The sequence below is a fragment of the Sciurus carolinensis genome, unplaced genomic scaffold (assembly GCF_902686445.1).
Source record: "Sciurus carolinensis unplaced genomic scaffold, mSciCar1.2, whole genome shotgun sequence".
Taxonomy (NCBI): Eukaryota; Metazoa; Chordata; class Mammalia; order Rodentia; family Sciuridae; genus Sciurus; species Sciurus carolinensis.
In genome coordinates this window covers 198,749-342,927 of record NW_025920142.1, presented here as the reverse complement: position 1 = coordinate 342,927, position 144,179 = coordinate 198,749, and positions in this window count along the sequence as shown.

The window sequence follows — 144,179 nt, the reverse complement described above, 5'->3', positions numbered from 1 at the left end:
CTCTGCTCTTCTTTATCCACCAGGCTCTTCAGTCAACCTCACTTGTACACCTACCATCCCTTCCCAACTGGCTGCTAAAAATACGCCTGTAGAACTCCATCTGAATGGAATGGAAGGGGTCTTGCAGAGTTGCTCATTGGTCTCATACACTGATTAGGTTGAGGGACAAATTAACTGGGGGTCTGGTCTTATCAGCAACCCATATCTCCAATGAATGACCTTGAATCACTTTGCTCATCTGAGTCAGTCTCACCATTTAAACAGTACAGCTGATGATAATACTTTAATAGCATAAAGATGAGCACAATTTGATTGCTATCTGTGTATCAGGCAGAGTATGGAAGTAGAGGAGATACAGGTGAGCAAATAACAAGGTCCCTGCCCTGCTTGTGGAGTAGTCTAGCCTGTATTAAATGTGTGTGTTTGCACAGGACCTACCCTTTGCTTTTCTGTAGCCCTGTGGCATTCAGCTTCTTCCTTAGCCTTCCAGCACAGGATGGGCATGGCTTCTTGGCAAAAAGTATCATCTGTATTTTCCTAACCAGCTAGTCCAGGGTATCTCAGTATGAGACATGATGTGTTTCTGACCATGACCTTTTTTCTCAAAGTTGGGTGTCAGAAATAGAGACTCTAAAACAACCTCTGTGTGACTACTGTTTATTCTGTTAGACTGACTCAATTCAGGGGAGACAGGACAGCAGTTGTGGATATACACTACAAGTTGCAGAAACAAATATGGGTGCTTTAAACAAAAACAATATGTTAGAGGACAGTGGAGGGATAACAGGAAACTGATGGTAAAGTTCAAGAAAGGAGGTGCTTGGTTGTGTCAGGTGATCTGAAAGTCCCAAACACCTGCATCAATCTCCATAGATGCTGCTGGTTCATGACAAAACTCTGAGTGTTTCTGCTGTCCTCTTATCAGTGCTCAGTTTCTAAATTTCCAGAGAAATTTTCTGATGGACTGCATGTAAGTATTGGGAAATTCTTCCCATTCAACTAGAAATCGAAGGATGAGTAGAAGTTTTCTAAATGTCAAAAGAAAGGACATTCTAGGTAAGAACAATATGTAAGTCCCTACAGAGAAACTGGGGGCCTCTCAGAATCTCAGTCACACTATGCCAGGTGCTTTCATTGTAATGTCATTCAATAATCAAATCCCTTCAAAAACAGTGATAATATTTTGAAAAACAAATTGCATTGTATTTTAAAAGTTCCAAAGGCTCTTATAAAAAATTCAATGTATATAGGAGAATACTGGAAAACTGGTCAGGGGATGGGAACCACAAAAAACCCAATACCCCAGGTGCCAGATTAAAGATGACATCATTACAGATGACTTTCAATTCACATAGATGGGAGAAATGGAAAAGGGAGGGGGGCAGAAAAAAATTTTGAGTAAAATGAGATAGCATGTGTATGATAATTTTTGATTATTGTTTTAGTTGTTGAAGGACCTTTATTTTATATTTTATATTTGGTGCTGAGAATCAAACCCAGTACCAAACAAATGCTAGGTAGGCATGCTACAACTAATCCACAACCACATAACTATGGTAATTTTTAAATAGAGTGATTTCACAAATTCAGATGAAAGAGAAATAGTTGATAACTTGATATATTTCTTTTGTGACCAAAACTACTATATGATACAGGATCACCTCAGTGGTGTCATTAAATTTTTGATATAAAAGTACACTTTAATAAGAGCATTTTCAGAATACTGGCCTCAATGTTGCAATCTTCCTGCCTCAGCCACCTGAGTCTTGGATTAGTGGCATGTGCCAGTGCACCTGGCTATTTTAATTTTTATAGTTTTAGGTGCTGGGGATGGAATCCAGAGCCACACCCATGATAAGCACTAGTTTTGTCACTGAGCCACACATCCAGTCCCAAAACTGTCATTTTGAAGTACTAGCAACAGATAATTTTTTTTTTTAATGTAGGGCTCCATGGAACAATTGAGTGTGTTGTGGAGTTAGGCCAGAGCAGCTCTGCTGGGGTGTCTGTGGAGATGAAATGCTACAGGGTTTCAGGGTGCATGGTTGGATGGGAAGCAAGCAAGGATAGACCCAGGATTCTGATCTGAGTAAACCCTGATGGATTGTTTTGGGAGGTCAGGCAGTAATGGTCAGGTTGCGACAATGTTGTGTCATGTGTGCAAAAGAGTGCATTGGGAGCATAAGCATTGAGCAACATCCCACTCCCATTTATTATAATGAGGAAGGGTCCAGCTAAATTTTTCAGGACCTTGCTAAGTTACTGAGTATGATTTTGAACTCCCAAAATCCTGCTTCATCCTCCCAAAGCATTATAATTGCAAGCATGCACCAGTGTGCCAAGCCTAAAGCAAATTTTAAAGTTATTTTTTCATGCAAATGTGAATACACTAAAACTTATACTATAAAAATACATATATAATATTTTGACTAATGTGAAAGAAATTTCAAAGAATGGGCATATGCCATTTATATGTACAGAAATACCACAAAATAAGAGAACTGTATTTTAGTGATCAATTGTGACTGATAAAACCTTGGACACTTATGGACATTTGACTTATATATTTCCTCTTATATCTTTTGTCTGGACTTATCAAGGGAGACAACCCCAAAACACAGAATGAGTGAATAGAGAAAATTGAGTCAGGTTATATGTACTCCTCAGGCCATAAAGACAAAGTAGGCCAAATAGGATACAAAGGCCATAGAGGCTAAGGATGTCAATCAAGCAACTCAAAACATAGAGATTTTGCAGGAAATAGAGGCTTCCAATGTCATAGATTATATTCAGGCCACAGTAATTATGCACACCATGAAGGCTGTTCAAGTTTTAAGGGGCTATGTAGATATGGCATAAAGGGTATTTAGGCCATGAGAACTACTCAGGCCAGTAAGGCACACAGATCGTAGATGTTAAGTAGGTCACAGAAGTAGTTAGCTCCTTTTTGTGATTAACACCATAAAGGCCACTTAAGTTATAGAGTGGATACAGTTCACAGAGACTATTCAGGTCACCAATAATATTCATAGTATAGAGGAAACAAAAGTCATAGATGTTGTGCAGGTAGCAAAGCCTATGCACATAATAGAGGCTAATGGATCCATGGAGGATTCTCTGGGAATTTGGTAAGACATAAATTCTCCATGGTTATGAACATTAAAGAATGTGCACAGGGGGTATATGTAAAGAAATATATAGAGACAACATAGGCAATACTGCCAACACAGGGCATAGAAGTTAAACAGGACATAGAGTGTATGAAACATATTGAGGTTACATAGATAATATGGTTTATGCTATTGGTGCAGTCTACTGAGTACATAGAGACTACTCAAGTCATAGAGAGTATCTAGAAAGTAGAGGTTATGCATATCATAAATACTTTGAAATTCATATATGATGCTCAGGCCAGAGAATCTAAGAACATCATGGAGACTGTAATTTTTTTAGGCTAGCTAACTCATAGAAATTTGTCAAGTAAAGGAGGCAATGTAGGCCATAGAGATGTCAAAGGCCACAGAGGGTACTCTATCCATGAAGGGAACCAGATTCTAGAATCTACACAGATCATAGAAGCTATGCAGGTTTATATGATGCTCAGATTATATAAGTCAATCAAGTCATAAAATTTACACAGACCATTCAGTCTATATGGGTCATAGAGGCTACACAGAATATGGAGGCTAAGCAGGTCATAACGGCTACTAAAAATATGGAGGTTAATTGTGTAATTTAGGGTATGTGGACATTGATACTACACAGGACTTAGAGGATACATGGGTCACAGAATATATGTAGGATGTAATTAAATACCATTCAGGCTACTGAGGCTTTGTAGGTCATAGAGGCTACACAGACCTTAGTGGCTATACAGGATATAGCAGTTTAAAAAATCAGAGTGTAATATATTTAAGGAGTATTCTTTGGAAATAGTAACTTTGCAGAATACATGGGGCAATAAGTTTGTAGAAGATATTCATGTCATAGTATAGATGCACATTATGAGTGCTTTTCAGACCATAGAAGCTAGGCAGGTAATAGGAGCTGTACTGTCATTCATGCTACCCAGGTCATAGAAGTTCCACAGGTCATAGTGACCATGCAGGTCCTAAAGGCTACTCAGGATGTAGAGCTTATTCATGTCATAGAGTTCAGGTCATAAAAGGTACTGAGTTCACAGATGCTATAGATATTATCAAAGAATCTCAAGTCCTAGATACAATATAGGTCAAAGAGAATACTCAGGTCATAGAGACTACATAGGCCATAATGACTTTACAGGAAATAGAGGTTATGGTGTTCCAAAAGGCTACATTTCTTAATACTGCTCTTATTATAGAAGGTATTGAGTCAATTGAGGTTACTTATGCCATAGGATCTAGGCAGATCATATTACCTCCTCAGATGAAAGGCTAAAAATTCATAGAGGCTACTGAGGTCAAAGAGACTATAAATATTATAGAGACTACTTGGGTCATTGAGCCCACACAATTTACAGAGGTATGCAGAAGATAGACTACTTTGGGGATGGAAACTATGTAGACTATCAAGAATACTCAGGTCATAGATTTTAAAGGATCATACAAGTTACAAGATGACAGGACAGGACACAGGACATTCACTTCATAGAGGATACTCATGCTGTAGAGTTTTTACTGGTCATAGAGTATAAGCAAGTCATAAATCTATTAATGTCCCTTAGGCTACTCAGGCTGTAAAGATTTCACTGGTCATGGAGTCTCTGCAGTTATTAGAGGCTAATGAAGGCAACCAAACTATTCATGCCATAGTGGTTACTCTGAAAACATTGGAGTCTAAAGTCATAGAGGATACTGAGGTCATTTGGGCTATTCATGCTTTGTAGTGACACATGTAATTTAGGATTCTCAGGTCAAAGAATTGAAGCACATCTCTGAGGCTACACAGGTAACAGAGACTATGAAAGTCACTGAGGTTTTATTGGTTATAGATACTACGCAGTAACTAGAGTCTACAAAATTCTTAGAAGATCCTCAGGATAGAAATTATGCAGGACATCGAGGATAATCAGGTCATGTAGGCTATTCAGGTCCTAAGAGATGCTCAGGTCATAGAAGCCGCACAGGTCATATCATCTGTGCTGGTCAGAGAGGTTATGGTAGTTCTACTGATACTGAAATCCACAGGGGTACTCAAGTCAGGGAAGATGTGGCAGCTACACTAGTAAGGTCATTCAAGGTATGCAAAAATTTTCACCTTCTAAAACATGCTATAGAAACCATAGAATTTTCTTAGGTTGAAGAAGTTGCAAAAATTACAGAGGCTACACAGATCTTAGAAAAATAGTCTTCAGTCTTAAGAGACTACAAGGGAATAGGATATTCATTTCATAGAGGGTACAAATACATAAAACCATTGTAGGAAATAAAGGCTAGTGGGTCATAGAGGTTATGCTAGCTATTGGGACTCTGCATATTTTACAAGTTACTCAAAAAAAGAAACTTTGTAGGTCACAGAGCCTACACAGGTCATAGAATATAACTAAGTCATAGAAGTTAAACAGGCCATAGAAACAACCCAGATCATAGGAGTTATACAGGTCATAAAATCTATGCAGGTAAGGAGACTACTAAGTTAATTTAGGTTAATAAATCCATATAGTATAGAGAGATTATTTAGGCTACTCTATTTATAAGAGGTATACAAGTCCTGGATGTTTCTAAGGTGATATTGGTTTCAAAGATCATAGAAAATGCACAGTGAATAAATTCTCAGACAATAGTAACCACAAAGGTTACAATCTCTGTAGAGGTCATATAAAAACTGAAGCCTCAGTAGCCTTCCAAAACTTCTCCATCCCTTCCTAATGCACTAGACCTGTTGGGGTGTAAATTACTTGCAGCAGGACAGAGGTGGAGAAGGTGGCCATTATGTCTTCCATGGACAAAAGAGGACAGTTCCACAAAGTGGGCCTGGAGGACTCTGTGGACTATCAATCTTCAGTGAAATTCCTTCTCTTAGACAGAGTTGTTTAGATCAAGGACATTGGGGCCAGAAACCCAACACTTCCTGGCTCCTCTGCTCCTGGGCGACAACATTCATATCACATTACTTGAAAAGCACAGGCCCCTTGAACTTACTCCCTTCATTTTTCCCACTTCAATCACAGGTGAGCCTGCCCTTGTTTTGAAACTTGATCTGAAACAGCTAGGACCAGAAGTCTCTGTATTTGCCACAGTAACTGTGATGTCATCATTCACTCATTCCACACTGTATGACATCATGAGGTATCTGAAGCACAGCCAGTGTTTCTGGGAAGCCACTCATGAAAACCCTTGTTTCCCAAGGCCTCCAAATAACCCTTGGGGAGAGAAACAAAGTGCATTCTTCTACTGGAGCCTGGAAATTATGTGCCCTTCAACCCCTACTTATGGGATGCCAGTCCCTTCTACTTTGAATATTGTACCTCTTGCTATTTTTGCTCTACCTTCACAGGAGCACATGTGACCAGGATAGACATTTCTCCAAAAATAAATGAATAAATAAATAACACCAGAGTACAAAGAATTTGAATGGAAATAAATGAATGAGAGTTCAATGGGCATGGTTTTCTGCAACAAATCACAATTTAATGAATCAAGAGTGGAATTGCTACAAATAAAATTGCTAGAAAATTTGAAAATTGAATGAGGTTTTTCTATTTTATTTTTCTCTTTTTTTTATGCCAGTAAATATTTACTGGCATCACTGACCTGTGAGTCATCACCTCTTCCCTTAGATAGACTATTTATATTTACAGACAGTATTTGACTAAGTTTCTTATGCATTCTCTAGGGCTTTGCCTTTGAGAAACACATCCCTCATTCTCCCCTATACCTGAGAGAGCTGGCAAGATTCAGCATCTCTTATGGACTGTGAACTTTGCCTAGAATTCTGCTGTTTAGAATGCTACAAAGGAAAAAGCAAGGGAAATAGAAAGAATAAGATATGAATAAATAGACTGTGATTGTAATGACTTGGGGTTCAGGTGTAAATCAGAAAAACTCTTTTATACTAACAACATGATGACATAATGTTTCCCACATATGCCTGCCTCTCTTCATTCTCCAGGCCACCAGTGATCACTAAGATAATTGTCTACCCAGTGTTCAGCTAGAGTCTATTTCCTTCTTAAATTTGGTTAAATATTTCTGTCAAGATATGACCTGGACTATGGATCTTGATGTACAACTAAGGTTTCTGGCAGGATTGTTCTCAAAATTGTGATTAAAAATTCATTTGAAATTGTTTATCTATGACTTGGGATTGTTTTCCTGCAAATCATTTTACAGAGTCAGACTGGAACAGGATCAAGTCACGTACTATTACAGAGCATTTGCAGATAATGCCAACTCTCCAATTTCAAAACATTTTCTCCTCTGTTAAATCAAGTGGATAGAACACTGTTGGAAAAATACCAGCTTTAAGTAGCTCATTCCAAAGTTAGATTTCAGGATGGAGTTGTGGTGGCAGTCAGCAGTGTTTCCACAGTGATCTGGATTTCCTAAGGGTAGGTACACCTGTTGATGAAACAATTCTCAGGAACTGAAAGGTTATATCATCCTCATGAATATGCTTATGTGGTATATAATCAGAAAATTCATGAAGAAAAAAATGTTCAACAGGTTTTAATGGCATGAATTTCAAAAGGTCAACTGCAGTAATCTATTTGAGCTTGTAGCCTACTTTGGCACATAAGCATCCTCCATGCAAATGAATTGGACTTCTAAAGCTTGGGCTTTTCCAAGTCAAACTCAATGTCACCTGGAGAACCAACAGTTTGAAGACAAAAAAGAACTGATCTTGGTTTTCCTTTTTCTCATTCTATAGTTCTTTGCATTGGGATAGATATTATATTATTATATAATTATATAATTTGTGGCTGAATACATATCATAGCTTCTGCTGATATCAATCAGGAGGCACAGGGGGTATATAAAACCTGGTTTCCCTGTATCAATTGACATATAGTCTCAATACTATTGGAAAATTTTTATAGAAATTGATCATTTTGATGAATGTTCTTGTGATATGCTGTGTAGAACTGGGTGACAGATGTCACGTTCTGATTTTACCATAGTTGTGGAAATAATTTTCTTTTGTTTTGTAGAGTAAGGCATGATGCAAGAACTCCTATTTGAAACAAGTGACATGAAAAAGATGAAATCACAGACAATAGGTATGTGGCATGTTTGTTGTTGATATAAGCAATTACAAGAAAAGAAGGATTTTGAACTTTGGAAATGCTTTATTAACTGATTTTTCTGTTCAGTATATCCTATCACAAATTTAGGTGTTCTTTAAAATTTTCTGTTTATGAAATTCAGGTTTCATGTGTATTCTGTACTCATTTTGGTATTTTAGCAGAGATGCTTTTGATAAAATTTCTTATGATGTGGTACACTCTTTATTTGAGAAACTTATTTCATTGCTACATTTCCATATTTGTACTTGTTTAAATTTTATTGCTTGTGTGTAGATGCTCTGGTGTAAGAAAAATTTTCTTCATAAGTCATGTGCCAGAAAATCCAATCTGCAAATGTGTAATCAGCCCTTGCTTGCAAGCAACAAGAAAGAAGCAGAAATTTGCAAGGCCATTGATGTCCTTTGCAAGATGAACTATTGTCAGTAATTATAGTTGCTTACAAATGACAACACAATTCCTCTTACTGTATGTATTTGAATGTATGATGAAGCTGAAGAAATGTACTGCAATTTTGTGGGAGACCATAAAAGATGACAATTTCTTTTAGTGTCCCATCTCTGATGATGATTTTCATCTCCAGCACCCTTCTGCATTGAATGTCCCCAAAAATGTCCTTAACCTTCCCTTTCTGAATCTTCAGCTTTGAACCTGTGTACCATTCCTCTCTTCCAGTTTGGTGCATGTTGAAAAATGATATTATGCCATGGTAAACTTTGCTCTTTCTGCCACCTGCAGGTACTTTTTCAACCAGCAATGTGACTTAACTGGAGCATCATCATGCCAGTGTCTGTTGCACTGTCCTGTAGTCAGTGTGTTCTACAGGGGCTGGTAAAAGCAACCTTGGCGTTATCAGAGTTGGGTTTTTGCCAGACATGCAATAGTCAGGTCGAGAGATTGAACCTTATGCAAAGACAGTATGGGCAGATATTTCTACACCCAAAAGTGGGTTTAAGGACCTCAGGGAAACTCATACCAAGAGAATTTCTGAGTGCAGCCTAATTGTAAGTCATCATCAATAGAAGGTGGTGCCTGGCAGGTGGAGTGAGCACAGAACATCTCTCCTAGCTTGCTACCACTTTCTTGGGATCCATCCTACATGCTGAGTAATTTACTCCTTCCTCTCCTCATTGGAAATCACAGCATCCACCCATATCCACTTAACAATCAAAATTTCCAGGTTCCAGTTGTCTCTTCATTGAGCATTCCAGGAAAGTTGATGTGTGCCACCAGAGTTGGTGTGATGTTTTCTAATTCAATCAACAACTAATAGAACAAACTGCACTGAATTCTGCTGTACCCTGAGTTTGAAGAACCAACAGCCTGTGTGGGTCATGGAGCCATAGGTTAGGAAACAGCAAAATCACAGATGAGCCCAGACCTGGATGAGTTGGTTAGGAGGGCTATGCTTCAGGAAAATGTGATAATCTCAGTGACCCAGGTGCTCTCTCGCACCCTTCTGTCACTCCCTGATTATCTAGATATGTCAGAGAATAATTGCTTGTAGCAAGATTCTAGTAGCTACACAACCATGATGCCTGGTGTGCCAGGTGAGGACTTTGCCACCTACCAGGCCTGGAGAAAACTGGGCTGTTGTTCTTCAGCCAGGTCCCTTCAATTGAATGGAGCTGGTGAGATCAAAGTCCTGAGTTTCCCTGCCCTAACAGTCCCTGACTATGTGATGGGTTGACAGATCTGGCTCCATGAGAATGTTATAGGCCAGACTCTAAGGGAAATGACTAAACAGACTCCATTTTGCTCTGAGACTCCATGTTATGTAGGAAGTAAGTTTCTCCCATGGGAACACCCCGACTCTGTACCCGTCATCAGTTACTTAGGATAACATTTAATAATATACAATGGCAACTCCTGTGTAGTAAAAATTGCTCTCCTTTGACCTCTATTGCTCTTAACCAATGTACCACGTAAATGGAAATTGGATGTTAGCAACCATTCTTTAGTTTGTACCTAGGTAAGGGTCAGTTTGACCCACTTCCCCTTCTGTCGATGATCTCATGATGTTAGTTTGTAATTTTGAATCATAGCAACAGACACTAATGATTGATGTGATTTTTGGTATAAGAAACCCTACAACCTGTGGTCAGGGCTGTTCTCTCTATAGCCATTTTTTGGGGCATTGTGTGAGACAGTCAGCTGTCCAGCTTAATAAAGACTCTCAAATTTGGACTTCTCAGTGGTGATTGGTCTGTTCTTAAGTTGCACCCCATAACAACTACTCTGCTACTGGGAGATGATGTTAGGATCTCATTTCTTGAAGAGAACAGACCCCTGGGGCTCGCTCCTTTCATCTTCCCTATTACAATCACAGCTTATTGGAGGCTTGATTAGAATCATGATATGAAATGGCCAGGACCAGAAGACTTTCTGGTTGCCATGGCAACTGTGATGCCATCATATTCTCATTCCACCTTTCTGTGACATCAGGATGTATCTGCAGCCCAGCCAGTACTCAGGGAATTCAATCATGAAAACCCATGTGGCCCTAGGATCAGACACAAACCCTGGGGAGAGAAGTAAAGTGCATTCCCTTACTGGAGCCTGAGACCTCTGGGCCCTTCAAACCCAACATGTCTGATGCCAACCCCTTCCACACTGAATGTTGTAACTCTTCTCTCTTTTGATCCTAGAACACTGATAACCAAGTTAGGTATTTTTTTTTGAGAAGGATCATACCAGCCTAGAAGAAATTTGAATGTTTCTAAATAAATGAGAGTTCAATGGATATGATGTTCTGCAACAAATCACACTGTAATTTTTCTTAGGAGAAATTACTGCAAGCATGACTACAGGAAGTTTGAAATTTGGATGAGTTTTTCTTACTTTTTTTTTTTTCTGCCAGCAAATATTGTGCCTGGGATCACTGACTTGTAAGTCATCACCATTCCCCTTTGCCTATTTATGTTTACAGACAGTTTTTGACTAAGTTGCTTAGGCATTCCCTAATGTAGGAAAACAGGCTTTGTGCTTGAGAACCACCTTACTCAGGCTCCCCCATACCTGAGAAACTTGGCAATATTCAGCACCTCCACTGGTCTATGCATTTTGCCCAGATATCCGCTAGTTAGGATGTTTCAACAAAAAGACCAGAGGAAATAGAACAAGTCAGAAAGGAATGAATAGACTGATTGCAATGGCTTGGGGTTCAGGTTTAAATAATCCCTACAATCACTTTTATACTAATGATATGAGCACATAATATTTCCCACATGTGCCTGTATCTCCTTCAGCCCAAGCTACCATGGATCACTGGAATAATTGCCTGTTCAGTGTTCAGTTACAACTTTTTATATCCTTATATATGGTTAAATCATTCTCTCATGATACCCCTGGACTGGGTCTTGATATGCAACAAAATATTTTACAGAATTGTTCTCAAAAGTGCAATTAAAAATTCTTTCAAAATTGTTTGGCTTTGCCTTGGGATGGTTTCCTGAAAACTATTTCAGAGAGTCAGACTGGAACATGATCCAGTCCCCTAATTTACAGAAACTGCAGATAATGACAAGCCTCCAGTTTCTCAACATTGAATCCTCTGTTAAATCAAGTGAATGGTACATGGTTTTAAAAGTACCAGTTTAAAGTGGAAGCTCATTCCTAGGACAGATTTTAGGATGGAAATGCAGTGGTAGTCATCAGTGTTTCCCCAGTGACCTGGATTTCCTAAGAGTAGGCATTCTTGCAGATGACACAATTCTCAGGAACTGAAAGGTTTTATCATTCTTATGAAAATGCTGATACGTTATTTTTTCAGCAAGTTCTTGAAGAAGAAATTACTCATCACATTTTAATGACTTGAATTTCAATATGTGTACTTCAGTATTCTTCTTGAGGTAGTAGCCCACATTGGCACACATGCATTCTCATTTCAAACAAAGGAGACTTCTACAGATGAGAGGTTTTCATGTCATCATCAATGCAAACTGGAAAAACAAGAAGTGAATGCAGCATAAAACTGCTCTTTGTCCCCCACTTTCTCTTTCTGTTTTCTTATGCATTGGGATAAATATTATATTATCGAATACTTGCATTGTCTGAGGCTGAATGCATATCTTCAGCTATTATCATTCAGGAGGCACAGGGGTATATAAAACCTGGTTTTCCTGTATCATTTGAGTTACTGTCTAAATAGTAATGAAGCATTTTTTTATAGAAATGGTTAATTCTAATGGCTGTTCTTAAGATATACTGTGGATAAGTGGGTGAAAGATGGGATTGTCTCATTTTTACCATGGTTGTGTGAATAATTTGGTTGTGCTTTCTAGGGTAACATGTGGCACAAGAACCCTTATTTCAAATCACTGACATTGATACAGTAAAATCAGAGATATTATGTATGTGGCATGCTTATGGTGAACATAAGAAATGAGAAAAAAAGAAAAGGACTTTGAATTTTGGAAACGCTTTATTATATGTTTTTGCTGCTCATTATGTCCATTCAGAACTTTAGATATTCATTAAAGTTTTCTGTTGATGAAATTCAGGTTACCCCTACATTTTGTCTTCATTTTCGTATTTTAGCACAAATGCATTTGTTTAAATTTCTGGTGATGTGGTGTGCTGTTATGCCACCTGCAATTCCCCTCAGAGCTTGACAAGGATTCCTCTGAGTTATAAAGATGTTTGCAAAGTCTCATCTCTTGGGAATTTGGGTTGCGGGCTTTCCTTCATTGCTTGCTTAATATGTGTAGGTTTATTATTAATATTTCATCTCTTTTCCCCAAAACAGGGGTCTTAACAGAACCAGGGTTAGAACGTAAGAACCAGACTTCTAATGGATCAGTTTTTTCAGATTTAGCCATTTGTTATGAAATTCTGAGTAACCAAGATTACTATGAGAAAATACAAAAACAGATTCTAACTGCCGATCCCCTGTTGATTACTCTCAGATGACCTGAAACACATAGACAAAGAATTCAAACCCCATCAGGAAGGATTAACAGAAACAGAAGAAATAAAGGATTTCTCAATGTTAAGTTCACACAGTATAAGATGATATCATATATTTCTTAGCTTAAAATGTCTAGCATTTATTAACTACATCAGTAGTCACATGACTGATGTTTATTCAACACTACTGTGCTTGTTTAACCTTTATGATTAGGTAAATATTGATATGTCTTATTGTTTAGTTACAGGTTACCACAAGTAAACAATTACTAGAATAATTAGAATACTTCATTGTCTAGTCTAGTAATGATTATACAAAATATTTTTGTTTTTCTTCTTTTGAACTTTTCCTGTTCTGAAAAAACATGTGTAACTGCCTACCTTTTTTTTTTTTATTGTAAACAAATGGGATACATGTTGTTTCTCTGTCTGTACATGGCGTAAAGGCATACAATTTGTGTAATCATAAATTTACATAGGGTAATGTTGTTTGATTCATTCTGCCATTTTTCCCTTCCCCCCACCCGTCCCACCCCTCCCCTCCATCTATACAGTCCTTCCTTCCTCCATTCCTGCCCCCCTCCCTAAACCCAGCTCCACCCCAACACTAACCCTTCCCACCCCCATTATGTGTCATCATCCACTTATTAGTGATATCATTCTTCTTTTGGTTTTTTGAGATTGGCTTATCTCACTTAGCATGATATTCTCCAGTTTCATCCATTTGCCTGCAAATGCCATAATTTTATCATTCTTTATGGCTGAGTAATATTCCATTGTATATATATATATACCACATTTTCTTTATCCATTCATCAATTGAAGGACATCTAGGTTGGTTCCACAATCTGGCTATTGTGAATTGAGCAGCTATGAACATTGATGTGGCTGTATCTCTGAATATGCTGATTTTAAGTCCTTTGGGTATAGGCCAAGGAGTGGGATAGCTGGGTCAAATGGTGGTTCCATTCCAAGTTTTCTAAGGAATCTCCACACTGCTTTCCAGACTGGCTGCACTAATTTGCAGCCCCACCAGCAATGTAAGAGTGTACCTTTATCCCCACATCCTCGCCAGCACCTGTTGTTGCTTGTATTCTTGATAATCGCCATTCTAATTGGGGTGAGATGGAATCTTAGGGTGGTTTTGATTTGCATTTCTCTTATTACTAGAGATGTTGAACATTTTTCCATATGTTTGTTGATTGCTTGTATATCTTCTTCTGTGAAGTGTCTATTCATTTCTTTAGCCCATTTGTCAATTGGATTATTTACATTCTTGGTGTAGAGTTTTTTGAGTTCTTTATAGATTCTGGAGATTAGTGCTCTATCTGAAGTATGATTGACAAATATTTTCTCCCACTCTGTAGGCTCTTTCTTCGCATTGCTGATAGTTTCCTTTGCTGAGAGAAAGCTTTTTAGTTTGAATCTATCCCAGTTATTAATTCTTGCTTTTATTTCTTGTGCTATGGGAGTCCTGTTGAGGAAGTCTGGTCCTAAGCCGACATGTTGAAGCTCTGGACCTACTATTTCTTCTATAAGATGCAAGGTCTCTGGTCTGATTCCGAGGTCCTTGATCCATTTTGAGTTTAGTTTCGTGCATGGTGAGAGATATGGGTTTAGTTTCATTCTGTTGCATATGGATTTCCAATTCTCCCAGCACCATTTGTTGAAGAGGCTATCTTTTCTCCATTGCATATTTTTGGCCCCTTTGTCTAGTATGAGAAAATTGTATTTGTTTGGGTTTGTGTCCGTGTCCTCTATTCTGTACCATTGATCCACCTCTCTATTTTGGTACCAATACCATGCCGTTTTTGTTACTATTGCTTTGTAGTAGAGTTGAAGGTCTGGTATTGCGATACCCCCTGCTTCACTCTTTCTGCCAAGGATTGCTTTAGCTATTCTGGGTTTTTTATTCTTCCAGATGAATTTCATAATTGCTTGCTCTATTTCTGTAAGGTACATCATTGGGATTTTAATTGGAATTGCATTGAATCTGTATAGCACTTTTGGTAGTATGGCCATTTTGACAATATTAATTCTGCCTATCCAAGAACATGGGAGATCTTTCCATCTTCTAAGGTTTTCTTGAATTTCTTTCTTTAGTGTTCTGTAGTTCTCATTGTAGAGGTCTTTCACCTCTTTTGTGAGATTGATTCTCAAGTACTTTATTTTTTTCGAAGCTATTGTGAATGGGGTAGTTTTCCTAATTTCTCTTTCTGAAGATTCATCGCTTATGTATAAAAATGCCTTAGATTTATGTGCATTGATCTTATATCCTGCTACTTTACTGAATTCACGTATGAGATCTAAAAGTTTTCTGGTGGAATTTCCTGGTTCCTCTAAGTATACCATCATATCATCAGCAAATAGGGATAGTTTGAGTTCTTCTTTTCCTATTCGTATCCCTTTAATTTCTTTGGTCTGTCTAATTGCTCTGGCTAGAGTTTCAAGGACGATATTGAATAGAAGTGGTGAAAGGGGGCATCCCTGCCTTGTTCCAGTTTTTAGAGGGAATGCTTTCAGTTTTTCACCATTTAGAATGATATTAGCCATGGGTTTTAGCGTAGATGGCCTTTACAATGTTAAGGAATGTTCCCAATATCCCTATTTTTTCTAGTGTTTTGAGCATGAAGGAGTGCTGTATTTTATCAAATGCTTTTTCTGCATCTATCGAAATAATCATGTGATTCTTGACTTTAAGTCTATTGATATGGTGAATAACATTTATTGATTTCCTGATGTTGAACCAACCTTGCATCCCTGGGATGAAACCCACTTGATCATGGTGCACTATCTTTTTAATATGTTTTTGTATGTGATTTGCTAAAATTTTGTTTAGAATTTTTGTGTTGATGTTCATTAAGGATATTGGTCTGAAATTTTCTTTCCTCGATGTGTCTCTGTCTGGTTTAGGTATCAGGGTAATATTGGCTTCATAGAATGAGTTTGGGAGAGTTCCCTCCTCTTCTATTTTCTGGAATACTTTGAGAAGTATTGGAATGAACTCTTCTTTAAAAGTTTTGTAGAACTCGGCTGAGAACCCATCTGGTCCTGGACTTTTCTTTGTTGGAAGGCTTTTGATGACTTCTTCTATTTCATTACTTGAAATTGGTCTATTTAAATTGTGTATGTCCTCCTCGTTCAGTTTAGGCAATTCATATGTTTCTAGAAACCTGTTGATGTTCGAAATTTTCTGTTTTGTTGGAGTACAGATTTTCAAAATAGCTTCTAATTATGTTGTGTATTTCAGTCATGTCTGCTGTGATATTTCCTTGTTCATTCCGAATTTTAGTGATTTGGATTTACTCTCGTCTTCTCTTTGTTAGTGTGGCTAAAGGTTTATCAATTTTGTTTATTTTTTCAAAGAACCAACTATTTATTTTGTCAATTTTTTGTATTGTTTCTTTCGTTTCAATTTCGTTGATTTCAGCTCTCAGTTTAACTATTTCCTGTCTTCTACTACTTTTGGTGTTGGTCTGTTCTTCTTTTTCTAGGGCTTTGAGCTGTAGTGTTAGGTCATTTATTTTTTGAGTTTTACTTCTTTTATTAAATGCGCTCCATGCAATAAATCTTCCTCTAAGTACTGCTTTCATAGTGTCCCAGAGATTTTGATATGATGTTTCTTTGTTCTCGTTTACCTCTAAGAATTTTTTAATTTCCTTCCTAATATTTTCTGTTATCCATTCATCATATAGTAGCATATTGTTTAATATCCAGGTGTTGGAGTAGTTTCTGTTTTTTACTCTTTCATTAATTTGTAACTTCACTCCATTATGATCTGATAGAATACAAGGTAGATTCTCTATCTTCTTGTATTTGCTGACATTAGCTTTGTGGCATAATATATGGTCTATTTTAGAGAAGGATCCATGTGCTGCTGAGCAGAAAGTGTACTCGCTCTTGGTTGGATGGTATATTCTATAAATGTCTGTTAAGTCTAAATTATTGATTGTGTTATTGAGATCTATGGTTTCTTTGTTCAACTTTTGTTTGGAAGATCTGTCCAGTGGTGAAAGAGGCGTGTTAAAATCACCTAGTATTATTGTGTTATGGTCTATTTGGTTTCTAAAATTGAGAAGGATTTGTTTAACATACATGGATGAGCCTCTGTTTGGGGCATAGATGTTTATGATTGTTATATCTTGCTGATTTATGCTTCCCTTAAGCAGTATGAAATGTCCTTCTTTATCCCTTCTGACTAACATTGACTTGAAGTCCACATTATCTGAAATGAGGATGGATACTCCAGCTTTTTTGCTGAGTCCATGTGCATGGTATGTTTTTCCCCATCCTTTCACCTTTAGTCTACGGGTATCTCTTTCTATGAGGTGAGTCTCTTGCAGGCAACATATTGTTGGATCTTTCTTTTTAATCCAATCTGCCAGTCTATGTCTTTTGATTGATGAATTCAGGCCATTAACATTCAGGGTTATTATTGAGATATGATTTGTATTCCCAGTCATTTGGTTCATATTTAAAATTTTTGACACATCTTGGTTCCTCCTTTATTTGACAGTTCCTTTAGGATAATTCCTCCGTTTGCTGATTTGCTTCTTTGTTTTTTGTCTCTTCCTCATGAAATATTTTGCTGAGAATGTTCTGTAATGCTGGCTTTCTTTTTGTAAATTCTTTTAGCTTTTGATTATCATGGAATGATTTTATTTCATCGTCAAATTTGAAGGTAAGTTTTGCTAGGTATAAGATTCTTGTTTGGCATCCATTTTCTTTCAGAGCTTGAAAGATGTTGTTCCAGGCCCTTCTAGCTTTTAGGGTCTGGATTGAAAGATCTGCTGATATCTGTATTGGCTTCCCCCTGAATGTAATTTGGTTCTTTTCTCTCACAGCCTTTAAAATTCTGTCTTTACTTTGTATATTCGGTATTTTCATTATAATGTGCCTTGGTGTGGGTCTGTTGTAATTTTGTGTATTTGGAGTCCTATAAGCCTCTTGGACTTGATTTTCCATTTCATTCTTCAGATTTGGGAAATTTTCTGATATTATTTCTTCAAATAGATTGTTCATTCCTTTGGTTTGTTTCTCTAAGCCTTCCTCAATCCCAATAATTCTCAAATTTGGCCTTTTCATGTTATCCCATAGTTCTTGGAGATTCTGTTCATGATTTCTCACCATCTTCTCTGTTTGTACAACTTTGTTTTCGAGGTTAAATATTTTGTCTTTAATATCTGAAGTTGTGTCTTCCAGCTGTTCTATCCTATTGGTTATGCTTTCTATGGAGTTCTTTTTTTTTTTTTTTTTTTTTGCTTTTGGATAGTGTGAGTAGGTTTTCCCCCATTCTTCCTAATGTACAAATTTTCTAAAATAAGCAGGTATTACCTTTACATTAAACAAATTAAAGTTTTAAAACTTTAAAGAAATAAACACAATAAGCCCAAGGAATGAACAAAGGAGTTAGGTACAAGTTACATGTTAAAGGATCTAATCCTCAAGGCACTGTTAAAACCAGTAGAGGGGGAAATCTCAGAGATACTTAACTTTTTTTTTTTTTTTTACGTTTACATAGGGTAATGATGTTTATTTTATTTTTCCCCTACCCCCCACCCCTCCCACCCCTCTTTTCCCGCTACACAGTCCTTCTTTCCTTCATTCTTACCGCTCTCCTTAGCCTAACTCTAAACCTAACCCTAAAACTAATGCTAGCCCCTCCCACCCCCCATTATATGTCCTCATCCGCTTATCAGCGAGATCATTCGTCCTTTAGTTTTTTGAGATTGGCTTATCTCACTTAGCATGATATTCTCCAATTTCGACCATTTGCCTACAAATGCCATAATTTTATCATTCTTCATTGCGGAGTAATATTCCATTGTATAAATATGCCACAGTTTCTTTATCCATTCATCAACTGAAGGGCATCTAGGTTGGTTCCACAATCTGGCTATGGTGAATTGAGCAGCAATGAACATTGATGTGGCTTTATCTCTGTAGTATGCTGATTTTACGTCCTTTGGGTATAGGCCAAGGAGTGGGATAGCTGGGTCAAATGGTGTTTCCATTCCAAGCTTTCTGAGGAATCTCCACACTGCTTTCCAGAGTGGCTGCACTAATTTGCAACCCCACCAGCAATGTATGAGTGTTCCTTTTTCACCACATCCTCGCCAACACCTATTGTTGCTTGTATTCTTGATAATCGCCATTCTAATTGGGGTGAGATGAAATCTTAGGGTAGTTTTGATTTGCATTTCCCTTATTACTAGGGATGTTGAACATTTTTTCATATATCTGGTGATTACGTGTACATCTTCTTCTGTGAAGTGTCTGTTCATTTCCTTAGCTCATTTGTTGATTGGATTATTTGTATTCTTCGTGTAGAGTTTTTTGAGTTCTTTATAGATTCTGGAAATTAGCGCTCTATCTGAGGTATGGTTGGCAAAGATATTCTCCCACTCTGTAGGCTCTCTCTTCACATTTCTGATAGTTTCCTTTGCTGAGAGAAAGCTTTTTAGTTTGAATCTATCAGTTGTTGATTCTTGCTTTTATTTCTTGTGCTATGGGAGTCCTGTTAAGGAAGTCTGATCCTAAGCCAACAAGTTGAAGATTTGGACCTACTTTTTCTTCTATAAGATGCAGGGTCTCTGGTCTGATTCCGAGGTCCTTGATCCATTTTGAGTTGAGTTTTGTGTAGGGTGAGAGATAGGGGTTTAATTTCATTCTATTGCATATAGTTTTCCAGTTTTCCCAGCACCATTTGTTGAAGAGGCTATCTTTTCTCCATTGCATATTGTTGGAACCTTTGTCTAGTATGAGAAAATTGTATTTATTTGGGTTTGTGTCCATGTCCTCTATTCTGTACCATTGATCTACCTGTCTATTTTGGTACCAATACCATGCCGTTTTTGTTACTATTGCTTTGTAGTAGAGTTGAAGATCTGGTATTGCAATACCCCCTGCTTCGCTCTTGCTACTGAGGATTGCTTTAGCTATTCTAGGTTTTTTATTCTTCCAGATGAACTTCATAATTGCTTGCTCTATTTCTGCAAGGTACATCATTGGGATTTTAATTGGAATTGCATTGAATCTGTATAGCACTTTAGGTCGTATAGCCATTTTGACGATATTAATTCTGCCTATCCAGGAACATGGGAGATCTTTCCATCTTCTAAGGTTTTCTTGAATTTCTTTCTTTAGTGTTCTGTAGTTCTCATTGTAGAGGTCTTTCACCTCTTTTGTGAGATTGATTCCCAAGTATTTTATTTTTTTCGATGCTATTGTGAATGGGGTAGTTTTCCTAATTTCTCTTTCTGAAGATTCATCACTTATGTATAAAAATGCATTGGATTTATGAGCATTGATCTTGTAACCTGCTACTTTACTGAATTCACTTATGAGTTCTAAAAGTTTTCTGGTGAAATTTCCAGGTTCCTCTAAATATATAATCATGTCATCAGCGAACAGGGATAATTTGAGTTCTTCTTTTTCTATTCGTATCCCTTTAATTTCTTTGGTTTGTCTGATTGTTCTGGCTAGAGTCTCAAGGACGATGTTGAATAGAAGCGGAGAAAGAGGGCATCCCTGCATTGTTCCAGTTTTTAGGGGGAATGCTTTCAGTTTTTCACCATTTAGAATGATATTAGCCATGGGCTTAGCGTAGATGGCCTTTATAATGTTTAGGAATGTTCCCACTACCCCAATTTTTTCTAGTGTTTTGAGCATGAAGGGGTGCTGTATTTTATCAAATGCTTTTTCTGCATCTATTGAAATAATCATGTGATTCTTAACTTTAAGTCTGTTGATATGGTGAATGACATTTATTGATTTCCGAATGTTGAACCAACCTTGCATCCCTGGGATAAAACCCACTTGATCGTGGTGCACTATCTTTTTCATATATATTTGTATGCGATTTGCTAAAATTTTGTTGAGAATTTTTGCATCGATGTTCATTACGGATATTGGTCTGAAATTTTCTTTCCTCGATGTGTCTCTGTCTGGTTTAGGTATCAGGGTGATATTGGCTTCATAGAACGAGTTTGGTAGGGTTCCCTCCTCTTCTATTGCATGGAATAGTTTGAGGAGTATTGGAGTGAGCTCTTCTTTAAAGGTTTTGTAGAACTCGGCTGAGAACCCATCTGGTCCTGGACTTTTCTTTGTTGGTAGGCTTTTGATGACCTCTTCTATTTCATTGCTTGAAATTGGTTTATTTAAGTTGCGTATGTCCTCCTCGTTCAGTTTAGGTAGTTCATATGTCTCTAGAAATTTGTTGATGTCTTCGAGGTTTTCTGTTTTGTTGGAGTATAGATTTTCAAAATAGCTTCTAATTATGTTTTGTATTTCACTCGTGTCTGTTGTGATGTTTCCTTGTTCATTCCGAATTTTAGTAATTTGAGTTTTCTCCCTCTTTCTCTTTGTTAGTGTGGCTAAGGGTTTATCAATTTTATTTATTTTTTCAAAGAACCAACTATTTATTTTGTTAATTTTTCCGATTGTTTCTTTTGTTTCGATTTCGTTGATTTCGGCTCTGATTTTAACTATTTCCTGTCTTCTACTACTTTTGGTATTGGTCTGCTCTTCTTTTTCTAGTGCTTTGAGCTGTAGTGTTAAGTCGTTTATTTGTTGATTTCTACCTCTTTTTTTGAATGCACCCCATGAAATAAATCTTCCTCTAAGTGCTGGTTTCATAGTGTCCCAGAGATTTTGATATGATGTGTCTTTGTTCTCGTTTACTTCTAAGAATTTTTTTATTTCCCTCCTGATGTCTTCTGTTATCCATTCATCATATAATAGTGTATTATTTAGTCTCCAGGTATTGGAGAAGTTTCTGTTTTTTATTCTGTCATTTATTTCTAATTTCAATCCATTATGATCTGATAGAGTACAAGGTAGTATCTCTATCTTCTTGTATTTGCTAACAGTAGCTTTGTGGCATAAAATATGGTCTATTTTAGAGAAGGATCCATGTGCTGCTGAGAAGGTGTATTCGTTCTTTGTTGGATGGTATATTCTATATATGTCTGTTAAGTCTAAATTGTTGATTGTGTTGTTGAGATCTATAGTTTCTTTATTCAATTTTTGTTTGGACAATCTATCCAGTGGTGAGAGAGGTGTGTTAAAATCACCTAGTATTATTGTGTTGTTGTCTATTTGATTTCTGGAATTGAGAAGGATTTGTTTGACGTACATGGATGAGCCAATGTTCGGGGCATAGATATTTATGATTGTTAAGTCTTGCTGATTTATGCTTCCCTTAAGCAGCATGTAATGTCCTTATTTATCCCTTCTGACTAATTTTGGTTTGAAGTCCACATTATCTGAAATGAGGATGGATACTCCAGCTTTTTTGCTGTGTCCGTGTGCATGGTATGTTTTTCCCCATCCTTTCACCTTTAGTCTATGGGTGTCTCTTTCTATGAGATGAGTCTCTTGCAGGCAGCATATTGTTGGATTTTTCTTTTTAATCCAATCTGCCAGTCTGTGTCTTTTGATTGATGAATTCAGGCCATTAACATTCAGGGTTATTATTGTGATATGATTTGTATTCCCAGTCAATTGACTCATATTTATTTTTGACCTGATTTTGTTTCTCCTTTATTTGGCTATTCCTTTAGGCTGGCGCCTCCTGTTGCTGATTTGCATCGTTGTTTTTCATCTCTTCCTCATGGAATATTTTGCTGAGAATGTTCTGTAATGCTGGCTTTCTTTTTGTAAATTCCTTTAGCTTTTGTTTATCATGGAAGGATCTTATTTCATCGTCAAATTTGAAGGTAAGTTTTGCTGGGTATAAGATTCTTGGTTGGCATCCGTCTTCTTTCAGGACTTGGTATATGTTGTTCCAGGCCCTTCTAGCTTTTAGGGTCTGGATTGAAAAATCTGCTGATATTCTTATTGGTTTCCCCCTGAATGTAATTTGGTTCTTTTCTCTCGTGGCCTTTAAAATTCTGTCTTTATTTTGTATGTTAGGTATTTTCATAGTAATGTGCCTTGGTGTGGGTCTGTTGTAATTTTGTATGTTTGGAGTTCTATAAGCCTCTTGTACTTGGTTTTCCATTTCATTCTTCAGATTTGGGAAATTTTCTGATATTATTTCATTGAATAGATTTTTCGTTCCTTTGGTTTGTTTCTCTAAGCCTTCCTCAATCCCAATAATTCTTAAATTTGGCCTTTTCATGATATCCCATAATTCTTGTAGATTCTGTTCATGATTTCTTACCATCTTTTCTGTTTGGCCGGCTTTGCTTTCAAGATTAAATAATTTTTCTTCAATGTCTGAGGTTCTGTCTTCCAGGTGTTCTATCCTATTGGTTATGCTTTCTATGGAGTTTTAAACTTGGTTTATTGTTTCCTTCATTTCAAGGATTTCAGTTTGGTTTTTTTTCAGTATCTCTAACTCTTTATTGAAATGATCTCTTGCTTCCCGTATTTGGTCTTTTAACTGTTGATTGGTGCGATCATTTAATGCCTGCATTTGCTCTTTCATCTCCTCCTTCAATGCCTGCATTTGCTCTTTCATCTCCTCATTAGCTTCCCTGATCGTTTTAATTACGTACATTCTGAACTCCCTTTCTGACATTTCTTCTGCTGTGCTGTCATTGGGTTTTATTGATGTAGTATCTAGGTTTGTTTGGGACATTTTCTTCCCTTGTTTTCTCATAATGGTCAGTTGTCAGTGGGACCCTGAGATATTGCAGTTTTCCACTATTGGCTTATAGTGTCCCAGTAGATTTCCAGTGTATCACCTCCCAGCCTTCAGTAGCCTGATGTCTTGGAGGAATCTGATAAAGCAGCTCATCCGAAGAAAACTGCCCCTAGCCCCCTACTGGTTCCACGGTTTGGAACTGGCTCTGTGCAGAAATGCTCTCACTGTGGGCCTGCACCGTGCAGCTGGCCGTGTGGGAAGAGCCCACTGCCGGAGTGTGGAAGGCTACCTTGGGAAGACTCTAGCTGCCCTGCCCGGCTCCACTAAGCCACCTCTATCTGGGCCTGCCACCCGGGCTGAGCTTTACCCAGTAGGCAGACTCACCCGTGGCTCTATTTCAGTCCGAGTCTCTCAATGCCTCCCCCTCTTAGCTCCTGGGTTCTGGAGCGACTGGGGGTGCAGTCTCCCTCTAGGCCGCCATCTTGGATCCCCCCGTGAAGAGAGCCCGCAGCCGGAGTGGGCAGAGCCCCCTGAAGAGGTCTCCGGCTGCCCTGCCCTGATCCCTGAGGCTGCTTGCAGATGGAGGCTCTCCGCTGGTTCTTTGCCAGGAGTACACTGCGCTGCAACGGCTCTGGGACTCGGAGCCTGCTCTGGTCAGAAAGGCTCTCACTAGCGGGCCAGTTCCGTTCCGAGAACCTGGAGAAGCTGGCTGTGTGGGCGGGGCCCACCGCCGGAGTGCGCAGGGCTGCCTGTGGATGACTCTAGCTGCCCTGCCCGGCTCCAATAAGCGACCTCTATCTGGGCCTGCCACCCGGGCTGAGCTTTACCCAGTGGGCAGACTCACTTGTGGCTCCATTTCAGTCCGAGTCTCTCAATGCCTCCCCCTCTTAGCTCCTGGGTTCTGGAGCGACCGGGGGTGCAGTCTCCCTCTAGGCCGCCATCTTGGATCGCCCCGTGAAGATCTATGGAGTTCTTAATTTGTTTTATTGTTTCCTTCATTTCAAGGATTTCTGTTTGTTTTTTTTTTCAATATCTCTAACTCTTTATTGAAATGATCTTTTGCTTCCTGAATTTGCTCTGTTAACTGTCGATTGGTGCGATCTTTCAATGCCTGCATTTGCTCTTTCATCTCATCGTTTGCTTCCCTAATCATTTTAATTATGTACATTCTGAACTCCCTTTCTGTCATTTCTTCTGTCTTGCTGTCGTTGGATTTTATTGATGTAACATCTAGATTTGTTTGGGGCATTTTCTTCCCTTGTTTTCTCATATTGTTCAGGAGTCAGTGGCTCATTAAGATATTGCAGATTTCCTCTATCAACTTATAATGTCCCTGAAGATTGCTAGTATATCCCCTCTTATCCTTCAGTAGCCTGAAGTCTTGGAGGAGGTTGATAATGCAGAGCTCCACGAAGAAGCTGCCTCTCTAGGGGTGGTGACCCTCTGGTGGCGTATATTCCCTGCTAGTGGGCAGAGGTGCCTCCACTTGTTGACCAATGGTCACCCAATGGGGAACTAGACTGCAGGCTGAGGCAAGGCCTGTTTGTGCCTGTGTCTCTGGTTTTACCGTCCCTGTGGGAAAACCTCACCCAGCAGGGAAGACTCACTCGGTGGGGATGTCTCGCTGGTCAGTTGCCCTCCTAGAGGTTCCCCTCAATCTACAACTACCACCTGGGCTGGGCTGTCTTCCTCTGCAATGATCCCAGGGGCCCGGACCTACGTCCTGGGCCTGGGAGCCTCACCCTTCGCAGGCAAGTCTCCTTAGGCTGCCTCTCCCAGAGAATCTGCCCGCCACCCTGGAAACTTCACTCCGCCCCTAGGCATGTCTCTGTGCGGCTCTTCCATCAAGAAGCCACCTAGCTCCTGGGACCCTGCTCTGCACCAATCGCCTGGCTATGCAGCCCCTCCTCTGAGCCACCACCTGGAGCCCCGTACAATAGCTCCGAGTCCCAGAGGCCCGCCACACACCTCCTCCTCCGGACAGCTGCCCGGTTTCCGATGCAGTCACTAGGAGTCCAAACAACTTACTTTGGGTCTCCTCCTCCCGCCAACCACCCGTAGCCCTAGGCAGTCACTCCAAGTCCAAGTGACCCGCCCTTGGGGTAGCCCCCCGGGTGTTCAGGAGCAGTGGCTCCGAGACCAAGTGACTCATCATGCTCCTCCTCCAGGCAGGCCACCGGTGTTCAGGAGCGGTCGCTTTTAGTCCAATCAACTCACCACTCCCCTCCTCCTCTGGCAACCACCTGTGGCTCTGATGCAGTCACTCCTAGACCAAGCATCCCGCCGCTCTCCTCCTCTTTCTCCGGGCTGTCCCCCGGTGTTCAGGAGTGCTCGCTCTGAGTTCAAACAGCTCACCACGCAGCTCCTCCTCTGGCAATCACCTGTGGCTCTGATGCAGTCACTCCTAGACCAAGTGACCCGCCAAGCTTCTCCTCTTCCTCCGGGCAACCCCCTGGTGTTCAGAAGCGGTCGTTCTGGGTCTAAACAGCTCGCCACGCAGCTCCTCCTCAGGCAGCTGCCCGGAGCCCCAGTGGTTGCTCGAGTCCAAGCCTGTGCTGAGCCGCCTCCTCTACGATGATCCCAGTTGTCCATGTTTACCGCTCCAGTGGGGGGAGGGGCATCTCACGAAGCAACTCCACTTCACAAAATCCCAGCGTTCCGGGGCTACTGCCCCATCCAGGATGCCTCCCCAACGGGAGAGACTCACCCGGTGGCTTTGAGTTGGTCCCAAGTCTCTCACTATCTCCTCTTTTGAATCTTGCGTCCTGCAGCAATGTGAAATGCAGCCGCCCTCTAGTCCGCCATCTTGGCCCACCACTGCCTACCTTTTAATGTATAAAAATCTGGGTGGCAAAAATAAAATTTAGAACTTAGCATCCATTCCTTGAGTTTGTGTTGCTTTGTTTTCCACTGCACCGATGCCTACTCCATCACCTGAGACCACTACAACCCCTGATAGGGCTGGATCCCGGAAGTGCACAATTTATTTTGAGCGACATAGTTTTGTACTACTTTTCTAAATTTTAACTTGTTTAAATTTAAGTGCTTGAGTGTAGATGCTGTAGCATAAGGCAACATTTCCTCACAGGTCATTTGCTGGAAGAGCAAAATCAACATATATATAATCAGCTGTCCCTTGCAAGCAACAGGAAGGAACCAGAAATTTGCAAGGGCATTGATGTCCTTTGAGAGTTGAAATGTTGTCAGAAGTTAATGTTCCTTACATATATCACAATGACTTCTTACTCTATTTGTAAATAGTATGAAGCTGAAGAATATTTCTGTAATTTTTTGGGGAGATGATTCAGAATGACAGTTTCTTTAGTGTCTCTTCACTGATGATGGTTTTCATCTCCAACACCCATCTATAATGAGTTCTTCAAAAATGTTCTTTACTCTTCCATTTTTGAATATTCACCTTTGAACCTGTGTAGCATTCCTCTCTTCCAGGCTACTGCATGTTCAAAATTTGTACTAAGTCATTTGAACTTATCCTCTTCCCACCATCATCAGGCAATTTTTTCATTCATCAATTTTACTTATTTGGACCATCGTTGTGTCAGTGTCTGTGACACTGTCCTATAGTCTGTATCCTACTGGCAATAGTAAAAGTAACTTTGACATTGTCACAGAAGGACTTTTACCAAACAAGCATTAGTCCTATCAAGTGGTTGCACCTTTATGTGAAGATAGATTGATCTGATATTTCTGCATCTTTTTTCCTTTTTTTATTATTATTGTATGCAAATGGGATACATGTTGTTTCTCTATTTGTACATGGAGTCAAGGCATACCATTTGTGTAATCATACATTTACATAGGGCAATGATGTTTGATTCATTATTTTTTCCCTTCCCCCCACCCCTCCTACCCCACTTTTCCCTCTATACAGTCCTTCTTTGCTTCATTCTTACTACACTCCTTATCCCTAACCCTAAACCTAACCCTAACCCTAATGCTAACCCCTCCCACCCCCCAATATATGTCATCATCCGCTTATCAGCGAGATCATTCGTCTATTTCTACATCTAATAGTGAGTTGTAGGGTCACTGGGAAACTCTTGCTAAGAGAATTTCTGACTCAAACCTAGTTGTAAGGCAGCAGCAAAGGAGGTGGTTCCTGGCGGGTGGAGTGATCACAGAACATCTCTCATAGTTTGCTACACATTTCATGGCCTCCATCCCACATGCTTAGTGTTTCACTCATTCTTCCTTCTCACAGCATTCACACACATCCACTTAGAAATCTAACTACCCAGATTCCATCTTTCTCCTCTTTGGGCATTCCAGGAAAGGAGGGAGGTCTCCCAAAATTGGTGTGATATTTCCTAATTTTATCAGTAGCTAACAAACTGAGCTGCACTGAACACACCCTGCCCTAAGCCATTAACAGTCATCATCCTTTGTGGCTGGTACCACCTTAGGACAGTTTCCTGACACAAAATCCTGAATGACACCAGGCCTGGAGTAGTGGTTTCAGAAGGCTATGCCACAGGAAACTGATAAGCTCAGTGACCCACGTGTCCTCCAGCACTCTTCCAACCCACACTGATCCACTAGACCTGTTGGGGAATAATTGATTGCAGCAGAATTAGAGAGACCAGGTGGCAATTATGCCTGGCTTGCCACCTGAGGACTGCACTCCATAGCTGGCCTGGAGGTAACTGTGGAATGTTGTTCTTCAGTAGGTTCCCTTCTCTTGGATGGAGCTGGTTAGATCAAAGACCCTCGAGACCATGTGTCCAACACTCCCTGGCTCCTTTGCTCCTGGGATACGATGTTTGGATTGTATTTCTTTGAAAGAGGAGGCCTCTGGGGCTCTCTACCTTCATCTTCTGTCTTAAAATGTCAGCTGAACTGATGCTTGCTTAGAATCTTGATCTGAAACTACCAGGAACAGAACCCTCCCTGTTTGCCATGGCACCTGGGATGTCATTGCACTCTCTTTCACATTTATGTGACAATAGAAGTTAACTGCAGTGTAGCCAGGGTCTCAGGGAAGACACTCATGGAAACCTATGGTACCAGATGTCCATGCACAACACCAGGGGAGAGAAACAAAGCACGTTCCCCTAAAGAAATTGGAACCTCTGCATCATTCAAACCCAATATACCAGATGCCAACCCCTTCCACTTTGAGTATTTTAGCTCTTGTGTCCTTTGGTCTTCATTTGCAGGAGCACTGGTAACCAAATTTGGTATTTCATCAAATTGGATCACACGTGGTTAGAAGGAATTTGAATGGAAATAATGAATGAAACTTCAATGGATATAATTTTCAACTAATAAGACTGTAATGCATTTAAAAATTTTTATTTATTTAAATTTAAGTGCTGGGGTGCAGATTCTCTAGTTTAAGGAAACCTTTCATCATAGGTCATGGGACAGAAAAGCAACATCTGCATATGTGTTATCAGCTGTCCCTTGCAAGCAACCAGAAAGAGCCAGGAATTTGCAAGGCCATTGATGTCCTTTGCAATTTGAACTAGTGTCAGTAATCATCGTTGCTTACAAATGATCTCACAATTACTTCTTACTCTATTTGTAAGTACTATGAAGTGGAAGAAATGTTTTGGAATTCTTTGGGAGACCATTAACGAAGACAATATACTTCAGTGTGTCTTCACTGATGATTGTATCCATCTCCAACTCTCTTGTGCAGAGTACCCCAATAATGTCCTTTACTCTTCTTTTTTATAATACTCAGCTTTGAACATGTGTACCATTCCTCTCTTCCAGCCTGATGCATGTTCAAAGTTGGTATTATACCATTAAGCAATGTGCTCTTCTATTAATTTCACTTATTTGAAGCATAATTGTGCCAGTTTCTGTGTCACTTCTGTAGTCTGAATTCTACAGGGGCTGGTAAATGAAAACTTGGCATTGTCACAAAGGGCCTTTGACCTGATATGCATTATACATGTCAAGAGGATGAACCCTTTGGTGAAGACAGATTGACCAGATATTTGTGACTCTGAAAGTGAGTTGAAGGGACCATGGAAAACTCATAAAAAGAGAATTTCTGAGTGAAGTCGAGTTGTAAGGCAGCAGCAATGAGGTGGGACCTGGAAGATGGAGTGAACACAGAACATCTCTCCTAGTTTGTGACCACTTTCCATGTCATACCACATGCTGAGTGATGTCTCCCATCTCTCCACATTAGAAATCAGAGCATCCACCCACCTCCACTTAGAACTCAAACTGTCCAGCTCTCTACTTTTTGGGCATTGCTGGAAAGGAGTGGTGTCACACTGGAATTGGTGTAAGTTTTCCCAATTCAATAATTACCAAACCCACAAACTTCACTGCATGCTTTCCTGTCCTGAGCTGTCAAGAGCCAGAATACTGTGTGACTGGGAATGCCATAGGTCAGATTCCTGACTCAGAAAAATTATGGATGAGCCCAGACCTAGAAGATTGGGTTTGGTGCACAATACCACAGCAAACTTTGATAAAGCTGAGTGACCCACATGCCCTCCCACACCACTCCATCCCTCCCAGTTCCACTAGACCTGTTGGGGAATTATTGCTTGCAGCAGGATCAGGGTGGCCAGGCAACCATAAAATCTGGTGTGCCAGGCAAAGACTGTGCTCCCTAGCAGTCCTGGAGGATAATGTGGACTGTCATATTTCATCAAGTTTGATTCTCTTGAATGGAGCTTATTTGATCAAAGGTCCAAGGGGCATCACCCACAACACTCCCTGGCTACTCTACTACTGGTTAATGATGTTAGGATTGCATTTCTTGGAAAGAGCAGGCCCCTGGGGCTCACTCCCTTCATCTTCCCTCTTACAAATACACCTAAGCTGATGCTTGTTTAGAATATTTATTTGAAGCCATCAGGTCCAGAAGCACTCTGACTGACATGGCAACTGTGACATCATTGTGCTCTCATTGCAACTTCTGTAACATCAGGAGGTATGTGCAGCACAGACAGGATCTTACAGAAGCCACACATGAAAACCCATTTTCTCCTATGCCCAGATACAATCCCTGTGGAGATAAACAATTTGCAATCCCCTACTGGAGACTGAAACATTCATGGTCTTCAAACCCAACATTCTAGTTGCCAAACCCTTCCACTTTGAATATTGAAGCTCTTCTGTCTTTCTGTCTACCTTCCCAAAAGCACTGGAAACCAAGGTAGACATTTTTTTTATAAGAATCACACCAGTCTAGAAAGAATTTGATTGGAAATAAATGAGTGAGCATTCAATGGATATGGTCATCTGCAACTGATCACACTGTAATAATCCTGGCAAGGAATTGCTGCAAATATAATTATGGGAAGTTTGAAAATTGGATGAGTTTGCTTACTTTTTCTTCTTTTTCTGCTTGAAAATATTGTGCCATGGATCACCATAACATCCATCACCATTTCCCTTTGAGTAATTATATTTTCAAATGGCATCTGAATAAGTGGCAAAGGCATCGTCTAATGAAGGAAACCTGGTTTTCTCCTGGAGAAAGACATTTCTTAACCTCCCCCATACCTGAGAAAATGGGTAACATCCAGCAACTTCAATAGGATGTGCATTTTGCCCAGATATATGTGGGACAGAATATTTCAAAGGAAAAGACCAAGGTAACTAGAAAAAGTCAGAAAGGAATGAATAGGCTGTGTGTAATGACTTGGGGATCAGGTGTAAATGATACCCATAATACATTTTATACTAATGACATGAGTCCATAGTATTTTGCACATGTGCCTGTCTGTACTCCTACCCAGGCAAATATGAATCACTGGGATAATTGCTCAGTGTTCAGCTACAAATATTTTTGTCCTTATATAGGGTTAAATCTTTCTCTCAAGATAACCTCAAGACTGTGTCTTGATATACAACTAAGGTTTCTTGAAGAATTTTTCTTTAAATTGCAATTAAAACTTTGTTTGAAATTGTTTGACTTTCTCTTGGGATGGTTTCCTGCAAATTATTTCAGAGAGTCAAACTGGACTCGGATACAGTCCCCTACTTTACTGAGCCTCTGCAGATATTACCAAGTCTCCAATTTTTCAACATTACCTCCTCTGTTAAATAAAGTGAATAGAACATTGTTGGAAAAGTACCCAGTTTAAAATCCAAGCCATTCCTAGGACATATTTCAGAATGGAGCTCTGGTGGCATTCAGCATTGTTTCCCCAATGACCTGTATTTCCAAAGACTTGGTATTCCTGCAGATGACACAACTCTCAGGAACTGAAATGTTAAAACATCCTCAACATTCTGATACTTTATTTCATCAGCGAGTTTGAAGGAGGAATTGCTCATGATGGTTTAATATTATGCAATTCAAAATGTCAAATGCACTAGTATTCTTGAGGTAGTAGTCTACTTTGTCACAAATGCATCCTGCATTCAAATGAGGGAAACTTCCACAGCTGGGCATGTTTCAAGTCGTCCTCAATGTCATCACAAAAACCAAGTGATGAAGACATCATAGAACTGCTTTCAGTTCTCCACTTTCTCAGTCAGTTGTGCTTTGCATTGTGATTCTTAATGTATTATAAAAGAATTTTATGATTTAGGGTTGAAAGCATATCTTATCTTCTTCTGATATCATTCAGAAGTCACAGGGGTTATATAAAATCTGTATTTCCTGTGCCATTTGATGTAGAGTCTCAGTACTAATGAAGCATTTTTATAGAAATTGTTAATTTTGATAGATTGGTCCTGAATATATGCTGTGCAAAACTTGGTGAATAATGTTTTCTCATCTTTACCATGTTTATGCAAGTAATTTGATTGTTCTTTGTCAGGTAATGAATGACACAATGACCCATAATTGAAATAAGTGTTATTGAAAGAATGAAATCCAAACATATGATATGTGGCATAGTTGTGGTGGATATAAACAATTACAGAAAAAATAAAAGAATTTTTAATTTTGGAAATGCTTCATTACCTGCTTTTCCAGCTCATTACATCCTATCACAACTTTAGGTATTCTTTAAAATTTTCTGTTGATGAATTTCAGGTTTCCCCTCTATTGTGTCTCTAGTTTTGTAGTTTAGCAGAGATTCTCTTGTTTAAATTTCAGATGATGTGGTGCACTCTTTATTTTGAGAGTCACACATCAGTGCTGAATTTCCAAATATGTATTTATTAAATCTTAGAACTTCATGCTGATTCTCTGGTGAAAGGAAATATTTCCTCATCTGTCATGTTCCTGAAAAGCAAAATCTGCATATGCATCCTCAATAGTTTTCTAAAAGCAACAGAAAGGAGCCAGTAATTTGCAAGACCAATGGTGTCCTTGGAAAGTTCAATTATTTTCAGTAATTATTGTTGCTTACAAATGATCTCACAATTACTTTTTATTGTATTTGTAAGTATTATGATGCTGAATAAGGGTCCTGGACTTTTTGGGTGACCACTAACAATGACAATTTATTTTAGAGTCTCTGCTCTGTTTTCATCTCCAATATCCTTCTGCACTAAGTGCACCAAAAAAGTCCTTTACTCTTCATTTGCTTAATATTCACCTTTGCTCATGTTTACCATTCCATTCTTCCAGCTTGATGCATATTCAAAAATGCTATTATGCCATTTTAAAAAGGGCTCTTTCTGCCACCTTCATGCACTTTTTTAATCCAGCAATTTAACTTAATTGGAGCATCGTTGTGCCAATGTGTATGATACTGTCTGTTAGTCTATATCTTACAGTGAATGGTAAATGTAACCTTGGTAATGTCAGAGTGTCTTTTGCTAGACATGTATTAGTTGTGTCAAGAGGATGAACTGTTCTGTTTAAAGAGATTGGTCAGATATTTCTGCATCTAAAACTGCATTGAAAGGCCCCTGGGAATCTCTTACCAAGAGAAATTTTGAATGCAGACTAATTGTAAGGCAGCAGCAATGGAGATGGAACCAGTCAGGTGGAGTGAGAATAGAACATCTCCCCTAGCTTGCAACCTCTTTCCTGGCCTTTGTCCCACATGCCGAGTGATTGACTCCCTCCTCTCCTCATTAGAAATGACAGCATATAGCCACCTTCACCTAGAAATTAAACTTCCCAGTTTTCAGCTCTCTCCTTTTGGACATTCTGAGAAAAGAGAGGTGTCCCACCAGAGGTGTGTGATGTTTCCCAATTCAATCATACCTAACATACCAAGCTCTACTGCATACTGCCCTTCTATGAGCTGTCCACTGCCAACATCCTGTGTGACTAGCAGCACCACAGGTCATGTTTCTGAGTTGGTAAAATCCCAGATGAGTTCAGACCTGAAACACTGGATTTGGAGTGCAATACTACAGGGGATTGTGAAAAGCTAGATGACCCACATGCCCTCATGGCTCCCACTGTCCCTCCCTGGTTCACTAAATATTGGGGGGAATTTCTCATTGGAGCTGGATTGGGATAGTCAGGGGGCCATGATACCTGGTGAAGTTAAATAGAATATGGCAACCTACTGGTCATGGAGAATACTGCAGGCTGTCAATCTCCACAGGGATCCCTTCTCTTGGATTGAGCTGGCTAGATCAAAGGCCCACTGGGATAATACCCTAACACACCATGTATCATCTGTTCCTGGGTGACAATGCTAGAATACCATTTCTTGAAAACAACAGATGCCTGGGACTCACTCCCCTACTCTTCCCTTTAACAATCACAGCAGTGTTGGGAATTTTAAGAAGCTTTATCTGAATCGGTCAGGATCAGAAGCCTCTCTGGCTGTCATGGCAACCATGATGGCATCAGGTTGTCATTCCACACTTCTGTGACATCAGGAGGTATCTCCAGATAAGTCAGGATCTCAGTGAAGCCAGTCATGGAAACCCATGTTGCCCAAAACCCAGACACAACCCCTGGGGAAGAAACAAAGTGCATTTCCCTAGTGAAGCCTTAAACCTCAGTGCCCAAAAATCCAACATACCAGATGCCAACCCCTTCCACTTTGATTATTTAGCCCTTCCCTCTTTTGCTCTATATTCACCAGAGCACTGGTGACCAATTTAGCATTACTTTAAGAAGGATCACACCAGGGTAGAAGGAATATGAATGGAAGTAAATAGATGAGAGTTCAATGGATATGATTGTCTTCAACTAATCACAGTGGAATGATTCTTGAGAGAAATTTCTGACAGCATAACATCCACAAGATTTAAAATTGGATAAGTTTTTCATTAGATTTTTTTTGTTTTCTGCTGGCATATATTGTGCCTGAGATCACTGACACATCACCTCATCCCTTTGCCTATTTATATTTACATTATGAGTCTGTGTAAGTTTCTTAGGCATTCCCTCATTTAGAAAAACTCCTTTCCCTTGAGAACCACCTTAACCAACCACCCCATACACAAAAAACTTGCAAGATCCAGCACCTCAACTTGTCTGTGAATTTACCCAGATATCTGCTGGATAGGCTATTTCAAAAGAAAGGCCATAAGAGATAGAAAAAGTCAGAATGTAATGGATATAATGTAATTGTAAAGACTTGGGGTTCTGGTGTACATCATCTCAAAATCCCTTTTAAAACAAAATGATCACATAATGTTTCCATATGTGCCTGTCTCTCCTTGTGCCATGGGGCACTGTGGATCACTGGGATAAGTGTCTGCTCAAGGTTCAGATACAACTGTTTTCCTCATTATGTGGGGTTAAATCATTCTCTCATGATATCCCCCAGACTGGGGCTCTTGATATGCAACTGGGGTTTCTTGAAATATTGTTCTCAAAATGCAATAAAAAATTTCTTAAAAATTGTTTGACTTTGACTTATCATGGTTTTCCTAAAAATCATTTCACAGTGACAGACCAGGAGAGGATCCAATCATGAACTATATAGAGCTTTTGCAGATAATGCTAAGACTCCAATTTCTTAGCATTTTGTTCTATGTTAAATGAAGTGAATAAAACTTTGTTTAAAAGAACCAGTTTGAAATGGAAGCTCATTCCTAAGAATGATTTCAGGTTGGACCTACTGTGGAAGTCAGCATTGTTTCCTCCATCAACTGGATTTCTAAAAGTTGTTATTACTGTAGATAAGACCACTCAAAAAATCTGATAGGTTATATCATTCTCATGAACATGCTGATATGGTATTTAATCAGGAAGTCATTGAAGAAGAAATTTCTCACCATGTTATAAAGGCATATAATTCAAAATGTGAACAACAGTACTCTTTTCAAGGTAGTACTCTACTTTGGCACACATGCAACATCCATGCAAATGAAGGAGACTTCATAAGCTTAGTGTATGTCAAGTCAAAATCAATATCTCTAGGAAGAGGTGAAGACAACATAGAGCTGATCTTGGTCCTACATATTCTCAATCTGCTGGTCAAGACTGGGAGGAACTGCTTCTGTGATGAACATGATAGGGTGGAGTTAGGGAAGTCATTCTGTTAGAGAGAATATTCCAGTATTCCAGAGGGAGACAGGAATCCTCTCCCTTGTAGTGCTACATGCTTCCCAGCAGTTCCTAGAAGACAGGCGACTGTGTCCCATGGCTCAACCCAGTCTAATTCTGTTAAATAAGGATGACTTTCCACAATATTCAAAATATCAGTGGCAGATAGGGATGATGTGGAGCCTTTGGCAGGCCCCCACATTTGATTCACAGATGATGTCTTTGGGATATTGGATTAAGGCCCTGCCTTCATTTTCAGACAACAACTTTCCCTTTGAAATAGAGGTCTTGGCCTGCTACTGGATTGAGTGGAATGAGACAGGTTGACTATGGATCACCAGGTTACTATTCAACCAGAACTGCCCATCATATACTGGGTGTTCTGACTTACAAACCATAAAATTGGACATTTGCATCAGTGTCCATCTTCAAGTGAAAATGGTAAATATATGATCAGGCATGTCAGGATCTGAAGGTGTAAGTAATTTGCATGAAGTGCCTCAAATGCCCATGGTTTTTAAGCCATCTGCAGTAAATTCTGTTCCTCAGCATGAACCTATGGCTTCATGGGTGTACCTTATGACCAGGAAGAGTAGACTAGGGTCTGTTTCATGCATGGTTCTGCACCTGGAATTGGACAGCTGCAGCACTCCTGCCCATTTCTAGAAAAAAAGCATGAAGGTCAGTGGTGAACAGAAATCCTCACAATGGACAGAACCTCAGGCAGTATATCTGGTTGTGCATTTTGCTGGAAGGATAAATGGCCAAATTTGTGACTGTAAACAAATTATGGGCTGTAGCCAATGGTTTGCCTAGATGGTCAGGGATCTGGAAAGAACATCATTGTAAACTTGGTGACAAGAACATTTGGCGAAGAGGTATGTGGACAGACCTCTCTGAATGGGCAATGGATTTAAAGATATTTGTTTCTCATGTAAATGCTAAACAAAAGCTGAATCTGCAGAGAGGGATTTTAATAATCAGGTTGATAAGATGACTGGATTTGTGGATAGAAATCAGCCTCTTTTCCCAGACACCCCTGACTTTGACCAGTGGGCTCATGAACCATGTAGTTATAGTGGCAGGGCTAGCAGTTATTCATAGGTTTAGCAGCATGGATTTCCACTCACCAAAACTGATTTGGCTACAGCCACTGCTGAGTGTCCAATTTTCCAGTAGCAGAGACCAAAAATAAGCCCACCATATAGCATCATTACCCAAGGAAATCAGTCAGCAACCAGGTAGCAGGTTGACTATATTGGACCACACAATGATGGAAAGGGCAGCAGTTTGTTGTAACTGGAATGTCACTTTTTTAGGATATGGATTTGACTTCACTGCATGTAGTCCTTCAGCCAAAATGATCATCCATGTACTTACAAAATTCCTGATCCAGTGTCATGTTATTTCACACAGCAATGTTTCAGACCAAGGAACTCACTTCACAGCGAAAATAGTGGGAAATGGGCTCATGACAATGGGATTCACTGGTCTTACCATGTTTTCCATCATCCTGAAGAACCTGGTTTGATAGAAAGAGGGAAAATTTTCTTGAAGATGCAGTTAGAGTGTCAGCTAGGTGGCAATACCTATCAGGGCTGATGCAAGTTTCTTCCAAAGACTTTATATACTCCAAATCAGCAACACTACATGGGAACTCTCTCTTCTATTACTAGAATTCATGGGTCCAGGAATCAAGGACTGGAAATAGGAATGGTACTGCTCACCATTACCCATAGTAAATTACTGGGAAGGTTTTTGTTTCCTGTCCCTATAACCTTACACTCTGCAGGCTTAGAAGTCTTAGTTCCACAAAGAGGAATGCTTCAGCCAGGAGATACATCAATTATTTCATTAAACTGGAAACTCAGGTTTCCCCCTGGCCACTTTGGGCTCCTCATGTCTCTGAGTCAACAGGCTACAAACAGAGTTATCCTACTTCCAGGGGTGATTGACCCAGATTACCAGGGGCACATTGAACTGTTTTGCCACAATGGTGTTAAAGAAACATACTCATGGAGTGCAGGACATCCTTTGGGGCTTCTCTTGATGTTACCCTATCCTGATGTAAGGTCAATAGGAAACTAAAGCAACCAAATCCAAGGAAGACAACAAATGACTCAATCCCTAGTCAAGACCTGCTGAGGTGCTTTCGGAAGGTAGAGGAAAAAAAGAATGAGTATTAGAAAAAGATAGTCATGAATACCAACTATAGCAAGGTGACCAGATACAGAAATGAGGATTGTAATTGCCATGGATTTATCTTCCCTATTCCATTAAGAATATGCTGATGCATACACATGCATTAAGAGAAAATAATTGTTATGCTTCTTATTCATCATGTAATATATTATTGATTGACATAACATCAGTAATATTTCTGTTTTTACTTCTATTTTTGGGAGAGAACTGGTATGTTTTTAGTTGTAAGACAGCTATGTTAGTTGGAATTATGAACTGTTAATGTGTTGATTTGGAGATGAAATGTGATGTAATGTTTCAGGTTTGTACATCAAGTTGACAAGGGGCAGACTTGTAATGGTCAATATGAATTGTCAACTTGATTGGATTAAGTGATGATCATGACAAAGAGGCTTCTGTTAATGTCAATGAGGGTGTGTTTGGGAATAATTGGAATGTAGAAAAAAAAACTGAAGTGGAACCCCTCCCAAATTGTGGGCAGCAGCACACAATATGATTGACTAAAAGCTGTAAAAATTAGGAGGAAGATACTGATGCAAGCTCAGGTCTTCTTGAATGGGTTCTTGATTGCCTATCGATTGTCTGAGGATATTGGACTCTCACTTCTGCACTCTTCCAAAGTAGATTCTCCCAGTGATGCTGCAGGTATTTTCCAGAAATCTTGGTCTTGGACTAGGGTAGCACTGCTGAGCTTTCTTGTTCTTGGGCTTCTGTATCTTGGAATATGCAGCTGCTTGTTCTTCCAACTCTCCAACTGCAGAACACCATATTGGACTATCCAGTTTCTGATCATGTAAGCCAATCTAAAAACTTCCCTCTTTATAATCATACTTCTTGTTAATTATTTTCCTCCAGAGAACCCTATTCCAAGCAGTTCTCACTGGTTTGAGGGAAAATGTATTATGATGCATGTATCACACAGCCCCCCCCCACAATTTTGTTAATAGGAAAATTGCATAATTTCTAACAAAACTGTTTCCTTGTTTCTGATAATAAAGGGAGTCTTAACCATGAGGGTCCCCCAGTCTTTACTATCTTCTCTAACAAATAAAAGTTCTGAATTTATTGAACATTTCTATTTTTCATGTGTGATATGTTTTTCCAATCAGTTGTCTTGTCCCTTTCTTTTTCTTACAAGATGTGTTTTCTTCAAACGTGACCTATTTCAGAAATTAACATTACATCCCTGTGATTTACACATCCTTACACATAGAACATCCAGTCTAGGGGCAGGTTGATTTCTCCAGCGTGTAAGTACAATATTAGCACTGGGTATGAGAGGTCATCCAGGTACCAAATTGTCAACTTCAACCCATAGACCCTTATTTGAGGAGTATTTCTCAGATCAGCCTAATCATGATAAAACTTGTGTTCTGACCCTGATCACCTAGAACATGTTATGCCAGGCAGGATCACAATGGGGCACAGTTGGAAGGGATGTGCTTAAGGATTTCTCTTCCCTCATCTCTATGAAGGGATCCCATTGCTCAAAATGCTTTCTAACAATAATTGTACAATAGCATACACATTGCTATAGACATTTCTTCATAATAGTTACCATAAAATATTTACAGAATTTTAATCATATATACTTGATGTGCTTCATTTAGTGATTTGCATTTTAAAATTGGAGATAGCAGGATGACAAAAGTATATTTTTCTGTAATTTTTTTTCTGGCATTACTAAGAGTAAGTTTAGTTGTGCTAAGGATTACATCAAATTGTGTTTCTTTCTTTTATGCACACTATTAGGAGAGAGTCTAAATTTTTCCTGCTAATAATTCAGAACCTCACTTTCAGAAAACAATTTTTTAATTATTGTAAGGAAATGAACAAAGAAATTCATAAATTCCTAAATATTATTGCTAATTCATGGTACTGTACACTCCTGCATTTTATTACTCCTGTTTGTACAAATGAAGAATTCACAGCCATACTGAAATTACATCCTCCAATGGCTTTGAGTCACAGGCGATTGAAACATATCATCAATGAGTTTTAGAATGCTTTGCTTTGGTAAGGCTCAAATGTTTCAAATTAATTAAAGCAGATCCTGTATTCAACTCACAGAAATAATGTGACAGAATGCATTTTTTTGGTCTTGTTTCATAATAAAGTATTTTTGTGTAGAGAAGGCAATTTAAAATTTTTCTTGTCTGTTTTAGTACCAGGGATTGAAACCAGGACAATTACCACTGAGTCTTTTTTCCCCTAATTTTGTGATAGTGTCTCACAAAGTTGTTTAGGACCTTGCTAAGTTATTGAAGCTAGTTTTCAACTTGCAATCCTCCTGTCTCAGACTCTTGAGTCAGTGCAATACAGGCATTTCCCATTGCACCTGGTCTAGTAAAATTATATAAAGTTATTATTCTATGCTAATATGTATCCATTTAATCTTACACTATAACTATATCCATATTTGATTTATGTGACATAAATTTATAAGAATGAGCATAAACATTTAAATGTGCATAGATGTCAAAAATAAGAGAAGTAAGTCCTAGTGATCAAGTGTAATGGCCATAAGTTTAGATATATGAACAATTGACATATCTTTCTATTCTTCTTTCCTAGACTTATCTTTGGTGACATAAAAAACACTGAATGAATGAATGCAGAAAACTGTATCTCATTGCCTTATCATTAACTGGGGATAACAATGTCTTTTCCTTTTGGTGCTTGAGAGTTAAATTATCCACAAATAATGCATGTTGGCCCTCATGTGTTGAAACTGAAAAGTTGATCACACAGAACTTGAGAACAGAAAAGCTATGTAGATCTATGCTAAGAAAGGATTTGAGATAGACTGTATAAGAATGCTAGAGATAGTTAAAAGGGTAAAGTAACACTTAGGCTTTATAGCATAATAGGATGATTACACTCTATTATTATGTATGCAATTCAAAATAACTGCAGCAGAGTTTTCAGGTCTCAAATATAAGAAATAATTTTTGAGAAGATTGAAATTTCCCTGATTTGATCACTATACAATATATATCCATGGTATACCCACACTCTGAAATTATAATTCTATGTCCCATATTCATTAAAACTAGTAGATCCCAAGTAAAAATAAAATAAACAAAAATCAACAATTCAATATTTTAATGAATATTAATATCACCTAAGATTTTTAAATGATGTCCTATAGTCATTGATATTTAACTTTTCTGGTGTCCCTTAATATCTTGCCTTGTAGGTCTACACAGTCATGAGAGTCCTGAAATGATATAGGCTCACATGCATGATTTTCTCATGACTACATTTTTTTAACATGTGTGTGTAAATCATTTAAAATATGTACATACTATTTCAGACACTTTAATTAAAGCACAAAAATGCTTTGTAAAGAAAATATTTCATCAGTAGGTTAATATCAAATTTTCCATATCATTTTTTCTTGGGCCTCTGAACTGGAGAACTGCTTAATAGGGAATAAAATTTGGAATCATTAGGAGGTAGATCTTTCAGTGTTGGATCCAAAGTTTTTTCTTTAATGATAATCTTACAATGGAATGACTCAAACTATTTTAACTGTGACTTTATTTGTCACTCTGATTTCATATGAATGAGTGGGAAACATTAGGATATATTCCTACTAGTATTTGATAACTGGACATTGCTCCCTTAAAATACATATTTGGTGATTGTAATAAGAGGAATCTAAGATGGACAGCTATACTGGGATTCAAACACAGACCTAAAATACCACCAGATTTCTTTCTGCACATATTGCTAAGATGTTCTAATGTTATGGAGGTTTTCTGAGACAGCAAAAGAAGTAGTCATTATTAAAATACCTGAGTTAAATCTCCAAAATCAAATGTATGAAGAACTGAAAATTTAAAAATAGTGGTAGTCATATTTATAGATGTCATTATCTCAGAAATACTTCCATGTATGAAACTTAATATTTCACATATAATAGTTCTAGATGATAGGTAATATGATTGTCTATACTGTAAAGATGGGATGATAATATTCAGCATCAACATTACATTTGAACTCAATTGAAGTTCACAAATGAAAATTCAAACAATGTGTCTTAGAGGGCATGCCTCTCAATGCTGGGTCAGTTGATGTATTAAAGATATTACATCTGGTAATAAATCAGAATTAAGGCAACACTGAAATAGTATATTCATGGGTACAACTACTCCATTGAGATTCATTTCCTCAAAGTGTTGATATTCTCTACTATTATGCAATCCTCCCTTTTCAATTCACCAAAACTTGTAGAGTTTTCATTATGTACCTTGAGCTTAACCAAAAAGGAAAGATGAGAAACAAGTATGACATTTCACAGATAATTTCAAGATGAGATTATAATCAAACATTATTTTCAATACTAAATGGTAATTCTGAATATATAGAAAAACACATGTAATGTGGGAGCCTAACAATCATTACCTACTCCAGACATGTTTTGGTAATAAGAGAAAAATAGCATGTACAGTTTGTAAGAGAGACTTGAGTGCTGAAGTGAGAAAAGGATGTGTTGAGGAAAGTCCACACATTTCCTTATGGTAAGAATATAGGTTGAAATTCATAAAGGTGATACTAATTTAAATACAGACTTTTATTCTTTTTCTCCTAAGATATATATTCTGATTGTGGGAGTCTTTCAATTGTGTCACACATATATGAGAAAATGGTTAACAGTCAGAGGATTATGTTGGCTGTAAATCAATTACCCACAAATTTATCTACTCAATAAACACATAGAACCAATACTTTTTGAATGTGACAGTGCCTGATGGATCTGGCCATACAAGCTCTGGCCTTTAGCAACAACATTGTGTAGTCCAACTCTCTTTTATTTATAGACACACAGGAAAAGAGGGTCAAGATTTGGAGGAGCTTCTTCTGTGATGGACAGGATAGGATGGAGTTATGGGGGACATTCTTTTAGGGGAAATAGACAGGGAGCTCTCTATTTCTGCTAGATAAGGATGGCTTCCCATATCTCCCCCTATTTAATATATTACAAAATGTTTCTAAGAGCTGTTTTGGGTCTCAGATCTTGGTTCTGAGGGACTGGCAACATGACAGTGAATAGAGCAAACATGGCTACAAATATTGTGATGGGATATTAACTTCTCATTGTTGAGTCATATTTTCAGCCTGTTGAATCAGATTCCTCATTTATCCCCATGATGGCAGGTGGAGTGTTTGGTTCACTTGGCTTTTACTCTTCATTCTCCACTTTGGCTTCTGGTTTTCTCTGGAGGTCAGAGCTGATGTCTCTGGTTCAATCTTCAACCATTTGAACCTTGGCTCCAGTTCCTCCATGCTTCATTGCATGTTCAGTTACCCAAGTAGGGCAGAATGCTCCTTGTGAAAAGACACAAAAATGACCTCTCCCCCCACTATTACTGGATCTTGTTCTTTCTACTGTCCTGTTTGTAAATCTTTCCACCAAACTAGATACAATGAACCTGTCATGGTGGATGACATAAGTGTCTCAGCTGCTGTGTGATCTTCAGAATCACAATTTTAAAAGTGTAAAACAAAAAAGGCATGATTAAGTTTAATTTGCAGGATCTTATTTCCCCCTTTTTGTTTTTGTAATTGTAGTTTAAAAGATAAATGTGTTCATTCTACAATGGATTAACCTTGAGGATTATAAGAAATACCTGTTTTGTGTTCAATACAAAATTGGTGGCAAAACTGTTTAAAAGAACTACTATAGGCCAGAGAATTATCAGTTTAAATCTGTAATGGACATCCTAATACTCCAAAAGCAGCTGGACAATGGGAAATTGTTGAGGGCTGTCTTGGACAAGATGGTGCCTGGCAGTGAGCCAAAGGGCACTGGATACCAAAATAAGGTAGTACCCAAAATGGTTGCTTGCCTACTAGTTCCTTGGAGACTTAAGACATGTTAATGCTGGCTCTAGAATTGGCTATCTATATCATGCCGTGCATGAACAGCTCGTGATCCATATAGTGCTATGCTGATATTCCTCTGCATGCTCTCCTGCATGAAAGAAAGCTCTGCTATAATTGGCTGATAAGCTAGGAGCCTGGGGGAGGAGAGAGGGAGAGGGTAGAAGAAGAGAGATAGGGGGAGAACAAATGAGGCAGGAAAACATGGAGGATGCAGTAAATCTGGTCAACTAAATATTGGTGGTGTCTCCTTTCTCTGTGCCAGTTTCGCTGGAAGGAACAAGTGGTGGCCCGTATGGGGGAATTCTTTCTCCTTCTGTGTCCTCCGAGGTAAGTAACTTAAGGTAAGCTACAGGAAAACTAAGTAACTTAAAGTAAGCTATAGGAAAACTGTAGGATAACCTCCCGGAAATCTCTGGCCAGAGTGTATAAGGGGGAGGTCACAGAGTTCAGGTGAAGGGACCCCACAGTCCTGGTGAAAAGGACCCCACAGTCCCGGTGAAAGGGACCCCACAGTCCCGGTGAAAGGGACCCCACAGTCCCGGTAAAGGGGACCACATAACTTGGTAAAGGGAGTCTACATTACCCCAGTATAGGAGGTCACATAACCCCGGTAAAGGAAGGTCTTATAACTCCAGAATGGGGTCACAAGTGTCTAGATATCAAATGATAAGAGTCATACAAGATGCATTTAAGTCAAATGGGACTGCCGTAAAATGATCTACTGTGACAGCACATATAACCAGGTTGGCCAAGGTTAGTCTTTGGTTTTTGGAAGAGGGATTCCTAAATATTCCACAATGGGAACATGATAAAGAGGATCTTATTAAAGCAAAAAAGCAATCCCTGTTACCTAGAGGTACTTTTCCCATGTGGCAGCTCATTAAGGAATGTCTAACATCTAAAAAAGGTAAAATAATAACTTTAGTAAAAAAAAGGAAATATGTGTCTGGAAGAGATAAAGAAACAACTAAGTGTAACTTCTCATAAAGAGGAAGAAGAGGAGGAGGAGTTTACTGGGGAAGAATTAGAAAGAGCATCAAGGACATGGTCACCCCCATCAGTTATATCGGGAAGGAATACCAATCCCTTCCTGGAGGCAGCCGCTCCCCACCAAGCAGCCTGCCCCCTATATCCCCCAAAGTACCCTTGGAAGGAGTTATCTCATGCTATAAATCAGATGGGCTTTTCACCACGGGGAGAAGAAACCCCCTTAAGGAAACCTCAACAGTCCCACAATTCTTCCCTCTGCTAGAGGACCAAAATAGACAAAGATTCCATCAACCTCTGGATTTCAAAACAGTAAAAAATTTTAAGGAAGCAGTGGCTACATACGGTCCACAGACCCCATTTACAATTAGTATGTTGTAATCAGTATCGGGGCTAAATCTAGTGCTGGAAGATTGGAAAAGGCTATGTAAAGCTGTGCTATCAGGGGGGCAGTACTTAGTGTGGAAGACTGCATGGCAGAAAACCTCATTAGAAACGGCATGCTGTAATGCTGCCGCAGGCTTTCCTCAAAGAAATGTAGAAATGCTAACAGGAGAAGGAAACTATGAAGTTATTCAGCAGCAGATTATTTATGATCCTGGGGTGTATGCACAAATTGCTGCTGCTGCCACTAAAGCCTGGAAGTTAATTCAAGTGTCAGGAGATTTACAGGGACCGTTGTCCAAGGTGATTCAGGGAAGTAATGAACCATTTGCAGATTTTGTTGATAGACTAATCCAAATGGCTGCTAGAGTATTAATTCAGAAAGCTATGCCCTTAATAAAACAATTAGCTTATGAGCAAGCAAATAGATGGTGTAAAGAAGCTATAAGACCATGGAAAACTAAAGATTTAAGTACTTATATAAAGGTCTGCAGGGATATCAATGATGCAGTCATTACAGGACAAGTAATAGCTGCTGCCCTTCATTGGCCAAATCAGGGGCAATCAAGAGTTAAAGGAATAATATGCTTTAAGTGTGGGCAAGGAGGGCACTTCTGAAAAGACTGCCCTGAAGGACACATAGGATTAAAGCCTAGGGGAACACCTAAGACTGGAGAACAACAAGGGACAAATCAACCTGCCCCAGGTCTATGTCCCCGGTGCTGAAAAGGAAGGCACTGGGCAAAATGTTGTACATCAAGATTTGATATAGAGAGATATCCTATGCCAGCCCAGTCAATAAATGGACAGGGGGGGCCCAACCCGGGGCCCTCAAATATACGGGGCCTTTCAGAATCCCATAGTACAGTTCCCCACTCACAATCCTTTCTGACTCTCTCCTCGTTGTCCCGAGGAACATCAGGGAGCAGGAGATTGGACCTCTGTGCCTCTGCCCATCTCGTTTTAACCCCAGAAATGGGAGTACAAGCGGTCCCCATGGGCATACATGGACCACTCCCTGAGGGCACAGCAGGATTATTGTCAGGATTACTAGTATTACCAGGAGTCATTGATTCTGATATAGTGGAGAAATAAAGATTATGTTATCCTCCCCTCGAGGGCTATCTGTTGTTTCTCCAGGAGATAAGAAAGCACAAATATTAATATTGTCTAGCCATCATGGGGCCTTTCCCAGTTCACAAAGGACTGGAAAAAACAATGGGTTTGGATCCACAGGATTAGGTGTCTTTTGGGCACAATCAACAAAAAATAGACCCATGCTTAAATTAAAAGTTAATGGTACTCCCATAGAGGGTCTAATAGACACAGGTGCTGACATCTCTATTATAAGACAGAAGGACTGGAACAAATCATGGCCTGTTACAGCACCCAGTACTACCTTACAGGAATTTGGATTTGCCCAAACCCCATTACAAAGTTCAGCTGTATTATCTTGGGAGGACTCTGATGGGAAAAGGGAAAATTCCAACCTTATGTATTAGCTCACCTGCTGGTCACTCTTTGGGGAAGAGACATTTTAACACAGATGGATGTTGTCATTTATTCCTCAGTTGAGCAAAATATGTCCTGTCTAAACCCAATCATTTTACCAGTCATGGTGGGACAAGGTTATATCCCTGGAAAAGGACTAGGCAAGAATCTACAAGGTATTACCTGCCCCATTCAAGATGAAGGACAATAAGGGACTAAGGGGCTGGGTTTTCTGGAGGGGCCACTGAACCATTAAAGATAACATGGAAATCCAATAATCCTACTGGGTCCCCCAGTGGCGCCTTTCTAAAGAAAAAATAGAGGCGGTCCAGGAAATAGTTAATCAACAATTGAAGGAAAATCATATCATTCCTTCCACTTCCCCTTGGAATACACCCATTTTTGTCATAAATAAGAAGTCTGGGAAATGGTGAATTTTGCAAGATCTGAGAGCCATAAATTCCAGTACGCAGATTATGGGCCCAATGTAACTGGGTCTCCCCTCATTAGCTGCTGTTCCAAAACATTATCATATCTTCTCTATAGATATGAAAGATTGTTTCTTTTCCATTCCTGTTCATCCTGAGGATAGCCCTCAATTTGCCTTTTATGTTCCTTCTTTAAATAATAAAGGGCCTAATACTAGATACCAATGGGTGGTCCTTCCCCAGGAAATGGCAAATAGCCCCACTATGTGTCAAATATATGTTGGCCAGGCTATATCACAGATTAGACAAAATTATGAAGAACTTTATTGTCTCCATTATATGGATGATATTCTTTTGGCTCACAGAAAACAGGAGACTTTATTTAGGGCATTTAACAATATTATTAAAACCCTAGAAAATTGGGATTACATGTGGCCCCAGAAAAGGTGCAAACCCACAGCCCTATTACCTTTCTAGGACATCAAATATTAGATACCTGTGTAGGTCACAAAAAAATCAATTAGCCACAGGAAAGCTTAAGACTCTAAATGATTTCCAAAAATTATTAGGTGATATAAATTGGATAAGGCCAAATTTGGGAATCACCACTGGTCAACTTAAGCCTCTGTTTGATAGTCTCCAAGGAGATTCAGACCCTACATCCCCCAGAAATTTAACTCCTGAAGGTAGAAAAGCCTTGAGCTTAGTAGAACAAGCTTTAGAAAATGCTCATAGTGATAGAGTTGATATATCCTTGGCTTTTAGCCTCATAGTGTTAGATTCTAAATATACTCCTACAGGTCTATTGTGGAAAACTGGACTCCTGATATGGATCCATTTGCCAGTGTCCCCCCAAAATGTTGTCTCCCTGTATCCTGTGATGGTGGCAAATCTAGTTAAATTAGGACTTAAGACAGTCCTTCGAGTTTTTGTAGTTCATCCTCAGACAGTTATTGCCCCATACATGGCAAAACAGATTGAAATACTAGTTAACAGTAATGAAGATTGGGCAATTGTCTATTGTTCCACCATGGCCATATTTGATAATCACTTGCCAAGTTCACCTATTGTCAGCTTCTTCAAAAGACATCCTGTTATTTTCCCTCAGGTTGTTAAGGCTCAACCTATCCCAGCAGAAAATACAATCTTTACAGATGGCTCCTCCTCCAGCACAGCTACAGTAGTTTCTGATAAAGTACAGACTATTATTACTTCTCATAAGTCTGCTCAAAAAATGAACTAGAAGCAATTATAACTGCCTTACAAACATTTCCTGAGAATCCTTTAAATATTTATACTGACAGTCTCTATATTGCCCAGCTTGTGCCCCAGCTTGAGACAGTTGGACCCATTAGTCCTCAATCTACCTTACAACAATGCTTTTATCAAGTACAAACTCTTCTGTGGGCTCACAAAGAACCTATATATATAGGCCATATCAGAGCACATTCAAGCTTACCTGGGCCTTTAGCTCAAGGAAATTCTACTGCAGACTCAGCTACTCGAGATCCTCATGTATTTAACATTGTACAAAAATCAATTAATTTCCATAAAGATTTTCATGTCAATGCTACTATTCTCAAAATAAAATATAACATTACAAAAGAACAAGCCAGAAATATAGTAAAACAGTGTACTGCCTGTGTGCCTCATTTATCTGTTCCTCATTTTGGAGTCAATTCTAGAGGACTTCTTCCAAATCATCTATGGCAGATGGATGTCACCCATATCCCTGAATTTTATACTTTAAGATTTGTACATGTAACTGTAGATACCTACTCAGGATATATATTTGCTACCGCCCATACAGAGGAAAAGAAAAAAGATGTAATCAGTCACTGCCTTCAAGTCTTTGCTACTATGGGAAGGCCAAAATCATTTAAAACAGATAATGGGCCTGCATATACTTCTTCATTTCAACAGTTTTGCTCAAAGTTTAATATCTATCATTCTACAGGATCGCCCTACAATCCACAAGGACAAGCTATCATGGAAAGGGCTAATCAAACATTGAAAGTCTGCTTAATGAAACAAAAGGGGGGAATAGGGACATTAGCCCCTCCCAAATACAGACCTAACTTTGCTTTATTCACCCTCAATTTTTTAACTTTGTATGCTATGGGCTGTACTGTGGCTGATAGACATTTTAGTGGAAAGTCTGGTGGCCATCCACAAGCAATGTGGAAAGACATCTTGACTGGGTCCTATAAAGGACCTGACCCAGTATTAATTTGGGGGAGAGGATCTGTTTGTGTTTTTCCTCAGGACCAACAGCAACCTATCTGGGTCCTGGAGCACTTGGTAAGAACTATCCATAAGAAAGAAAATGGCACTGAAACACAAAATGATGGTGATGGTGGTAAGCCTGCTGTTGTTAGCTCTTCCTAAAACATTTAGGGATATATCACTCATGACACACAAGTTTTCCCTCAATTATTTCCTAGTACAGAACTTCTAGGTATCCCTTACCTACCAGCTGGTTCCACTGTATAGCCACTTATTACTAGTCTAAACTTCAAGTTAAGAGGTAGTCTTTGCTTCCTCTGGTTAGCCACCTCAGAAACTGCCATGATACAGGAAGGCAATCTTTCTCTCATTCAATAAAGGTGCAGTGAAAAGCATACCTATATAAAGGGAAGTAATACACCTGTTTATAGTTATACAGGGTGCGAGGCCAATTTCTCTTCCTTTCATCAGGCTTTCTCCCCTACTCCATATGTGTCATGTCTCCATTTGTGTTCATTCTGTCTAACAGTTCTAAGTTTAATATTAACATTACTAATAACAATGATAATGATACTGAGGTCCTTAACTGTGTTATGTGTTAAGAGTGTTATGTGTCTAATTGTTGGGATGTTTCACTGTTTCCTCTGGCTGTGATTGCCAGGATTCCAAAATTCATTCCAGTCCCATTGACCTTAATTGATAGTGAGTGGAATTTCATACCCATGAAAGCAAAAAGAGATTTTGGTATCTCAGCCATTATAGCCATCGCTGTTGCTGCAGTGGCTGCTGTGGCTGCGGCCACTGCTGCTGGACTTGCCCTAGGAACTGCTATTCCTACTGCTCACATGCTCAACAATCTGTCACAAGCCACTGCAGAAGCATTGACAGTCCAGGAAAACATCAATGTGCATCTCGCCATGGGAATCCTGATTCTAAACCAAAGAGTGGACTTACTACAAGAATAAGTGGAAATGTTGACTGTTACCACACAGATGGGCTGTCTACTGCACACCCAAGCACTATGTGTTACCCCTATACCCTATTCTAATATTACTGCTGCTGCCAATCTGTCCAAATGGCTTGGTAGCATGCTTAATGGGACATGGACTAAAGAGTTTACTAATTTGACTACCCCATTAAGAAATTCTATATTTGTGGTAAATAGTACTCAGGTCAAGGTCCTGGGTATGCCAGAAGCCATTAGTTTCTTACAGTCAGCATTACAATTTGGTAAACAATGGATGGGAAATTTGCTATGATGGGATTGTTGTTCTTGCTGTTATTATTGCTGCTCAGATATCTGTTGTCTCTAAGGAGTCATCAAAGATGGCAAGACTTAGTGGTATGGCAAGACCTTATGGCCATGGACCAAGGCTCTGATCCTCAGACTTGGCTCTCCCAATTACAGTACTGGTAGTCAATGATGAGTAAGCACAGGGTGGAAATAAAAGCAAGAATCAACAACTGGGATAGATTCAAACTAAAAAGCTTTCTCTCAGCAAAGGAAACTATCAGTAATGTGAAGAAAGAACCTACAGAGTGGGAGAATATTTTTGCCACTCATACTTCAGATAGAGTGCTAATTTCCAGAATATATAAAGAACTCAAAAAACTCTACACCAGGAATACAAATAATCCAATCAACAAATGGACTAAGGAAATGAACAGGCACTTCACAGAAGATGTACAAGCAATCAACAGATATATGAAAAAATGTTCAAAATCTCTAGTAATAAGTGAAATGCAAATCAAAACTACCCTAAGATTCCATCTTACCCCAATTAGAATGGCGATTATCAAGAACACAAGCAACAATAGGTGTTGGCGAAGATGTGGGGGAAAAGGTACACTCATACATTGCTGGTGGGGTTGCAAATTAGTGCAGCCACTCTGGAAAGCAGTATGGAGATTCCTCAGAAAGCTTGGAATGGAACAACCATTTGACCCAGCTATCCCACTCCTTGGCCTATACCCAAAGGACTTAATATCAGCATACTACAGCTATACAGCCACATCAATGTTCATTGCTGCTCAATTCACCATAGCCAGATTGTGGAACCAACCTAGATGTCCTTTGATTGATGAATGGATAAAGAAACTGTGGCATATATATACAATGGACTATTACTCCACCATAAAGAATGATAAAATTATGGCCTTTGCAGGCAAATGGATGAAATTGGAGAATATCATGCTAAGTGAAATAAGCCAATCTCAAAAAACTAAAGGACGAATGATCTCGCTGATAAGCGAATGAAGACATATAATTGGGGGTGGGAGGGGTTAGCATTAGTGTTAGAGTTAGGTTTAGGACAAGAGTGAAGGAGGGTGGTTAGAATGGAGGAAGGAGGGACTGTATAGAGGGAAAAGAGCAGTGGGAGGGGTTGGGGGAAGGGAAAAATAACAGAATGAATCAAACAACATTACCCTATGTAAATTTATGATTACACAAATGGTATTCCTTGACTGAATGTACAAATAGAGAAACAACATGTATCCCATTTGTTTACAATAAAAAAATAAAATAAAAAAGAATTTTATTTTAGAAAATTTGTATTTTTCTGACAATGATACATTATAATTATAAACTTTGAAAAACTCAAAAAAAACTATGGTATATATATACAATGGAATATTACTCAGGCATGAAGAATAATAAAATTATGGCATTTGCAGGCAAATGGATGCAGTTATAGAATATCATGCTAAGTGAGATAAGCCAATCTCAAAAAACCAAAGGACAAATGATCTCGCTGATAAGTGTATGATGACACATATCGGGGGTGGGAAGGGGGCAAGAATGGAGGAAGGAGGGACTCTATAGAGGGACAAGAGGGGTGGGAGGGGTAGGGGGAAAGAAAAAATAACAGAGTGAATCAAATACTACTACCCTAGGTAAATGTATGATTACACAAATGGTATGCCTCTACTTCATGTACAGAGAAACAAGATGTATCCCATTTTTTACAATAAAAATGTATTAACAAAGAGTAAATTAGTGTTTTAAATAAATTCTTGACATTTTAACATGAATGAAACTTTGGTTTATATCATTACAATAGTAATTGACATTAAAAAATGTTTAAATAACTTTGATTGATTGACTCTCATACATATAACCAAATTTGTTACACACAAACTTGTTGAAATTTGCCCTTTGCTTACATACAGACTTTCTTAGCACTTACTTAGACCCTCATGTATTTCATTACTCAAAGACTTTCCTACCCAGAAATATTTGTTCATTCTAGTAAATATATTTCCATAGCTAGCATCTTTTATTTTTTCTTTTTAACTGTTGCCTTTTTTTGTTCACATTATGAAATAACTCACGAATGTTTTTAATTTAGATAAATTATTTATTTTATTGTATTTACATTACTCTAATTAAAACACAGTTGAAAATTTTGGATCCCTTTGTACATAGAATTGAACTGGTTAGAACTTAAATCTTAGTAAAATTGTTTTTAGTGATAACATAAAGCAATTTTAAACACTTTTTATTTACCAATCTATGAAAACACCAATAATGTTCAAATATGTTACCCCATGGAATTTAAGGAGCTGAGAGTACTCAATGTGATTTATCAGTTAGCAGATTAACTTTTGTACATTAATCAGATGTCTCTAGAAAAACACATTTGAGTAATTCCATACATGTCAAATATAACTGACTTATTTTACTGTGATTACCAAGATATTAGACAAGTGAATTGAACAGTAATTATCATCTCTAATGTTGAAGTCCCAGAGAAAAATAATATTAGATATTTTATAGACCACAACATTTTATCAGTGTGACTACCTAGAGACTTCTATGTTAAGTAATTTTAAAGACATTTCACTTTCACTTGCTTACGCAATTTAGATTAGAACTTTTTAAATCATGTGAATTAATGGGATCTGTACCCATTTTTAAATTTTAATTTATGAGCATCAATATATCAATTTTGATACTATGTACATGATTTTTGGATGCTCATATATGGACAGACAACACAACATACACATAACACAAAAGCAAAGACCGTGTAAACTTTTATAGGAGAATCTCCATTGCAATGTAGCAGATGTTCAAAAATTCTACTTCAATGAAAAATAGGACCAATCAAGAGAAATATTGACCTCAAAAAATATAGGATTTAAGAAAAATATGGAATAGTCCTGGAAAAATGACAGAGATATTAATTATTTTACTAAAGCACCATAAATTTACTTTTTAGGTTTTATTAGTTGGAGTTCAGGTGAAATACACATTTTCCATTTTTTCTTGGACTTGAGACTGGCTTCCTACTAAGCCTGCAGGCTTCTTCCATTTAAATTTTAGTGTAAGCCTTCACTGATATCTATAAGGAGATAAGGGAGACATTATTGGTTCCAGGAAAATCTTGATGCTGAGGGCATATTAACAATTTCTTATTTTCAGGGCAGGTTTGGATGTCAAATAAAATTATGAGACCTTGCTTTTCAATAAATTTTTTTATCAAGAATAACCAGTAAAACTTGAATTCCTTTTGAAGTTAAATTACCCCTATCAATTATTATCCATTATTCCATGGTATCCAGGGGAAAAGGGTCATAAATACCCATCGGAATCATTTGTTGAACCATTTTTGAATTAGTACAAATTTTGAGTTGTGATTGGGGTCCACCACTTTTGCTCCAGAGAGAAGGCCTCTCAGAGGCATTTTGAGACTGGGCCTGCACATAAGGATACTGGGTAAGATTGAGTAATGGCTGACCTGGAGACAATGACTGCTCTGGAATAGAAAGTGACATCCTCATTGTTTAATGGGTCCAAACAATTCTAGTTTCTCATTCGTGTAAGCCCAGGTTGCTCAGTTACACCTATGTGGGCATGGCACTCCTTAGTCCAATGGTGTCCCTTTCCAAAGTGAGTACAAATCCATAGAACATACTTTGACTGACCTTTTTTGATACAGTTAAAACATTGTTTCATAGAATTTGCCTCCTTTAAAGGAAGCTGTATAAATGGTTTTACAGAGCCAGTCATCGCTACAAATTCTGACCATGTTAATTATACATCAGAACAAACACAAATGCAATCTATTATTTTCCCTTTCTTACAGTCTGGCCAAATCACTACTTTGCAAGCTTTATTAGCATGTAGAAAAGCCAATGTCTAACTAAAGTTTCAGAGGTACTCAGATCACTGACCAGACCATTTGTTGCTTGATATAAATGTGCTATACAGTCTGAAAAATTTTTCTCTGGCCTCTGCCAAATTTGGATGGGGTCTAGAGTTTTCTCTCCCTGGGCAGGGAATTCTCTCCAAGCTCTTTCTGCACATGCACTTATTTGAGCATAAGTTTGAAAATCATAAGTTGATTGTTGTCCCAAATCAAAAAAAATTTCCTGAACCAGTAAGCATATCCAAGGCAATCTGAACTCCATTCAATATATTGACTTCTACCTGATCTGAACAATTGTCTATTATACTGGATTTTCATGTTAAAAACAGTCTTTTGGAAAGGCAGAAGGTAGCTAGCAGGAGCCAGTCATTAATTGGTAGGGCTGCATTACATATTTATTGTAAGAGGTTAAGTATGAATGGCATGTTTGATCCATACACAGAGCATGCCAATTTTCACTTCCATAGTGTTGTAAAAGGAATAGACACATGAGTTCTTTTTGTTGCATCACAACTTTGAGAATCAGTTTGCTCAAAAATGGAGTATAAACTGAATTTTGATAATTCCTTTTTTGCCTTATTAACAGTGGTAGAAATTCTTGATCTTATGAGTTTAAGTCCTTTCCTAGGGCCATAATGGGTCACTGGAGCAGGATCTTTCAAATATAAATTACAGGGGTGCCATACTAACTCATCTTCCTCTACATCTGAATGCCTCTCAGTCCTCTGAATAGAAGTTTTGCCCTCACCATTCAGTATCTCTTTATCAATGGGAAACTGCTTAACTACTAAAAACTTTTAAAATATGTTCCCAGAAGACAAAGAGGTCTGGGTGGATGATTATTACTGACTTTTAGATTTAAAGCTCTTAACAGCATTTCTAAGTACCATGATTAAATCTCTCAAAGTCCATAAATCAGCATCTTTGTCCAAATAAAAGTAAGTTTCTATTGCAGTCCAAACTTTCTCTACATTTTCAACTGTGCTCCAAGGCATGTTAGTGAAGATACAATGTACATAGAATTTCTGGCCTAGTTTTTCACAAGCATGTGAATCAAGTGATTCTTCCTCAGAAAACCACCTGAATCACCTAAAAATTTGAGCAAGATCATCTCTTTGTACATCTTGTCCTTTCTGTGTTAAGATGGTTTTCAGGATAGCTAAGCAATTTTCTCTCTCCATAGAGACTTACACTTAAATACTGATTAGGATCTTTTCTTCCCAGGATTCTGAACTTTTGCACTCATCTCAGCCAAGGTAGGCCTCAGTCTCAAACAGTCAGAGATGCAGGCAGACCTGCCATATAAAATCTGTAGTATTTAGATCAACCAGTTCTCCATTTACATTTCAGGAACTGTGGGAATTAAATTCTTGCCACTGAATTTTAAAACAGGCTAAGTATTAAATAGAGCTGAATAAATTTGTTTTTATTTCTCTCTCTTTGTTTTAACTCCCCAGACTTAACATCACACAATCAAATTCCCTTTCCTTTCTTATTACTAAACTTAATCATATGCGTGCTCTTCCCATGGGAAAGGGGCCAACAGCTTAACTTTACTTTTTCTTGTAAAACCCTCCAGAAAAGTCACTGTTCAGGCACAAAATATGGGGATCTCTCATCAACTTCCAACATGGATGGGTAAAGGTCTAACTGTCCCAGGATTATTTTGACTGTAAATCTATTACCAATAAACTTATCTACTCAATAAACACATAAGAGTCAATATCTTTTTAAATGAGAGGGACTGTGACAAATCTGGCTATACCAGCAGTAGCCTTTCACAACATTATTATTATTTATAGAAGCTGGGAGGAGCTTTTTTGTGATGAACAGGATAGGGTGCAGTTAGTGGAGCCATTCTCTTAAGGAAACTAGACAACGAACTGCCTTATTCTGATAGCATAAAAAGATTTCCCACAATAATTTCTTGTTCAAAAGATGAAAAAGACCAACAAACTATATGATTTTATTAGCATAATAAATGCATTTTTCTCTGAATTTGGCACTGAGATCTCAGCTGACACCATTCTTTTTCCCACATCTTCATATTCCTTCTTCAGCATTTTGACAAGCCCACAAAATTCATCACTTGTCTCTTAGACCTAGTACACATAATAATTATGGGGTTCAAAACTACAGATGTTTTTGTGTCTCAGAATATTTGGGATGATATAAAATGTAAATCACTCATCTACTTGTATGAGTTTTTGAGTGTCCTCCTTGTGCCATCTGCCTGCTTTTATCCTCCATGCCCATCAACATTAGCCCTAGAACCTTGTGTTCCTCTTGGTATTCTACATGTTCTGTAATGCTCACTTCTCATTACATTCTACTGCCATCCCCAATATCACTTCACATTGTCTTGTATTTATTACTGAATCCTACATACTTTTAACAATTTGTTATTTAATCCAACATCTATTTTTATACCAGATGTTATATAGGATGTTTTTCTTATTGGGTGCATGGCCCTCTTGAGTGGGTACATGGTGACCCTCTTGGCCAGGCATAAGAGTCACTTCCAGCACCTTCACTGTACCTGCCTTTCTCCAAAAGCATCCCTTATACAGAGGGGCACCTGGACTATCTGGCTGCTCATGAGGTTCTTGTGTTCATGTACAATTTGACTGCCTCTTCTCCCCTTCAAGAACTATATGTAACAATGAACCTGTTTGTCATTAGATCCAGATGATGGTATCCAGTGGCTATGGCACAAGTCGTTTCCTGCTCCTCTGTAATAAAAAACAAATTATTAACTTGTTGAAATATTTTTGAGAAATAGAGTACATATTTAACTACTAAGTAATGGATAAATTCTTATAATATGCCAATAACCTGGCTTATGAACAATAAATTATGGCAAAGAATATATTCTCTCTGAATGAAATAAATATAAACATGCATGCTTTGTTATCTGTTTACTTTAATATGTGAATAAAATTTGTAAGATAAATGTCAATTGTGGACCTTTCTGATTTAACACAAAGACCAAATATCTGCTTGTGTCAGCAAATGATTCTTATAAACTGGGTGTTACATTCAGGGTATGGGTTCTCCACTTGTAAAGACATTAAGAGTGTAGAGTACCTTTAAATAAATGCTCCAATGAACTGTATTTTGTCCAGTTCAATATGTCAATATTTATTACCATGCATTATCACCTAATCAATATCCTTTCATTGATCCTTTAAAAATAAATTAAAGTAGAAACTCATGTTATTATTATGTACCCCAGTCCTCAGGGTAGCTTTACTAATAATAATCTATATAGGAAAAAAACTCAAATCCCAAAAGCAAATTAACATATACTCAAAATGTGGTGTGGACACACCATGTAATATTTTTCATCCTGGAACAGGAAAACAAGTGTCTTAGGGAGTCACTTGTGGACCTTGAAGATGTTATTGTAACTAAACTGTCAGTCACAAAACAACAAATACTGGGGCTGCAGTTGAAGTTCAGTGGAAGAGCACTTGCTTGGCATTTGTGAGGACTTGTGTTTTGTCCTCATCACCACATAAAAATAAATAAGTAAAATAAAGGTGTTTTCATCTACAACTAAAAATATTTTTTAAAAGAACCAACATTGTAAGACTCTCACTACTCACTTCAGAAGTGTCTCCATACCTAACTCCCTGAGCCCTCTATGCTCACCTCAAACTGCCCCCCATAAATACCTCAGTGAGCCCTACCTAATTACCTCAAGTGACCCTCCTTCAGACATAAAGGAGCCCTCTCATATACCTCATAGAATGCTTTAACACATGTTATAGAGTTCTCACTACAAAACTCAGATGCCTGTCCATAAAAATCCTAAGATGTCCCTCCTCACACAACTCAGAGTACCCTCCATATACATCTCAGACTGTGACCAAACAGTGCCTTTTGTATTCAAAATATAAGCCTTCCATACACATCTCAAATAGTCCCTCCTTACTCCCCTTAGGGAGTACACTCTTACTCTCATCAAGGAGCCCTACTACACACCTCATATAGCCCTCATGCACACTTCAGAGAACAAACACTACATACCTGTGTGAGCCCTCACTTCAAACCTCAGGGATCCATCTCTTCACACCTCAAAGAGACCTTCCTAAACACCACAAAAATATCTCCCTATACATCTCAGAATGCCCTCCCTACTGACATCAACTACTGTTCATACACATCTCTGGAGCTCTTCCTACATACCTCAGATTATCATCCCTTCTCACATCACAGAACCCATAATACAAAATAAGTAAAAACTGCCCTATTCATTTCAGTGAATCCTACCTGCACAACACAGGGAGAAATTATCCCACACTGCAGAAACACCCTCCTTTCAACATCATGCTGTCTTCTATAATCATGTCAGAGAATTCTCACTACTCTTCTCAGATGTCCTTCTGGAGCCCACTCTCTGAGCCTTTTCCGCTTTCCTCAGATTGCCCTCAATATACACCTTGGGAAGTCCTCCCTAATAACTGTAGTTGCCCTTCCCACAAACCTCAGGCAACCCTTTGAAAAGACTCATAGAATACTTCTACATATATCATAGAGCCCTCACTGCACAGGTTACAGCCTCTTCCCTTATTAACCAGAGATCCCTCTCAACACACTTCAGAGTTCCCTCCCTACACATCTCTGAATGCCTTCACTACTCAGGCCAAAATCATGCCCCATTCACCTCAGGGAATTCTCACTCAAACCTTTGCAAGCTCTTTATAAACATATCAGAATATTTTCTACTCACCTCTGAGCACCATCATTCACTTCAGAGAGCCCTTCCTACTCACACAGGCCTTCCTATACACCTCAAGTGACACTTCTTATGCACCTTATGGTGCACTCCCACTCACATCAAAGATTCCTTCTACACACCTCATAAAGACATCCTACATACTTCAGATGGCTACCACAACATATCTTGTGATCCCTCCCTATAAATGCCAGATAACCCTAACTTTACATCTTATAGAGTTGCTTCTGCACACCTCAGAGAACCAAAACCATAATAATCAGAGAGCTCACTCTACTCATCTCAGAATGTGCTTTCTAAACACCACAGAGCACCTTCCCTCCACACCTCAAAGAGCCCATTCTTCACATTTCAGGGAGCTGTCTCTACACACATCATAGATTCTACAGTACAAAGTTCAGAGAACTCTCCCTACTGAAAGACTCCTACCTACATACCAGATATTCCTCCATTCATAGCCCTTTTTACCATCTCACATGACCATCAATACACACCCTAGAAAGTGTTCCTCTGCACATCATTGGGCAATCCATACACACCTCAGAATGTCCTTTCTACACACTTCAGAGAGACCTGCTATAAGTCTAATAGAGTACTTCTTTCACATCTTAGTGTTTTCTCCTTACTTACTCTCAGAAAACTCTCACTACTGACATTAGATGGAGGTAACTACACACCATGGTGAGCACTTTCAATTCACCACAGAAGCATTCCCAATAAACCTTACTCACCTTAGGGAACATTCCCACACACATCATGAAAAACTCCTATGCATCTCACATAGAACTCCTACACACTTTATAATATCATCTATATATCAATCAAAAGCCATACATTCCTCAGAGAGTTTCTAGTACACAACTTAAGTTCAACTACCTATGGACCACAGAATAGTCTTTTATTCTGTACAGAGTATGTCCTTGCACACCTCAGTAAGCCCTCCTTATTTACTGAAGGGCACACTGCCACTCAGGTAAAGTGCCCTCCTTCTCAACTCATGAAAAGCTCCTACAGACTTAAGAAAACTCTCTCTACAAAACTCAGAGAGGCCTTTCTGCAACATTGGTGTGTCCTTCATACTCACCTCAGAGAACATTTACTACTCACCTCAGAAGGCCCTCTACACAATTCACTGAACCACTTATACACATCTCAGTGCACCTGCCATATAAACCTTAGTGAGCTATTCCTAATAAGATTAGGAGACACACCTACACATGTCTAAGAGCACTCTGACTCACTTTATAGAGCCCTCCTACACACCATAAAGCCCTCCCTACACTGCTCAGTATCCACTCCCTACAAACCTCAGAGAGATCTCCCTACACACCTCAGTGCTCTCCCTACATATCTCAAAAAATCCTCACTATTCACCTCAAGACCAGTCTATACACATGTAACAAATATGTCTCAATAAATCTTAGATAGTCCTCAACCTACCCTTTTGCATGCCCTCCTGACACACCTCAATCCTCACTCCTCATCTCAGAAAGCCCTTTCTACATACCACAAAAATGCTTGCCTACATACCTCAGGAAGTCCTCTCTACTCACAAGTATACCTACCTACACATTTCAGAGTACCCTTCCTGCTTACATCAATCACACTTTCTCAACACCACAGAGGGCTGTAGAAAACACTACATAGATGAACTTTCTCCATAATTTATTGAGCAATTCATAAATACCTTGAATTGTCCACTCAATACACATCAGCAATTTCTATAGTCTCAGAGAGCCTTGCACATGAACCTTAGAATTTCCTTCCTAGAAAACTAAGAAAACACCAAATACATATCTCAGATACCCCTCTCTGCTCAGCACATATCCCTTTGTACACAACCAACAAACTTACTGACACATACCTAGAAGTCCTCATGATACTCCTTTGAGTGCCCTTCCTGTACACCTCAGAAATTTCTTTATTCTCTTCAAAATCCCTCCAACTACACCCGAATGTGGTCTCTCTACTAACCTCAGACAGATTTCAAGTCTCTGTTCAGGGGCTCTTTCTACCAAACTGACATATAACTCTTTTTTAAAAAAATTTTTAGTTGTAGATGGACACAAGAGCTTTATTTTGTTTATTTAGTTTTTTACGTGGTCCTGGGATTGAACCAATTGCCTTGAGTGTTCTATGTAAGCACTCTACCTCTGAACCACAAACCCAGCCCACACAGCACTCTTAATTAGTCAAAACAACCTCCTACACCCCTCATAGATTTCTCCTGAGCACCTCATAGAGAAAACGCTAAGAACTTCAGAGAACCTAGACTACAAAACTCACAGTGCCAACCCTACTTATCTCAGAAAATCCTAATTACACATCATAGAGAGACCTCCATTCAACATATATCTGTCTTCTATACTCATCTCAGAGAATGGTCACTACTCACCTTAGATGTCACTCATTACACACCTCGCTGAACCCTTTCTTTTCACCTTAGAGCACCCTCCCTATACACCTCAGTGAGTCCTCACTAATAACAAAATGGGGCGTTCCACACAGGAAGCAGCACTTTGACACACCTCACATAACCCACCTACACACATCATATAACCCTCGCTTTACAGCTTAGAAACTTTTCCATACAAACCTCAGAAATCTCTCACTGCATGCTTCAGAAAGTTCTCACTATTCACCCTAATTGCAGTCCATATGCACCTCAGAAAACTCTATAACAACTCAGTGAGTTCTTATTCTACTCCTTTACCAGTCCTCATTAAAAAATGTAGTGTTCTTCTCATCTCAGAGAACACACAACACACGTCAGAGACCACATTTTACTCACCACAGAGACCTTCCTTATACACCTCAAAGTCCTCCTTACTCACATAGCATGTGTAAGGAGGTGTGTGTGTGCATGTGATGTATGCTCTTTGTTGTGTAGTGATTGTGTAGTATGATGTGTAAGAAGGTTGTTTACATGTGGTGTATGCTGTGTTGCATGATGTGTGATTTAAAACTGAAGAAGGTGTGTACATGTGGTGGGTGTTGTGTTGCATTTTTTGTGTTGTGTGATGTGTAAGAGAGTGTGTGTCTGTGGTATTTGCTGTATCATGTTGTGATTGTTGTGTACTATGTAAGGAGTTGTATGCATGTGTTGTGTGTTGTGTTGCATTTTATGTGTTTCGTGATGTGTATGGAGGTGTGTGTGCTCATGGTCAGTGCTGTGTTATGTTCTGCATGTTGGGTGCTGTGTAAGAAGGTGTGGATGCCTGTGGTGGGTGCTTTGTTGAGTTTTTGGGTTGTGTGGCATGTGATTTGTGCTGTTTTGCATTGTTTGTGCTGTGTGATGTGTAAGGTGGTCTTTGTGTACAGTGTGTCTGCTGTGAAATATGTCCCTCAATTACAGTTGACTGAGTCTTGCAGATCAAGGCTCTCAGTATTGCCAGTGCTGATGCCACCCTGTCCTCTGGTGGCCATGGTCAGTTATGGCAGGGACATGATCCATATGTGCACAGAACAGCTGGGGCAGACAAAGAAGCACTGAGTCTGACATTTAAGGAAAGGTCCTAGTCTCCTCCACAAAATTCTAGTGTTCAGATGGCAGTAGGTTGGTAGGGTTGGTGTCCAGAAGGACCATGCTTACCTGTGCCCAGGGGAGGACAGGCTGGAAGCACCCTGCCCTCCCTGTGGTAGCCCCAGAAAAGCCACCCATGGTTGTGCTCATTTGAAGGTCAGGGATCACAGCAGGAAACTCATGTGGCACTGGGAAGGCCACAGGGGTGAGGATCACACAGTGTGCTCAGTGACTATGTTTGTAGTCCATGGATTATGAGGCTGTAGCCTACAGTGCCATGTGCAGGAGAATAGACTGCTTTAGGATACCAGGGCAGGCCCTGCATAGACCAAGAGTTGCTCTCCACACCGTCCCTCTCTTTTTCCACCACTAAAACCTCCTTACTGAGATGGAGGACATTCCTGGCCTGTAGGGCAACACCTGCTCAAGGGGTGATTTCTGACAAGGGTAGAGCTGCAGGGTCCCTTCTCTGCCCTGCTGGGCCAGGGTGCTCTCTAATGAAAGAAATGCCTTTCTTCTCAATGTTTATCCTTGGTGTTCCCTGGATAGCCCTAGAAAACCTACATGCTAGGAGTGTCATGGGGTTTGGAAAAGAGATGGGGTTAACACTCCCCAACTGACACACCAACAGAAGCCCAAGTGCTCTGCAACCCTTCCTGCTGTCTCTAAGCTTGCAGTCTTCCTTTGGCCTTGGTAGGGGGGCTTTGTTGGCTGAGGGTGGGGCCTTGCCACTGCCCAGGGAACAGGCTGAGCCCCCATCAAGGTGGCAGTGTGGGCTCTTGTACAGACAGCATGACATTTGCACAGGGGCAGCAGGGACATGGCAAGGACAGTAGGGGTGTCAGAGACCTGACCACACTCCAGAGGCCTCTGTTCAGCCCCTGTATCCACTCTCATTCAAGAGGTTGCCTCATACTTTGCAGCAGGTTAAGGCAAGGGCACGAAATCAATGGTTCTGGGCTTTCCTTGCAGACAGGGTGCTGGTCAGACATGTCTTCAGGGAAACCTAGTGATTGTCTCAGCATGGGTGTGTCTTATGCCACACCAGGAGTGAAGCCCAGCAGAACTGCCTGCAGGACACTCCACCAACAGGCCAAGTGTTCAAGGTCAGTCCCTGAATCATCCTCTTCCCAAGAGGATATAGGAAGGTGGGACCTGTTGGGGATTCAAGGACCTGAGGTATGTGCTTGAAGAAGACTGTGGGACCTGGTCTCATCCTGCTTCTCTCTTGCATCCCAGATATGAGGTGGGGAGTTTGCCCTGACACACACCCCTCCATGATATGCTGCCACACCTTAGGCCACAAGCAAGCCTGGACTGAGTCCTTTTGACTGACCCAGAGTCAAAGCAAACTCATCCTTCTGTAACTCTGGCATTTTGTTACAACCTGGGAATCTGACTTTCACCCTCCACAGGTGCCTCACTGTGCCCAGCACTTTCTGTCTAAGTCACAGGGCCATGAGGCAGGAAAGGACCTGAGAGACCCTAGAAGTTGGGTCATGTCCACTCTGTCCATTGACATGACAGAAAAGCCTCTGCAACAAATTAATCATGAACAGGTCACTCAAGAGCACAGAGAAGAGTTTGAACAGGCCCTGAATGCAGATGCACAGCACCAAGCCCACTCCAGTTCAAAATAGCACCCCCTTCTGATTCTACTCATAAAACTTTCCAAAATGGAAAAGATGTGTGCTTGTGCTAGATCCTGAGAAGGGTTAATGGGAAGTGGTTACCCAGTACTTCAGTAGGATATTGCAGTCTGTATCCTGGTGAAGGTCCAGGATGCCCTTAGAGGAGGGCTTTCCAGTGCTTCCCATTCCAGTTAGTGTTTCTTCTCAGTGGTGAGAAGAAATTGGTAGCAGTAGAGCATTCAGAGAAATGTCCATAGATGAAGGAAGGAAACTGGGGTCTCTGAGAGGCTGGGAGCTTGGAAAGAGACCTGGGAGTTGGGACTCTTTCTGGTGGGAGGAAGGAGCTCCCTCTGGATGAGCCCCTGTAGCAGAGTAGGGCAGTGACCCTGTTAGAGATGCCATGCAGCACAGGCAGGAGAGTGGAAGTTGGACAGAGGGTATGTGACTCTAGTCTTGGCCAGGGTGGTAGGATGAAGGCCTGGACAAGGAGGCCAGGTATATTAGAATCAGTCCACCAATGGCAACTTGTGGGGCTGGGGCACCAGAGGGCTGCTGCTGAGATTAGGTACACTGATATCTCAGGGGCACTGGGAGTTGCAGGCTTGCAACAGGAGAAAGTCACCACGGTTTGGTAGAGATGATGGGGCCACATGCAGTAGGGGAGGATGTCAGGACAGCCTGAGTGGATCTGAAGAAAAAGAGGCTGATAAAATGGACAGATGGGGAGAGGAGAGGGCAGGAAAATATGCCCTTCAAGCAGCGAGACTGGAAAGAGAGAGGGAGGGAGAGTTGGTGAGGAGAGAGGAGCCAGTCAGTGTTGTGAAGAGATGGAGAGCTTCCATGGGCAGCTCTCTGCATCTGAGAACAGCACCCATGAGGGACTGGGAACTTGTTGAGCTGAACAGCAATATTCCCTGCAGAAAATGTTCTTCTCCAGGCTTCCTGACCTCCTAGATGCTATGTCACCTCCATTTCCCAGGAGAAGCATCACAACAGTCAAGCATATGGGAGCAGGTGGCTGTCCAGGATGTGACCCTGAGTAGCCCACAATGTGTGTTCCTGGCTTCTGGGCTGTCCTTCTCCTTCAGGAGGTGGGAATGGTTTGTGGATGGTGGGTAGAAGGCCTGGGTGGGCCTGAGGTCTTTGCTGTTTGGGCAGGTTCTGTGCTGTTACTGTGAAGAGGGAGCTTCAGGACTTTTTTTTTTTTAATCTGGGATACATTTCAAACCTTATGCCTCATCTTCAGGGAGAAGGCTCATTCCCAGTAATGTGGACAGCTCCACTGCATGATATCCCTTGGGCAGACTTGGGTGTGCTGAGCTTCCTATGGCACTTGCCAGGGTACATAATCCTCTGGGTCTTTGCTCAGCATTGGGGTGGTAGGAATGGCCAGGAGCCACAGGAAATGAGAGGGTGCATTCATCTGCTGTCCTTGAGTCCTGCCCCAGAGCTGTGGAGAGGCCATGCCTTCCAGGCACATGGAGTGACCCAAGGGCCAAGGCTGCTTGTGAAGATATTTTAAGGACCCCTGGATGTTGCGGGCAGGAAGAGTGGCAGATTACTATAGAGAATGCTGCAGTCACCCCTTACAGAATAGATCTGTGCTGAGTCTGAAACCTAAGGTGGCTCATCCAGAAACTGTGCTCATCACAGTGCTGGCAAAAAAGTGTCAGGGCCAAAGAATACCAGTGTATCTGCACAGCCTTGGCAGTATGGGGTCCAGGAAGACCCTTGCACCTCTACACAGAAAGTCATTCTGCAGAGTCACAATTTGGTAGGTACCATGCTGTGGTGCTGGAACTATAAATGTGGTCTAGAGACCTCCAAGGGACAGTGACACCCTATGAGGATTTGTGTGCATCAAATTTACTCTCCAGGCCCTAGAAAGTAGGTGCCTTCATGACACCCCATTTACACATAAGACCATTGAGGCCCAAGGAAGTTCAATAACACAAGGCCATGCAGTGAATGAATGGATGAATGGGTAGAACCAGGCACCCTGGATCTGGGTATCCATCTCCTCATCATGACCAAGGAACCAGGACCTCAAACATGCAGAACAAGAATTGAACCCTGTGCCCTGAGTGTGGCACTGGGAGGCTCTGGGTCAGCATTTCTGAGGGATCAGGGCTGCTGTGTACTAGGGGATAGGGGCACAGAGACAAGAGCAGGAGTATCCCTGCCACACCAGAGCTGCCCTGGGCAGACCAAGTAGCAGACTGTGGAGGTGTGATTCTCTGTGGAAGTAACATTTTGACCAAGTTGATGTAGGCTGATGGAACCCTGGGCATATCTGGATGATGTGGGCTTTCTCTCTTCATAGGCCTGAAGACACAGGTGTGGGAAAAATCATCTGGGGGCATGGAAAGCAGCTAACAGGTCTGTCTCTGACCCCTGACCCCATTCTTTCATCTTCTAAGAACCTGGGATGTCATCAGAGCCCCTGGGCCTCCTGGATCTCCTTCCTTCATCCAAAATCTTAGCTTTATCCCATCTGAAAAGTCCATTTGTGGTGCAGATCCCCAGGATAAGAACCAGGATGACTCTGGGCCAGTTTTCTGTTTACTAAACTGTGGGCTGCCTGCTTTACTGTATAGGTGATCTGGGGTGAAGCTTAGTCACAATAAAGACACCAAGCAGATCATGCAGGCTTGTCACTGTATGAGCTCAACTCTTGTCCTGACTTCTTTACAGGAGTGTGCTGCTCCTCCTGGGTGAGCCCTGGCCTTTCATGCTGGCACATAAACAGGACATGTGGGGCATGCTCAGGCTTCTCCCAGGAGCCCTGACAAGCCCATCAGCACATGGCAGGCTGTGGTGGGGTCTAGGCTACCAGTGTTTCTATTTTATCTGGATCACAGGAGGCTGGTGATAATCCCCACACAAAGCAGACATAAGCTCACAACACCAAGGAAGTCTGTCTCCTCAGAGATTGGAGGAATTAGTCCCCTGAGTGGAGGGAAGGCCTCACCCCAGTGTGACTTGGTTGATCACATATCCCAGGTCCTTTGTTTACTTTCTCATGAAATGAGGCCATTACTCCCTTCAGGAATCCTGATAGCCAGGAATAGAGTTCAAATTCCCACACTCTGCATCTGGAATATTTATCTGATGAAAAAAGCCAGAACTCAGTCAAGCCACACAGGGCTGGTGGAAACTGAAACCCTTCCAGGGACCCTTGTTCCCAGGACCCCAGCTGATATTGCCCCTCACCCCTGTTTTCCCTCTGGTTGTTGAGGCAATGTATTCCTGGGCTCATCTTCAGCCCCTCACTGGCCAGGGAAATTAGCTCTGCTAGCCATGTTGGGGAAGCTGAGGACCATAGTTTTACCCACCTACACACCTCTGCCAGCTATGTAGACTAGGACAGGGTCTGGACCTGTCAACCAACATGGCATCTGGATTCATGGGGTACTTGGTGAGGTGATTGCATCCAGGGCAAAGGATTTCTGACTAGGTCCTGTGATATCATATACAGTCCCTAGAAGCAGGGAAGAAAGACCCTTTAGCAGCCCAGATGGTCACTTCCTCCCAGTCCTCTGGCACCAAGCAGAATATAGCTCAGGCCCCAAAAAGCCTTGAGAGTGTGGGAAAGACCCAGTAACCAACTAGAGCAGAGGACCCTGGAGAGATTGGGTGGGCGCACTTACAGTCTTCATGCTCAGTAGCAGGCTAGCTGCCTCTGTCCTCTGAGCTTCAGAAGTGAACTTGTTCTGACCAGTAATGGCCAGCAGAGTGGCATCCTCCAAGGTCCTGAGCCCTCAGTCCTGAATCCATGGATCTGGTCACCATGCAGGCTGTGGAATTCAAGTGAACTCCAGATGTGTTCATCATCTGACTACAGCTTGTGGCCACAAATGTTGTAGTCAGTAGTTAGCTGGGACCTGGGACCCACCCACCAGAGGTGCATGACCTGTGAAAGTCAGCTGCCCTAAGGCAGGCCAGACACCTGCTCTGCATGCCCACCTACCTGCCTTCCCAGACCAGGGCTGAGATGTCTGCTCAGTTTGCTGTGTCTGTTCCAGCTAGAAGGGCCAGGTGAGACTGTGGTTGCCCTGCCTTGTGTGCCCAGGGACTATGAAGACATGGCTGATATCCTGAGCATCTGGCTGACCTAGGTGAACATGTCCCTAGAAAGACATGCATCTGCTGCACAGGGGCTGAATAGGTCACAGGGTAAGCCTTCCTCAGGGCCTTTGTTCCCAGCCCTGGAGAGAGGAAAATTTGCCATGATACTGATTGGTGGGCTCCCAGAACAATCAGCAGGCTGTGTCCCAGATGAGCAGGCAGGTGATTGGCCAGGACCAGATGGAGGGCTTAGTAGATTGGTCCTTCCAAATTCAAGGGTACATGCCTGTGTGTGGATGCCTTTAGAGTGGGATGTCTGGGTCTCTGTACTGAGGTATGTCTCCCCAATCCAGGGCCAAGGTGTCAAGAATACTTGGCCTCAGGTAATCAATTGCTCCCCACCTCCTTTTGCCAGACTGATGTGTGATGTTTTTTGAATACCTGAGAAAGTGATGCCTGCCTTCCTGGAGGGGAGGGACATGTGATGAGGTGGGAAATGGGCATCTGGCTCCAGGGCCTTCAGCAACAGGACAGACCCAGGAAGATGTCCATTTCTAATCTGGGTAGTGAGATTGGCCATAACTACTCAGCATATGCTGCAACTGCTCTGGCCCTGTCCCCACCCTGCAACATGGAAACAGTACGGCTGCCTCCTTCCAGAGGGCATCAGAAGAACAAACAGATATTCTGTTCACTCCACACACTGTGAAAAATGCTGGATTCAGATTGTTCCCAAGGACACCAGGTACTTAAAAAGAAAGATGAGAAAGGAGGCTATAGATAGAAACCCTGGTTGTACTCAAGGTGTGCCCTGACCTTGTCACAACTGGATCCTTCATGGTCACATCTGGGTCCTGACCCGTTCAAACACAGTGACCTGAACTGTTCATACACAGGGCCCTGATGTGGTCACAACTGGGCCTGTCTCAGGTGATACTCTGTATCCTGACCATGGTCACACACCAGGTCCAGGCCCTTTGTCACTTTTTGAGCCCATACACTGGTAAAATCTAGGTCATAAATTTGGTCATACTCTGGTCTTAAATGTATTCACACTCTGTAACATGAGCTGGTCCTGACCTGGTCACAATTAGCCCTGACCTGGTCACACACTAGTCAGTGACCCTGGTGAACACTGGGCCCTGGCCTAGCACAATGCAGCTATGATCTGGTCATACACTGGACCCTGACCCTGGTCTCACTTTGGGCCCAAACTCTGATCACACTATGGGTCCTGACACTAGTCACAATCTGGACCCTGATCTGGTCACACTTTAGTCCTTTAATCTGTTCACATCCTGTACCCTCACCTGATCAAAATTGGGCCCTCACTTGGTCACAACTGGGTCCTGACCTGGTTATACTCTGTGCTTTCACCTGGTCAAGAACAGGCCCTAATCTTGTCACAACTGGGACCTGACCTGGTCACAATGTGATCCTGAACAAGTCACACAGTGGGCACTAGCTCTGGTCACACTTTGTACCCTGATCCTGGTTAAACTCTGGACTTTGGTGTTGGCCACATTCTGGGCACTGGTCATGGTTACACACTGGGCTCTGGCCTTGGTCACATAGTCACTTTGACACTTGTTACACTCTGGGCATTTATCTTGGTCACACTTTTGGTCCTGGTCCTGGTTACAAAGTAGGCCATGAACCTTGTCACATTCTGGACACTGACCTTGGTCACATACTTGACCCTGGCCCCAGGTAACCCCTGCTGGACTTAGCTGTGGAGTAGAAGAGTGAGAAGGAAGCATAAGGCAGGCGATCAGGAGTCCTGTGTGTGCTGAGAGGGTGGGAGTGCATCCCACAGGCCTCAATGAACAGCTGTTTGTCTTGCCTTTTCCAGATTCCCCAAAGAGCAAACACTTGTCACAGAATTCTTGCTTACACTTGTCCTGGTGTCCACAGGAGCCTGGCTCACTCCAGGGCTTTCTAATGAAACAGGTTTCCGCAATAGTGCCAAGAGACTCAGTGCCACCTAGAGTGCTGGTCCTCACTGTCTTGGCACCTGCCTCAGAAGTGGTGGAACTTAGGCCAAGGTATGTAACAGAGTGCAGGACTAGGTGTCTGAAGCCAGTTCCCTCTGGTGACTGACAGTCTTTGTTGTCTTGGTGTGTCAATTCCACACTTCCAACTGCAAGGATTCCAGGAGAAAATAAAAACCAAGTTGGATTATCCAGGACACTAAACAGAGTAAGCAAGGGCATGGCTTCAGTCCAGAGTGATGCCACTGCTCACCAGCTGAGAGCTGGACCCCTTCAGCCTCCAAGGACCATGAAGTTAGATGATCCTGATTGTAGATGTTTTGTCAAGCCAGCTGAGGCAGGAGCCTCTGGGACTCCCAGTCATAACTCCGCTCAACTATCATTGCAGAACTCAAGCCCAGAGCAGTCTGAGAGAACCTATTTCCTGTTGCACATCCAGAGGTGAGTAGGGTCCTGCATGGATACTGGTTCTGTGTGGTTAGCACTTGAGTGAGCTGGGGTGCAGTAGGCCAGAGACCATCATGGTTCACCAAGTGGCTGGGGAAGGATGTCACCCACATGGAAAAAGATGCATACTGCTTGTACCAGGATTTGTGATGGTGGCCACAGAAGCAGGCCCAGCATTTCCTGCACTACAAATCGGGTTTCTCCAACCCCACCAGAATCTCAGTTGCCACGACCCAATTACACACTTGATCCAAGGACTTGGGGATAAAGAAGGCAAGGGCCAGGCCTCACCTGACTGAGAGAAACATTCAGAGCCAGCCTGTAGCCTCCCTCCCTCACTTCCTGCAGCCACAGTGATGCCTATGTCAGCTTGTCCACACTCAAAAACCAAACATTCTTTATTCTAGAGTGGCTATCTCCCAGGAGAACATGTAGTCAGCTCTCTCCTCAGAGACATGAAGGCCCAGAAATCACCTGCCCTGACCCCTCCAGTGAGTCCTCTAGAGGCACTGACTAGAAGAGCAGCCAGAGAGGAAGTTGTATAAGGCCCACAGTCTGCCTGGTGGTCCATGGTTTCTCATTGACTCCTGTCATTAATTGCCTCCCTCTTTTTCCTCTCTGGAAGGGAAGGGTGCACTGTTCCCCAATTGCTGCTATCCTAGGACTAGGCTGGAGTTCCTGAGACCATAAATACTTACTAGCACCTCCTTCCTAGCAAAGTTGGGCTCTTCTGAAATCAGGTCTTACTCCATCCATCCTGGAGACCTAACCTGGGAAGACTGGAATCTGCTGCCATCTCTTAAACCCAGTTGACACTAACACAAGAACATGCCTCAAAATCACAATTTTCCCATCATACCATAGGTGGGACATCTATCCAAATTTAAATTTAGCAAGATATATAACCCTTGTGATAAACTCAAAATGTTATTTGAGTTTTTATTATGTTCATGGAATTGGAAACTTCTTGGATTAAAGGGGCTCTCCAAACTTCACTACCCTGGGAGAAATCACTCCCCTGCCCAGCCTTCAGTCAAAATGCACTCATCCTCTCCACAAGAGCTGAGGAATTCTCAGATAGTGAGAATCTACAAGCAGTACACTTCAGGTGTCAGCAGTGACTTTCATATCAGCCCAGTGTTTGCCCATGGATGGTGGGAGCAGAAGGCACACTGCCTATGAATGCCAGGTGCTCACATTCAGGTTTCTGGCTTCAACCATGAGGCCCAGATGGGTGGTGGAGAGGGGTGTGCTCACCTGTTTGTAGGTGCCCTCTGAACTGAAATCCCAGGAGACAGAACTCTAAAGCCATAGAAAAATAAGTTGAAAGCAGGCTGCCTCAATCCTGACTCCAGATAGAACAACAGGAAAATTTGTTTGAAGCAAACAAAACTGGGCATTTCTAACTTCTGTGGTCAGCAGAGAGCAGGAGGTGTGCATTTGGGACTGATATTTCAGCATGTTCTCTGTCGATCAGAAAAGCAATCCCTTCCATTGCTCCCTCTGCTCAACCCTAGGAAGGAAAGGGAGGTGTGTGGACCTTGGTAGCTGCTGGGATCTCACTTGCAGATTGCTGTGGCTTGGTTGTGGTTGGCATGCCCAGCAGGGTCCACTGTGAGTAAAGGCTTGAACTCTGCAGGGTGGCACCAGGTGGAGGTGGGGCACATTTGGAGCTTGGCCACTGGGCACTACTGGGATCAGTGCAGTGACTCCAAGAATGGGGTCCTCAAGGACAACAGGTGATCCTCAGAGAGAGTGGTTATATAGGCCAAAGCATGTCTGCTCCACCTGGAGATGGGAAGCTTGCTGCACACACCCTGCTGTTGTGGTACCCACAGGTTGATCAAGAGGCCCTCACCAAAACTGCCTGGAGACAGCATCCATTTCTTAGACACACCAAACTGGAGGGAAATCATCTCTTCTACATAGTCAGCTGACTTCCAGTGTTTTCTTGCAGAAATTCAAAACTGACCAACAGGCACCTGAACTTCCAGCTCAGTTCTGCAGTCTTATAGTCCAAGATCACAATACAATAGCATTTTTGTGTGGACAGTGCATCTTTCTGGGTGCTCATCATCTCCTCTAGCTGTGTTTTATATGGCAGAGCCTCTGCTCCATGGTTCTGCCTCATGAGAGCACCAAGGCTCTGTCCCCTGACAAAATCCCCCTTCATACTCCCCCAGAGTTGGACATTAAACATGGGGGAGAGGTCACCAAGCATTAAGGCAATAGTTTCTTCCAAAACACAAATCCTTCTCAGACCTGCCAAATATATTCATTCCATTGCAGTAGCCCCCAAAGTCCACTCAGGGGACTGGCTCTGGGAGGGAAAGAACCAGGTGAGAGATATGTCCTCCCACGTACTAGTACCTGTCTGCTGTGAAGTTCCACCTGAAAACTGCCCCTCTGGGGTACCTAACATGAAGTGTTCCATGGGGATCCTCTGTGGGCTCCTAGAAGTAGCCTTGGGAGGAAACGGTCCTATCAGGCTTCTGAAAAAGAACAGAAAATTCCTCAAGCTGATAGAGTTGTACAGAGTCCAACTGAGTGAGTCTGTGGCCCTGCTTGGAGCCTCCAGCTGGGTCACCTGATTTGAGGAGCCTAGTTGGTGGTGCATATTAGGATGGAGGTATATGTGATGGTGCAAAATCCAGAGAGGAAAGCACTTCTCATCTACCTGCTTTGTTCCCCAGCTGAGAAGGATGCCAACTAGAAGGATACTCTGTGGGAGCCCACATCAGGGGAGCCACACTGGACAGTCTATGTCTTCTTTCTTTCTGTGCCCCAGACCACTGTGGGGAGTTTTGTATGACCAGGCTGACCAGATCCCTGAGGCCCCTAGGCCCAAACCTAGAGTTCACTGAGGTGGAGGCTGAAGGTGAGTGGAAGCCACATGAGCACCTGGATCCCTACTAGGAGTGGGCAGCTCTGCAATTGGCCCTCAAATTGGGATGACCTGACCTCAGGCTCAGAACACAAGTGAGTTTGTTTGTAATCTTAGATACACTGTGCTTCTTGACTGGCTTCACGGTGGGTCAGATTTACAGCATAACAACAGCAGGCCCTTGTGAAAGATGGTCTCCTGTTGAAACATAAGGTGACTAAGGATGGCAAGGTGCTCCAACTATGAAACCAGACACTCAGGAGTCTAAGCAGGTGGATCAAATGTGAAGCCACCCTGAGCATGTCTCAAAATAAAACAGGAATAGAGCTTGGGGATAGCTCAGAAGAGGACCCTGGTTCCCAGCCACAGGGTCTTCCTCACACTGAAAAGGGGGAGGAGCAGAAGTGGTGATAGACACAGGGGAGGGTCCAGGCTGAGGTTGCACATGGGACCTGAGGAAACCATGAGCATGGTGCTTGAAGACTTGAGGTTTGGGAACACTGCCACAGTGATCATCACCAGGTACAAACAGTTTTTGATAAATTCCAGAAACTCTGATCAAGGAGGAACAGGGAGTGAGGAGGAGAGAGCATCTGGCCAACACTGCACCAGGCACCAAGAGGTGTGCATCTGCCAGATAAGAAATGGAAAATGGGAGAGGAGAATGGGGAGACCAGGGGTCCCTGGCTGAGCTCAAGAATACAAGGGTTAGCCTTAGGTCCCTGTGAACAAGGTAGGACAAAGAGACCCCTGGTTTCAGCAGAACTTGGATGTGAAACTGAGCCTCTATTATCCTTTCTACACAGTCAAAGTGTGACCCCCATCCCTGATGCCTAGGAAAACAGCCACAAACCAGAATTTCCTGAATTCGGGGATAAACAGATCAGAAACAGAACTGGAGACAGTCTCCTCAGACCTCTGACTTCTGGCAGTAGAGTCAGAGATCATTAGGTCCATGGAAAGGTTATGCTGGAAGACACAGTGAGTCCTGAGGGCCCCACACACTCTTCAAGACCTTGGTAGGAAAAAGAACTGTTCCTATCCCTCCCTCTCGGCCATTATGACATCACAGACTGTATAGGAGTTAAGGAGAGAGGTTGGGCAGTGCACCACACACGACAGAACACTGTTCCCAGACTACCAGGGGGATATAATACTGGAGAGTAGAGAAGTCAGAGAAGATTTAATGAGACCAGAGAGCAGCAGCAAGGTCACATGAAAAGGGGACAATTAGAGAATAGTTAGTGCTACATTCACATGAGTACAAAGGATATAAACTGTCCTTTGGGCCGAATCAACACTGTTCACTCTCCTGGGCCCTGTGGGTGAACAATACTCACCTAGGAGTTCTCAGTCTGCTCTGTTCCTACCCTTAATTTCCCACTCCCACCATTGATTAGTGTCCTCTGTATCCTGTGGGTGAACATCCCTGTCCAACCAGTGGTCAGTACCCTGTGGATATTGTGAGTGGGCAGACTTCTGCCACCAGTGCTCAGTCTCCACTAAACACTGGGCAACTCAGTACTCTTAGAGATTTCTCTGGGTGAGCCCCATTCTGGCTAATGTCACTACAACATCTCTGACCTTATCTGCATGTCCAGGGCAACACTAATATGGAAACTTGGAGAGATGTGGATACTTATTTTTCCAACGAACTCATTAGCACTTTGGTGATGTCATGGATACAGGCTCTTCACCAATATCTGAAAAACTAAGCCAGTTTTAAAATATGTTATTGCCCAAAGCACTGAGGACTTCATTTCAATACTCATCATCCACGATTTCCACACAATTGCTCAAGTGACTGAGATTGTATGAGTGATATAGCAGACCCAGGTTTTTGACATCTTCTGAAAAGTGGATGGAAACATATATTTAATTATTTTCAGGATCTTGTCTAATATGTCAGTGGTTAGTCACTTTTGACAAGAGAGGAGAAATTTTAAGTCTACTGAGTCAGGCACAATGCACACCTTCAAAATACAGTGTGAATTGTGGCCAAGGACAATTTCCATCTTTTTGGAGGACTTCTTCAGAACTTCAAAATAGTATCATTTTGACCATAAATGAGGTCAATAAAACTTTGGCTCAAGGAATTACTCTACCAGAGGTTTCAAAAAACTCAGAATCCTATAGGTGAGAACCCTCTGCAAAGACTTCTATCTCCTCTGGATCCTGTATTCAAGACTGTTTATCTATTTTTGCTTTGTCTTCTCATGTTTCTACCCTAAACCTCATCCCAACCATCATCATTCATTTTCTTCAGAGTCTTCTGGTTGAGCACCCATCTCACACCAGTTTTCAGTCTTCTCTGGGTCCTGCCCTAAATTTTTTATTATCCACCATTGTCCAGGATACTCTGAGTCCTTTTGATGAGCATACTCATCCACTAGTGCTCTGATTCCACTGGGACCTCTTGGTGATAGCCCCTCTCCTAAAATGCCTCCTTTCTTTGTTTAAGCTGCTAAGTTCAACTAATTTTTTCTTACTAACTCTTCTTTGGCTACTGTGGGTGAGCAACCTTCACCTAATAGTACTCAGTCTTCTCTGTTTCTTTTTTTCTGAGTTCCCTAACCATTCCTTGCTCATACTTACCTGGGTCCTTTTCTTGAGCACCCCTCACATTTGAATTCTCAGTCTTTTCTCTATACTTTTCCAGGATCCCCAAGGATATACTAGGTCAGAATCATTTGGGTCCTGTAGGTTAGCACCCCACTCCTGACAGTACTCAGCCTTCTCTGGGTACTGTCCTTAATTTCCCTTCACACACCATTGCTCAGTGTAATATGAAGCCTCTGGTGAGTGCCACTCACACACAGGTGCTATGTTTTCTCTGAACTTTGTTTTGGAGTGCACTTTACCCTTCTGTACTTTGTCAGTGTCCACTGGTAGAGTTCCCCTCATCCAGTCATGCTCAGAATACTCAGGGACCTCTGTGTAACTACCCCTCAACCAGCAGTGCTCATTCTTCTCTGTGCCATGTGCTAAGTTCCTGCAGCCAATATTATCTTAACCTCCTCTTTCTCCTGTGTGTGATCATAGGTACCCTAACACTGCTGAGCCTTTTCTGGATTCTTTCTTAATCTCACCTCCCCCACCATTGATCAGGGTCCTCTGAGTCCTGTGGTTGAGCAAGCCTGTCTCACTGGTGCTCAGTCCTCTCTAGGTGTTGTGGGTGGGCACATTTCTGACACAAGTGCACACTCTCCACTTAGCACCTGGCAACCTTGTTCTCTTAGTGAAATCTCTGTGTGAATCTCATTCCAGCTAATGTAACAAAACCATCTCAGGCCTTACCTGTTAGTCCATACCAACAATGTGGTGGAAATGATAAGTGATTTGGATACTTCCTCTTTCCAAAACCCTCAATAGTTCTTTGGTGCTATCATGCAGACATGCTCCTCAAAAATTTCTGAAACCAAATACAATTTAATGGACATTTATTCCTACAGCACTGGGAACCTCCTTCCATCATACTTCATTCACCATTTCCATGCCAGTGCTCAAGTGGCTGAGGTATCATGGGTGATGTGGCATGCCCAGGATTTCTTATATCTTTCCAAACTGTGGATGGAAATTATATATTTAAGCGTTTTCATGATCTTATCTGATATGTTACTGGCTGCTCTTTTTTGACAAGAGAGGAGACCTACTAAGATGTCTGATTTAGTCACAATGCACTTTTAAATGTAAGTGTGAAATGTGGCCAAGGACAATTTCTCATCATCACAGAGGACATATTCAGACCTTTGAAATAGAACCATTTCAACCATACCTGAGGTCAATAAAACTTTGGCCCAAATGATACACTAAAAATGTTCCAAAAATTCTGATCCTTATAGGCTTAGTACCCCTCTCTCCAAAGACCTCTGTCTCCTTTTGATCCTGTAATCTAGTAAAACTCATGAATCTTTGCTCTGTCTTCTCTGGACTCAGTCCTAAACCTCCTCTCAATCACCATTGCTCAGGGTGTTCTGAGTCCTCTGGATGAGCACCCCTCTCCCACATGTTCTCAGTCTTCTGAGTCCAGTCCTAAATCTCCCCTCATCCAACAATGTTCAGGATATTCTTAGTCCTTTGAGTGAGCTCCCCTCACAAACTACTGCTCTAAATTCACTGAGACCTCTTGGTGATAATCCCTCTAATACCATGACTCAGGCTTCTTTCTTTAACCTGCTGAGTATGCCTAACCTGTCCTTACTGTCTTCTCTGGTTCCTGTGGGTGAGGGTCCCACACCTAACAGTACCCAGTCTTCTCTGTTTATTTTTTCTGAGTTCCCTAACCATTCTTTGCTCATTTTTTCCTGCATCTTTTTCATGAGAACAACTCAACTGAGAGTTCTCATCTGAGTCATCTGAGTCATGAGGTGAGTGTCACTCACACTCAGGGTCTCAGATTTCCCTTAATATTGTTTTGGATTGCACTTTATTCTTCAGTACCTTGTTTTCTCTCTGTCATCTGGGTGAGCATCCATTCTCCAGCAGTGCTCAGAATACTCTGGGACTCTGGGTGACTGCCCCTCATCTAGCAGTGCTCAGTGTCCTCTGGGTCATGTGCTAACTTCTCATAGCCAATCATAACTTAGCCTACTCTGGTTCCTGCATGTGATCATAGATAGCCTAACATTGCTCAGCCATTTCTGGGCTCTGTCTTAACCTCACCAATCCCACCATTGCTTGTGGTCTTCTGAATCCTGTGGGTGAGCAACTCTCTCCCATCTATGCTGAGTCTTCTCTGGTTCTAGTTCTTAATATTCCCTCCCACAAAAATGTTCAGGGTCCTCTGAGTCCTGGGGTTGAGCACCCCTCTCCCACCAGTGCTGAGTCTCTTGTGGGTGTTGTGAGTGAGCACACTTCAGACAACAGTACTCGCTCTCCACTGAACCCTAGGCAACTTGGTTCTCCTAGTGAAATCTCTGGGTGAGTCCCATTCTGGGTAATGTCAGTACATAATCTCTGGTGTGTCCATACCAAAAACACTGTGGAAACTAGGAGCAATGTGGATAATTTCCTCATTCCAACAAACTCAATAGGTATTAGGTGCTGCCATGCAGAATGACTCCTCACCAAAGCCTGAAAACAAGACAATTTTAAAGAATGCTAATGCCCACACAACTGAAGACCACAAATTGTCCACAATTTTCACAACATTGCTCAAGTGGATGAGTTCCAATGGGTGATGTAGCATGACCAGAATTTCTGACATCTTTCTGAAGAGTGGATGGAGAGTATATTTAAGTATTTTCAAGATCTTGTCTGATATGTCACTGGTTGCTCTGTTTTGAAAAGAGAAAAAGCTACTAGTATCTTGGAGTCAGGCAAAATGCACACCATCAAAAACAGTGTGAATTGTGGCTAAGCACAATTTCCCAAAATTATGGAAGTCTTCAATTCTTTGACCTGAGGTTTGCACTGTAATGGAGTTCACTGTACTATAACTTTGGCCTAAGGAATAATCTCCAAAATCTTCCAAAAACTCAAAGCACTATAGGTGACAATCTGTTTTCCAAAAGACCTCTCTATCTTCTTGATCCTGTAGTCAAGCAAGACTCTGCTATCTTTTCTCTGCCTTTCTCTAGATTCTGCCACAAACCTCTGCTGAAACACCATTACTTATGGTCTCTAAATCTTCTCAGTGTGCACACCTCTCTTAACAGTACTCAGTCTTCTATAGGTCTTGCCCTAAATCTCCCCTCATTCAACATTGCTCAAGGTGCTCTGAGTCCTGTGGTTAATTGGCCCTCAACCTCTAGTTATCTGATTCCACTGGGTTGTCTTGGTGCTAAACCCTCTCCTGACATAGCTCAGCCTTCTTTGTTTAAACTGCTAAGTTCACCAAACATGTTTCTTTGATGGGAGTTCCCTAACCATTTCTTGCTCATTACTCTCTGGGTCCATTTTGTGAGCACAGCTCACTTTGTGTGCTCTGTCTTCTATCTGTTCTCTTCTGTTCCAGGTTCACCAGTGATATTCCTGCTCAGACTACACTGGGTCCTGTGGGTGAACACCACTCACCTGACTGTACTCAGGTTCCTCTGGGTCCTGTTCTAAACCTCCCTTCACACACCATTGCTTAATATCATCTGAGTCCTCTAGGGAGTGTTCCATGAAGACAAATGCTGTTTGCCCTGAATATTGCTTTGGACTGCCCCTTACCTTCTAGTACCCTGTCTCTTCTGTGTCCTCTGGGTGAGGGTCCCTCACAGAAGTGTTCAGTCTCCTCTGTGCCATGTGCTAAGTTCTTGTAGCCAATATTATCTCAACCTCCTCCAGATCCTGTGTTGATCATAGATTGCCTAACATTGTTCAGCCTTTTCTTGATTCTGTCTTAACCTCACCTACCCCACGATTATTCATGGTCTTCTGAGTCATGTGTGTGAGTGCCCCTCTCCCACCACTGCTCATTCTTCTCTGTGTCCTGTCCTTAATATCCAATCTTGCAGCAATTTTAAGGACCCTCTGAGTCCTGTGGGTGAATGCCACTCTCCTACCAGTGCTCAGTTCCTCATGGGCATGTTGGTAGGCACACTTCTGCAACCAGTGCTAAATCTCCACCTGGTACTAGGGAAATTGGTTCTCTTAGTGAAATCTCTGGGTAAGTCCATTTCAGGGTAAAGTGAACACACATTCTCTGTTTTTATCTGCATGTTCATACCAACACTCTGTAGAAACATGGAGAGATGTGGGTGCTTCCATTGTCCAACAACCTCAATAGTCCTTTTGTTCTGCCATGCAGACAGACTCCTCATCAATGACTGAAAACCAGTGCTCAATACCATCTCGGTATTGGGATTGGGCAGACATCCAACATCTGTTGTCACTCTCCACTGAGCTCTAGGCAAACCAGTTCTCTGAATAAATTATCTGTTAGTCCCATTCTGGCCAACATCACTATATCATCTCTGGCCTTATCTGCATGACCAGGCCAACATTACTGTGGACACTTGGAGAGATGTGGATGCTTTCTCCTCCAACTTCAATAGGACTTGGTGGTGCCTTGCAGACAGGCTCCTCACCATTTCCTGAAAACTCAAATCAATTGTAATGCACGTCAATTTCTCCAGCACTGAGCCCCTTGTTCCACAATGCAACATCCACAATTTTCATAGCATTGCTCAAGTGGCTCTTTTCTTATAGGTGATGATACATGGCCAAGATTTTTGACATCTTTCTGAACAGTGGATGGAAAGCACATATTTAAGTTTTTTAGAATTGAATCTGATATGTCATTGTATGCACTCTTTTTTCAAGAGAGGAACATCTTAGGAACTCTGAGTCAGGCACAATGCATACCTTCAAGGGACAGTGAGAAATTTTACCAAGGACAAAGTCCCAACATTTTTGAGGACTGCTTTAGACCTCTGATATGGGATCATTCCCTCCATTCCTGAGGTCACTGAAAATTTGGCCCGAGATACACTCTCAAACAGGTTCCAAAATTCTGACACAATATGTGAGAACATCTCTCCCAAAGGAACTCCATCTCCTCTGGACCCTATGGTAAACCACACCACATCTATCTACTCTAGGTTCTACCCTAAATCTCCTCTCAACCACCATTGATCATGCTCCTCACCAATTCTGAGATCTCTGGGGAAGTGCACCTCTCCCATCAGTGCTCTGTCTTCTTTGGGTCCTATCCTAAATCACCTCTCATCCAAAATTGCTCAGGTTTTTTGGATTCCTGTGGGTGAACACCCTCACACCCTAGTGCTTTGATTCCACTGGGTCATCTTGGTGATAGCCTTTCTCCTAACATGGCTCAGCTTTCCTTGCTAAATCTACTAAATTTGCCCAACCTATCCTTACTCAGTCTACTTTGGGTTCGTGGGTGAGTTCCCCTTATATGAGAGTGCACAGACTTCTCTATTTTTTTCTTTCTGAACTACTTGATCATTCCTTGCTCATTCTTACCTGGGCCCTTTTGGTAAGCACTCCTTGCCCTAGAGTTCTCAGACTTCTCTCTGTCCTGTTCCAGGTTCCCCAAGGTAATACTTGCTCAGACTCCTCTGAGTCCTGTGGATGAGCACACCTCACACAAGAGTGCTCAGTCTTCTCTGAACCCTGTCATTGATCTCCCATGTCACCATTGTTTAATGTCATCAGAATACTTTTGTGAGCATCACTTGCAAACAGGTGCTCAGTTGTACCTCAATATTGTTTGGATTTCTCCTTACCTTTCAATTCTGTCACTGCTGTGTTCACTGTAAAAGGGTCCCTCATCCAGCAGTGCTTAGAATACTTGGGAACTCTGGGTGAATGTCCCTCTCCCAGCAGTGCTCAGTCGCCTGTGGACCATGTGCTAAGTTCCCATAGCCAATCTTTTCTCAGTCTCCTCTAGTCCTTGTGTGTGATCATAAATATCCTGTCTTTGCTCAGTCTTTCCTTTGTTTTGTCTGTCTTAATTCATCTACCCCACCATTTCTCATGGTCTTCTGAGTACTGTGTGTGAGGTCCCCTCTCACACCAGTGCTCAGGGTTCTCTGCATCCTGTCCTTAATCTCCCCTCATGCAATATTTTTCAGAATTCTCTGGGTTCTGCAGGTGAATGCTTCTCTCCAACCAGGGCTCAGTCCACTCTTAATATTGTATGTGGGCACACTGCTGCCACCAGTGCTCACTCTCCACTGAGTCCTAGGCAACTTGTCTCTCATACTGAAATCTCTGGGTGAGTCCTATTCCAGCTAATGTCAGAATAACATCACGGGTCTTATCTGTATGTCCAGGTCATTAGTTGTGTGGAAACTTGGAAAGATTTGGATACACCATCTTTTCAACAAACTCAGTGTGACTTTCATGATGCCAACTGGACAGACTACTTACCAGAGCCTGAAAACCCAAGACAATTTAAAGGGTGTCAATGCCCACAGAACTGAACACCTAATTCTACCACTCATCATTCACCATTTTCACACCTTCACTCAAGTGGCTGAATTATCATGGGTGATGTAGCATGCTCAGGAATTCTGACATCTTTCCAAACAGTGGATGGAAAGTATATATTTAAACATTTTTAGGATCTTGTCTCATATGACACTATTGCTCTCTTTTGAGAAGAGAGGAGTCCTCCTATCACTTCTGAGTCAGGCATAATGCATACCTTCAAAATACAGTGTGAAATGTGGCCATGGACAGTTTCCCATTGTAATAAGACTTCTTCAGACCTTCAAAATGGGACCATTTCTACCATACCTGAGGTCAATATAACTTTGGCCCAAGGGATACTCTAAAAACAGTTCCAAAAGCTCAGATAACTATAGATGAGAACCCCTCTCTGAAAAGATCTCAGTCTTTTTTTGATCCTGTAGTCAAACACACCTCATCTATCTTTTCTCTCTCTTCTCTGTTTCTGCTCTAAACCTTCTCTCAACCACAACTGTTCAGGATCTATTAAGTCCTCTGAATGAGTGCCCCTTTTATACCTGTGCTCAGTCTTCTGTGGGTCCTCCCCTAACTACTTATCAACAATTGCTGAGAATACTTTGTGTCCTGTGATTGAGGGTACCTCACCCACAAGGGCTGATTCCACTCAGTATTCTTAGCAATAGCCCCTCTCTTGACCTGGCTCTTCCTTTTTTGTTTAAGCTGCTGAATTTACCAAATGTGTCCCTACCCATTCTCCATTTTAGACATGCCAATATCATTCATTTCCTTCATTAGCCTCCAATGTCCACCTTGGTATTAAAGTCCAGAATCTCAGGTGAACATGTACATCAGAGCAAGTTGAGGTCAGTCACCATTCATTCAGAGTATGCCAGTTCTCTCTGTGTGGGTGGAAGCTCCAACCAGTTCTGTGCTTTTGACACCAATGGGACAGATCTAGGCAGCCATTCCTAATCAGAGGGAGAAGCAGGGAAATATATAGGCATTTCATGCAAACCCACAACCCATCAGTGCATTGGAGTTGAAGGTCAGAAATATATATATATATTTTTTTTGCTGGGCAGGGTTTCAGACATCTGCAATTCCAGTGAGTTGGGAGGCTGAGGCAAGGTGATTACAAGTTTGAGGTCAGCCCTGAAAAATTAGTGAGAACCTGTCTCAAAAATAAAATCATACAAAGGACTGGAGATGCAGTTCAGTGGCAAAGTTACTTTGGGTACAATCCCCAGTAACATCAACAAAAATAAACAAAATAATAATGCCCAATATTTTGGTTTGATGCTCTGCCCTTAAGCCTTCAGGATCCCTATCCATCCTGGGTTGGTGTTAGTGTCCTGTTCAGGGGTGACAGAGGTGGCAGCCCTGGTCATGTTGTTCTGTGCCTAGGTTCTGCCCTGTGAGTGCTCTGCAGTGACTCTGAACCTTAGTCATGAGCATTCCCACCACAGACTCGAATTGGATGCCAGTGTTAGCACTGGTTTGGGGAGTTGTGGCTGGCTCTTCCCCAGAGGTTCAGTTCATGGTGCTCTCCAGTGGATTTTCCCATGAGAGTTCTCTACCTGGCTCTCACAGCTGGGAGTCCAGGAGGGGTAGCCAGGTGTACACATAGGTAAGGAATGAGAGTGGGTTGAGCCACCTGCTGAGGGGACCTGACAACAGCCCTTGCCTGGGCTCACTTTTCTCCAGGTCTTTGGTGGAAGAGATAGTACACATCTCTCCAGGACCTTTGGGCATCTCTTGTGTTATCCCTGGGCACATCTATTCTCATGTCCTTAAGGAAAGTTTGGCCATACTCTTTTTCATCTCCAAAGCTTGCTCTCACCCCTCTTGTGAGTAGACACAGAATTTTCCAAATTTTTTAGGTATGCTTGCTTGTTGGTAAAATTCTATCCACTTAACTCTTTTCTCGTGGCTTATGGGCAGTGCCAAGCCCACCCTCTGCAATCTACTCAGACATGTCTTCAGTCAACAAATCTCTCTCTACACCCAGGTCATGTACACCTAGGACAGAGCAGTTGTTTCATTTCCTGACTGTACTGAGGCAAGGATGACCTATCCTCCTGTGTCCAGTCCAATTCCACACTCCAGTCTCAGGTCTAACAGACTGGCCCCCTACCCACATGTGGCCTACAGCAGGCTGAGGCTTTCTGCAGGTCTTTCCTTTCTGTGTCTGGACAGAGTCACCCTGAGGGTTACCAGGGTGCTCTGATGGACCCACTGTGGTCAGGCTGCAGAACCTTCTCCTATGCCCAGTTGTGGGTCTCCTATAGAGTCAGCTTTCAGCACAGCTTCAGGTAAGTCTGTTGGAAGAAGCCCACCTTCAATGTCTGTTTAGCCTGGTAATTTCATGGAGTCTATTCTCCTTCAGGAGTGCCAGGTGATGTGTATTAACCCTGACCTGCTTATGTAAAACTCCTATTTGTTCAGATATCTAGAATATTCCTCCTTTCTGAGGTGTCCTCCTCATTTTGCTAGTCAGTTTCTGGCTACTGTGACTAAAATGCCTCAGAACAATGTAGAGGAAGACAGGTTTATTTGTCTCAGGATTTCAGATATTCAGTCCATAGTTGGTGGACACCATTGTTCTGGGTTCAAGGTGAGAGTATTGTCACAGAAGCACATGTCAGGAAAGCTGCTCAGCTCAGAGCAGCCAGGATTTTGGGATAGGGGGAGTGACTGACCAAGGGGAGAAAATTTAGTCCCCAAGGTCCTGACTCCTGAGACCTACTTCCTCTAGTCATACCCTGCCTACAATGACCACTCAGCAGTCTATTCACTTATTAATCTATAGAGTGGATTAGTACCCTGATTAGTTTTGAGTTCTTGTGATCTCATCACTTCATGTCTAAAGGTGCTACAGCATCCCACAGATGAGCTTGGTGGACACATCATGTCCACACCATGCAAGTGACTTTACACCCATAGACTCTATCTGCTCCTGGGCTACAGATTCCCTCATCCAGGCAGTACTGAGGGATGCATTCAATCTTTCTTCTCTGCTACACACCTGGTGTCAGGTTCCAGTACCTGTCATGCCCTGAGTTGTCCAACTTGAGATGCTTTAATACATATCATTGACTCCTTTTTTCCTCCCTGGTCCCCATTTATCTTGGCACTGGAGCCTGAATCCAGGGAGCTCTACCACTAAGCCCTCTTTATTTTTCATTTTGAGACAGGGCCTGGATAAGTTGCTGAGGCTGCCCTTGAACTGGATGCCCTTGTTTCAGCCTACAGAGTTCCTGTGAAATTGCATCTGACTTTTCTTAGGAAGGGTCTGTGTGTGGCATTGTGGGCTTTCTCCAGCATGTGCTTCAGAGCTCCTGTGTTCATCCCTTTCACTCAGTTTCAAGTCCATCTCCACATTTCACATGTTTGCATAGCCAGGCCACACCCAGTTCCAGATATCTTAGTTCATTCAGGCTTCCCCAACAAAACATAAATGAGGCAGCTCAGAAACCACAAAAATTTATGCCTAGGGTTCTAGATGCTGGAGTTTAAGATGAAGGCACAACAGATTGAAAGTCTTGTCATTTCACTGTGCTTCAGCTGTGGTCAGGAGAGGAAACTCACTGAGTCTGAAAATGAGGCACTCAGGAAGGTTTATGCCCCTGACCTAGGACCTCCAAAAGGTCATCCAGATAACATCACATTGGGGTTGAGGCATCAACATAAATTTAGGGCATCACATATTCAGACTTTAAGAGGGCAAGGGATGGGTTCAGATGAGGTGACCATACCCAAGGCCTCTATCAGCTGAGTTGTACTATAAAGTCTCTCTGGGCCTATGGGTATCTGATCATGTCATTCAGTCAGAGACTAGTGCCTGCCAGCACACCCTTAGACTGAAAGTACCCAGAAAACCACTCCAGATGCAGGAAATTACACAAGAAATTTTTTTCAGCAGATAAGCAAGACGTATACCTTGTGGGGTTAGGGAGAGAGAAACAGAGACAGAGAAAGAGACAGAGACAGAGACAGAGAGAGAATATCTGGGGAGGTATTCTCAAGTTTTAGACTTTTGAAGGTTAAAAACAAACTGATAAATGACTGACAAGAAAGTTCATGAGCTAATGATCTAGGTTGTAAAATGGTATGTGTGTGGGACAGAATAATGGCAGCAGCAAAAATATGGGGATAGATGGCTGGAGCTTTCTTAACCCATTGTCTCTTCATTGATCACAACTTAGCCTCTGCAGTTGCACACGCTGCTTCAGTTGGCCACCTGTGCCCTGCTGAACTCCAGAACAGTGTCCACTCTGAGGCACATGTATGGAAGTTGGTCCCCAGTTGGTGTCACTGTTGGGAGAGGTGGAAATCTTAGAAAGCAGGAAATGGTGGAAGGAGGTCAGGGCTTGTGGACCTGGCCTTGACTGTCTCTTTGCATCCCAACTGTCATGAGGACCTCAGGACTCCTCTACCACACACTCCCAACATGTGGTATGCTGATGAAGGCAAGAGCAGCAGGATCAGTTAACCATGGAGTGAAACCACTGAAACCTTTCCACCTGGTGAGCTGTTCAGCTCAGTTATTTTGTCACAGCAACAGAAAGCTGACTCTCATGACTTTATCCTGCAATAGGCTAAGCCCTAGCTAGACTATTAATGAACATAACCCCCAGGGGAATCCAGGGGCAAACCAGAGAAGCTTTGGAGATCTACTGCTGCAGGTCTTCATGCTGGAACCTCAACAGAATGTGTGTGCTGTGTGGAGTGGTGGGCACAGAACAGGAAGTCAGACCCCCAGGTGGTCTCATAGCAGATGACTCTGAGGCTCTCTTGTCCTGATTTAACGCATATTCAAGGCTAAAACTGTCCTCTTTCCCTTTGTTTATGGAAGGTGTTTCTGGGCTTTCAGGAAATTTTGCTTTAACTCTATTTCCCAGCACAGCTGTTTGCTGCCAGCATTAAGTAGGGCTTGTAAGGGGACTAGCTGCCTCTCCACTGCCCAGACTCCTTCACACCCCTGCACACCTGCCTGAACTATGTACACCTCCCAGACTCCTTCAGACTCCTCTTCCTGCCTGGACACTGTGCCACAGGTCACCACCTCCCAGATTCCCGAAGTCCTCTCCTCCTGCCTGGACAATCTATCCCAGAATCCCACTTCCAAGATCATTCAGATCCTCCTGTCTGTACCCTGTGAACCAGGTAACCACCTCCCACACTGCTTCAGACACCTCCTCCTGTCTGCACCCTGTGTCCCAGGTCTCAAAATTCCATACTCTTTCACAGTCCTCTGCACCTGCCTGGACCTCATGCACCCCATTCCCACAGACCTGCATTCTCTTTCCCTGTGCCCTACTTCAACTGAGCTTGGAGCCCTGCCATGGGAACTCTCCCATGTTTGGTGGCTTTTCCCCAGACCCCACCCACATCCTCCTGGATACTGTGAGGTCCTGCAACTGTGATTCACTGTGGAAGGGAAGGAAAAGGAAGGAAGGGGCAGTCTAGAGGTACTGGGGTGGGCCCAGGCACCCTGCTGACCTGGAATGAGCTTGATATTATTTACAGAAACCTCTACCCCCTTCCCACAATAATTTACTCACCTTTTCCTAGGAAGCCATTCCCTGCATCCTGGGCCAGTGGATCTTGTGGAAAGGTAGGGAGCATGCTTCCAGGGCCTCTGATCTGGAAGGACTGGGATCAGTGTTTCCCACCAACCCTGCCTGGCCTGCCAACTTAGAAAACTTTCAGAGGCTGCTAGCCTCAACTTCCTGCCCCCACCCACCCTGGATCTTTTTCCAAGCACTGGTTGGACCCCTGTCTTTCCTTCATTTGCAGGCCTGGTCTCCAGGGCCAGGATGGGAGGGGAGGCAGTTAAGGACTGTTGGTGGGTGAGACTCAGAGACCAAACAGCCCAAAAGAACAGTTCTGGAACAAACCAGGATGGAGGGTGGTCAGGGATGCACACTGCATGACCTGACAGCAGACCCCCAGGACCCTTTATGCCAATATGGACACCAACATGCTTGCTCCTGTTCATGAGCATCCACACAAACTAACTCTTCATGTACACTGTATATGCACACTACTAAAAAGATCCTACTCACACACTCTCCTCTTGCACACTTAGTATACACATTCTCACCTGATGCACACTTCACATGCACATTCACTTCTCATGCCTACTCCACATAGCCACTCTGTCCTCATGCACATTCACTGCTCATTCACCCTCCACATGGATACTCACTGCTCATGCACACTCTACATGAACAATCAATCCTCATGCACTCTCCACATGGACACTCCTCATGCATACTCCACATAAACTCTCCTCAAATGCACACTCAATCCATACTTGAACTCCACATGAACACTCACTCCTCAACCACAAACCACATGGACACTCACTCCTTGTACACACTCCACATGGATCTCAGTCTGTATTTGCAGTCTACATGCACACTCACTCTTCATCCACACTCCATATGAACACTTAATCCTCATGCACACTCCATATGAGCACTCACTTCCCATTCACATTCCACATGCATTATCACTCATCTCACAAACTCCACATGGACATTCACTCTAATACACAATTCATGTGCACACTACTCATACACATTCCACATGCACACTCACACCACATGTGCTCTCCATGTAGACACTCCTTATGCACACTCCACATGGACACTCAAATTCTTATGTGCTCTCATACACATTCACTCCTTTGCACACTCCACATGAACACTCACTCCATATGCACTGTCCGTATGGACACTCAATCCTCATGCACACTCTGTATGGACACTCACTCCTCACAAACTCTCCACAATCACACTCACTCCTAATGCATTCTCCATATGCACACACAATTCTTATGCACCACACACACACACATACCCACTCGACATGTGCACATACCATATGCACAGAGTCACAACAAATTTATGCAGAAAGCACTCCCATGCTGGCCCAACAGCTATGTGCTGGGAGGCCTATCAGGCAAGTGTGAAACAATGCTTAGCTCAAAAGCAAGGCAGGCCACTTCCTGCCCTACAGAATGGGACTGGTATGGACTAGGCAGCACTGGTACCTGGTTGTGCACAGCTCCAGGTGTGACAGACAGTGGAATCCAGAGAGAATAAAGTTCATTTCAGTTCAAGTCTACCAACATTGCTGATTAGGTGACTGAATGGAAGGTGGACTGTGAACCTCCAGATGAGTGTGACAAAGCAAACTGTGTGTCCTTTGGGAAGGGGAATCCAAGAATGTGGGAGAATTTGGATAGAATTTTGGACTTCTTGATGCCAGAGCAGGGGCAACAGTGAAGGCCCTGTGCTGCCAGGCAGGGACCAAGGCTGGTAGGATTACTTAGGTCCCTCAGACAATACCACAGCCAGATGGCGACCTATGCCCACCCTTGGGTTTCCCAGGGAAGTGACAGCACTGAGCTGTAGGCAGTCCCATGATGAGGCCCTTTGTCCCTAGAAGACCTGCTAGATGCCTGACTTAGTCACCATGCCTGGATCAGGGTATGAATACCAGCAGGGGAGTCAGCACCCCTCCTGACTGCAGGGGATGCTCAGGGTGCTGACTCATTCAGGCTCCAGACTGGTAGGCAGTTCAACCTAAAGCCAACAAAAACAAAAAGAACATGTGTTACCATTTTGAGGACACCGTCATTTTCTCTAACAATTCTAAATTAACCCATTTGTCAGAGATCCTCTTATGTTAGAATACAACCCATGAGATACAGCAACATATTAACATATGTGCCAAATATGTGAAGGTACAGTGAAATCTCAGTCATACTGTGACCAGTTGAAAGAAGCTGAGGCCACTTGGTCACAAGTCTCAACATTAGGATCCTCTGTGAAGTCTTCATTGAAGGCTTCGGTGCCCACTCTGATGTAAATTTTCTTCCTTTCTTTCTCTGGTTTTGGAGAGGAAGCTTATTTAGGAAAGCATATTTTCACTCAAGGGTACAGGTATGTTAACTTGTGTTGGGAGATAGTTTCCTATGTAGCTTGGATAACCAGAGCTTACAGTGAGGGAGCAGAGGGCATGAGAGCCAAAAACCTCCCTTCAGACAAAATAAATGTATCTTAACTTTGCAAAACCAAAAAGTGTATGTACCAGTCAAACTCTCTAAACACATAAACACAAAAGGAAAAGTGGAACTAGCCATGGACATTTGGGTTGAAGTTGCTCTGAAGTTCCCTACAGTCAGTTCAGTTGGGTTCTCGGCAGCTGTGGTTCCTGGAAGGGGCAGGTATGGTGAGGGAATTGATGTCCCAACTCTAGCAGATCTTGGGAAAGTGAGGTGCTGCAGAGCAGTTTTCTTCCTAGCCTGGCACATGTCTCAGGAGGAACACCAGGGGTGTATGTGGCTCCAGGGTCAGGGTCGCCACACTGTAATCACCCCCCAGCAGCAGGGTATGTGCTTCTGAAATAGAATCCTGTCATCACCAGATTGGGTCCCAGGAGGTCCACATAAGTTAGAAGGAACTTCAACCAGGCCCTGTAGCTCCTGAAATGCTGCAGAGAGGGATTTCATGACCTGTCAACAGAGTCTTTGGAAGAGATTTATTCAGAAAAGCAAGACACAGAGAGCACGGTCCATGCCTGATGTGAGGAGCCCTTTGGGGTGTGAACACTCCATGAAAGAAAACTTGTAGATCATGAAGATAAGGAGCAGGCATGGTGGGTCAGTCTGGTGACTCCATTCCATTTGTCTTGGTGTGCTGGCTGTGGCAGCAAGTGGTTTCTCCTCTAAACCTGGTGTTGATGATCTCTAGTGGATTGGTAGCTCCTTGAATGTACCCACATTCAAAGTCTTGAAAATTCTTTCTCCAGGCTTCTTGTAATCAGTCTGCAATTTTTATGAACTAACCCAGTTGCTCTGCCTCCCTCTTCTCTTCTTGCAGACGGTGCCACAGTCACAAATACCTAATAACACTTTCAGAAAAAAAAAAAACAGTTTAAAAATTATCCTCTGTGGAATGGAAAAAGAGGCCCCAAATGGAATTGAGATGAGAACCAAATGCAAGGAACACTGAGGAGTGGGGTTCCTGTGCCCACAGAGAATGATTTTCTAGGTTTGGACTTTGGGACCAGAGTCACGAGAGTCATATCTTCATCTGTTCAGGAGGAGTTATGGAATCAACCCTATCTCTGAGTGTCAGAACTTCAGAACACAAGACTGAGCTTTGTAACTGCAGGGATCATCTTCATCTGTTCCTCTTCCTGGGCCAACAACCATGGACTAGGCCCTGAGTGCTGTATCCAGTGACTCCAGCAGAGGGTTCTCTTCTCACTAGTCTGGCCAATTCTGTCATGGGCCCAGTACAGGAGCCAGCACCTGGGGTTCCCACTGACTGGGCTCTGTGTGTCTGCATCAAGAAAAAGAGAAAAACAACATGAAATGGGACACCAAATTGAAATGCAGTTTGGTCTTCCTGAGAAGACAGTGAATCTGCCACCAATCTCACAGGAGGGGCATTTAATTTGGAGACTGCTATCTTGTGGGAGGCCACAGCCGTATTCCAGCCCAAGTGAAAACTGGAAGGACTCAGGTCTGAGTCATTGGACAGAAATTCCCTGAACTTGTCAGAAGATTGTCAGGTCATGTAAATTAGGGTTGGAGGGAGTGCACAGCTCTTGGGAACATGGACACTGAGCCATCTGTGTGACTTCTAAACTGTGGGCACACAGGTGTGGCCTGGGCTGAGTGGCATTAACTGGGTGAACCCTGGGCCCTCAGTGTATCATACAAGGCCACTGTCAGGGAGGGTCTCAGCAGGGCAGGAGGCCAGACCCAGGGAAGCCAAGTCCCTCGTTCAGGGTCCAAGACCTCTCAGAGCTTCCCCACACCAAAGGAACCCGGTTTACAGTCAAGGACACAGGACACTTGGCACACACCTTTTCCAACACTGACCATGTAATTAGCCAAGAATATCTTTAGTAAAGTCAAAGAACATATTAGATGTGTAGTGAAGTGTGTGAACATGATGTGTGTGAAATGTGCAAATGGGTGTGCATGTGGTGTGTTTTCTGTGTGTGCAGACACATGGGTGCTGTGTGTGTTATGTCATTTGTTTATAAGGTGTGTTCCTGTGTGAGGGTTTTAGTGTGTTGAGTGCTTGTGTGTGAAGTGTAAGGAGGTGTGTATGCAGGTTGAGATTACAGAGTATTGTGTTGTGAATACATATTGTGATGTGTAAGGAAGTGTGTGTGCATGAAGTTAGTGCTGTGTGTTTTAAGATGTGTGCTGCATGATATGCAAGAAGTTTTGTGTACATATACTTTGTGCTGTGTTGCATTTTTATGTTATGTGATGTAAAAGAGGTTGTTTACACGTTGTGTGTGCTGTGTTACATCCTGTGTGTTTTTGAAAGTGAAGAATGTATGTGTACATGTGGTGTGTGCTGTGTGTTGCATTGTTTGTGTTGTGTGATACGTATGAGAGTGTGTGTGCATGTGGTATATGCTGTGTCATGTTGTGGTTGTTGTGTGATGTGTAAGCACAGCACATGGTCAGTGCTGTGCTGTGTTGCATGGTTTCAGTGACATTTAAGGAGGTGTGTGTCCCTGTGGTTCTGCTGTGCTGAGTTGTGGTGTTGTGTGATGTGTAAGGGTGTGTGTGCACATGTGGTGTGTGCTCTGTGTTTTGTTCCTCAATTTCAGGCATCTGAGCCTTGCAGAGTCAGGCCCTCAGCACCCAGTGTTGGTGCCACCTTGTCCTCTGGTTGCCATGGGCATTAATGGTAATGACACGATCCCTATGTGCACAGGACAGCTCACGGCAGACAAGGAATCTCTGAGCCTGACATATAAACAAAGACTCCTCCACAGAATTCAACTGTCCTGATGGCAGTGGGCTGGTGGGACTGGTACCCAGCAGAAGACTGCCTATCTGTGCCCAGCAGAGAACAGGCTGGAAACTCCCTGCCCTCACTGTGGCAGTCCTGAGAAATCTGCCCATTTCTGTGCTCATGCCATACTCAAGGACAGCAGGAGCCTTCTCATGTGGCACTGAGAAGTTCACGGGGGTGAGGATCACACATACACTCAGTGTGACCAAGTTTGTAATGTGTGGATTCTGAGGTTGCAGCCTCTATTGCCAATGCACAGGAGAGAAGGCTGCATATCAAAGTCAGGGCACTCAATGCTGGCCAATGACTCTGAGAGAGGCCCTGCATAGACCAGGAGCCTTTCTCCACACCCTCCCACTCTTTTTCCACCCCTAAAGCCTCCCAGCTGAGACAGAGCATGGTCATGGTTCAGGTTCCAGGAGGACATCCCTGGGGTCTATGCAGTTCAGGAGCTTCCTCCATAGTGTCTGGGGTGACACCTGCTCAAGGGAAGGTTTCTCACCAGGACAGGGCTATAGGGTCCCTTCTGTCATCTGCTGGGTCAGGGTGCTGTCTAATGAAATGAATGCCTTCCTTCTCAATGTTTATTCTTGGTGATCCCTGGGCAACCACAGAACACCTACATGATAGGATTTTCAAGTGGTTTGAAGAAAAGATGTGGTCAAGTCTCCCCAACTGATATCCCAAGAGCTGCCCACCTGATCTGCATCTTTCCCATCATTCTTGGTGCCCCAAGACCTGCAGTACTCCTGTGACTTGGCAGAGAAGGTGCCCTGGATGAGGGTGAGGCCCTGCCACTACCCAGAGAAGAGGCTGATACCCCATCGAGGTGACAGTGTGGGCTCTATCACAGTCTGCAGGGCATCCAACCAGGGTCAGCTGGGGCATGCCAAGGACAGCAGGGGAGTCACAGCCTGGCCACACCACAGAGGCCTCTGCCCTGCCCATTAGATCCACTCTCCCTGATGAGGTGTCCTCAGGCTTTGCCCTAGGATGAATCCAGGGTACCAGAAAAACAAACCTGGGCCTCCCTTTCAGACAGGGTGCTGATCAGACTGGGCATCAGGAAAACTTAGAGATTGTCTCAGCATAGGTGTGTCTCATACAGAATTAGGAATGAAGCCCAACAGTAATGCCTGCATGACAGAGCACCCAGAGGCCACCTATTCAAGGTCAGTCCCCAATGGTGTTAGTGGAAAGAGGAGTGACATAGGAGATTGGACCTGATGGAGGTTGAGAAAATTGAGGAGTGTCCATGAAGAGTACTGTGGGACCAAATCTGATCCTGAGTCTCTCTTGCATCCCAGACATGAAGTGGGGAGTTTGCCCTGCCACACACTCCACCATGATGGGCTGACTCAGTGCAGGGTGAAAGCATCCCTGGACTGTCTTTAAATCTCAGAGTCAAAGCAAACCCTTCCTCCTGCAGGTCTCTGGCATTTTGCTACAGCCTAGGAAGTTGTCTTTCGCCCTCCAGAACAACTTCAATTCCTAGCACTTGAAGTCCCAGACACACAGCCAGGAGGCAGGAGAGAACCTGGGGGATTCTTGAAGGTTTTTCATGCCCAATCCATCCATCAACAGGAGAAAGGAGTAGCCTCTGAGACACATTTATCATGATCAGATCACTCATCATCACAGAACAGAATGTGCACAGGACCTTGACACAAGTACACAACACCGAGACCACTCTAGTTCAAAGCAGTACACTCTCCTGATTTTACTCATGGAATTTTCCAGAATGGAAAGGATGAGTGTTGGTGTTACATCCTGATGTGTTACTGGGCAGGGGCATTATGGGGATTTAAGGACAGTGTTCCAGGGTGTATCCTGGTGAAGGTCCAGGGTGCTCTAAATGGAAGGCTTTCCAGTGATTCTCATTCCTATCACTGTTTTTCCTCAGTGGTGAGAAGCAGGAACCATGGCAGCAATGGAGCATTCAGAGAAATATCCAGAGATGAGGGAAGCAGGGATTGAGTCTCAGAGAAGCTGGGAGCATTGACAGAGACCCGGGAGTTTGGGCTCATTCTGGTGGCAGGCAGGAGCTCTCTCTGGAGGAGTCCCTATAGTAGAGCAGAGTAGTGACCTGTTCAAAGGTGCCCTGAAGCAGAACCAGAAAGGTAGAGGCAGAACAGAGGCATGGGCCAGGAGTCTTGCCCAGGGCAGTGGTATGGAACACTGGATAGAAGGTATGCCAGGTGTGTTAGGACCAGCCCACCAATGGCAGTTTGTGGGGCTGGGGCACCAGAAGGCTGCTGCTGAGGCCAGGTCCATGGGTAAGTGAGGGGGCTCTGAGAGTGGCAGGCTTGCAACAGCATGATGCAGGCACCCCTCCCAGGAGAGAGCTGGGCTGGTCTGGAGCCTCAGGTGGCCTGTTTTATACCTGTGCTCATCACAGTGCTGCTAAACAATGTGCCATGGCTACAGTAGAGCAACCAACCTGCGTAGCCTGGATAGCAAGAGTTCACACTACTACTTGCACACATACCCAGATGTACAGTCTGCACAAGACCATCAGAAATTTGGAGATGGTCACACTGTGTTTCCGGAATAGCAAACTTGTGTAAGGCACTCCATGGGTCAGTGACAGCCTATGAGAATTTGTGTGCATCAGACTTACTCCCCAAGCCCTAGGAAGTGGTGATTTCTTGCCACTCTATTTACACATAATGCCATTGAGGTCCAGGGAAGTTCAATAACCAACCTGAGGTCACAAAGCAGATAAGTGGCAGGGCTGGGTAGAAACAGAAACCCTGTATCTGGGAATCCATCTCCACATCATCACCAAAGAACCAGTTCCTGAAGCATGCTGAACAAGGGGTTGACCCTGTGCCCTAAATGGGGCACTGGGAAGCTCTGTGCCAGTGTGGCTTAGGGCATGATTCTGCAGTGCAGATAGGGTTGGGGCACAGAGACAAAAGCAGGAGAGTTTCTGCCACACCAGAGTTTCTCTGAGCAGACCCAGCAGCAGAGTGTGGAAGTGTGGTTATGCATAGGAGAAAGTTTGGGACCAAGTCAATGTAGGGAAAATGAGGCCTGGGTACATATGGCTGGTGTGAACTACCTGTCCTCAGGAACCTGAATACACAGGCATGGTAAGGACCATCTTGAGGTATGGACAGCAGCTAACTGGCCTGTCTGACCCCTGACCACTTTCTTCCATCTGCTAAGAACCTAGAATGACAACAGGGCCCCTGGGCCCCATGGATCACCTCCCCTCATCTAAAACCTTAGCTTTCACCCATTTCCAATGTACCCTTGTGGTGCCACGTCATGTACTGCAGGTACTCAGGATCATAACCAGGATGTCTCTGGGCCAGTTTTCTGTTTGCACAACTGTGAGATGCTGCTGTACTGTGCAGGAGACCTGGAGTGAAGCTAAGTCACAACACAGACAAGAAGCAGAACTTGTGGGCTGATCACTCTGATGACTCCAACTCTTGTACTGGCTCCCTTAGAGGAGTGTGCTTCTCCTCCTGGCAGACTCCTACCTTTCCCTTGGCCCACAAACATGAAAAGGTGACTGCTGCTCACTGTCTGAGAAAGTAGTGGGTTAGCCCTTCTCCTGAAATACTGGAAGGACTCAGAAAGATAGGGTAGGGCTGGGAGGAGGTCTGACCATTCCATCATCTCTGAGATTGGCTGCTGGCCATGGTCAAGGTGCCATTACATGGGGAACTCCCATGCTGCTCCCAGAAGTCTTGACTGGTCCATAGGCACGTGTCAGGTTATGTTGGGTTCTGAGATCACCAGTGTTCCTATTGCAACTGGGTTCCAAAAGAGTGGTGATTATTCCCACAAAAAGTAGGTTTGACCCCACAATACCAAGGAAGTCTGTCTGTTCAGAGACTGGAGAATTATATTCCCTGAGTGGAGGGCAGTTCTCACTCAGGGGGTGACCAGGCTGGTCATGTTTTCCATGTCCTCTGTTTAATTTCCTGTTATGTCACCTGCAATTCCCCTCAGTGCTTGACAAGGATTCCGCTGGGTAATAAAGGTGTTTGCAAAGTCTCATCACACTGGGAATTCGGTTGCAGACTTTCCTTCCTTGCTTGCTTAATATGTGTAGGTTTACTATTAATATTTTATGTGTTTTCCCTGAAAACAGGGGTCTTAACAGAACCAGGGTTAAAACATAAAAACTAGACTTCTAATGGAACAGTGATTTCAGATTTAGACATTTGTAATGAAACTTGGAGTAACCAAGAATGTTATGAGAAAATACAAAAATAGATTCTAGCTGCCGATCCCCTGTTGACTACTCTCAGATGACCTGAAGTATGTAGGCAAATAACTCCAACCCCATCAGGAATGATTAACAGGAACAGGAGAAATAAAGAAAATAGAGTTCCTACAGTCAAAACACCTTATGACATTGCTTATTTAATTAATGGAAAGCCATGATATCCTTACAGAGGGATGCCTCTTAAGCCCCTGGATTTAGACCCTCCTTTATCTCCTATGGGATATTTAGATGTAAAATCAGGACATGTTATAATCTGGTTTGAAAGTACACATACAAGAGTGCAAGATATTCCATTTCTTAAAGATTAGGATTTACTAAATGCTGTAAATATTATTGGCCACCTATCCCCCAGAGAAAAAGTTCCTCAATGTTAAGATGTAGATGTAGAAGATGATGTCATATTATTGTTAGCTTAAGCTGTCTACCACTTATTAACCACAGCAGTAGCCGCACAACTGACATTTACTCAACCCTGCTAAACTTGCTTTAACCTCTATAATTAGTTAAGCAATGTTAATGTGTCTTATTATTTAGTTATAGGTTCTCACATGTAAACAATTACTAAAAATAATCAGAATACTTCCTTGTCTAGTCTAGTAATGATCATACAAAATATTTTTGTTATTTTTCCTTGTGACCTTTTTCTGTTCTGAAAAATCATGTGTAGCTGTCCACCTTTTAATGTATAAAAATCTGGCTGGGAAAAATAAAATTTATAACTTAGCATCCATTTCTTGAGTTTGTGTTGCTTTGTTCTCCACCTTGCCGACACCTACTCCATCACCTGTGATCACTACGACCCCTGCTAGGGCTAGACCCCGGCAATTTCCCATGAAATGGAGTCATTACTCCCATGGGGAATCCTGGTAGTTGGGAAGAAAGACAAATTTTCCACACTCTGCATCTGGAATATTGATTTGATTGACAGATACAGATTCTGGTCGGGTCACACAGTTCTTGAGGAAAGTGAAAAATTTCTAAGGTCCCTTGTCCCAGCACCCCAGGAGAGACTGTACCTCACTCCCTCTAGTTGTGGAGGCCATCTGTTTTTGGACTCATCTTCTGCCCCCAACTGGCCAGGCAAAATAGCCCTGTCAGCTATGTTGTGAGAGCTGAGTAGTTGGGTTCCACAAGACCACCACACTCTGCCAGCCACATGGCTTAGGGCAGGATTTGGTTCTATGGAGCACTTAGTGAGGTGACAGTAACCAGGGCCAAGACCCTGGCTAGTCATTGTGAGGTTGAGAGGGGACTCTGAAGGGAAGGAGGAAAAACACTTCAGCAGTCCAGGCAGGCACTACCTCCCAGTCCACTTGCATCAAGCAGAATGCAGCTCAGGTCCCAAACCTAAGCCTTGAGAATCTGGGCAGAACCCAGAGTGTAGAGCTGCCCAGGGTCACACAGAGGAAGAACAATGCTGTGCAATTCATTCTGACAGCCCCCAAATGGGGCAAGAGTTCCTGGACAGCAGGGGTGTCTCACTGACAGCCTCCATGTTCAGGAGCAGGCAAACCAGCTCTTTCCTCTGTGCTCCTGAAGTGGACAGGTTCTGACAAGTAGTGGTCAACTGAGTGGCCTCCCCCAAGATTCTGAACCCTTGATCCTGAGTTCAGGGCTCAGGTATCCTCACAGTCTGTGGAATCCAGGTGAACATCAGAAGTGTTCATCATCTGACCATACCTTGTGGCCATAAATGTGGTAGCCAGGAGCTTGGATCCCAGCACCACTCAACAGAGCAACAGACCCTGTGAAAGTCAACTGACCTCAGGCAGGTCAGACATCTGCTCTGCAAACCCTCCAACTTGTATACCAATACCAGGACTGAGGCAACCACTCTGTTTGCTGTCTCTGTTTCAGCTGGCAGGGACAGTTGAGCCTGTGGGTCCCCTGTCTTGTGTGCCCAGGGCATCTGAGGACCATAGCTGCAATCCTGAGCATCTATCTAACCTAGGTAGAATAACATGTCTCCAGAATAACATGCATCTGCTGCCCAGGGGAGGAGCAGGACCTAGGGCAGGGCTTGCTCATGGCTTTGGTTTTCTGCCCTGGAGAGGGAATTTTGCTGTGATGGTGACTGGTAGGCTCTCAGAACCATCAGAAGGCTGTCTGCCAGGTGGGCAGGCAGGTGGGTGGCCAGGACAAGTTGAAGGGCTTGGTAGGTTGGTGCTCTCAAACAGTGGGGTGCATGTCTATGGTGAATGGCTATGGAGTGGGAGGCCTAGGTCCCTGAACCTAGTCACATCTCCCCCAGTGCAGGGTTGAGGTATCAAGAGTGCTTGGCTTCAGGTAATCAATTGTTTCTGCCTCCTCTTTCCAGGGTGATGTCTTTATTGTCAAAATACCTGAGAAAGTGAGTCCCTGCCTTCACGAAGGAGGGGATGTGTGATGTGGGGAGAAATGTGCACCTGGCACCAGGATAACCAGCAGCAGGTTGGGTCCAAGAAGATGCCCATTTTCACTCTGGGCACTGAGATAGGCCATAACTGTTCAGGAAATGTTGTGATTTCTCTGGCTTAGTCCTGACCCTGCAACATGGAAAGTGCAGGTCTGCCTTCTTCCACAGAGTCTCAGAGGAGCAGATGGATATTCTGTCCAATCCACACACATCATGGGATATGTGGGATTCAGATTGTTCCCAAGGGCACAAGCTACTCAGAGATGAAGGTGGAGAAAGGAGTTTAGCAGGTAGAAACTCTAGTGATGGTCACAGTTGGTCCCTTTACTGGTCACAACTGGATCATGCCTGGTCTAGCACAAGGCTCTTCTGGTAAGAACTGGTTGGTGACCTGATCCCACAATGGGCCTTGACCTAGTCACAACTGGTCCTGATTCTGGTAACAATCTGGGTGCTGATCTGGTCACACACTTTTATTCTGACCATCATCACACTCAAGGCCCTATACTTTACCACATTCTGGGTTCTTACCCTGTTCACATTCTGGGACTTGATCCTGGTCACACTCTGGGCATTGAACCTGTTCACATTTTGTACCCTCACCTCATCACATTTAAACCCTGACCTGGTCACTACTGGGTCCTGACTTGGTCAAGGACAGGACCCTGACCTGGTCACAACTTGGTCCTGACCTGGTTACAACAGGGTACTGCACTACTCACACACTGGGTTTAATCCTGGTCACAATCTATGCCATTACCAGGGTAACAGGCTTGACCGTGACCTTGGTCACATTCTGTGCCCTGATTCTTGACACATTCTGGGTTGTGATGCAGGACATATTCTGGGTCCTGACCTTAGTCACCGTCTGGACCCTGGGTCTGGTCACACTCTGTTCCCTGACTCTACTCACACTCTATGCTCTGGCCTTGGTTACAATGTGGGTTTGGATCCAGTTTACATACTAGGCCCTGACCTTCATAACACTCTGGGCTCTGACCTTGCCAAACACTGGGGCTGGTCCCTGGTTTTACTCTGGGGCCTAAGCCTGGTCACTCTTTTGTTTCTGACTTGGGTCACACTCAACAACCTGACCATGGTCACGCACATGTCCCTGACCCTGTAACACTCTATACCCTGACAATGGCTACACTCTGGGCACTGGCTCTGGTCACACTCTGTATACTGAGCCTTGTCATATTCTGGGCCCTGACCTTGGTCACACTGTGGGCCCTGGTCCTGGTCCTGGTCACATTCTGGACTTTGACCTTGGTTACACTCTGGCCCTGGTATTGGTCACACTCTGAAACCTGGTCATGGTCACATTTGCTGCACATTTTCTTGAGTGTGAAAGTGAAGAGGAAGCAACAGGTTGTCAGGAGTCCTGAGTGTGCTCATATGACAGGAGTGCATCCCACAGGCCTCATTGAACAGCTGTCTGTCTTGCTTCTTTCAGGTCCTCCACAACAGCAACCACTTGTCATGAAGTATTTGATTAGACCTTCCCTGGTATCCACAGGAGCCTGGATTACTCCAGAGCCACCCGTTGCATACAGAGACCTCAGCACAGGTCTCTACAACAGTGCTGAGAAACTCACTGCCACCTAGGGTGCAGGTCCTTACCATTTGGGCACCTGCCTCAGCCAACAGTGGTGGAGTTCAAGCCAAAACATGCTCCAGAGTACAGAGCTATGAGGCTGGAGCCAGCTGCTCCTGGTTGCTGACATACTTTGTGGCCTTGGTTTGGCACTTCCACCCTTCCAAGCACAAGGATTCCAGGAGAGATTGCACACACAATTGGGCCTTCCAGGATATTAGACAGAGTGAGCATGCTCATGGTTGATGTCCAGGGTGCTGCTATTGCTCACCAGTCTACAGCAGGCCCCTTCAGCCTCCAGGAGCAATGCAGTTAGGTGGTCCTGTTTGTAGATGTGTTGACAAGCCAGGTGACGTAGGAGTCTCTGGGAGTCCCAGTCACTGCTCCTCTTGGCTCATGTTCCAGGGCTCAAACATAGAGCACCCTCAGAGAACCTGGGCCTTGTGGCACCACTACAGGTGAGCAGGATCTTGGGTGGACACCAGTGCTGAATGGCCAGTACTCAAGGGAGCTTGGGTGAAGTTGGTCAGAAACCATCAAGGATCACCAAGACTTCCTGTAGCTGGGGAAAGTAGTCACCCATGTGGGGACAAATGCACCCTGAATGTCATGGGGGTTATGCAGGTGGCTACAGCAGCTTCAGAGGTGACACATGCATCATAAGCTTCCCTTTGCACCAGGCTGGGACTGCCCAGCTCCACCAGAATCTCAAGTTCCAGGTCTCCAGTAAACTCTGGATCCAAACACGGGGGCATTAGGAAAAAAAGGCCTGGGCCTCTCCTGACTGAGAGGCATCTATAAAAGCTTAAATTGAGCAAGAAATATACCCCTTGTGCTAAATTCAAAATGTTATTTGAGTTTTTATTTTGTTCACAGAATTGGAAATTTCTTGGGTTAAAGGGACTTTCCAAACTTCAGTGCCCAGGGAGAAATCAATGCCCAGCTCACGCTTCTCCCAATAGCATTCCTCTTCTCCCCAAGAGCTGGGGGTTTCTCTGGTCATGACTAACAACCAGCGGGGCACTTCAAGTGAGAGCAGTAACTGTCTCATGAGTTCAGTGTGCCCATGGGTGGTGAGAGCAGAAAGTCGCCCTTAGCACATTGCCTGTGAAATCCAGGTGCTGATGTTCAGGTTTCAGGCTTCAACAATGAGGCCCAGCTATTTGTTGGGGAGGGATGGGCTTAACTGTATGCTGGTGCTCATTGAATTCAACTCTCAGGAGACAGGGTTTCAGAGCAGTTGACAGCCACTTCCCCCAGAATGACTTGCATTGCACAAGGTCAAAGGCATAGCCTCATACCCCCAGCAGGGAGACAGAAGAAGTGCCCAGGCTCTGACACAGCCTGTATCGCATAATGCTTTCTGCCCTGGATCTGCAGTGACCCTTAGTTAGTCTTTCACCAGGTACAAGATCCCAGTAGCCTGTGATCCAGTAGTGAGTTTGGAGTGGTGATCAGTGACGCATGCAGGATGTTGTGGACTCATTTATTTTGAGCCTGTGGGCACATAGGGAGTGTCCAGGGCTTGGGAGACAAGGCAGTGGAATCATCTAGTCTGGGGTCAGATAGGAATCACTAGGGGACTGAGGCCAAATATGTGGCAGCATTTATGGATAATGTGCTTCATGGAGTTTTGTCTCAGGGGTAAATACAGGAGCCCATCAAGGAGTATCTGTCACTTATCTTGCTTTAGAAGGAAAGATTGGATCCAGAGGTCAAAGGGACACAACCTTTTCAACTGCACATTGTCTACTGCTACCTGTGCAGGGTCATGTGTTCTGGACAGGTGCAATTGTATCCAAAGTCAGTCTATGCTCAGGCCTGGTGCCTCTGGCATTCGGTCCAGTTCCCACAAATGAGCAAATCATATTCAAAGAGGAGCTATGCAGATGAGAAACAAGAACAAATTAAACATTAGAAATAAATTAACATGAAAGAAATTAATAATCTTCTCTTTATATTAACAGAAAATAAATGGTCTCATACCTCCAATTAAAAGACACATGCTAGCAGAATGCACTAAATAATAAGACCCAACTCTCTATTGTTTGAATGGGAGGCACTTAACAGGCAAAAAAGTCACAGACTGAAAATGAAAGGATAGAAATTAATACCATGTGAAGGAAACCCCAAAGAAGCAGGAATATCTACTCTCCAATCTGACAAGCAGACTTCAAAGCAAAATTAAACAGAAGAGTCATGGAAGGTTATTTCATACAATACAGGGAACAATACAAAAAAACAGATGTAATGATGAGATACATTTATGGTCCACACATGGGTGCAACTCATTTTCTAAAATAGACACTGTTGAATCAGAACCACAGAAAGACCCCCATAATATACCACTGTAACACACCTCTGTAACAATGGGGAGGTCATTCAGAATAATACAGAAAAGACACTTTGGACCTGAAAAATATTATAATTCAAATGGATTTAACAAACTTCTGTAAAATATTTCATTCAACAACATGTGAATACCCTTTCTTCTCAGAATCACATGGAATCGTCTCCAAAATTGACCATACTTTATGTCATAAGGTAACATTTAGGAAATAAAAAATATTGATGTAATTTCTTGCATGTTATCAAATAATAATGGTCTGAAAATAGAACTTAACATGAACAAATACTTTGGAACACAGTTTTTAATAAGAATTTGGTGATATAAAAATCAAAGAAGAAATTTTAAAATTCCTATATTCAATTAAGACTACTTATACCACTTACCAATAAATCAGGAAGAGTATGGAGGCAGCACCAAAAGGAAAGTTCATAGCCCTGAGTGCCTACATATGAAATCAGAAGGATTTTATATAAATTAGCTGATCATTCATTTCAAGGTCCTTGAAAATCAAAAAACAACCAATCCAAAACAAACAGAATGAAGTAAATACTTAAAATCAGAATCAAATCAATCATATTGAGGAAAAAATAAAGGATTGATGAAAGAAAGAGGTGATTTCTTGATGAAATTAAGTTCATAATCCCTTAGACAATCTAACCAAAAGAAAAAGGAGAAGACCCATGTCAATAAAAGTAGAGTTTGAAAAAGAGAAATCACCATAAGCATCACAGAAACCAGTGGATCCAAGTGTTGCAAGGATGGTTTAATATAAAAATACCAATAAATATAATTTTGTACATAAATAGAATTAAGAACAAAATTCACATTGTCACCTCAAAATATACAGAGATACACTTCAACAAATCTCACATCCATTTAAGATGGAAATACTAAAAACGTAGGCACAGAAGAAACCCATCAATATTATAAAGGCTGTATTCATTTAACACACTTTTTGACTCCTACAAGGAAACCTGGTGTGAACACTCCAGCTTTAAGGCACAGACACATCTTTCTTAGTGGGACCCCTAAAATGCAGGAAATAATGCCAAGTCAATAAATGGGATGACTTCAATTTAAAAAGGTTCTGCACAGCAAATATATAATTAAGAGAGACAACGAGAGATGGGAGAAAATCTTTATTAGCTACTCTTCTGACAGGAAAGTAATATCTAGACTGTATAAAGCATCTAAGATTTTAAGAACACAAACCCCCAATTAGCCATTAATAACTTGGAAAGGGCATTAAACACTTCTCAAAAGAAGAAATACAGACATCTGGTAAATACATGGAAAATAGTGCAAATTCATTATTAATTAGGAAAATGCAAATCAAAACCACACTGTAATTCCTTCTTGCCCCAATTAGAAAGAGAATTATCAAGAATACAAACAGTTAGCTGGTCTCTGTGGTGCATTCCTATAATCCCAGAAGCTGGGGAGACTAAGGCTGGAGACTGTAAGCTACTCATTGATACCTTGTCAGTAAATAAAGCACGATATAAGACTGGGAATAAACTCACTGGTTGAGTGCTTCTGAGTTGAATTGCTGGTAATCTCTCCCTCAAAAAAAAAAAAAAAAGAGAGAGAGAACAATGTAACACAACTGCTGGAGTGACTGTGGAGAAAAAGTACTCTACTGTAGTGTTGGTGAAAATGTAAGTTAGCACAAACACTGAACATTTCTTAAAAGACTCTGCATGGAACCACCGTATGATCCATCTATAAATACTTAAGGATTCACCCTCAAAATTAAAGTTAGGACACTGTAGCAATACACACATACACATATTATAGAAGCACAGTTAACAATAGTCACACCTCAGAACCAGTCTTAGTGTCTGTCCACAGGTTGATGAAGAGAGAGAAAATGTGGTATGTAGACACAATACAGTTTTATTCAGACATGAACAAAATAAAGTCATGTCATTTTCAAGAAAAAGGTTGGAACATGAGAACATTATATTAAGTGAAATAAGCCAAACTCAGAAGTTTAAGGTCCATGTTCTCTCCCACATGCAAAAACCAGAGGGAAAACAGGGGAAGAAATGAGGTACATGTCATGAAAACCAAGGGAGATCAGTAGAGAGAGGGAACAAGTAGTGAAAGGTGCTGGGGAATGACACTGGTCACAGGACATTTCTGCACTGTGTGCTCGTGCAAGTATATAATAACGACTCCATCATGGTACACATGTCATTACCAAAAAAAGGAGGAAAGAACAGGAATGCCCAAGAGGAAGATGGAGAGGTCATTTTAGTGTGCTTCATTTCTCCTAGCTGTACCTGGACTCTGAATTTCAGACAAGAGCTCATGGGGAACAGATCATGGGCACTTAGAGTAGAGGTCTGGCCATGATCTTGACTCTGACAAGGCCAGGCAGGGGAAAGGCCAGAATGGTGAGGGCTGTGGCCTCAAGTCACGTTCCTGGCCAAAACCTGCACACCTCTTGGGAGGTGGAATTGGTTGGGCACACACTTCATTTTCTCCCCAGGTTCCTGTTCACTGGATATCACCTTATGTCCTGGACTCAGGCCTGCACCTAGACTTCACCATTGGTCATTTGGGCGCTGGAGTCGAATGCTTCTCATAAGAAGACTCTGCTTCCCATGCAAGGAACCAACTACACATGCATTTCTCTCTAAGACTTGATATCTTCCTTTCCCTTTGCAAACTATTTTGGAGTGATTTGCTGAGCTCTATTCATATCACCGTGGCAAGGTCCAGGACATTGCCTCCCACTTCTCAGCAGGTGTCTCTTGTGAAATTTTCTCAAGGATATCTGTTTTTTAAACCTATGGATGAGTTTTACTAGAAGGGAAGCATACAGACCAAGAGCATGAGGAAAAGTTTCATCTCAGGAGGAATCCAGAGAAGTCAGGAACAGGCTGCTGACCATTTCCACATCTGGGGAAACCCATACCATGCTTCTCTCCCAGGGCAAACTCTGGACATGTGCAAAATGTCTGTGCCCAGTTAAAACAGGCCAAGTGTCTAGATCTCAGGCATTTACTGAGAGAGCCACATAGGGGCATCATGCTACAGGACACTCAGTGCAAATGAAACTTAGGCTCCCAATGATGGAGCCAGATGCACATGAAGCATGCTGACACATGTGTGTGGCAGTCCTAACAGGCTGAAATGACCCAGCTCGTTGACCAGGTGCACAAGACATGAACTTCAACCATAACTATCCATCCACCCTGAGGGCCACATTCCCAGTGGTGGTCCAATGGCCAGTCCAGGTTCCAGGTAACCTTGAGGACAGGGACCAAACAGCAAGACTTACTAGGGGAACACTTTAATCATGCACCACATGCACACTTTAGTATCCAATTGTGCCCCTTAGATGGGGCACTGTGTGTGCAAACTCTTAACAGAGAACACCACATCCAGTCATGACTGAACTGAGATATGACCTATGGTGGGTTTATGCTCCACTGTGCTGTTCTGTCCACTCACTACCAGCTAATGGGGTGCTGAGTATTTACAGACCACCCATTCACTTGTGTGAGCAAACCCTTACTTGACTGAAAATTAGTCTGAGACTCCTCCCACTCTGCTGTGTGTATACAAATTTGACTTTTGCTCATTCATATCCCACCTTCCCATGACCTTTGTCTCTGCACACTCCCCAGGTGTGTGTCTATAAGTTCCTCATAACATTTACAGGTGGTACAATGCTATTTCTTATGCATAAATGTATTATGAAGCAGTATATGCATGGGGTATGTGGGGAGCATCATGGATCAGGCATGGTAGCATACACTTTTGTTCCCAGCCACTCACAAGTTGGAGGTAGGAGCACCATGAATTTTAGGCCAGTATAGGCACCTTATTGACACCCTGTCTCATAAAAACACATATTCTGAGTAGCAGTTCAGTAGTAGAGCACTTTCGTACCATGTGTGAAACAAGGATTCAGTTACCTCCACTAAAAAAAGAAAAAAAGATTTTGGAAGCTCTAGACTTGAATTTCCTATGAGTATTACCTATTTGAAAAGGAAAACTGAAAAGGAATATGTTGAAAATTATGAAGATTACACAAGCCTAACCTTTTAAAAATCCCTTAAAAAAAAGAGTTGTGATCAAATTTCAAATCATTAAGGCAAAACTTTAAATGTACAGAAAAGTATGGCAAGTAATATACTGAACTCCCATTATCCATTACTCAGAATAAAGAGTTACACTCCATGATCAATGTGTTTCAAATGAATTTTTATTAATTAACCACTTGTATCCTAAAAGATAAGCTCTGATTAAAATGCACAATCACTACCACTGTTTCATCTAAAATAAAAGACTGACCTGAACATGGAATCTCTTCCCTCAGCCTCCCTGCGGCTTTGATGAGAGGCACGGGCAGGAGGAGGCCTTAACTCTCTGTGTCCCTTGCTGCCTGTGCTGGGCCTCTAGCCACAGCCTAGTGGCAAGGACTGGCAGGCACAGATACAGCTTCACAGTCTCCCAAGGGGAATTGATCATCTGCAAGACCCTCTGCCTGTGCACACCCATGATGGTTCAGAAAGGAAACCTCACTGACCAGGGTGGTTTTGATAAGGCAGGTAGTGACTTTATTTTTACTGAAGTTTATGTAATAAAATTTGAAAAAGTAAATAAGGGGATTTGAAAATTTGACAAAAAGGTCAAACCTTTTTGTTTAACCAAGTAGTGACCTCTAAGTCAGTATGAGAGGCTGAGAATTCTTTAAAAAGCCATCATGAGGCAGGTGGAACAGAACTGTAATCCTCAAGCTCAGAAAGGCTGAGGAAGGAGGATGCAAGTTTGAGGGCGAGGGCAGCCTCTGCAACATCAAGACCTTGTCCTCCCAAAAAATAAAATTAGAGCTGTCACTCAGTGGTAAAGATCCCTGAGTTCAATTTTATGTACAAATGAAGCCAGAATTAAGGACAGGTAGTTAGTGTAGAAATAGGGAATCAGGTCAATTCGAGGAAATGAAGCCATGAAGCCATCTGCCCCTGGAAGTTGAAAACTGCCCCAGGAAGAATGAAATGTCAAGGAGCTCCGGAGTCCATTGATTACCAAATTTACCTGCCTTTATCAAGGACTGCAAACAAGGGGCTGCTAATTGGTGCCGCCTGGGCCCTTACCTGCTTACCTCTGGCCCTCCCCCTGCCCATGGTTTCTCAGTTAATGCAAAACCAGGCCTAGTCACATAGGCAGGAAGGAGAGATAAGGGGGTGGAGAACTGGAAAACAAAAGAGACTTTAACCTATAAAAGATGTAGGGTGCGCTCACTTCTTGGGACTTTAGAACATCAGCCATGGCCCCCTTCTTCCTGCCGGGAGAAGTCTGTATTACTACCTTTAAATAAAACCTGCTTAATATGCTTGCCTTGGCGTGCTTCTCTAGTGTTCAATCTTCAACATTAGAAGGAGCAGAACTCATTACCGGTAAACAGCGGTATCACAAATTAGTTATTAAATTAAAATATATCCACTGAAGAACCTTCTGGAGCTGAATTGGAGGCAGTACTACCAAAGACAGAGGATTTTGAGCCCACTGGTAGGTGCAGGAAAACAGTGGGCCCAGGAGGGCATCAGGGACAAGTGACAGTAAAGCAGACAGCCCAGGCCTGGTGGATGCAGGACCACTGGAGAGGCCTTAACAGAGCTTAGAGATGCAAAGGGGTCTTCAGGCAGGAGAGAAGAGACTGCCTTGAGCCTTTGCCAGAGAGTGATCTGCTACTAGTGTGAAAAGACCCCTGCGCCACCCACTCAGGCCTATTTTAAAAGAGAAAAGAGAAAACTATCAGGGCACGCTAAAGGTGTTTATCTAAAGATTTAGCTAAGAAAGGGCAGGATAATTGGGAAAGTCAGAGGATGCCTGAACTAACCAGAGCTGATAAGCAGGAACTATAAAACTGTCCTGTAAAACTTCAGATACCAGATTCCTGACCAAGGACAGAGTAAATAGGATGAGATAACGAAGGACTGTAAATGGCAAAGTAAAATTATGGCTTGTGAAGCATGGCATCTTAAGTTCTGAGCCGCTCTATCCTTAACAAGGTTCCTTCTCGGGTCAGCTCCCCTAGCCTTCACAGATAAGGTGAGAGAAGTCTGAGTTTATACATTCTTTACCATTTTTTATGACCCATGCTGCGGGCAATTAGGGAAAGCCTGTGTTTATGCAGGTGCGGAAGAGAGGGACTGCGGGCAATTTGGGGAAGCCTGTGTCTCCGCCTGTGTCTCTATCTTTCATCCCCCTCTCCAGTTAAAGTAAATTTATGGCTTCTCCAAGAATGTCTAAATGCTGGATTCAAAGTAACCAATAAGAAATCTGTTGCTTACCGCGCGTGAAAGCTGCCCCTTTACCCTATAAAAAGCCTGTACCCCAAAGCCCGGTTTGCCAGTTCACCGAAGCTCCGGCTGAGGTTTTACTGAGCACCCGCAGGCGCCTGTGTAATCAATAAACTGCCTCTTGGTTTTGCAGTCAGTGATTACGTGAGTTCTTCCTTGGACAGGGGGTCTTAGGGTCTTTCATTTGGAGGTCCCACCGAGATTTCCCCTCGACACCCCGAACCCCTGCCCGAGGAACGGCCAAATACTCTGGGAGGTAAGTTAAGCTGGCCAGCAGGGGGTTATTGTCTGTCTTTGTCTGTCTTGTGTAGTTGCTTTGTCTTGTTCATTCTGAAGTGCAGCGATAGTACTTAGTAGGGGAACATGTGACCCATTAGTAGTTCTGGGCAGCCTGAGAAGGAGTTGACGAACTCTGACTTCTCCCCTGCCACCCTGGGAGACATCCCAGGGGTTTAGAATTTGGCCAAGAACTCCCCAGTTTGTTGGCACCTTAGAATACTTTCGGTTTGTGCCGAAAGTGTTTTGAATTTGAATGCTTTTGGTTTTGAATACTTTCGGTGTGTGCCGAAAGCGCGCAGCGTTAGTAATTTGTTTCTTGGCTGGAGGGGCTTACGCTCCCGACGCCGCTTAGTACTTTCGGTCTGTACCGAAGAGGCGCAGCGTTTGTAATCTGTTGTCTTGTCTGCATTCTCTTGTGCTTGTGCCTGTTTCTTAATTTCCTTTTTTACCAGCGAGACTGAAATGGGGCAATCCATGGTAACCCCCCTGAGTCTCACCCTCGACCATTGGCAAGATGTCCGGAACTGTGCCGGCAACTTGTCGGTCAAGATCAAAAAGAAGAAGTGGGTAACCCTCTGCACTCTGAATGACCATCCTTCAACGTAGGCTGGCCCAAAGAAGGGTCTTTGCGACTCTGTCGCATTTGAGTGACTCTCACATCTGAGCAGCTTTTGTGCTGCATTTTGGTGACTTGTCGCTTCTGGTTAATTCTTGGCCCCATTTGGGCATTGTGTTGCGCCTGGGCAACTCTTTGATATAATTGGAAATTGTTTGTTTTTATTGACAAAGTACCAGCTAGCCAATTTTTGATTTAGTGCGCTACGTGTCTGTCTGTTTGTGTATTGTACTATATGGTCTTTACTCTTGCCTTCTATTAAATTCTTCATTGTGCTAATCCGATCTTAGGCTTAGGGATACTCATTGCAGGGTACTTTACAGTCCTCCTCCTTGTTCCTGAGAGATTTGTTTACTCCAATCCCCCTAGGCAGAGAGCTCAGCAGCTCCATTCCTCAAAAGTAGTGAGAAATGATGTTTTGTGATCTTCTGCATTCAAACCTAACCTGATTTCTCAACCAGGAAAAAAAGGGTTAAAAAGTCCTGGGTAATCCTCCCTCCCCCTTGCCTGGCCTTCCTGAAGCCTGCATTGGAATGTAAACTGCAGCAGTCTCAGCGGGAAGGGGCGGGTAACCTGAAGAAAAGAAAAAAAAAGTGTCCGTTTTAAACTTCTGGGCTGGTACCCAGAACTAACTTATTTTCTAGGATTCTTCGTTTGTTTTGTTTTTCTTTAATGCTGTATTTTTGAGCTCATAATTTTGATCCTGCATACCTAGGTTAATGATTTTTTTTTCTTTTTGATCAGTTCTATTTTTATTCAACTAGAGTTTTTGAACATCTGTTACATTGCAATGGAGATAAAGTCACAAGGCCTTTGATTTTGTGTTATTTGTATGTCGTACTAATGTCATGTTTTGTCCGTATCAAAACTGAGGGCTCCTAAAATTAAAATTTAAAAATGGATCCAAATACTTTTATTTACGTGATTTAAAGGTTCAATTCAAATTGGGTAAACTAATGAAAGTAAAATGTCTTTGAAAATAACTCACAAGTCTCTAGGTGGTCAAGCAAATAAAATATTGATGTTAATAAAATGTCTAATATCAATTGTTCCTAGGACTTTTCTTCAACAGGAAAGAGACAGCAAATACTGTTCAGGACACTTGACTGCTTTCTTGGTTTTTACAGAATAAGTGAATTAGAGTTAACATGTATGGGACTACTCAAATGTGTTTGTTGGTGACATCTGATTAATTTGCAAAATTAAAATGCTCATTGTTAAATAACATCAGGTACTCTTAACTCCTCAAATTCCATGGGGTATCATACTTAAACCTTATTGGTGTTTTCATAGGTTGGTAAATAAAAGGGTTTAAACTTGCTTTGTGTCATCACTAAATTAAAAACAAGGTTATTAAGAGTTATGTCCTAACAAGTGGAATTCTATATACAAAGGGTCCCAAAAGTTTCAACTGTGTTTCAATTAGAGTACTATAAACAACAAACTATTTAATCTTATTAAAATAGAGCAATTTATCTAAATTCAGAAATTTCATAAGAGTTGTTTCAGAATGTGAACAAAAAGGGGTCAACAAATAGGAAAGAGAAAAAAAAAGGTTCTGGGTTTGAAAATATATTTAATAAAAAAAAAAAGGAAATGTTTCTGGGTAAGAAAGTGCCTGTGTGATGGAATACATGAGGGTCTGAGTAAGTGCTAAGAAAGTCTGTGTGTAACTAAGTTGGTTGTATGTATGTGAAACAGCTAAAGCTATTAAAGGTTTTTCCTAAGGTGAAATACTAATGTGTTGATATAAACCAAAGTTTAATCTACATGGTAAAATGACATGGTAAAATGGCAAGGATTTCTTAGAAACACTAATTTACTCTTTTTTTTTTTTTTTTTTTTTTTAATACTTTTTTTTTTATTTATTTATTTTTTTTTACGTTTACATAGGGTAATGATGTTTATTATATTTTTCCCCTCCCCCCCACCCCTCCCACCCCTCCCACCCCTCCCACCCCTCTTTTCCCTCTACACAGTCCTTCTTTCCTTCATTCTTACTGCTCTCCTTAGCCTAACTCTAAACCTAACCCTAAACCTAATGCTAGCCCCTCCCACCCCCCATTATATGTCCTCATCCGCTTATCAGCGAGATCATTCGTCCTTTAGTTTTTTGAGATTGGCTTATCTCACTTAGCATGATATTCTCCAATTCGACCATTTGCCTACAAATGCTATAATTTTATCATTCTTCATTGCGGAGTAATATTCCATTGTATAAATATGCCACAGTTTCTTTATCCATTCATCAACTGAAGGACATCTAGGTTGGTTCCACAATCTGGCTATGGTGAATTGAGCAGCAATGAACATTGATGTGGCTGTATCTCTGTAGTATGCTGATTTTAAGTCTTTTGGGTATAGGCCAAGGAGTGGGATAGCTGGGTCAAATGGTGTTTCCATTCCAAGCTTTCTGAGGAATCTCCACACTGCTTTCCAGAGTGGTTGCACTAATTTGCAACCCCACCAGCAATGTATGAGTGTTCCTTTTTCACCACATCCTCGCCAACACCTATTGTTGCTTGTATTCTTGATAATCACCATTCTAATTGGGGTGAGATGAAATCTTAGGGTAGTTTTGATTTGCATTTCCCTTATTACTAGGGATGTTGAACATTTTTTCATATATCTGGTGATTACTTGTACATCTTCTTCTGTGAAGTGTCTGTTCATTTCCTTAGCCCATTTGTTGATTGGATTATTTGTATTCTTCGTGTAGAGTTTTTTGAGTTCTTTATAGATTCTGGAAATTAGCGCTCTATCTGAGGTATGGTTGGCAAAGATATTCTCCCACTCTGTAGGCTCTCTCTTCACATTTCTGATAGTTTCCTTTGCTGAGAGAAAGCTTTTTAGTTTGAATCTATCCCAGTTGTTTATTCTTGCTTTTATTTCTTGTGCTCTGGGAGTCCTGTTAAGGAAATCTGATCCTGAGCCAACAAGTTGAAGATTTGGACCTACTTTTTCTTCTATAAGATGCAGGGTCTCTGGTCTGATTCCGAGGTCCTTGATCCATTTTGAGTTGAGTTTTGTGTAGGGTGAGAGATAGGGGTTTAGTTTCATTCTATTGCATATAGTTTTCCAGTTTTCCCAGCACCATTTGTTGAAGAGGCTATCTTTTCTCCATTGCATATTGTTGGAACCTTTGTCTAGTATGAGAAAATTGTATTTATTTGGGTTTGTGTCCATGTCCTCTATTCTGTACCATTGATCTACCTGTCTATTTTGGTACCAATACCATGCCGTTTTTGTTACTATTGCTTTGTAGTAGAGTTGAAGATCTGGTATTGCAATACCCCCTGCTTCGCTCTTGCTACTGAGGATTGCTTTAGCTATTCTAGGTTTTTTATTCTTCCAGATGAATTTCATAATTGCTTGCTCTATTTCTGCGAGGTACATCATTGGGATTTTAATTGGAATTGCATTGAATCTGTATAGCACTTTAGGTAGTATAGCCATTTTGACGATATTAATTCTGCCTATCCAGGAACATGGGAGATCTTTCCATCTTCTAAGGTTTTCTTTAATTTCTTTCTTTAGTGTTCTGTAGTTCTCATTGTAGAGGTCTTTCACCTCTTTTGTGAGATTGATTCCCAAGTATTTTATTTTTTCGATGCTATTGTGAATGGAGTAGTTTTCCTAATTTCTCTTTCTGAAGATTCATCACATATGTATAAAAATGCATTGGATTTATGAGCATTGATCTTGTATTCTGCTACTTTACTGAATTCACTTATGAGTTCTAAAAGTTTTCTGGTGGAATTTCCAGGTTCCTCTAAATATATAATCATGTCATCAGCGAACAGGGATAGTTTGAGTTCTTCTTTTCCTATTCGTATCCCTTTAATTTCTTTGGTTTGTCTGATTGCTCTGGCTAGAGTCTCAAGGACGATGTTGAATAGAAGCGATGAAAGAGGGCATCCCTGCCTTGTTCCAGTTTTTAGGGGGAACGCTTTCAGTTTTTCACCATTTAGAATGATATTAGCCATGGGCTTAGCGTAGATGGCCTTTATAATGTTTAGGAATGTTCCCATTACCCCAATTTTTTCTAGTGTTTTGAGCATGAAGGGATGCTGTATTTTATCAAATGCTTTTTCTGCATCTATTGAAATAATCATGTGATTCTTAACTTTAAGTCTGTTGATATGGTGAATGACATTTATTGATTTCCGAATGTTGAACCAACCTTGCATCCCTGGGATAAAACCCACTTGATCGTGGTGCACTATCTTTTTCATATATATTTGTATGCGATTTGCTAAAATTTTGTTGAGAATTTTTGCATCGATGTTCATTAAGGATATTGGTCTGAAATTTTCTTTCCTTGATGTGTCTCTGTCTGGTTTAGGTATCAGGGTGATATTGGCTTCATAGAACGAGTTTGGTAGGGTTCCCTCCTCTTCTATTTCATGGAATAGTTTGAGGAGTATTGGAATGAGCTCTTCTTTAAAGGTTTTATAGAACTCGGCTGAGAACCCATCTGGTCCTGGACTTTTCTTTGTTGGTAGGCTTTTGATGACCTCTTCTATTTCATTGCTTGAAATTGGTTTATTTAAGTTGTGTATGTCCTCCTCGTTCAGTTTAGGTAGTTCATATGTCTCTAGAAATTTGTTGATGTCTTCAAGGTTTTCTGTTTTGTTGGAGTATAGATTTTCGAAATAGCTTCTAATTATGTTTTGTATTTCACTCGTGTCTGTTGTGATGTTTCCTTGTTCATTCCGAATTTTAGTAATTTGAGTTTTCTCCCTTTTTCTCTTTGTTAGTGTGGCTAAGGGTTTATCAATTTTATTTATTTTTTCAAAGAACCAACTATTTATTTTATTAACTTTTCCGATTGTTTCTTTTGTTTCGATTTCGTTGATTTCGGCTCTGATTTTAACTATTTCCTGTCTTCTACTACTTTTGGTATTGGTCTGCTCTTCTTTTTCTAGTGCTTTGAGCTGTAGTGTTAACTCGTTTATTTGTTGATTTCTACTTCTTTTTTTGAATGCACCCCATGAAATAAATCTTCCTCTGAGTACTGCTTTCATAGTGTCCCAGAGATTTTGATATGATGTGTCTTTGTTCTCGTTTACTTCTAAGAATTTTTTAATTTCCCTCCTGATGTCTTCTGTTATCCATTCATCATATAATAGTGTATTATTTAGTCTCCAGGTATTGGAGAAGTTTCTGTTTTTTATTCTGTCATTTATTTCTAATTTCAATCCATTATGATCTGATAGAGTACAAGGTAGTATCTCTATCTTCTTGTATTTACTAACAGTAGCTTTGTGGCATAAAATATGGTCTATTTTAGAGAAGGATCCATGTGCTGCTGAGAAGAAAGTGTATTCGTTCTTTGTTGGATGGTATATTCTATATATGTCCGTTAAGTCTAAATTGCTGATTGTGTTGTTGAGATCTATAGTTTCTTTATTCAATTTTTGTTTGGACGATCTATCCAGTGGTGAGAGAGGTGTGTTAAAATCGCCTAGTATTATTGTGTTGTGGTCTATTTGATTTCTGGAATTGAGAAGGATTTGTTTGACGTACGTGGATGAGCCAATGTTCGGGGCATAGATATTTATGATTGTTATGTCTTGCTGATTTATGCTTCCCTTAAGCAGCATGTAGTGTCCTTCTTTATCCCTTCTGACTAGTTTTGGTTTGAAGTCCACATTATCTGAGATGAGGATGGATACTCCAGCTTTTTTGCTGTGTCCGTGTGCATGGTATGTTTTTCCCCATCCTTTCACCTTTAGTCTATGGGTGTCTCTTTCTATGAGATGTGTCTCTTGCAGGCAGCATATTGTTGGATTTTTCTTTTTAATCCAATCTGCCAGTCTGTGTCTTTTGATTGATGAATTCAGGCCATTAACATTCAGGGTTATTATTGTGATATGATTTGTATTCCCAGTCAATTGACTCATATTTGTTTTTGACATGATTCGGTTTCTCCTTTATTTGGCTATTCCTTTAGGCTAGCGCCTCCTGTTGCTGATTTGCATCGTTGTTTTTCATCTCTTCCTCATGGAATATTTTGCTGAGAATGTTCTGTAATGCTGGCTTTCTTTTTGTAAATTCCTTTAGCTTTTGTTTATCATGGAAGGATCTTATTTCATCGTCAAATTTGAAGGTAAGTTTTGCTGGGTATAAGATTCTTGGTTGGCATCCATTTTCTTTCAGGGCTTGGTATATGTTGTTCCAGGCCCTTCTAGCTTTTAGGGTCTGGATTGAAAAATCTGCTGATATTCTTATTGGTTTCCCTCTGAATGTAATTTGATTCTTTTCTCTCGCGGCCTTTAAAATTCTGTCTTTATTTTGTATGTTAGGTATTTTCATAATAATGTGCCTTGGTGTGGATCTGTTGTAATTTTGTATGTTTGGAGTTCTATAAGCCTCTTGTACTTGGTTTTCCATTTCGTTCTTCAGATTTGGGAAATTTTCTGTTATTATTTCATTGAATAGATTGTTCATTCCTTTGGTTTGTTTCTCTAAGCCTTCCTCAATCCCAATAATTCTCAAATTTGGCCTTTTCATGATATCCCATAGTTCTTGGAGATTCTGTTCATGATTTCTTACCATCTTCTCTGTTTGTTCCACTTTGTTTTCAAGGTTAAATATTTTGTCTTCAATGTCTGAGGTTCTGTCTTCCAGGTGTTCTATCCTATTGGTTATGCTTTCTATGGAGTTTTTAACTTGGTTTATTGTTTCCTTCATTTCAAGGATTTCAGTTTGGTTTTTTTTCAGTATCTCTAACTCTTTATTGAAATGATCTCTTGCTTCCCGTATTTGGTCTTTTAACTGTTGATTGGTGCGATCATTTAATGCCTGCATTTGCTCTTTCATCTCCTCCTTCAATGCCTGCATTTGCTCTTTCATCTCCTCATTAGCTTCCCTGATCGTTTTAATTACGTACATTCTGAACTCCCTTTCTGACATTTCTTCTGCTCTGCTGTCATTGGGTTTTATTGATGTAGTATCTAGGTTTGTTTGGGACATTTTCTTCCCTTGTTTTCTCATAATGGTCAGTTGTCAGTGGGACCCTGAGATATTGCAGTTTTCCACTATTGGCTTATAGTGTCCCAGTAGATTTCCAGTGTATCACCTCCCAGCCTTCAGTACCCTGATGTCTTGGAGGAATCTGATAAAGCAGCTCATTCGAAGAATACTGCCCCTAGCCCCCTACTGGTTCCACGTTTTGGAACTGGCTCTGTGCGGAAATGCTCTCACTGTGGGCCTGCACCGTGCAGCTGGCCGTGTGGGAAGAGCCCACTGCCGGAGTGTGGAAGGCTACCTTGGGAAGACTCAAGCTGCCCTGCCCGGCTCTGCTAAGCCACCTCTATCTGGGCCTGCCACCCGGGCCGAGCTTTACCCAGTGGGCAGACTCACCCGTGGCTCCACTTCAGTTCGAGTCTCTCAATGCCTCCCCTTCTTAACTCCTGGGTTGTGGAGCGACCGGAGGTGCAGTCTCCCTCTAGGCCGCCATCTTGGATCGCCCCGTGAAGAGAGCCCGCAGCTGGAGTGGGCAGAGCCGCCTGAAGAGGTCTCCGGCTGCCCTGCCCTTATCCCTGAGGCTGACTGCAGATCGAGGCTCTCCGCTGGTTCTTTGCGGGAGTACACTGCACTGCAGGGTCTCCGGGACTCGGAGCGTGCTCTGTTCAGACAGGCTCTCACTAGCGGGCCAGTTCCGTTCCGAGAACCTGGAGAAGCTGGCTGTGTGGGCGGGGCCCACCGCCGGAGTGCGCAGGACTGCCTGTGGATGACTCTAGCTGCCCTGCCCGGCTCCGATAAGCCACCTCTATCTGGGCCTGCCACCCGGGCCGAGCTTTACCCAGTGGGCAGACTCACCCGTGGCTCCACTTCAGTCCGAGTCTCTCAATGCCTCCCCTTCTTAACTCCTGGGTTCTGGAGCGACCGGGGGTGCAGTCTCCCTCTAGGCCGCCATCTTGGATCGCCCCGTGAAGAGAGCCCGCAGCCGGAGTGGGCAGTGCCGCCTGAAGAGGTCTCCTGCTGCCCTGCCCTTATCCCTGAGGCTGACTGCAGATCGAGGCTCTCCGCTGGTTCTTTGCAGGAGTCACTAATTTACTCTTAACTTTGTGTCTATTAAGTTTTATTCTTTAGAACAATTAGTCTTAAAAACTGGGGTGTATACAATTATGGTTAAACAACTGTTAAAGTATTGTACTGTGTTACAGAGTCTAAATTTTTCTTTAAAAACTAAATTTGGTAAGATAAAAGTGTCAAGGTAATTGTGAAATGGTTTCTAGTTGTATATTAAATGTGTTCATATTTTCCAGGTATACAAGTTTTTAAAGCAGGGAATTTATCAAGCTGATATTCTCCAGATTAAACTTGTCTGTAATGGTAATCTTAAACTTATAAAGAGTAAATTTTAATTGGGGATTTATTTCTATCATTTAATGTTCTATTATGGGACATATTATCAGTAAGGTATATGTAAAATTGGTTACTTATTTCACTGAGATAAAAATTTAAATGTAAATATATATCTAAGAGTTAGTGACAGCCTGATTTGTTTAAAGGTTCATATTGTAAAAGGTAAAAGCATTTTGCTACACAAAAGAAAAGTTAAAAGCTCTCTCAGCCTTTCTTTGATTGATTCCTGTTTTGGATATAATGTTAGACTGTGTTAACTAAAGTTCATATGGACCTAGAAATCAATATATATAAACTTCTTAAATTGACATTTAAGAAAGAGTATAATGCATTATAGCAAAAATGGGACAACAATGACTGAGATTGGGGTCCCTGACTTCATGACTGTAGCATGCCTGGTGCCTGGAAGTGTTCCTGTGTAGGAGCACAAGATGCCTAACTGCTGTGGCAGTAACCTCCCTGGGGAGGCTCTGTACAGGAGTCCTATCAGCTCTTACATTGATATCAGGCACACAGCTCTTGGGCAGAAAGAAATTGTTTTGCTAGATAACCAGTGTTTCATCAGTTCCCTTCTCTAGTTCCTGCCCACCTTACAGTAACTTTGGACAGTGGACTTCTTTGAGAGCTACACAGAGTTCCTAACATTGTACTTTGCAGTTGTGGGAAAAAGTTGCATAGATGCTCTAGTCTCTGTAACTCTCCTGAAAACAAAGAATAATGCTTACATAGTCTTTAAAATAATAAGACATGTATAAAGATTGCTAACATAACTCTTTAGGTCTGCATTTCCATCAGAGAATAGAGCTCCATCTGATCTCAGCTTAATCTTCACAATCTGTGTTTATAAACCTTTATTTTCTAATACTCCTTTGACCCTCACTGAACTTGAAAACTTGGTCATGTTGGTCATGGAAAAAGGGGCAAAAATTAGTTGTAGGATTAAAACACTTAAGATCTGTAAAGAGCCATGCCTTACCTGAGATAAGGCTCTGCCTCCCACCTTACTGCATGTTAGAGTGACCCCAAAATAAGTCAGACTTCAGCTTATTTAATGTTATAATCAAAAGATTGGTTTTTGTTGTAAAATTACTATGATCTCAAATAGGGAATATAATGTGGTTCTCAGTCAAAATTCAAGATAGCTATTATACAAGCAGAATATATTTTTACTCTTGCTAATTTCATTTTGTAAAACTGTTACCTGTTAATACTTTGCAGAAGTAGCTGCTTCAAGAACATGCAACCTAGGTAACTTGTGATAATAAGTCATCACCTAACAGATAGTGGTAACAGATATCAGAACAGATAGTGGTAACTTCCAGAACTAATGCAGACTCCAGTTAGATAAAAGGGTAAATAACTGTAAAGTTATGGACATTAAAGTTAAAGCCCGGTACTCTCACTTTATGACTGGTGAAACTGGCTTGCTGGATGATTAAGATCAAACTTAGAGATTGGAATTAAATACAGAAGGCAAGATAGACCAGTATTTCGATCTTTTGCCCTCAGTCAGCCTGAACCCAGGGAATAAGAGGACTTCTCTAAGGAGCACTGCAACTCTGGGTCACACAACCTCCTGATCAAGGAGATTGTTGAGACTAGAGGATGAAAAATCACTCAGTGCCTCTGCTGCAGAGGAGGGTCATAGAATAAGGGAGACATCCCTTAATGCTTCCAAAGGAAGTCACCTCATCAAGGAGACCCTGCCTAACCAATGGCACTGGTGGAGCTAAGAAGCTGCTCTTAAGTTCTCTAAAAGTGGCCCCTGTGGGAACTCAGCTGACTCTTTAACAAGACAGGAACCAGGTCAATTTGACCAGCTTGATCTTAGACACCCAGCAAAACAGTTAAAACCAAAATATAACCATTCTTGGGCATTTAAGAAAAATAACAGTTAAATGTAACTTAAGATGTACACTTGTGTTAGTCCACTAGAATAAAGACTGGAAGCTACAAATGAAAGAAAGATTCTTCAGCAAATGTGCCTGATAACTATCAAGAGAAACTGCCAGAGTCAGAAGTTTTTAGTCAGTTTAAGGCCTGCAGATCTTCCTAAGCTACACAGGTAGACTTAATCTATGTTTGCTCGTATGATTACCTAGCCCTAAGTAACAGAAGTATAGAGCTCTCTACTAAACACAGGTTATACCAGTAAAGGGATATTTTACAAAATCAGATGACTTAAGTAGCTTAACTATATTTTTTGGGATATCTATGACATTAAGAGTTAAATGTTGTGTTTACATTCCTGATAACCTGGACAATGTTAAAGTTCCCAAATAAAGGCCTTGTCCTTTCCAGCCTTTGCTAGGTCTAGTTATGGGAACAATTTCTCAGTTCTTCCACCTCCTGGTGAGAGATTGACTTCTGTCATTTTCATGATACTCAGTGGCATGCTCCAGATGCTGCAACATTTACTTTGTACTAATTTCATTTCAGTACTCATGTCTTTTTGTTCTTCTATCATAGAAGCACCCACCCCCAGATGACTTTACAACCTGCTCTTCCCCAACCAGACTTCTACCTTGGACCCCTCGATTGACCCAATTTTTAAAAAGGAACTCCAAACTGCTTGCCCCTCACTGCCCCCTTTCAGCTTTGAAGCAGCCAGAACGACCGACGCCCCTTTTCCTTGAAGCAGTTGGGAGTTCCTATAGCTAAAGGGGGGAATGAAGCCAGAATTAAGGACAAGTAGTTAGTGTAGAAATAGGGAATCGGGTCAATTCGAGGAAATGAAGCCATGAAGCCTTCTGCCTTTGCAAATGTCAAGGATCTCCAGAGCCCATTGATTACCAAATTTACCTGCCTTTATCAAGGACTGCAAGCAAGGAGATGCTAATTAATGCCCCCTGGACCCTTACCTGCCTGAATCACCTTGGCCCTCCCCCTGCCCATGGTTTCTCACTTAATGCAAAACCAGGCCTAGTCACTAAGGCAGGAAGGAGAGAAAGGTAAGGGGGGAGAGAACTGAAGAACAAAGGAAACTTTGACCTATAGGGGATGTAGGGTGCGCTCACTTCTCGGGACTTTTGGAATATCAGCCATGGCCCCTTTCTCCCTGCCGGGAGAAGTCTGTATTATTCCCTTTAAACAATCCAAACTATGGTCCTTACTCAACAGTACCAGATAATTAAACAAACTGATGAATGCTCTCCATAATTGGGGCAGAATGAACAAATGGATATATGATTCTATCCATGATAAAGGAAAAGGGGGGAATGAAAAGACCCCTGCGCCACCCACTCAGGCCTATTTTAAAAGAGAAAAGAGAAAACTATCAGGGCACGCTAAAGGTGTTTATCTAAAGATTTAGCTAAGAAAGGGCAGGATAATTGGGAAAGTCAGAGGATGCCTGAACTAACCGGAGCTGATAAGCAGGAACTATAAAACTGTCCTGTAAAACTTCAGATACCAGATTCCTGACCAAGGACAGAGTAAATAGGATGAGATAACGAAGGACTGTAAATGGCAAAGTAAAATTATGGCTTGTGAAGCATGGCATCTTAAGTTCTGAGCCGCTCTATCCTTAACAAGGTTCCTTCTCGGGTCAGCTCCCCTAGCCTTCACAGATAAGGTGAGAGAAGTCTGAGTTTATACATTCTTTACCATTTTTTATGACCCATGCTGCGGGCAATTAGGGAAAGCCTGTGTTTATGCAGGTGCGGAAGAGAGGGGCTGCGGGCAATTTGGGGAAGCCTGTGTCTCCGCCTGTGTCTCTATCTTTCATCCCCCTCTCCAGTTAAAGTAAATTTATGGCTTCTCCAAGAATGTCTAAATGCTGGATTCAAAGTAACCAATAAGAAATCTGTTGCTTACCGCGTGTGAAAGCTGCCCCTTTACCCTATAAAAAACCTGTACCCCAAAGCCCGGTTTGCCAGTTCACCGAAGCTCCGGCTGAGGTTTTACTGAGCACCCGCAGGCGCCTGTGTAATCAATAAACTGCCTCTTGGTTTTGCAGCCAGTGATTACGTGTGTTCTTCCTTGGACAGGGGGTCTTAGGGTCTTTCAAGTGATACCTCTGTGTGCCAGAGGGCCAGGGGAGAGTGGGATTGGAACAGGAGTAATCCCAAGTTGACAAAGGAGTCTTTCATGGATAAAGACCTGGATGCTTGTCAGGAAGCAATCCCTGGTAGCCATATGGACAGGCACAGAAAAGCAGAACTGTCTGTCAGGACTAGAGGGAGAGTGCTGAAGAGTGATGAGTCGTAGGTAACCTCTGCACTCTGGAGATATAGAAAAATATGATGAAAGCAGTCTTTCCTAAACCTGACTCCAGGCAGAACCACATGAAGATTTGTATGAGGCAAAGAGAACTGTGGGCATCTCTATTCTCTGTGTTCAGCAAAGTGCAGGAGGTGTGCATTCTGGACTGACTTCTTGGCAATTCCTCTGTCCATCAGAAAGGCAACCCCCACACCTCTGCCTGTGCTGGTGCTTCAGAAAGGAAGGAAAAGAAGGAGTGCATAACATTCTTGGTGACTGCTGGGGCTCAAAGGCAGTGTGCTCTGGTTTGGGTGTTGTTGGTGTGTCCAGTAGGGTCTACTTTAAGTGGAGGCTTGCTCTGCAGGGTCACACAATGTGGAGGTGGGATATATTTGGAACTTGGTCTAGTGGGCAGTACTGGGGTCACTGTGGCATTGCAAAGACAGCTGGGATATTATAGTCCTGGTCACACCCCAGAGGTCTCTGTTCTGCCCCTTAGATTCACTCACCCCTGAAAGGTGGCCTCAGGCTTTGCCCCAGGATGAAGCTGGGGCATAAGACAGAAAACCCTGGGTCTTTCTTGCAGAGAGGGTGCTGGTCAGACTGTGTCTCAGGGAAACCTAGTGATTATCTCAACATGGGTGTGGCTCATTCAGCACAAGGAATGAAGCCCAGCAGGACTGCCTAGAGGATAGATAGCCCACAGGCCACCTGTTCAAGGTCAGAGTACAATGGTGCTCCTGGGAATATAAATGTTGGAGGTGGGGACTTTTGGGGGAACATGGCCCTGAGGTGTGTTCTTGAAGAGGACTGTGGGACATGGACTTGTCCTGCTTCTCTATTGCATCCCATATGTGAGGTGGGGAGAATGCCCTGCCAAGTACTTCTCCATGATGCACTTCCTCACCCAAGATCCCAATCAGCCCTGGACTGAGACCTTTAAAACTCAGAGTCAAAGTAATCCCTTCCTCCTGTAGGCTTCTCAAATTTTAGTACATCTTGGGAAGCTGGTTTGACCTTCTGCATCAGCCTCCCTGTGCCCAGTGCTTGCTGCCCCAGCCACACAGCCAGAAGCCAGGAAAGAAACTGAGGGACCTTTGAAGTTGGGCCATACCAAATTTGTCCCTCAACAGGAGTTAGGGGAAACCTCTGTGACACACTTATTATCAGATCACTGAGCAGAACAGAGTGTGGACAGGTCCTGGATGAAGATACATAGCATCAAGACCATTCTAGTTCTAAGCAGAACCCCCTACTGATTCTACTCATGGAAGTTTCCAGAATGGAGAACACTTGGGATGGTGCTAGATACTGAAAAGGTTTTACTGGGCAGGGGTAGCACCGGAATGTAAGAAGATTGTTGTAGGCTTTTTGCTGGTGAACATCCCGGGTGCCCTTATGGAGGGCTTTCCAGTGTTTTCCATTCATGTCACTGTTTCTTCTCAATGTTGAGAATCAGGGACCTTGGCTGCAGCAGAGCCTTCAGAGAAATGTCAAGAAATTAGGGAAGGGGGCTCAGGTATCAGAGGTCTTGGGAGCTTGGACAGAGACTAGGATTTGGGGCTCATTCTGGTGGGAGGTGGGAGGCAGGTGTCCACACTGGATGAAACCCTGTATCAGGGCAGGGCAGTTACCTTGTCAGAGGTGCTCTGAAGTAAAGCCAGGAGGGCGAAGGCAGGAAAGAGTGGAAGTTAATGGAACCTTGGCCAGGGCAGCAGGATTGAGCAAAGGAGAGGAAGGAGTCCATGTGAGTTAGAAACAATCTACCAATGCAGTTCATGGGGCTGGGCACCAAAGGGTTGGTGCTGAGGCCAGGTCCATGGGTAAGTGAGAGAGCTTGAGGAACAGCATCCTTGGAACAGGAGAATGTCACCACCAATTGTTAGCATCAAGTGGGCCACATATAGGAGGGGAGGATCCCAGGACAGACTGGGTAGACCTGGAGAACAAGAGACTGATAAAAGGACCTGATGAGGAAAGTGGAGGGCAGGGACTCTGGGGGTTATAGGACCCATCCTGAAGGATGCCTGGAAAGAGAGAAGGAGTGAGTGTGGGTGAGGATGTAGGAGCCATGGCAGGGGTGGGAGGAGAGAATCTTCATGGGTAGATCTGTGTATCTGGAAACAGCTGAGATGTACAGGACTTCAACTGATCACACTCCCTGGAGGATGCCTGTTTCTCCTGGCTGCCTGGCCTCCTAGATGCTGTATCACCTCCAGTTCCTAAATATCACAACACAGACTTCAAGCACACAGGAGGAGATTCCCTGGGTGTCCCACAGTCTGTGCTCCTGGTCTTTGGGTTTTCCTTCTTCTCCAGAAGGTGGGGCTGTGTTGTGGAGGGTTGGCTGAGGAACTGGGTGGGGCCTGAGGCCTCTGAGGTACAGGTAGGGTAAGTGCTGTGGATTTGCATTGGGAGATTCAGGGTCTACAGTATTTGGGACTCCTTCTCAAGCTTTATGCCTCTTCTCCAGGGAGAGGGTGCATGCCCAGTCAAGTGGACAGCCCCACTGCCTGACATCCCCTGAGCAAACTCAGCTGTTGTGAGCTTCCTATTGCACTGCCAGAGTTCAGAATCCTCTGGGCCTGTGCTCAGTGGTGGGGTGGGATGAATGGTTAGGATCCAGAGGAAAAGGGAGGGTGCCTGAAGCAGGTGACCTCAAGTCCTGCCCTGGAGCTGTGTAGAGATTTTGCCTCCCTGGCACATGGAGTGACTCAGGAACCAAGGCTGCATGTGAAGCTGCTTCATGGACCCTTGGATACAATGAGTACAGAGGGTGGCAGGCTGAGGTGAGGCATGCTCCTGGCATGCCTCCCAGAATAGGCTATGCTGGGCCTAGAGCCTCATGTGACCCATAGTCTGTGCTCAACCCAGTGATGCTAACCAAGTGCCAGGAACACAGGAGAGCAACTGTCCTGCACAGCCTGGGAAACTCAGGTCCAGGAATACCTTTGTATCCCTACCCATATGGTCAGCTTGCAGCAAACTATAATTTGTGAGAGGGTCACACTGTAGTGTGAGCTACAGATGTTCTTCAAGTTCTACTTGTTGTCTGTGTTGTGTCTAAGTTTTTCTCCAGATCACCTACACAGGAAAGCAGGTGACTAATAGTTGTGAAAACAGAAAACTGACCCAGAAATTTCCTGGCTCTGATCCTGTGAACCTGCAATACATCACTTGGCCTTACAAGGGAACTTTGTAGATTCTAAGAAACTAAGATTCTGGATGAGGGAAGGTGAATCACGAGGCACAGAGCCCTTGATGTCATCTCAAATTATTAGCAGAAGGAAGAATGATGCCAGTGGTCAGATACAAACCAGTTAGCTGCTGTCCATGACCCAAGATGGTCCTTTCCACACCTGTTTCCTCAGGCCCATAAGGACAGTAACCTCACACTGGCCAGATGTGAGTCTACGGCATTCCAGGGGACAATGATATCCAACCAGAATTTGTGTGCATCAGACATACTCCACATGCCCTAAGAAGTAGGTGCTCTCATGACACCCCAGTTGCACATAAGGTCATTGAGGCCCAGGGAAATTCAATGACAATCCCAAGCTCTCTTAGTGAATAAGTGGCAGAGCTGGTTAGAACCAGGCACCCTGGATCTGGGTATCCATATCCTCATCATGACCAAGGAACCAGGACCTCAAGCAAGAATAAAAAGTTGAACCTGTGCCCTGTTTAGGGCACCAGGAGGTTATGGGCCAGTGTAGCTGAGGGCATGAGTCTTTAGTTCAGAATGGGTGGGAGCACAGAGACAAAAGAAGGAGGAGCCCTACTACACCAGAGCTGCCCCAGCCAAACTTATCAGCAGAGTGTGGAGGTGTTATTCTTGCTGGGAGGAAATTTGGGAACAAGTCAATGTAGGAAGAGTGGGGCCCAGGCACATCAGGCCAGTGTGAGGTTACTGTCCTTATGGGCCTGAGGAAACAGGTGTGGAAAGGACCATCTTGGGTCATGGACAGCAGCTAACTGGTTTGTATCTGACCACTGGCATCATTCTTCCTTCTGCTAATAATTTGAGATGACATCAAGGGCTCTGTGCCTCGTGATTCACCTTCCCTCATCCAGAATCTTAGTTTCATCCCATCTACAAAGTTCCCTTGTAAGGCCAAGTGATGTATTGCAGGTTCACAGGATCAGAGCCAGGAAATTTCTGGGTCAGTTTTCTGTTTTCACAACTATTAGTCACCTGCTTTCCTGTGTAGGTGATCTGGAAAAAAGTTTAGTCACAACACAGACAACAAGTAGAACTTGAAAAACATTCACTGTGGAGTGCCTAGCTCTTGTCCTGACTCACTTACAGGAGTGTGCTACTCCTCCTGGCTGAACCCCTACCTTTCCCCCTGGCCCATAAACAGGACAGGATGGCTAGAGCTCCCTGCCTGGAGCTCCTCCTACAATCCTGGGAGTACTCATGGGGATAGAGTGGTGTTGGAAGTAGGTCTGTCCCTCCCTTCTCCACTGAGCTTGGCTGCTGGACAAGGTCAAGCCTTGATTCACTTGAGATGCAACCAGGCTGCTCACAGGTGTCTCGACCAGTTCATCAGCACGTGTCAGGTTGGGTTGGGGTCTGAGGTTACCAGTGTTCCTATTGCAGCTGGTTTCCAGGAAAGGGGTGACTGTCCTCACAAAGAACATACGTGACCCCATGACACCAAGGAAGTCTGTCTCCTAAGAGACTGGAGGATTCAGTATCCTGAGTGGAGGACTGACCTCACCTCAGGTGTGACATGGCAGGTCACGTACCCTGTTTGTTGATTTACTTTCCCATTAAATGGGGCCATTACTCCCTTGGGGAATACTGATTGTTGGGAAGAAAGATCAAATTCCCACACTCTGTACCTGGAATATTCACTTGATTGACAGAACAAGAACCAGTCAGTTCACACAGGGTTGGGCCAACTGAAAACTTTAAAGGGACCATTTTTACAGCACCCTAGTCTAGGCTGCCCATCATCAATGTTTTCTCTCTCATTGTGGAGGCCATGTGTTCCTGAACTCATGTTCAATCCCACACTGGCCAAAAGTAATTGCCTGTTTTGGGGAATCTGAGGACCTGGGTTTCACCAGTCCACAAACCTTTACTTGCCAAGTATCCTAGGAAGGATCTGGATCCTTAGGTTAATTGGTAAGGTGACAGCACTCAGGTCCAAGGACTTCTGGGTAGAAATTGTGATGTTTAGAGGAGACCCTAGAGGCAGGGAGAAAAGACCCTTCAGAAGTCCACATGGGCACTCCTCCCAGAACTCTGGCATCAAGCATAACACAGCTCAGACCCCAGGCAACCTTGAGAGTCTGGGCAGAACTCAGGAGTGTAGAACTGCTCAAGGTCACAAGAGAAAGAGCCATGCTTTGAGGTTCACTCCCAGAGCCCCCAACTGGGACAGGGGTCCCTGGAGATGCTGGGTGGGCTCACTGACATCCTCCATGTTCAGCAGCAGGCAAGCCACTTCTGGCCTCTGGGTTTCTGAGTTGGACTTAATCTGGTCAGTAGTGGCCAGCAGGGTGGCATCCCCCATGGTCCTGAGCCCTTTGTCCTGAGTTCATATCTCAGTTCACCTTGTAGTCTGTGGAGTCAGGGTGAACTCCAGAGATGTTCATCATCTGAAAACACCTGGTAGTCACACTTGTGGTAGCCATGAGTAAGCTGGCACCTTGAACCCAGCCACCAGAGCTGCGGGCCTTGTAAAAGTCAACTGCCCTCAGGCAGGGCAGACACCTTCTTCGCATACCCATCCACCTCCCTGTCCAGACCAGGGATGAGATACCTGCTCTTGTTGCTGCCTCTGTTCCAGCTGTTAGGGTGAGTTGAACACCTGAGTGCCCTGCCTTGTGTGCCCAGGGACCTAAGGACCATTTCAACCATGCTGAGATTCTGGGTTAACCTAGGTGAACATGTCCCCAGAATGACATCAAACTGCTGCCCAGGGAAGGAGCAGGTTGCTGGGTGGTCTTTGCTCAGGGCCTCAGTTTCTTGCTCTGGAGAGAGGGCAGGCTGCCATGATGGTTACTGCTGGTCTCCCAGAATGATCAGTAGACTGTCTGTCAGGTGAGCAGGAAGGTTGGTGAGACGGACCAGTTGGAGGTTGGTGCTTCCAAACACCAGGGTGCATACCTGTGGGTGGATGACTGTGGACTGGGAGGCCTGGGTCCCTGAACCAAGGCATGTCTCACCCAGTCTAGGATTGAGCTGTCAAGAATGCTTGGCATCAGGCAATCAATTGCTTCCTTCCTCCTCTTTCCAGGCTGATCCATAATATTGCCAAATACCTGAGAAAGTGAGTGCATGCCTTCCTGGAGTGGGGGGACATGTGATGTGTAGTGAAATGTGTATCTGGCATCAGGGCTTCCAGCAGTAGTGTAGGCCCAGGAAGATACCCATTTCTAACCTGGGCACTGATATTGGCCGTAACTTCTTGGCAAACACTGTGACTGCTCTATCTCCGTAACCCCCTGCAACATGGGAACAGAAGAACTGCCTCCTTCCAGAGGGCTTCAGGGGGGCAGACAGATCTTCTCTCCACTCCACACACTGCCTGGGAATTGTTGGACTCTGATTATTCCTAAGGGCACCATGTACTCAGAAATGAAGGTAGGGAAAGAATTGTAGATGTTAGGTGATCTGGTGGTACTCACAGATGTGCCCTGACCTCCTTACTCCTGGGTTCTGCCTGGTCACAACTGGGTCCTGACCTTGTCAAATACAGAACACTGACATGGTCACAAGTGGCCCTGATTCTTTTCACTATGTGGACTTGATCTGGTCACACTTTATGTCCTGACCATGGTCACATTTGGAGCCCTTGTTTTTGTCACAATGTGGGCCCTTACCCTGTTCATACATTGGGCCTCCCCTTGTTTATATTCTGGTTCTTGAACCCATATACACTCTGCACACTGACCTGGTTCCATTTGGGCCCTGATTTGGCTACAGTTTGGTCCTGATCTGGTCATAGTTTGGCCCTGACCTGGTCATGATTGGGTGCTGACCAGGTCACCATCTCTGCCTGGCTTTGTCATACACAGGGCCCTCACCTTATCACTACTGTCCCTGATGTAGTCACACATTGGATCCTGATGGTAGTCTCAATATGGGCCCTGACTCTGGTCACATGATGTGTCCTGACACTAGTCACATTCTGGGCCCTGATCTGGTCCCACTCTCCCTGACCATGGTCACACTCGGGGCCCTGATCTTTGGGACACTCTGTGTCTTTACCCTCTTCACATTCTTGGCCTTGATACTGGTCACACTCTGGGTCTTGAATCTGTTCACAATTTGTACCTTCACCTGGTCACTATTGCATCCTGAACTGGTCACAACTGGGTCCTGACCTGGTCACATTCTGTACTCTCACTTGGTCAAAAATTAGGCCCTGATACTGATCACATTCTGGGCCCTGATTTTTGTCACATTCTGGGTTCTGAGCAAAGACATACTCTGGACCTGATCTAAGTCACCCTCTGGGCCCTTACATTAGTCTCCTTCTGGGCCTTGGCCCTGGTCACACTCTGGGCCCTGAAGATGCTCATCCTCTAGACCTTGACCTTGGTTACAGTCTGTGTATTGACCCTAGTCAAACACTGGGCCTGGGCCCTGGTTACACACTGGGCCCTGAATCTGGTCACCCTTTTGTCTTTGGCCCTGACCATACTCTCCAAAGTGACCATGGTAACACACTGAGCCCAGGACCTGGTAACACTGTATTCTGACAATGGCCAAACTCTGGGTCCTGGTCATGGTTACACTATGTACCCTAACTCTAGCCAAAACCTGAACCTTTAACATGGTCACACTCTCTACCCTAACAATGGTCATATTCTGGACCTTAACTCTGATCACATTCTGGACCCTGACCCTTGTCACACTCTTGGTATTGGCCCTGGTCACACTCTGGATCATGGCATTGGTTATATGCTGGGCCCTAACCCTGGTCAAACTGTAACCTTGGTCACATTCTGTGTCCTGGTCCTGGTTACATTGTGGACTCAAACATTGGTCACAATCTTGGCACTGGCCCGGGCCACACTCTACCCTGACCTTAGTCACACCTTGGGCCCTGACCAAGGACATATTCTGGGTCCTGACTGTAGTCACATTCTTGGACCTAACATTGGTCATATACTGGGTCTTGACCTGTTCACATTCTCTACACAGACCTGGTCAGTATTGGGTCCTGACCTTGTCACACTCTGTGCTCTGACCTGGTCAAATACAGGGTCCTGACTTGGTAACAACTGGGCACTGACCTGGCCACAACAATTCCCTAAACTAGACACACACTGAGTGTTGACCCTGGTGACACACTATGCCCTTACCTTGGTCACATTCTGGGCCCTGATTCTGATAACATTATCAGCCCTGATCCTTGTCATAGTATGGATTCTGACCAAGGACATACTCTGAGCCCTTACCTTAGTCACCCTATGGACCCTGGTCCTTGTTCTCCATTGGTCCCTGAACTTGCTCACCCTCTAGGCCATGTCCTTGGTTACAATCTTGGCCTTGACCCTAGTGACACACTGGGCCTGAACCTGGCCACCCTCTGGGCAATGGCCCTCAAATAGTGGGCCTGGACATGAATTATACTCTGAGGCAAGATCCTGGTCACCATTTTATCCCTGACTGCTGTCACACTCTGCATCCTGACAATGGCCACACCCTGAGCCCTGGCCCTGGTCATATTCTGGGCCCTGGACTTAGTCACGTGCTGGGCACTGGCCCTGGTCACCACTGTTGCATTTACATGTGGGGTGGGAAAGTGAAGAGTAAGCATTGGGTAGGTTTTCAGGAATCCTGAGTGTGCTGAGAGGGCAGGAGTGCATCCCACAGGCCTCAATCAACAATTTTCTGTCTTGCCTCTTCCAGTTCCACAGGACAACAAGCACTTGTCATGAAATCCTTGCTTACACCTGCACTGGAGTACACAGGAACCTGGCTTACTCCAGAGTCTCCTGTTGCAGCACAGGTCTGCAACAATGCCAAGAGAGTCAGTGGCAGCTAAGGTGCTGACCCTTAACTCCTGGGCTACTGCCTCAGCAGACAGTGGTGGGGCACAGGACAAGGCATGTTCCAGAGTACAGAACTAGGAGTCTGGAGTCAGATGCCCCTTGTTTTTCATATGCTTTGTGGCCTTGGTGTGGCACTTCCACACTTCTAACCACAAGAATTCCAGGAGATAATGAATACCCATTTGGAACTTCCAGGTTATTAGACAGAGTGAGGTGGTCATGGTCACTGTCCAGGGTGCTACCACTGCTCACCAGTCAAGAGCTGTTCCCCTTCAGCTTCCAGGGCCCACAGAATTATGTGTTCCTTGTTATAGATGTGTTACCAAGCTAACTGTGTCAGGAGTCTCTGGGACACCCAGCCATTCCTCCTCTTGACTTACATTCCAGGGCTCAAGCACAGAGTAACCTCAGAGAACTTGGGTCCTGTTGCACCACTTCAGATCAGCAGGATCCTGGGTGGACACCAGTGCTAAATGACCAGGACTCCAGGGAGCTGGGTTGAGGTTGGTCAGAGACCATCAGGTTTCACCAAGTCTTCTAGAGGCTGGAGCAATGTGTCACCCACATGGGGACAGATGCACCCTGAGTGTGGTGGACATTGTGATGTTGGCCACAGAGGCAGCAGAGGTGGTAAATGCAGTCCCAGCATTCCCTGTGTTCCAGGGAATCCTACCCAACCACACCAGAATCTCAGCTGCCAGGACTCCAGTACACACTGAATCCAAGGACTTGGGTATATGGAGGGCAAGAACTGGCCCATGTTGGACTGAGAGACCCCTTTAGAGCCAGCCTGAGGTCTCCCTCCATCATTTCCTGCAGCCACAGTGATGCCTAGTTCAGCTTGTCCACACTCAAGAACCACCCATTCCATATTCCAGTGTGACTACCTCCCAGCTGAAAATAAAACTGGCTCTCCCCTCAGAGACCTGAGGGCCCAACCATCACCTACCCTGATTCCTACAGGTCCTCCATAGTCATTGGCCAGATCAACAGGCCAGGAAGGAAGTCTGAAAGCTACCAAGCCAGCCTGGCAGTTCCTGGCTTCTCACCGACTCTCATCACCACCTTCCTGGTTCCTCCTCTCTGGGAGGAAAGTGTGTACAGCCTCCTCATTTGTTGTTACTCTAGGCCTAGGATGGGATCCGTCTCACACTAAACACTTCCAAGGAGTTGGATTCTTCCTAGCAAAGTTGGATTCTTTTGCAACCAGGTCCATCACTCCACCAAAACTGTGGACCTAGTCTGGGAAGACTGGAATTTGCAGCAATCTCTCAACTGTGGTTGGCCCTCACCCAAAGACAGTTCTATGATCCCATTTGACTCATCATCCCAGAGTTGGGACATCTATAAAACCTGAAATTGAACAATACATATAACACTTGTGATAAATTCAAAATGTCATTTGAGTTTTACTTATGTTCACAGAATTGGAAAATTCTTGGATTAAAGAAAATTTTCAACCTTCACTGCCCTGGGAGAAATCACTTCCCTACCCAATTTTCAGACAACATACACTCCTCTTCTCCCCAAAGCTGAGGGATTCTCAGGTCATGAGGACCAAACAGCAGTGCACTTCAGGCATCATCAGTGACTATCACATGAGTTCAGAGTGTACCCTTGGGTGGTGGGTACAGAAAGCATCCCTTAGCACACTGTCTGTGAATGCCAGGTGCTGAAGTTCAGGTCCCTGGCTTCAGCCATGGGGCCCAGCTGAGTGGTGTAGAGGGGTGGTCTCCCCTGTGTGCGAGTGACCTCTGAACTCACCTATCAAAATATAGGAATTTCTGAGAAGTTGACAGCAGATTTCCCCAGGATGGCATCCCATTGCAACTAATCAAGTCACAGCAGGGAGGTATAAACCATGTCCAAATTCAGACACAGCTTGTAATGTTCAATGCCCTCTGCCCTGCATCTGAAGTAAACCTTAGTGAGTCTGCCTTTTACAAAGTCTCTGTAGCCTTTGCCCTAGCTCCAAACTCAGTGTGGGGTCCAGGAAGCCATGCAGAATATTGTGGACTAATATGGTGTAAGCCACTAGCACACAGGGAACATCCAGAGTGTGGGTGAAAAGCCAGTGGCATCATGACATCCTCTAAAATCAGCTTGAACTCTAGGGTCCTGAGGTCAACAGTGTGGCAGAATTTGTGGACACCATGCTTCAGGGAGTTTAGTCACAGGGATGAATACAGGACCATGGCAAAGAGTATCTGGTATTCATCCTATTTTAAAACAGAAGGCCTGGCTGCAGGAGTCAGAAGGACATGACCTTCTCAACTGCACATTGCATGCAAAGAATGTCCTGCCCTGATCTGCCTTGCCTGGAAGCCTCAGGGCACTGCATGCTGGACACAAACAATTGGTTCCAAAGTCAGCCTTTGCCCAGTAGACCTGATGGCTCTGGCATCCTCTCCAGGTCCCCAATATTAAGAAATCTTATTCAAATTTTAGCTAAGCAAATGAGAATCAGGAACAAGTTAAACATTGAAAGAAATCAAAATGGAAGGAAATAACAAATATCTCTTTACAATAACATGTAATGTAAAAAGGGCTTAACTTGCCCTCAAGAAACACAGGTTTGCTGAATGCAATGGAAAGTAAAACCCAACTATGTATTGTTGGTAAGGGAAGCACTTTACAGTCACTGAGAGTCACAACAAAATGAAAAGATGGAAATTGATATACCATAAGAAGGGAACCCCAAAGAAGCAGAAGTATGTGACAAGCACATTTCAAAACAAAATTAAACAAAAGAATCAAGGAAAATTATTACACAATACAGGCAAAATACAACAAACAGAATGTAACAATGTGAAATATTTATGACCCACACATGGATGCAACTAATTACCTAAAATAGACACTGCTTGAATCACAGCCTCAGATGGACCCCAGTACAATACCACCAGGCAGTTTCTGCACACCTCTCTCACCAATAGCTAAGTTATCCAGAAATAATACAGCAAATATTCATTGGACATGAAAAATATTTTAAATATAAATGAATTAACAGACTTCCAAAAAATACTTTATCCAACAATGACTGAAAACACTACCTTCTCAGAAGTTCATGGAACATTCTACAAAATACACTATATTGTAGGTCATAAGGCAACATTTAGGAAACAAAAAAATTGATGTGTTTTCTTGCATCTTATCAAATCATAATGGTATGAAATTAGAAATCAACATAAAAAAATTCTAGTAGATCTATGGACACACATGGAGATTGAAAAAAGCACTTTTCAGTGATAAATGAATGATAGAAGAAATCAAAGAAGAAAAATAAAAATTCTTAGACTCACTGGAGAGTATTTAGACAACATATCAGAACCTTCAGTACACTGTGGGGACAGTTCAAAAAGTACAGTACATATAGCCCTGAGTGCCTACATAAGAAATCAGAAGGATTTGAAATAAATAAGCAAATTATGCATTTCAAGGTCCTTGAAAAACAAAAATCACCCAACCCAAAACCAAAAGAAGGAAGTAAATAATTAAGATTAGAACCAAAACCAATCAAATTGAGAAAAAAAATTAAAGGATCAATGAAACATAGAATTAATTTTTTGAAAACATAAACAACATTGATAATCCCTTAGCCAATCTAATTTAAGGAAATACAGAGAAGACACAAAATCATTAAAAATAGAGATGTAAAAGGAGAAATAGTCATGGACATCACAGAAATTTAGATCATTGGGGACTCTTTGGAAAACTTATACTCTAAAAATTTGGAAAACCTAGGAGAAATGGATCCATTTCTGGACACATACAACCTGCAAGAATTGGATCAGCAGTACAAAGGAAACCTAAAGATACCACCACCTGACAATGGGACAGAAGCAGTAATGAGAAATCTTTCAAAAAAGCAAAATGTAGGACCACATGGAATCTCAGCTGAATTCTACCACAGTTTTGAAGAACTCATCCCAGTGCTCCTCAAATTATTTTAGGAACTAGAAAGGGATGGGAGACTTCCAAATGCATTCTATGAAACAAGTACCACAATCATACCAATATTGAGTAAGAAAAAAATAATCAATGAATTGAAACTGTTGAACAATATCCCTAATGACTTAGATTCAAAAATGCTTAATAAAGAACTAGAAAAGCATATCTAATAATATATTAAGAATACTGTACACCATTAGTAGGCTGTATGGATCCCATTTTTGCCATAATTTTTTAATATAAAAATACCAATAAATGTAATTCATCACATAAATAGAATTAAGTACAAAATCACATAGTCACTTCAAAATTTGCAGAGAAATACTTTAAAAGACTCAGCATCCATTCATGATAAAACTCTGAAAAGCTAGGCAGAAAATGAACCTCCCTGAATATCCTAAAGGCTATATTCAACTAACCCAGAACCAACCTCATAGTAAATTGGGAAAAACTGAAAGATTGCCTTTCAAATCCAGAATAAGACAAAGATTTCAACTCTCACCACTCCATTTAAGTATAGTGCTATGAATTCTATCCACAGAAAGTAGGCAAGAGAAGGAATAAAAGGGTTAAAAGTAGTCAAGGAAGACATCAAATTGTTACTGTTTGCAAAAGATTTCTGGAGCTAAAGTTGAAAAAGTTCAGCAAAGTATCCATTTCCAAAATCAACATATAAAATCAACAATGAATCTGTTGAGAAAGAAATAAGGAATTTGCTCCCATTCACAATACACTCAAAAAAATAGAGAAAGAAAAAAGAAAAAAAAATAGAGAGAAATAAAATGAAAGAAAGAAACCAGAGGAAGAAAGAAAGAAAGAAAGAAAGAAAGAAAGAAAGAAAGAAAGAAAGAAAGAGAGAGAGATTGAGAAGAATAAGGAAAGAGGGAAGGAAGGATGGAAGGAAAGAAAGAGGAAGAAATGAAGGAATGAAGGAATAATCTAAGAAGGTGAGAAATCCCTATATTTAAAGCTACAGAACATTGAGGAAAGAAATTGAAAAGACCCAAGAAGATGGAAAGACCACACAAGTTCAGAGACAGGCATAATTGATATTGTTAAAATTGTCATATTAACAAAACAATATACAGATTCAATGCAATTCCCACCAAAATTCCAATGATATTCTCCACAGAACTAGAAAAAAGAAGTCCTGAGCTTCATTTGGACAAGTAAAAGAACCCAAAATTGCCAAAGCAATTTCAAGTTGAAAAAGCTATTCTGGAGGTACCATCATAACTAATTCAAATAACACTACAGTCCTATGCAATGATTCTACATGTTATTGGGTGCTTAAAACGAGGCACCCAACAAATGGCCCAGAATAGAAGACACAGAGACAAACCCAAACATCAACAGTCATCTGATTCTTGACATAGGTGCCAAAAGCATGCATTGGTGAAAATGCAGACTTTGTAACCAGAGATGCTGGGAAACTGGTTATACAGAGTAAAAAAATGTGTTTGACCTGTATATCTCACCCTGCACCAGAATCAACTCAAAATGAATCCAAGACCTCAGAATTAGATCAGAAGCTATGTGACTCCTACAAGGAAACCTAGGATCAACACTCCAGCTTCAAGACACAAGCACATCTTTCTCAGTGGAACCCCTAAAGTGCAGGAAATAATGCCAAGAGTCAATAAATGGTCTGACTTTAAATTAAAAAACTTCCACACAACAGAGAAATAATTGAGACTGTGAAGAGAGAATGTGAAAGATGGGAGAAAATCTTTCATAGGTACTCTTCTGGCAGGAGAGTAATATCTAGACTGTAAAGTACTTAAAAACTTAACACCAACCCCCCCATGAGCCATTAATAACTGGGAAAATGAATTAAACACTTCTCAAAAGAAGAAATACAGACATCTGGTAAATGTATTGAAAATAGTTGAGCATCATTAAGAATGAGGGTAATGCATATCAAAACCACATTGTAATTCCTTCTTGCTTGAGTTAGAAAGGAAGTCATCAAGAATACAGTTAGTGGGGATGTAATTGTGGTTCAGTGGTAGAACGCTTGACTTGCATGCATGAGGCACTGGGTTTGATCCTGGGCACCACATAAAAATAAAATGAAAGTATTGTGGCCATTTGCAACTAAAAAAAGAATAATAAAAAAAAGAATACAGTTAGCTGGCCTTGGTGGTGCATGTATGTGATCCCAGCACCTGGGGAGGTTAAGACTGGAGGTTGTAAGCAACTCATTGACACCTTGTCTCTAAATAAATTACAAGATATGACTGAGGAAGAGCTCACTGGTTGAGTGTTTCTGAGTTAAATTGCTGGAAATCTCCCTTTCAAAAGAAAATAATGTAACAGTTACAAAGGCTGAGAGGCTGTGGAGAATAAGTACACTTCTTTAGTGTTGGTAGGCATGTAAATTAGTACAATCATTGTGGATATTTCTCAAAAAATTCAGCATGGAACCACTATATGATCCAGATATAATTACTTCAGGATTCATTTTCAAAGTTACAATCAGCATACTATAGCAATACACACATACCCATGTTTTAGCAGCACAATTCACAATAGCCATACCTTGGAACCAGCTTAGGTGCCTGTCCACAGATTGATGAAGAAAGAGAAAATGTGCTATGTAGACACAATGCAGATTTATTCAGTCATTAAGAAAAACAAAGTCATGTCATTTTCAGGAAAATGACTGAAACATGAGAACATTATGACAAGTTAAATAGCCAAACTCAGAAAGTTAAGGTCTATGTTTTCTCCCACATGCCAAAGTCAGAGGGGAAACAGGAAAAAGAAAGGTGGGGAATGTCATGAAAGCCACGGGAGATCAGTAGAGAGAGGGACCCTAACACTAACCCTAGCCTGGACCATTGATACTCCTGTCCCTGGTGCTGATGACTTCCTGTAACTGAGCTCACTGTTCCCCATGCCAGGAACAAGTACATTTAAATTTCCCAGTTGGAGGGCACAGGCTGCTGCCTGCAGTCCTGTTTCAGGCTCTTGGCTGATGATAGCAGCCCCTGAGGTGCACATTCAGGGACAGTGTCCACACCCTGGCTGATGCAGAACAGCCAGACACCTGAGTGACTCCAGAGTGTGGTCTTTTGCTAGGGATTTCCCTGATCACATGGGGGAGAGGGAAGAATGGGATTAGGGCAGGTGGAATACCTGAGTGCCTGAGGAGTCTTCCTGGCTCAAGACCTGAATGCTGGTCAGGTAGAAGTCCCTGGAAGCAAGGTGGACAGGGAAAGAAGAGCAGAACTGTATGTCAGGCCTAGAGGGAGAGTGATGGAGAGGGATAGATGTGAATAGCCTCAAGGTTCTGGAGATATAGAATAGGCTGAAAGGAACCTGCCCTAAACTTGGCTCCATGTGGAACAACAGGAATGTTTGTAAGAACCACACAGAAGTATGTGCATTTCTATTTTCTCTAGCCAGCAGAGAGCATGAGGTGTGCATTTCATACTGACTTTTCAGCACATTCTGTGTCCATCAGAAAGGCAGGTGCCCCACTGCTGTCATTCCTTATGAAGAAAATAAAGGATAAAAGGGCTTGTGGTCCTTGGTGGCTGCTGGGGTCTAACAGGCAGCATGCTGTAGTTTGGGTGTGGTTGGCATTCCCATTAGAGTCCACTGTGAGTGAAGACTTGCTCTGCAGGGTGGAACCAGTGGATTTGGGGCATATTTGGTGCTAGGCCTAATGGACACTCCTCTGGAGTCTTCCTTGGGTCAGTGCAGTGACCCAAGGAATACTCTGGGACAATGGTTGTGCTCAGGGAGGGTTGTTATAGAGGCCAGAGCCTGCCTACACCAACTGGAGATGAAATGCTTTCTCCACACACCCTGCTCTTGTGGTGTCCATGGGCAAATCGTGAGGCCTTCACCAGAACAGGCCTGAGTCATGTTCTGTGGCTTAGAAACAATAAACCTGAGGGAAATCAGATCTTCTCCATAGAGTCAGTTTCCTTTGGTATTTCCTTGCATAGTTGCAAGCTTGACCAATAGGCACCCAAACTTCCTGTTTAGTTCTACAGTCCCATAGTCCAGAAAAATGGCACTGCTTTCTTAGGTGTCTGGACAGGGTCCTTTTCTGGGCCCCTCTTTCTGTGTTTTAAATGGCAGAGCCTGTACTCCTTGCACCTGTCTCATAAAAGCAACAATGCCTCTCAGAGGGATCTGTCATCTAACACAATCCCCCTCAATTCTTCTCAGAGCTGGACATAAAATATAGTGGAGGTGTCACAAAGTACTAAGACCAAACAGTTCCTCCAAAAGCACACATCTTTCTCAGACATGTTGAATGCAGTCATTCCATTTCAGTAACCTCCAAAGTCCACTCTGGGTGATGGCTCTGGGATGGAAAATATGAGACCAGAGACATGCCTCCCCAATTACCACCATCTGACTGTGGTGTGGGGCCACCTCACAACAGTCCCTCTAGTGTATTTAACATGAAGGTTTCATGGAGGGTCCTGGATGGGCTCCTAGAGGAGGCTATGGGAGTAAATAGCCCTGTCAGTTTTCCCAAGGGCAACAGAAAATCTTTCAAGCTGACAGAGTTGAGCAGAGTCCAAGGTAGTGGGTCTGTGCCCTGATGGGAGCCCCCAGCTGAGGCACCTGGTGCCAGGAGATTAGTTGGTGCTTCATGCTAGGATAGAGACATGTGATGATGCAGAACCCATGCAAGAAAGCATTTATGATCTACCACCATTGTACCCCAGCTGCAGAGGTGGCCCACCATTGGGAGACACTGAGAGAGCCCACATCAGGGGTACTTCACTGGACCTACCTCCTTTCTGTGGCCCAAGACCACTGTGAGTATTGTGTGACCAGGCTGACCAGGCATCCACAGTGTGGAGCTCACTGAGGTGAAAGCTTAAGGTAGGGTGCAGACATGGTAGCTCCTAGAGCCCTGTTAGGGATAGGAAGCTCTTCAGTACTCTGTGATTGTCCCTCAAAATGAAACTGACCTGGCTGCAGGCTCAGCACACAAGTGAGAATGAGTGTGTGTGACCTTAGACACACTGTGCTTGCTGGTTGGCTTCAGTGTGGGTCTGACCCTTATGACTACCCCAATGTCAGGTTCTTGTGAAAGAAAGTCTCCTTTTGCACAAAAAGGGGACTGAGTCTGTCACAGTGCCCTAATTGTGATGCCAGTCCCTCAGGAGGTTGGGCAGAAGAAACAAGTTTGAAGCCACCCTAAGCATCTTAGAGAAACCAAGTCTCAAAATAAAACACAAAGAGAGCTGAGACATAGCTCAGGAGATGAGCACCCAGGGTTCCATACTCCAGGCTCTCCCCACCCTGACAAGGAGAAGCAGAAGGGGAGAGGGACTCAGGGCAGGTACAGGCCGAGCTTGCTACTGGGACCTGAGCACACAAAGAGCTTGGTGCTTCAGGACTTGTGAATTGGGAACAATGCCCCCCAAGTTATCATCAGGTTCCATGCTGTTTTGGTAAATCCCAGAAAATCTGAGGGAGGAGGAGCAAGAAGTGAGGAGGAGCTAGCACCTGGGCCTATTGACACCAGACACCCCAGCTCTACTGTTGTCCTGCACCACACAGGTTCCCTTTTCTTCCCCAGGGGCCCAGGAATTTCAAGCTCTTTAAAACTGCAGACCCTGGCACAGTCTGAGGGGGAGTCACTGTGGTAAAAAGACATGCCTGCTCTACTACACTGGGGAAACAGGGCAGGCCTGTGGTGGACAGACATGTCCTATCTGGTGACAGATGACCCTGGCTGAGAAACTCTAGGTATGAGACAGATAAAGGTCCTTTGGTGGACTTTCTACCCATCTGTAAATGAGGACCTCACAGGAGTCTGTAGAGCTCCTTCTGTCAGATTCATAAAACCCAGTGATTCATATGTGGGTGGAGTTCCAGCAAGGTTTGACACCAAGCAGTGTGCACCTGCCAGGTAAGGGCTGGAGAAGGGGAGGAGAGAAGAGGGAGAGCAGGGGTCCCAGACTGAACACAAGAAAACAAGGGTTAGAGATAAGTCTTGAGGTTTCTATGGACAAGGTGGGGAAAAGGGGCCCCTGACTTCAGCAGGGCCTGGATGTGTATCTGAAGCTCCATTACCCAGTTTCCAGTCACATTGTGATCCCACCCCTAATGTCTGTGACAGCAGCCCCAAACCAGACATTCCTAAACACAGGGACAACAGAATCAGAAACAGATCTGGAGCCTGGCTCTTTAGACCTCTGGCTACAATCAGTAGAGGCAGAGATCAGTAGGTCCAAGAAAAGGTTACACTGGGATGCACAGTCAGTCCTGAGTTCCCCCAAGTCTCTTCAAGGCCTTGATAGCAAAATCAGATGGGCCTGCCCCTCCCAAGTTTATTATCACATCACAAACTCTATGGGAGTTATGGAGAGAGGCTGGGCAGGGCACCAGAAACTGTTGGACACTGTTCTCAGACCACCATGGGAAGAGGACACTGGGGATTAGAGAATGCTGAAAGGATGCCATGAGGCCACAGACCAGCACCAAGGTCACATCAGAACAGGAAACAAAAGGAGAATAGTGAATGCTAAGTTTGCTTGAGTTCTAAGGACACAAACTGTCCTGTGAGTCAGGTTCCGTGGACAACAATGCTTAGTCTTCTGTGCCCTGTATGTGAGCACACCTCACCTAGGAGTTGTTAGTCTTTGCTGGCTTCTATCCTTCATCTCACATCCCCCACAATTAGAGTTCTCTGAGTCCTGTGGGTGAGTACCCTCCTCCCAAAAGTGCTAAGTCCCCTGTGGGTATTATGCATGGGCAGAATTCCACCACAAGTGCTCAGTCTCCTCTGAGCCCTTGGCAACTTGGTATTCTTAGTGATTTCTCTGGGTGAGGCCCATCTCAGTTCATGTCAATAAATCATCTCTGGTTTATCTTAATGTCTAGGCAAACACTATTGTGGAAACTTGGAGAGACATGGATACTTCCTCTTTCCAACAACCTCAATAGATTTTTGGTGATGCCATGCAGACAGACTCCTCACCAATGCCTAAAAACCCAAGAGAATTTTAAAATATGTCT